Source organism: Orbicella franksi, chromosome 11 (assembly GCF_964199315.1).
Source record: "Orbicella franksi chromosome 11, jaOrbFran1.1, whole genome shotgun sequence".
Lineage (NCBI taxonomy): Eukaryota > Metazoa > Cnidaria > Anthozoa > Scleractinia > Merulinidae > Orbicella > Orbicella franksi.
The window spans coordinates 23,318,826-23,460,167 of record NC_138155.1 but is presented as its reverse complement, the minus strand read 5'-3'; the positions used below and the strand labels follow the sequence as shown (position 1 = coordinate 23,460,167).

General features: G+C 38.3%; 12 protein-coding genes across 24 annotated transcripts in view; 5 read left to right on the top strand and 7 right to left on the bottom strand.

Annotated features, from left to right (window-relative positions):
- Positions 1-19,563, bottom strand: part of LOC145502686 (exportin-T-like) — a 23,741-nt gene extending 4,178 nt beyond the window's left edge. Inside the window, exons 1-34 of the mRNA XM_081482033.1 lie at positions 19,158-19,563; positions 18,931-19,013; positions 18,432-18,488; positions 16,940-17,009; positions 15,125-15,214; positions 14,857-14,985; positions 14,271-14,354; positions 13,948-14,057; positions 12,907-13,066; positions 11,950-12,029; positions 11,187-11,264; positions 10,785-10,863; positions 10,329-10,367; positions 9,867-9,929; positions 9,240-9,311; positions 9,051-9,103; positions 8,575-8,650; positions 7,966-8,025; positions 7,655-7,705; positions 7,181-7,249; positions 6,672-6,766; positions 6,394-6,460; positions 6,162-6,200; positions 5,900-5,956; positions 4,740-4,808; positions 4,529-4,602; positions 3,939-4,008; positions 3,459-3,617; positions 2,940-2,996; positions 2,404-2,499; positions 1,425-1,518; positions 691-758; positions 403-451; positions 188-303 (exon numbers count right to left, since the gene is read on the bottom strand). Of these exons, the coding sequence (XP_081338159.1) occupies positions 188-303; positions 403-451; positions 691-758; positions 1,425-1,518; positions 2,404-2,499; positions 2,940-2,996; positions 3,459-3,617; positions 3,939-4,008; positions 4,529-4,602; positions 4,740-4,808; positions 5,900-5,956; positions 6,162-6,200; positions 6,394-6,460; positions 6,672-6,766; positions 7,181-7,249; positions 7,655-7,705; positions 7,966-8,025; positions 8,575-8,650; positions 9,051-9,103; positions 9,240-9,311; positions 9,867-9,929; positions 10,329-10,367; positions 10,785-10,863; positions 11,187-11,264; positions 11,950-12,029; positions 12,907-13,066; positions 13,948-14,057; positions 14,271-14,354; positions 14,857-14,985; positions 15,125-15,214; positions 16,940-17,009; positions 18,432-18,488; positions 18,931-19,013; positions 19,158-19,217 (2,673 nt within the window). The 5' untranslated portion in view covers positions 19,218-19,563. The remainder of the gene's footprint in view (positions 1-187; positions 304-402; positions 452-690; positions 759-1,424; positions 1,519-2,403; positions 2,500-2,939; positions 2,997-3,458; positions 3,618-3,938; positions 4,009-4,528; positions 4,603-4,739; positions 4,809-5,899; positions 5,957-6,161; positions 6,201-6,393; positions 6,461-6,671; positions 6,767-7,180; positions 7,250-7,654; positions 7,706-7,965; positions 8,026-8,574; positions 8,651-9,050; positions 9,104-9,239; positions 9,312-9,866; positions 9,930-10,328; positions 10,368-10,784; positions 10,864-11,186; positions 11,265-11,949; positions 12,030-12,906; positions 13,067-13,947; positions 14,058-14,270; positions 14,355-14,856; positions 14,986-15,124; positions 15,215-16,939; positions 17,010-18,431; positions 18,489-18,930; positions 19,014-19,157) is intronic.
- A 217-nt stretch (positions 19,564-19,780) lies between these two features.
- LOC145502688 (rab GDP dissociation inhibitor beta-like) lies at positions 19,781-33,121 on the top strand. Its single transcript, XM_081482035.1, has 11 exons — positions 19,781-19,948; positions 23,596-23,703; positions 23,804-23,894; positions 25,489-25,713; positions 26,306-26,414; positions 27,266-27,316; positions 28,287-28,539; positions 29,328-29,436; positions 30,157-30,301; positions 31,207-31,261; positions 31,835-33,121. Exons 1-11 carry the CDS (start codon positions 19,904-19,906, stop codon positions 31,976-31,978), a joined length of 1,335 nt encoding a protein of 444 aa, XP_081338161.1. The 5' UTR covers positions 19,781-19,903; the 3' UTR covers positions 31,979-33,121.
- A 1,655-nt stretch (positions 33,122-34,776) lies between these two features.
- On the bottom strand, positions 34,777-59,993 carry LOC145502689 (sonic hedgehog protein-like). 7 transcript variants are annotated; one of them, XM_081482043.1, is made up of 6 exons: positions 59,555-59,993; positions 58,341-58,379; positions 41,932-42,092; positions 41,223-41,625; positions 39,948-40,221; positions 34,777-39,402 (listed from the first exon to the last, which is right to left on the bottom strand). In XM_081482043.1, exons 4-6 carry the CDS (start codon positions 41,538-41,540, stop codon positions 38,768-38,770), a joined length of 1,227 nt encoding a protein of 408 aa, XP_081338169.1. In that variant the 5' UTR covers positions 41,541-41,625; positions 41,932-42,092; positions 58,341-58,379; positions 59,555-59,993; the 3' UTR covers positions 34,777-38,767. The 7 variants fall into 7 exon arrangements, with proteins under 7 accessions (XP_081338169.1, XP_081338166.1, XP_081338162.1 ...); XM_081482040.1 differs by lacking the exons at positions 58,341-58,379; positions 59,555-59,993 and adding exons at positions 50,301-50,382; positions 50,484-53,875; XM_081482036.1 differs by lacking the exons at positions 58,341-58,379; positions 59,555-59,993 and adding an exon at positions 57,112-57,358.
- Positions 59,994-72,362: 12,369 nt separating this feature from the next.
- On the bottom strand, positions 72,363-78,376 carry LOC145503008 (uncharacterized). Its single transcript, XM_081482430.1, has 5 exons — positions 77,361-78,376; positions 76,576-76,882; positions 74,696-74,967; positions 74,011-74,103; positions 72,363-73,662 (listed from the first exon to the last, which is right to left on the bottom strand). Exons 1-5 carry the CDS (start codon positions 77,580-77,582, stop codon positions 73,414-73,416), a joined length of 1,143 nt encoding a protein of 380 aa, XP_081338556.1. The 5' UTR covers positions 77,583-78,376; the 3' UTR covers positions 72,363-73,413.
- Positions 78,377-80,792: 2,416 nt separating this feature from the next.
- Positions 80,793-94,786, bottom strand: LOC145502697 (uncharacterized). The gene is made up of 3 exons (XM_081482054.1): positions 94,454-94,786; positions 83,639-83,886; positions 80,793-82,412 (listed from the first exon to the last, which is right to left on the bottom strand). Exons 1-3 carry the CDS (start codon positions 94,590-94,592, stop codon positions 81,936-81,938), a joined length of 864 nt encoding a protein of 287 aa, XP_081338180.1. The 5' UTR covers positions 94,593-94,786; the 3' UTR covers positions 80,793-81,935.
- Positions 83,904-88,185, top strand: LOC145502692 (uncharacterized). Its single transcript, XM_081482045.1, has 2 exons — positions 83,904-84,537; positions 84,807-88,185. The coding sequence occupies exons 1-2, from the start codon at positions 84,427-84,429 to the stop codon at positions 85,830-85,832; spliced, it is 1,137 nt and encodes a 378-aa protein (XP_081338171.1). The 5' UTR covers positions 83,904-84,426; the 3' UTR covers positions 85,833-88,185.
- A 115-nt stretch (positions 94,787-94,901) lies between the features above and the next one.
- On the bottom strand, positions 94,902-107,757 carry LOC145502695 (ETS domain-containing protein Elk-4-like). 3 transcript variants are annotated; one of them, XM_081482050.1, is made up of 4 exons: positions 99,219-100,858; positions 98,230-98,681; positions 97,196-97,449; positions 94,902-95,762 (listed from the first exon to the last, which is right to left on the bottom strand). In XM_081482050.1, the coding sequence occupies exons 2-4, from the start codon at positions 98,258-98,260 to the stop codon at positions 95,415-95,417; spliced, it is 633 nt and encodes a 210-aa protein (XP_081338176.1). In that variant the 5' UTR covers positions 98,261-98,681; positions 99,219-100,858; the 3' UTR covers positions 94,902-95,414. The 3 variants fall into 3 exon arrangements, with proteins under 3 accessions (XP_081338176.1, XP_081338177.1, XP_081338175.1); XM_081482051.1 differs by lacking the exons at positions 98,230-98,681; positions 99,219-100,858 and adding an exon at positions 107,478-107,757; XM_081482049.1 differs by having other exon boundaries at positions 98,230-100,858.
- Positions 101,162-104,732, bottom strand: LOC145460241 (uncharacterized). 2 transcript variants are annotated; one of them, XM_081444988.1, is made up of 3 exons: positions 104,081-104,732; positions 103,395-103,705; positions 101,162-102,452 (listed from the first exon to the last, which is right to left on the bottom strand). In XM_081444988.1, the coding sequence occupies exons 1-3, from the start codon at positions 104,112-104,114 to the stop codon at positions 101,994-101,996; spliced, it is 804 nt and encodes a 267-aa protein (XP_081301114.1). In that variant the 5' UTR covers positions 104,115-104,732; the 3' UTR covers positions 101,162-101,993. The 2 variants fall into 2 exon arrangements, with proteins under 2 accessions (XP_081301114.1, XP_081301113.1); XM_081444987.1 differs by lacking the exon at positions 104,081-104,732 and having other exon boundaries at positions 103,395-104,074.
- Positions 105,956-114,786, top strand: LOC145502694 (uncharacterized). The gene is made up of 3 exons (XM_081482048.1): positions 105,956-106,185; positions 109,818-110,140; positions 113,485-114,786. The coding sequence occupies exons 1-3, from the start codon at positions 106,167-106,169 to the stop codon at positions 113,923-113,925; spliced, it is 783 nt and encodes a 260-aa protein (XP_081338174.1). The 5' UTR covers positions 105,956-106,166; the 3' UTR covers positions 113,926-114,786.
- A 4,450-nt stretch (positions 114,787-119,236) lies between these two features.
- On the top strand, positions 119,237-124,555 carry LOC145502223 (uncharacterized). Its single transcript, XM_081481479.1, has 3 exons — positions 119,237-119,618; positions 122,221-122,495; positions 124,022-124,555. The coding sequence occupies exons 1-3, from the start codon at positions 119,606-119,608 to the stop codon at positions 124,553-124,555; spliced, it is 822 nt and encodes a 273-aa protein (XP_081337605.1). The 5' UTR covers positions 119,237-119,605.
- A 3,373-nt stretch (positions 124,556-127,928) lies between these two features.
- Positions 127,929-134,341, top strand: LOC145502548 (uncharacterized). The gene is made up of 3 exons (XM_081481874.1): positions 127,929-128,104; positions 130,706-130,980; positions 132,615-134,341. Exons 1-3 carry the CDS (start codon positions 128,092-128,094, stop codon positions 133,134-133,136), a joined length of 810 nt encoding a protein of 269 aa, XP_081338000.1. The 5' UTR covers positions 127,929-128,091; the 3' UTR covers positions 133,137-134,341.
- Positions 134,342-134,952: 611 nt separating this feature from the next.
- LOC145502550 (ETS-related transcription factor Elf-1-like) overlaps positions 134,953-141,342 on the bottom strand; it is an 11,208-nt gene continuing 4,818 nt past the window's right edge. For all 4 annotated transcript variants that reach the window (XM_081481876.1, XM_081481875.1, XM_081481877.1 and 1 more), the window contains exons 3-4: positions 139,527-139,798; positions 134,953-137,350 (exon numbers count right to left, since the gene is read on the bottom strand). In XM_081481876.1, the coding sequence (XP_081338002.1) occupies positions 136,979-137,350; positions 139,527-139,798 (644 nt within the window). In that variant the 3' untranslated portion in view covers positions 134,953-136,978. The remainder of the gene's footprint in view (positions 137,351-139,526; positions 139,799-141,342) is intronic.

The window sequence follows — 141,342 nt, the reverse complement described above, 5'->3', positions numbered from 1 at the left end:
TGGCAAAGGACAATATCAGCCTTAATACAGACCACTAACAATGAAAGAAATATTGCAAACATGCGAAGGTATAGTTCAAAGCTATTACGATGCTTAAACGTTTAGATGGATGTCAACTTTGCCAAGAAAGATGTACCTAATGGTCAACGCATAACCCTAAGGAAAACCAAGGTTAGTTTTTACATACCAAAACTGTCTGGGCATCATTCAAGTCAAATGTTGACTTCATTGGAGCCACAAAAGATGCGGGTACAATACTGTCGTAAATGAACTCTCTAAAGCCATTTAATCCATTGCTCCCACCTAAGAGGGAAAGGCAAGAAACAACTTGTCAAAGATGATAGATAATCAAATTAGATGGTATATATTATTCATGAAAACTGCACTGTGTATCGTCCTTACCCCAAACTTCAACTAGCTTGCGGAGAATGTTGAAGGAAATCTTTTGTGCCTGCAGATTACAAGAGATAGCTATTATTAATACTTATTTTCTCCTCGCTAGATTGCTCGAAAATTCAAAACACGTTCTTCATTCTTTTCATGAAACAACAGCCAGGAAAATGAACAGTTCACTACCTTTAATGTCAAATATTTCTACTAATTCTGTAAATAACTCGGGTTCAGACAAAACTTTGTGCTACAATAAGCGGAAGGAGTACGCTCTAAAAAGATGCTACACTACAACTTTACCACAGGGTCTGGGAATTCGACTCCTCCTTGGATCAGAGTCAACAACACTTGGTGTAAATCCTCAGGAGCTGTTAAGAAGACAAAAGTAAAAGATGCACTGAATACCAAACTCTTTATTGACTAAGAAACAGAGAACATGTAAGGTGTTTCTTTTGAGTTATAGAAACACAAGTGGACGTTTTGGAGAATGAGCAATGCTGTGGGAACATGAGCTGACGGGCCAGTGTTTCCAAAGCTTTTTCAAGTTCTCTGAAACTTCCATGAGTATATCTAAAACTCGAAAGAAATACGGTGAACATGTTCTATTTCTTTTAGAAAATAACCTGAAGAAAAAAAGAACACAACTTGTTTACTTTTATTATCAAAATGTAAATTCTCTTCGCTCACACCATCACGATTACAAAGCGATCAGTGCATGCATTATCTTTGGGCTATTTTCTAATATTATTATAAAAGATGAGATTGTGACTTTTAAGCTTAGTAAAGAAAGAAATGGTGACTGTGACTGCTTAATGGAGGTGACCACTTAATAGAGTGGCGCCGCTTAATATAGGTTCGACTGCACTTCATGCTATAGAAATCGGGATAAGCTTTAGCCTGACGGGCCACTTAGCTCCTATGCAGACTTTTTTTACCATATGTAACATGGATTCTGTGTAAGTACTGCTAGGGTCAGTGGAGTGAAAATCATCACGAGTCAAGATAAAAGATGATGTTTAGAAACAGACACTCACTTTGAGTAGTAAGAACTACTATCACATCATTTGTGACCACAGCAGCAACAAACAGGAAATAACTACGTCTCAGAGTTTCCTTCTCCTTTACTGCCTACAAGAGAATGATAACAAAAGTTTGTTGTAGTATTTGTGACATAAAAGTTAAAAACTCCATTCAAGTTGCCCTCTGAAAAGTCTTGAAGCTGAGGGACCAGATGTTGTGTTGAGCAAACCATTTAAAGAAACCCACAAACAGTTTCCAATCCCTAATCTACCGTCAAAATACAAGCACACCAAGATGATCTCATCACAACCCATTTCTCTGTGACAAGGACACAGACGATAATGAGGATGAAGATAGCCTGCAAAGCAGATGTTTCCTATTCTTTTCCAGGCGGAGAGATTGAACAAGTGAGTGAGCAAGCGGGGGAGCGAAGGAGCATGCCTGTGGTGAGAAAAAAACGGGGAGAAGTGGGGAGGGGGTGAGCAAGAAGGGGGAGGGGTGGGAAGAAAAGGAATCGTTCGCTCGCCTCACTCCCTCTCCTTGCTCCTTACTTTTTGCTCTCAGTCGCAGTTTTGTTCCCTTTGCATGCTTTTTTGGAAACACCTGCTATGCAGGCTAGGATGAAGACTGCCAATTTCATCAAGGCTCTCAATGACTGACACAATGTGAACTACCAAAGCATAAGAAAATCTGGTCTTCAACAGACACAAGATGGTACACTAATCACGACTGTAGCTAGTAACAGGCAAACCGAGGTACTTTCTTGTTTTTTCAAATACTTTTTGTATTCTGTATTTGAATAAAGTATTATTATTATCATTATAGTCATCATAAACACCCTAAATATCTAGGCTACGGCCCTACTTATGTGCTTCTCATGATTAGTCTACATGTATCTGTCCATATTGGCTGGATTTGCCTCTGAGAACCACCAAATAAATGAACCATGTGTGGTCATGGATTCACACTTTGCAGTCTAACTTTGTAACTTACCTGTACGTCTTTCTCATCAGCTGGTTTGCCGAGAACAGTAAAGATTCTGTTGACAATGGCCATGAAAACTTCTTGCAAGAAAGGACCAATTTGATGCTGGGAGAATAAAATACTTTAAATTAGTTACTTTTTCCTTAAAATATCAATAAATTGTCAAGGGGACAGATGAAACAATTTAACAAACTTAATCAAATACGAGAAATGTTCTTGATGAGCCACTAATTTCTCAGAATTAACATTAAAAGAAACTTATGGTAATCAGTTAAGAGAATTAATATTTTCATCTAGGGACTGTAAAGAGAGTCAATGAGACTCTTTCATTACTCTCCACTCATTGCGCAGTATCAGCTGTTACACAGAACACAACAGCCCCGTCTTTCCCCAACCCTTAGACTTTGCTCCTCCAACTGCCAGATTCTAAAGACAAAGATGGAACACACAGGCAAGCCCAGATATTTTTTTAACTTACTGACTGTAAAAAAAGCCCTGTTGTTTCCCACATGTACGTGAATGTGCTCCTAGTTAAATCGACCTACCTTGAATCTTGTAATAATTTGATTGATAAGCGGAATGAATTCTTGAATATCTCGAGCCTATCGGAATATAATTAAAAGAGGAATTTTTAACCTGTATAAGTTTTGCACCACACTAATTCTTTTAACCTCTAGGTATCACAAAGATATTTGTTATAAGTGATCTAACTTTGAGAGTGCCTGTCTCTACTTAAAAGCAGACTTTTAATGTGGGTTAAAGAAATGGGCAACCAAACAACACAAGGGTTTTCAACAGAGGGACAGCTGGTTTCTACAGGTGGCCAAAACTTTTTGAACTGAAATTCTCTATGGGAAAAACTTTCCTCTAGAGGGTCAAACTAGGTGGGAAAAATCATTCTCACAGCCGGTCAATTTGCCCAGTGCCTTAATGAAACCTCTGCAACATTCTAAGGGCAAGGAGTGACAAAATCTTTGTCGATTACTCCTACAGAGGCCAAAGTTAACTGCTGTGCTGGTAAGCCAATCATCTGTAGCGTTAAGTTCCTCTCAGTTAGTACTTACTGTACAGTCTTCCAGAAGATGTGAGACTGCAACTGGAATGAAAGGCAACACTCCTTCACCAAGGCACACAATCATTCTGTGTAGGTATTGCCGCACACCAGAGTGTATTATGTCACGATGAATGGGTATCGTTAGTGCACGTAGAAAAATTGGTAAAGCCTACAAAAACAAGAAAGCATGTGAGCCACAAAATGGGTTGTTATAGCGCAATTACTTAAATTTTTCGAGTCAAGGACTGAATCTCTAACAGTGTAAAAACACAGATAGTCAACAGTGTTTATGTTTTCATGTCAAAGAGACCATTACTTGCCACCATGAGAAGTTAGCCTGCCAGTCCATTTTTCTCAGTTTACATTTTGATTGGTTAGTTTTCTTCTAGGTGGCCCGGTTCAAGTAGTAACACTGTAAATGCACCTCTTAAGGTTCCAAAATTTTCTTTTATTATAATAGACTAGTACATCATGTGTGATTAGTCTTTACCTCTGTAAAGCATGGTGCACAACCACTGTCTTTCAGTGCTTGTTGATTGGGAAATGCTTTGGATGCCCGACTGAAATTTAAATCAATAAGAGATAATCACATACTGTACATAACACTATAACCATGGACATAAAGATATAGCTATTGCCAAAACTCCTCACTTTCCATGGCAAAGAATAAATTTTCAGACATTTAATTGCTTGGTGTTTCTTGGGCATGGAGAGTCATTCTGATCTGGAAAATCTGATTAAAAAACTGCCAAAATAAACTCTCCACAACAGCCAGTTAATCATGACAAATGGTGTATACAAAACCCAAGTTTTTTGGTAAAAGGTCGCAAAACTTGATGCATACGGTGCATCATTGGTCTCTATTTCTGTTTTATTTATGTATTTTGGTTGTTTACATACTCATATGCCACAATAAGCATTTTTAAAGGAAAAATGTCGCACTCTGAAAAATGGCAGGTGTCATATTACTGCCCTACCTCCCCAGAATGGTCACCTCTCTACAGTGGGCACTTTCCTCTGCCCCCAAGGTGGCCACTGTAGAGAGGTTTGACCATAATATGTTGATCAACATGATTATACCTGGCGTAGGCAACCAAATGATAGAGATGCTGGGCATATGCTGAGGATGAGACATCATCAGTTTCTGACATGAGCTGAAATGAAAATTAAAGGTACAGATAAATCATCCCATCCCACTGTAAACAAGTTAACTTTTTTCCAGTTTTTGGAATGACGACAAACACACTTGGATATGAAGTTATCAACACACAGCTGTACACTGTACAATCACCTTTGTAACTACTGATTCAAACTTCACAATGATTGGTGATAGCAGAGTCTTCATGTATAACAGCTGCTTCTGAACGAAAGGGAAAATAAATGCAATAAATTTCTGGTAGAGCAAGTAAGTTGAATGCAAAAATATTTGTCCAATGAAGATCAAAGTAACAATAAATATTTGGGGTATATGTTAAAATTTAAATGTCACATCTTGATGTACTTACAGATGCACTAGAACCTTATCTAAGTAGGACGTAACTATCGCTTTTCAGTTCATACCTACTACTCCTATTTGTATCTGCTTCTACTCCTACATCTACTGCTGCTGGAACTTGCGATCTTCTGGTTTTCGCTATTTCATCAGTCGCTACCTATTGTGAACTAGATCTATGGACTTGATCTATCATTAAATGAGGGTCATACAGCGGTATTCTCGTGCTGTGTGATTAGCTGATTTTATTTTCGGTGAAACATGAATTTAAGAAATTATTCTTCGCAATCTGTGACCTGATGGTTTTGCGTGACCCGTGATGAACTTCAATTATTCACCAATATTTGTGATTTCACCACTCTATTCTACGTGATTTCGAGATGTGGGTCCTCTGAATGGTTACAGTTGTCTATCGAGAGTGACTAAGGCATGCCATTTGCAATATTGGTGCCTTAACTTAGCCTGTCACAATTTTACTTTCTTCAAACACTCTTTCTAGTATAAGAACAGGTTATTAAAAAGAGTATCTACTTGCTTATTTTCATGATTCAGGAAAATGAAATTTTTATATTCGCAATCCTCAAATTTTTTCGTTCATGAGCTGTGCCATAGACCCCTGTATGACCCTCTTAAATCGGTGTGAATCTACCAAGTGGAGCTTGAATCACTTATCATCTCGCACAGTGCTACTGCGCAGTTGTTTAAGATTTGAGTAAGAAGCAACCTCTGGAATCTTTACAATTACAATGTCTATGATTGATCACTGCTCTGTTTTGAAATTTTTCCATGCAGTGTACTTGTACAATGAGCAGAGACAATCAAGTAGAAAACACTGCATCAGAACGTATTTTCAGCCCAAAACCCAGATTCTAATGCAGTGTAGGAAGGGATACACCCTTAATTATACATGCTGGGTGATTTTGCATAGCTGTTAATCACTTATTTTTTCTCTACTGTACCTCTGGCACTGCCCCACTGGCAACAATGAGAATCCCTGCACTTTCATAAAGGAATAACTACACGAAAAAAATAAAAAAAAGTCTGTTTAATTAGGTACCCTAGAAATGGCCAAGAACAGCTATATATGTACACAAGCAAATACAGTATTAATATTTTGGCAGGGAGAAAAAACGTATATAATACATAATTAATGTTCGCTACAATTTACCCCTTTTTGCAAACAAGGACAGAATTACACCAAGAAATGTTAGTGAAAATTACCTGATCATCACCAGAAAGTAGCTGCTGATAACCATTGTCCTAATAAAAAAAAAAAATTGTTGTGTGAAGACAAAAGAATGTTGAAACATTATGTTGTACTCTTGAAACAGGACATTGTAATCCAGCAGTGGTTCTATAGATATGTTTATTTAAAATGAACTCAGGTTTTTAATGGGTAAAAATCAACAATTTTTTATGGTAAAGAGAGTGGCTTGTTTTATTTTATACTCACAGGAGAAATAACAAGAAGGGTCTGCAGTGTCTTCAACACATCATGAGCAAAGTTGAGCATGTTAGCTCTGGAACAAACAGCAAGACACATTCAAAATGTTTGTAAAGAGACTAAAGAAAGTAAACTACTGCAAACACAGACACCAGAACATCATATTGTATGTGCAGATGGCTACAGCACCAGTGTTCTTTAGGTAGTCATGGTATAAATGCCAAGCAAAAAATCAAACAATTTTGTACATTTTAGATTGCTAAATCACAAAGTATAAAGACACATACTTATGAGATTTGATAAATCTTGAAAATAAATAAGAGCATCGACTCCTGACAGTGCAGTTTGGATTGCGCAGGCCTCTCTCATCAAGAAAAGCAATCTAAGAAGAAACAAAATTGTAATGGTAACTATAAATTAAATCAGAGTAGAAAAATATATACAGGTGATAGATTGTTGAGGCATCCTGACCCAATTTCTGACATGATATCCTGTAATGTACATGTACTAACATCCCATTCTCTGTGATTAGCCATGCATGCACATTGTACTTGAAGCAAATTTTTCTCTGCTGTTGGAAATTTGAAACTAGTAACTCATCATGCTCTGTGGGTAGGGAGAGGCACTGTGAGAGTAAAGTGTCTTGCCCAAGAACACAACACAATGTTCCCAGCCAGGGCTTGAACCTGGACCTCTCGAGCACACTAACCATGAGGCCACTATGCCTCCACATTGGCAGTGTAAGCCTATGGATAAACGTTTTTTGTTTTAACAGAATCAACTGAAAAACCCTTACCAGTACTGTTGGAATGTGCTGAGCCTGACCGCTGAAAAACCTGTCGTACCTAACAACAGTTTCAAAGAACTGAAAAAGAAAACAGTCATGTCAAATGAAACTTACAATTAGCAATCTAAAACAGTGTGAGGGCATCAGAAAGAAACTGCTGAAATTCAGTCAAGGATATATCTACCTTTACCAGAAATAAATTGTCATGAAAGAGCATCTCATTCAGGTGAGCAGAAAACAGATGGGAATTTCTGTCTTACTGGGTACAATATTCTAGCACTTTCAGTTGAAAACTGAGTTACTGGTAAATGATATCACTGGTCAGCTACCTACTGCAGCTGTAGACTACTCACAATCATAACTTGGAATCTGTTTTCCAGAGTACTTGTAATATTTTTTAACGGATATACATAGAAAAAGGGTGATTCAATTGATCTGATTTACATACAAAGTAAACTTGAGTGTTAAAATAAAAGCTATTACCATTTGAGCCACTGAAGAGTGATTGTAGAAGGACACGTTACTTGTTACCAGCTGTAGGAAGAAAAAACCAATCAGTCAATCAATCAAGAACATCAGTAAGCCTATTAGCATGTCGGTCCATGAGTCCATGAGTCTGTCCGTCAGTAAGGCTGTCTGTTCATCTATATGTCCCTCTGTCTGTACGAACAACATAAACTATCAAGCATGGCGTGGCATGATGAAGAATGTTCAGTCCTGTTTTGTCCAAATTTAAGTACTACAATTATACATAAATTAAACGAGTTAAGATTTGTTAATTAGTAAAACCTTACCAAACTCATCATTTGTTGGAGTGCTGCAAACTTCGAAGCATCAGAGTACAATTGCTGAGTCTAATAATGAAAAGGAAAAAGAAAATGCTTCAATGAATAAATTATTAACAATATGCTCAAAATAAATGTTTGAAGTTGTCCTTCAGTGGAATGTTGATTAAATGGGCGATTCGATTTCAAGAGGCCTTGACCAACATGTACTGTATTTCTTTTTTATTCCAAGCTTTTGCCAATCTACTGCATCATCGGGGAATGTAAAGAAAATATTCCACTATACACTGTATGTGATATAAAAGTGATAAAAAATACTACAAGGGGCAGGGGAATGTCTAAGCACCCATGTCAAACCACATTTGAATAATAGCCTTCGCTACTTATTCGACATTTAGTGTAACACTTTGGCCACAGCTACAGTATACAGTGTATATCCATTTATGACCATCAAAAAGCACACCATACAGGGTACACTTTACTATCAGATCCTAAAATGATAGAGAATGTCAATGGGCTTGTAGATTCCACTGTATTTGTCATTTGTGATCATGTCCTTAATTAGGAATTATATTAGGAAATCCCCGACCATATTAACTTTGTCCAATTGTCTCTTACCGACATTGCTTCACCAAGCATGTACAGGACTCTTACAGCTATTTCTACATCCATGAATTTTGCTCCATCTAGCTTCCTGCACAAGAGAATAAAATTATTAAATGCAATCAAGTGAACATATAAGTTCAATTAACAACTGAGGAAATCACACGATACCCAAGGTTTTTGTTCAGTGGACGACTGAGGCCAGACACTACATTGAGTTGTTAACCGTGTCACATTGCATTATAATGTCCAGTACATTTTTTTTTTAAGTGAACTGTCAAAGTGTTCCTACTAGTCTCAGAATTTCAAAAGTTCTCTGGGTGGGCTGGGAAAGGGGCAGGGGGAGAGCGGGTTGCATGCCTCAGATCTACAAGAGAAGCCTTTGGCACGCAAAAACCACCTTACGGAAGTTAAAGTGTTTGCATCTGGTGCTGGAATAAAAACAGAACTTTTGAAAACAACTTTTCAAATTGAAGGACTCTTACACTTACCCAAATGTTGAGTTCAAAATATTATGAACTGAAACCAACACCAGGTTAGGATCCTGAAATAGAAATCAAGACAATAAAGTTACCTGTCAATCCTGTACTTTCGAAGAAAGGGTTACAGTAAATAATGTTTCATGTTGTAAAGTGATCTAAAATGCAAAACCTAGAGCTAGAAAATGTTATTCACTGTACCAGCTGAGCGATGTTGTCAAACAAAATCTTCATTTCTTTTCTGTATTCAATGAACATGGCTTCATCTTCACCCTACAAGGTAAACAAAACAATACAATTTTGATGGTAAATTACTAGCTCGAAATAAGAGAAAAATCTTTATCAATAGAAGCCACATGGAAAAAAATTAGTTCTTCCATAGGTTACATCTGCATATGAGCCAAGTGGCCCATCAGTCTGTCACTTATCCCTGGTTTCAGTAGCATGAAGCAACAAGGAGTATTCTACTCCCCCTTGGATGAGATGCTAGTCCATTGCAGGGTTACCCCCCAGCATTAAGTTTGCTGCTACCCATTTATACACCTGGGTGGAGAGAGACACTGCGAGAGTAATATTTATTAAGTGTCATTTCCAAGAACACAACACAATGTCACTGGCCAGGGTTCCAACCCAGACAGCTCAATCCGGAGGCAAGTGCACTAACCATGAAACCTCTGCACTGGTCATATTAATTTCTACTATAGAGATACAAAAAAAACTTGTGGGTAATAAAAATCAATGTCATGATCAAAATGCGACAAATGTTAAGTTTGAGGTACACACCAGCAGAAGGATAAATCTGACACCAACTAAATGACAAATATATACCTCATGTTCAAAATTATAAGATTCGTCATACTTCATCTTCTTGATAATGACATGCAGTATTCCCTGAAACAAAATACACACAGAATAGTTAATTTTCAACACATCCCGGGTGGTGTCATTGTCAACATTAATACATGTACTCTTCGTCACTCATGGAATGGTTTTATTAAGGGCCAGGCACCGGGCAAATTGACTTGCTGCGAAGACAATTTTGCCCATCCAGTTGAACCATCTTGAGGAAAGTTTTATTTAGAAAGAAGTTCAGTTCAAATAGTTTGCCCGCCTGTGAAAACCAGTTGCCCTACTGCTGAAAACATTAACGAAACCATGCTCTGACATGCCATAGAAACTGAAGTTAAACAATGGCACTGAAGATTCATCTGGCCCCACCCACTCTTACGTTATGGAGAATTCTAAGAAACTTTATTCTTAACATTGACCTTTAACCTAACATAATCTTACCCTCAAGTTTGTCTTTTGCTGTTCACTTATATTTGAAATCTGGAAGACAATTTAGTGGTTAATAGGGCCTTAACCACCATTCCTTTTGAGAAATGTGATCAAAGATGACCAAGACCACAGAAGAGTATAAAAACAGTGAGATTACATGTATTTAAAAAGAGCATAAAGACTAGACTACCACTTGATAACCTAAAATAGACATTAGAGCTTAGAGCTCAAAACAAAGCGAACCTTCAACATCAACATTAAAATTTTCACTTCTAATCTTCACATATTTTTTTATAGTTCTTCTTGAGAGAATATAAAAGATGATTCTTCACTTTTACAAAATGCTTTACCTTCTTTAATTTTCTTACAAAAGGAAAGAGAAATGTTAGCATTTCATAACTTCTCCAAAGCCTTCTGCAAAGCACAATAGTCCTCTTGACTAATAGTTGAGAGTTAAATCTGTATTACCTGTTTTAAAACAGTCAAGTATGAATACCCAAAACCAGATACATTCTGGGAAACATCATCATCATCATGATCTAAGAATCTAAATAGAAGCAAAATAATTGAATAAATACGCAGCAATAAAAGAAATGGTTGGAACACCTTTTCTCTCTGTCTATTAAAATCTCAATTTCTGGGCTGGGTTATGAAAATGTTGACAGATATAACATCAGTAAAAAGGGAGGAATTATCGTCCCTTAATAAACCATCTAATCGTTAAAGCTAACATTAAATGAAATTGAAGCACTGTCTGTGTTAATTGGGTAAACTTGAATACATATATGTAGATTTGTTTAAGGTTAATAGAGGATTAGAAAGCATACTCGACAGGAAGTAATCATTGCTCAGTATTAACAAACTACTTACTTGAAAAGGTATGGCAACTTCTCCTCGGCAGCACACAGGCATTTCGCTGCAGCTTCTGTATCACCAGATTTTGTGAGCCTAGACATGAGAAACAAAAATTTATGTTACAGTCCAACTGTACATGTATGTTCTGTGGATGTACTGTATGTTGAGAGGATGAGAGAGGTAGAGAGGAGGAAGAGGCAAACGCAAAGGCAGAAAGAAAGTGAGAGGATAAGAGAGATAAGATAAGTATTTTTATTTAGAGGAAGAGATGTGGAAAGGAAGGAAGAGAGGAAAAAGATAAATTAGAAGGGAGGTGGAGAGTAAAACGGGGGATTAGAGGGAGACAGACAGGAGGCAAGGAGATGAAGAGAAGAGAAAAAAGAATGGGAAGGGAGCAAAGAGCAGGCAGGGAGATGACAAACGAGGATGGGAGGGAAGGGAAGGGATGGAAAGGGAATGGAAGAGATGAAAAGAAAAGGGAAGAAAGAGGTTGAGAAGAGAAGAAGAAACAAAAAGGGAGACAGAGTAGGCAGTCTAAAAAGAAGGAAGGAAGAGGATGGGAGGTAGACAAAAGGGAAAGAAGAAGAGAGCAGCAAGAGGAATGAAAAGAGAGGCAGAGAGGAAGCAAAAAGATAAGGAAATAGACAAGAGAAACAGGCATGGGAAGAGCTGTTGATAAGAGGCTAGCAAATGAAAAGGAAGGTAGAATATAGAGTTTTTTTGAGAGGAAAAGAGATGAGATAGAATGTAGACTGAAACATTTCAAGTTATTCCTTACTTATTGTAACTGTTGAGAAGTTGTGTTCCAGCTGCACCCATCAACTTTGCTAGTTTAGCAAGGAAGTCTGCATCTTCATCCTGCAACATAAAAGAATAATGAAATTTATACAGCACACCACAGAAAATAAAACACATTTAATTTATAGGTGTCCAAGAATTGTTAAACTGGCAAAACACTTTTTGGTTTGCCTTACTGAAAGATATTAGAGAAAAAAGAGAACTTCTAAAAAGCTAGTCCCAGTACAGAATGTCTGGACAAGTACTTTCCAGTGGAACAAACTGTAAATTTAAGCATTTGCCATTAAGCCCCTCACCAAAATTTCTGGAATTAAAAACAAAAAATGGAAAGTGGACCAGATGCGCCGTGTGCTCCTATCCAAGACATTTAATGCTGATCTTGAAACGTACCTCTTTTGATAAAAGGGAAAAGGCAAATTATTATGCAAACTGGAAGAAAAACCTCAAAAGCACCTAAGTATTATTCACCCTGCAGGGGATCTCGAGTAGCAATATTCACACCAAAGTACTGTATGTAAACTAAGGTCAAATGCCAGCAGCAGCATCATTATGACCTTGAATCACAGCAAGAAAAAACCTAGGCATGATTGCCCCAGGCAAGTTAAGTTTGGGCCAGTGAAATTAGCCTCGTAGTAGTAGTAGTCTAGTGAGTCTGAGTGAAATTGCAAGCTTGATAAAATTAAATGATAATTTCCAGCCAGAAACGATTTCTCAAAATTAAAGAAGTCCTACAAGATGAGCAAAAGCCTGCATTGAAAGCATGGATTGATTTAAAATCCACGTATACTTGATTGCAAAAATTATATATCAGTTGGGACAAGTGAAAACTGAAATTTGCAGGCCCACTGGGCAAGTGGATTTCAAATGTTCTTTCTTCCTGTCTCATTCATGCAATCCTTATTAAAACTAAACTGAAGATCACTCCCAAGTAATTTACCTCTTGAAGTTGAAGAACTCCACTCTTTTCTAAGACACTCAGAAGAGACTCAACTAATTCTTGTTTGGCTACTGGTTCCATTCCCTTTATTATAATCTCATGCATACAATCACAAGCACTCTCACGAAGAACTTCCACTGACGTGTATTGAAGCAGCAAGCTAAGAAAGTAATAACAGAAAAAAAATCAAAACTTAAGCCATTGTTACAAGAACTCTGAGGGCATCTGAGCTGGCAACAGCTCAACTATTCAGCTGAAAATCTGGGGACAAAAATCGAATGGAATGGAAATTCCCAGTAAGACATATATTCCTGAAATTTGGGTATACAGAAATCCTGGAAAATGCTGTTCCATTTGCCACACGAAATTAGAAAATAACACAAACAGGAATTTTTGTCGGATGGTAAGCGCCCCTAAGAATTAAAAGGTTGGTGTAAGCCCTCATGGAAGGCAAAACAGCCTACATGTAAGTGAGACCCTGGCGAGTGTCTATGTGTATTTTTAGCATCTCTGTAAGTACTGTACTTCTCTCACAATGCACACCCCACCCAAGAGTATAATCGGCACAAAAAAGGTGGTGAAAACCTTGGGTAACCATCCAATAAAAATAGCATTGCTACATATTTCTAGAAACAGGATTTATGTAACTCCACTAATGGCCAGCTCTCTACAACTACCACTTTTTTTTTACATTCTCTCTTTTTTTAATCTCTCAATGGCAAACACCTTTTAACAATGGCAACAGCCACTAAGAGCACCTCCACTGCAAAAAAACCTCTCCACAACAGCCAGTTAACTGACAAATGATGAATACAAATAGCCACTTTTTATTGTAAAAGGTCACAAAACTTGACCTGTAACATGCGTTGCTGGTCTTTGTTTCTGTTTGGTTTCTGTTTTATTGATATATTTTGAATGTGTTACGTATTTATATGCTACAATAAGCACGTTTTTGATGAACACCGCTCTAAGACTTCCACTTTCATCTGTCCCCAAGATGGCCATTGTGGTGAGGTTCGACTAGAATAAACCATGTATCACCTTATAAATCTCTCATTTGCAATCAGCCCAATGTCGATCCATTCAACGTAAGCTCCTATGACGTCCAAGCACAAGCACATCAAAGATGACAGGCTGTTCTCATATGTTTTCTTTAGGGAAAAAAAAGCATTAGGTTGCCTTAGTAGTGAATAATTCAATTTAAAGTAGAGTGACAAGCCATGCCCTTTGGGCCAGCACATACATGTACCTATATAGTCCGTATGCTGGAGTACCCCCCCCAGGGACGTCCCCCAGGCAAACTGGCTCCTGTAAGCCCCAGGATTAAAGCAAGTATTTTAAAGAACAAATTAAAGCAACCTCACCAATATCTGATACCAGGAATCCACAAGCTCTGTAATACAGCTGTCCCTCATGGTGTCTTTGATCTTGGTATTTCTTTCAGCCTCCTGTTGAAAAGGAAAACACAAAATGTACAAAATTAATGATGATTTCTCATCAGCAGGGGTTTCCAAGGGTCCGGTACCAGGTTAATTGACTGGATGTGAGAATGATTTTGCCTGCCTATTTGACCATCTAGAAGAAAGTTTTTCTTACAAAGAAGTTGAAGGCAAAAAGTTTTGCCCACCTTTGAAACTCACTTTCCCTCCAGCTGAAAACGTTTAATTATGAAAGCACTGCACCAGGGAACTATATATGTCAGGCTGCTATAGACATCTCATGTGTATACTTGTGATCAAACTAAAGGAAACCCTGAGGAGATAATGTTTAAGCTACGTTTTGGTCTGTGAAGCTAATGGAAGCAAAGGTCTAGTTGTTCTCTTGAGCTTCATTGTCTAACATTCTGACAACTTACCTATCTGCGGTTGACCTAAGTATAAGTTTTTGCCTCAAATTTTCAACTACAATAACTTATCAATAACTGGGCTGACTAGGCTTTAAAATGCTGACCTGTGCACTTCTTGTGACGTCCCTGTCCACAACCTCTTCGTCGATAGCCTTTAAAATTCTAAGGTACATGTCCACTGCTTGAGCCCCGAACTGTAAGCACTGCAGAAGATCTGAGAAAAACAGTGGCCACTAGAAAAGAAGGAATGCACGGATATGGTTTAGATTGGGGAACATCAACGTACAAACACACACCTTTCATTTTTATGAAAGTTATTATTGACTTTTTGGTTAGTAGAATCAAAACAATACTAAATTGTTACCAGCTTACTTTGTCGGGATAGTCACAGACAAAGATCAAGCTGAACACTTGAGCTGCCTTGTTTTTTAGAAAATTCTCTTCTTCTCTTTCAGTAGAGCACTGAAATAATAATAATAAACAAAACTTGTCAGTACAGTGAAGGATGACATCAAATTGTTAGAAAATACCCAAAAGACTGACAGAATGTAATTTTTAGTATCACTTCATTCAGAAATATATAGTATTCACCCTTTGATCAACAGCACTGATTAAGTGGGAACGTGGAGCAAAGGAGAAGTTGAAATGAAGCAGAAGGGAAAAAATCAAGAACTCTTTCAAGATTGTATTTCTTATTTAAGGACGTTCGCCCTTATTGTTTCTGCGTATCCTTACTGTACATGCAAATTCACATGATGCATTGAGTATCCGCTAAGTAATAAAATGAACAATTACAGGGCAGATGGCCATTCCTGCAGCTTTCACTGAATTTAATGATCTTGGACATTCGGTGATGCCTATTTTTCTTGATGGATCATTTGCTCTACTGATTTTCTACATTTAGTGAAAAAATGAAGAAAATCTATCAATTAAAAATTTGAATTTTTTGCAAAATGCACCATCGAATTCTGTTCTTTTTAGCTCTTTGTTTATCTGCATGGTGGTTTCGATTGCCTGTTGAAGGGTTAAGTTTTGTGAAAACATTGGCAACATTTGGAATTATCAACGCAACAGATTCACTTACTCAAAATATTAATAGTAAGAATAGTTTGTCTCTGTTGATTCATCTTTGATATTTTACGTTAAAAACCCTGGAGACCATGCTGATTTATGTGTGCCATTTTTTCAAAATCAGACTAGTTTTCCACACGCTTTATCTCTGAAATGAAATCCATGACCCCCATGTTTTCTTTTCATTGCTGAAACAAGTAATTCATTATCTGTCTACAGCGGAAGTTTGAAGAAAATCTATTGAGTAGAGCGCTTTCGCACAAATGAACCTTCACAACAGTGAAAACACAACATATACAAGCAAATGATAAATTTAAAGGCTAGTTTTCACTACTAGTGACAGAATGGTAATCAGAAGCGTAGAGTGATATGATCTAGTGAAAATCAAACTGACAGAGTCAGAAGAAGAACACCCATTCCACTTATGACTCAGTCGCTTACGATCTAGTGAAAACTAGATTGTCAGAGTCGGAAGCAGAAGCACAAGAACTAACCAATCACAACGCCCGGAATCGAGCATTGTGATTCATTTAATCTTCCTCTTCTGCTTCTGACTCTGACAATCTAGTTTTCACTAGTTCGTTAGCAATCAGAGTCATAAGAAATGGAAACGTTCTGATTCTTCCGACTCCAATTCTGTTGAGCTTATGACTCCACTTATGACTCCAATTTTCGATTTTCACTAGGTCGTAAGCTCTTTTATGACTCTGACTACAACTCCGACTCCATCGCTACTGAAAACCAGCCTCAAGAACACAAGAGCATTGCACAAAGAAACACAAGCTGATTGCTTCTTGTGCTCCTTGAATTTTCTGTAAAATTTCCAAATGCTTACATTATGTATGTGTGATTTAATAATGTAACATGAATTGAACCATTATCGTAGCAGGGATTCCATTAACATTTTCAGCAAGAGAGCAACTAGTTTCCACAGGTGGGCAAACCTCTTTGAATTGAAATTCTTAATAACAAAAACTTTCCTCTAGATGGTCAAACCAGGCGGGCAAAATCATCCTCACAGCTGGTCAGTTTGTCCAGTGCCCGGCATTTAATGAAATCCCTGTTGTAGCATGCGGAATTCCTCATAATAAGCGTTGCTTAAAGCAGGTCAAATACCTGATTTCGTAGCCAAGTCAAAAGAATCTCTCTGACTGCTTGTTGATCCACAGGTCCTGAAGCTACATGCCTAGGTAGTGTATATATGTACAGATACAATAAAAATTATAAGTAATTATAAACAATTATTATGAAACAGCAGTGATCAGGGGTTTCATAAACATTTCAGTGGAAGGGAAACTGGTTTTCACAGATGGGTAAATTTCTGAAATGAACTTCCTTATAAGTAAAAATGACGGTCAAACCAGACGAGCAAAATCATCCTCACAGCGGGTCAATTTCCCTGGTGCCCGGCCTCCAATGAAACCCCCGGCAGTGATCATGTTATCTAAATGTCTGTTAAATAAAATACTTCAATCATTACCAGTGGGATATATTATAGCTTATAATCCATCAAATATTTTCGCTGGCACATAATTGGTCTAATTGTGTCACATGACTGAATATGCCCCAGCTGAAACTGGGGAATGTCCGAGTGAGATTCCTTAATTTTCAAAACCATGTGCGTTCCGGAAAATATTTGAAGGATAATAAACACAATGGCTTCCATTTGGCACAATAATATACTCAGACAGTTTTTTCTTCAACATAATCTGTTCCTCAAAGCTCACGGTTTTCCTCCAGTTACACTCTCGGAAAACTGTTTGTTCCTTGGTACTGATAACGTCCCTGGACAACTATCCCAGCATATTTTTGCACCAAATGGAGGCTACTGTTTATTTATAATTATTATATATTTTACATGTATAATGATGTCTACAGGAACAGATGCTCTGATTGATTTTCACAAGTTGTGAGTGTTTTGTCAGGAAGCTTGACAGCAATAATCAATTAGGTTATGATGTTAAATTATTTTCTTTACTTGACTGTCCACTTTTATATATACACAACTAGATGATAGACGGTTAGGGAAATACATTATACTGGTCATAAACTAGGGATAGAGTGGTTTTCAATTGAGCGTCAAAAGTAACCTGGCAATTATTTTTAAAAACACAACAATGCTTTTCAGTTTTTGGAACATGTTTCGATGTTTCAAACATCATCATCAGCCATAATGAATATATAAGGTTTACAGAAAGATCGTTATTATATATGTAACAGCCTATACAATGAGCCTTTATAAATTTAAATTAACGTAAAAATAAGTTTGCATTTTACGTTAATTTAAATTTATAAAGGCTCATTGTATAGGCTCTTACATACATAATAATGATCTTTCTGTAAACCTTATATATTCATTATGGCTGATGATGATGTTTGAAACACCGAAACATGTTCAGAAAACTGAAAAGCAATGTTGTGTTTTTAAAAATATTTACAACACTTGTGCTATCAAGACCCTTAGGTAAACCTGGCAACTACGTGTACTTTGGTTCCAGTTTTACTATGGCTTGAGATTGCTAAGTAATTTGTTTACTTGTTGCTTTTTGACACTCGCTTGAAAATCACTCTAATATCATGGCAATGTAATTAAAACCACTTGTCATACCTTGTTTTTATATGATGCTCCAGAACTTGGAAACAAAAGAACTTGACAGTTTCATCACTGATGGAAACAAAATTTAATTGTTGAGGTCAGACATTATCGTCAACTTTGTATCAACAATGATTTTTCATACCATGATGTATTTATAAAGAGGTCTTATGTGTCACTTGGCATCTACCATCCACACTGTGTACAGCAACCCCCTCCCGCCCCCCACCAACTGTCATCTGAACAATGAATGAATTTGAGATGTCACCACAATCTCTGACCTGTTTTACATTGATTAATTAGTTAATTAACATGTCTGTCAAAGACCTTCTTCCATAATAAACAATGCAACCAAAAACTGTTCTACTTCTGTATAGATGCAAGAAAAACTGCCGATCTTTTTTTAGTGTGCAAAGCCTAGGAGAAAAGGTTTCTACAAAAATAAATTCTTGATAAAAAAGAGTTATGCTTAAATTATTTTTTTAATCTGAGATAAGCTGTGTACAGTACATACCTGTAAAGATTTCGGATAAGAGCGTCACCACAGAGCTTCCATCCATCTGGAGAATTTTTCAGCTGTTCAAAATATTGCAGGGCCTACACAAAGTAGTTCAGGGATAAGGTTAACTTTAAAACGTTGCCTGGATGCAAAATGCGATGGCATCAGAAAAACATTCTCTAATTTAACGTAATGGTTAAAGAAGAAATATTATATCAATTAGCGATTTTTTAAATACTCACCCCTACTTGCGATGTGGCATTTGCAGCTGACTGTAGCCCTTGAAGTAAGTTTTCAGCCATAAAGAAAGCAAATCTCGTACGTAGTGGAATCCAAAATGCCCCACATGGGAAGCAAAATGAAAACGCCACGAACTAAATTTGCCCAAACGAAATAATTGTATTTACGAATTATTTATTCATTTCCCGAAGGGAAAGATTTGTCGTGGCTTTATTGAAATCCCACAGGGGTTCAAAAACTGAATTCTACTCGAGAATTCTGCATTTCAAAGACTTTCCCTCGTCATAACAGTTCGTCTCTCAAAGTACACAACTGCACATGGGAAACCACGTTGCATCATTATTGCACCAGGACCATATATTACGGGCTTTACGATGATCTCCAAAACTGCGCCTTTCCTCAAATCGCTTATCTCACAAATTTTGTTTTTATGAAGACAACTTTTACAACTTTAATCTGCAGAGCGCTGTTCTGAAAGCATTGTCGAAAGCTTTACATTTGTTCTGTGATTAACTAGAAGTTATATTTTGTTATTTAGTTATATTTTGAGGCCCAATTTCAAGGGTTCATCTGAGCCCCATTAAGATTTGTCCTCGCCTTGGACACGAGGGGGTCCACGAGGGAATGATGATCTTTGAGCAAGCGCAGTAAAGTTACTCGTGATCTCCCGTCTCTGCCTTCCTTACAGTAAAGGTTCACATCCGATTGCTTCCTTACCTCGGGTTTTCTTCGCACTTAAAGTGAAGTCATGGATGAAGAATATGATTGCATCGTTCTGGGAACTGGACTGAAGGTTGGTTTTGCAACATCTTTCGAAGGAATCTGTAGCCGTCACTTGAGGCGGTTTTTAAAAAGCATGGATCTTAGATCGAGTTTCACACCCATTTGGAACTTCCTTCACTCAAAAATCCTCGCGATTTCATGTAAAACTGGAATTACTAGGGAGAAGGAGTTTCTTTGAGAATCTTCACTTACATTCAACCAATAAGTTGATTTATAAGCTAATCCTGAAGTAGTTTAGAGTTCGAATTTCGGGTGTGTTGCGAGGTAAGTTGTATCAGCTTTGAAGTACATCCTCGATCGATGTAAGCTTAAAAGTTAAGTTCTAATTCGAAATGATGAATGATTGGTACAATCTTACGGTTCCTGAAACTCTCAAGTGATGTCTACAGTAAATAATGCGTGAAATTATACTTGTAGGGAATTATTTGGCGTGTTTATCTGAAAAGTTGTACTGTACAACATAAACATTTAGACTACAGCACAGCTGGTTCTTTTCCATTTTCTCTTTTCTTTTGAGCCATTGTTTCAAAAATGTGATTTTTTTTCAATATAATAGAATTAGAAGAAGTTCTTATAAGACCAAGTTGCACTCAACTCTGCCAACTATCGTAATGGCAGCATAACCTAAGATTGTTTTTGATTGTCATAACATTTGTTCACCTGTATGAAATCTTATGTGACCCAGATTTCACAAACTGAAAGTAATTATTAATGATTTTGTCTGAAATAATCACAATTAAGTGAAGTCACTTATTCCTAGATTGTCTTTGCTTAAACAAAATAATTATGTTTGCATGAAGACAAAATTATTTTGTGGCTTGTTCCTTTCAGTTTCAAGGGAAACTGACAAGGGTTTGAAGTTTCTTGTTCAACATTAATTTTTTTTTTCTACCAAGCTTATTTCCTCGTACTGTAGTCAGTGATACCAACTGAAATACATGTACCCACATGATTTTGCGGGCAATTTGGAATAAATAACTGGAAGTTAATGAGATGAACTGAACTGAATTGAGTTTGCAATAAGTTTGACGTTTGACTCAATACACCAAATGCAAATATGGTGGACCACTTGGTCAGCGCCCGGGACGAGTTCAACAAAAGTGAGGCCAGTCAGGCTTTGATGTTTTGTTTTGGCAATGCTTTCCTGGAAAAGTCTTGCTTCTTCATTGATCTGATCTGCTTTATTTTGCTGTGCCTATGAGTTGCTGTGTTTCTGAATGCCGCAAGAAGGGATAGAAATCTTCCACCATTCGCCTCTGAGGGAAATAGTGGATCAATGCAATTCATTGAGATGAAGGAAAAGAGTTCCTGATCACCATGGGAACTTAAGTTTCTTCGCTACATTTCAGGATAGAAGATCTTAGAAAAATCATTTAAATGACAAGCTTATGTGGTGTCTGGTGGTGTTACAATACCATTTGCATGGCCAATGCCTTCCCTAAGGTAAAGAAAAGCTCCTCTTGAAAGACATCCTCTGTCTCAAAAGAAGAAGTTGTTCGTGTCCATGTCCACTTGCACAGGATTGCACAAAACAAATACTGTGGTGTAATAACCAAGCGAATGAACTTCAACTGCCCCATTGTTGAAACCAGTGAAAGCATTTAGCCAAGTGACAACGACTTGGACCTAAATGCGATCACTTTATTTTCTAAGATCTTCCAGCCTGAAATGTAACAAACAAACTGAAACGGTTCCTTCTGCAATTATGAACTCGTTTCCTTCATCTGTTTTCCCCTCAGAAGCGAGCGAGGAAACTGACAAAAAAAACCCACTTTCTTTGCTGTAGAAGATTTCACTCCCTTCTGGTGCATTCAGGAACACAAAAATGTGTAGGGAGGATGAAACAGAACAGAGTAAATCGACAATGAAGCGCTTTCTTTGCTCTGCTTGAGACGGATAGAATATTTTGGTCTATCTAAATGTGAATTAAGTTTGACATCTGATCAAACGGAACTTTAACTCTTTGGATGGACTCTAATTTCAATTTAATTTGTTTTATGCAAAGTTTAATGTTTGCCCTGGGCCTTGGTGTGAGTGCAATCTGTAGTCTTTGAAAAATTTCAAGGGCTTATTAACTCCAAATTGTACCAGAAAAATCAATGTGATTTCTAATTGCATTAATACAACAATGCAAATAAAAACAGACTATTTAGAGACTTTTGTTATACATTAATTGATTATTTAGGCAATAGGCTGTACTCTTTATCTTCCACATAACCTTTGGAAACTTCTGGAAGTTCCTCTCATACCTTCTGATATTGTTGAAAAATCTTTGACAGTCCTTCGACGATCTTCGAAACTCATCAGAAATCTTTAGAATTGTTAAGGTAAAATTCAGAAAACTCCAAAAATGTTTGTGATATTTGGAAACCTTCAGAAGTCTGCCTAGTACATTTGTTTAAAAATAATGGTTCATGTTTAATATATTTGGATTTGTCAAGTTATAGATATAGGCTGGAGACTGGCATGGAGAGCATGAGAGAAGTGTTACAGTTGCTCGAGGTATATCCAAGAGCGACTCTAGCTTCTGAAGTGCTCTCCAAACTCCCTAGTGTGCCCATAACTTCAGCTTAAAGCACAAAACAATTCTTTCAAAACATAGCAACAGAGATCAGGAATAGGTGAAAAGTAACTTTTACATTGTATTTGTCAAAATGAAATGAAATTCTCTGTCATGCATTTTAGGGATAGACTGACTCTGTCTGGTTCATTTTCATCATCTTTGTCAAATGAATGCTTTGTGGTGCTAGAAAATCGCACCAAAAGACCATTAAGTACTATTGAAATTAAAATGGATTTTACTTGCTTAATTTGAGCAACAAAAATTCTGGTTACATTCATAGGTATAACTTCACCAAACGGTCTTGATAGCTCAAATGTAACAATTATCTTTTAAAACACAACAACGCTTTTCAGTTTTCATGTTAATGAGCATCTCTTTCGGAACAAAAATTCCCACATTTTCAAACATCCAGCAGTGCGTCTAAAGGTTGTAGGGATGAGTGTGATATTTCTTGTTTTACGATCCTCGATCATGCCAGCACTTATTCTCAACTTAAAATAAAAGAGAGTTTTCCATATTGAACAGTTGAAACCTGAACTCAACAAACAAGTTGAGCATGTTTATCTGTTGTTGCCTTTCTAAATTTATCTACTGTTATTTACAGGGAGTTTTAGATTATTTTTCTCGTTTGTGTTTCATTCTATTGGTTAGTTTAAATAAGTTTAATGGTTAACAAATATTTTAATTCATAAAGGTTCATTGTATATGAATAGTTATATGTACCGATCATTTTGTAAATCTTTTCCATACATTCATTATGGCTGATGATGATGTTTGAAACATGGAAACGTGTTCTGAAAACTGAAAAGCGTTGTGTTTTTAAAGATAATATGTATAACTATATTTCAATTTGGATTTTAAGGTACAGTAATAAGAAATGTGTTATTATCTCCAAGAAAAAGTTACAATACTTGCAACAATTCAGATAAATGTGAATTTAATTAGTGCTCACCATCCTTATGAGCAGAAGCATACATCGTTTGAGTTACGGATGCATGCTTGTGCTTTTTGATTTATATCACGTAAATTCACTGGCCACTGCTTATAGAAGAAAAGTAATGCATAACTGAGGATAATTTGCTCTGATTTTGCAGGAGTGCATATTGAGTGGTTTGTTGTCCGTGAATAAGAAGAAAGTTCTTCACATGGACAAAAACCCATATTATGGTGGAGAAAGTGCATCAATCACTCCATTAGAAAAGGTATTGTTTGTTTTAAATTTAGTTTTTATTGCTACAGTGTATGGCACTTGCCATCTGTTCCATTAATGGCTACTTACATGTATTAATCTTTTTTTTGCAGTTTTACGAAAAGTTTGGAAAGGAGCCTAAAAAGTTAGGACCATCAAAGGATTGGAATGTTGATCTTATTCCTAAGTTCATTATGGCTGGAGGTACAAAAGATACATACTAGTTAAGCAAGGCTTTCAAGTGGTATTCCATGGAGTTTCCCATGAGTCACTTGTATTTTTTCGATATACACACAAGCCTTATGTCAAGCATGTATACCGAGAAAATACAAGTGACAAGTGGGATTTTCCAAGGTATGCCATGAGGGAGTGTTGCATAGCTATTTTAGACCATACTATATAAAATACTTTCTACCACAATTGCTACTAATCTCGCAATCTGATTGGCTAATTTGCTGTTGTTGATAGGAGTCCAGACAACATTGCTCACCTCAGTGGGTCACTCAATGCCTTTTTCAGCTCGCACTTGATTTTCTTTGACGTTGATATTGCGTCATCACAGTGGTCAAAATTTGTTGTGGACTCACTGGGCTGCGCCTTGTGAGTCCACAACATTTGGACCACTGTGATGACGCGTATCATTGTCGATAAGAGTACAGACCATGCTAAACCACGTTTGATTTGTTAAATGGTGAACACCATCAACACAATATGTGTGTTTGGCACATGATGGGAAGTTTGGGTGTAATTGCATCAAATATACAATGTCTAGAAATCCTGTATTCTGATTGGCTGTGTTTGCTATGGCATGATGTACATTCTGCCATTGAGGCATGATGCCATTGGTGGCCTTATGGATAACTGGACTTTGGCATAAGCAGTCCAGTTTCAAGCCTTATCCAGGGTCATTAGGTTGTGTTCTTGGACAGGACAAATTACACTCAGGGTGGCTCTCCCCACCCAGGTGTATAAATGGATCCGGGCAAATTTAATGCTGGGGGGTAACCCTGCGATGGACTAGCATCCCATCCAGGGGGGGGGGGGGGGTAAAAATACTTTTAGTTGCTTAATGCTTAAGAAACCAGGATAACTTCTGGCTGTATAGGACATTCGGTGGCCTGGTGCCAACTTCACTTGCCATACTCTAGAAAATGCTCTACAGTGCACCTTGGCTGCATTTGCTTGTAGTAACCACTAGCATGCAAATAGTAGTTAACATCTTAATGACGTGAGCAAGGAGAATTCGCATATTGTTTTTCCTTTTTCCTGCATTTGTTCCTGCAAATAGAGAGCACTCCATTTTCTATCAAGTTTTAGTATCATCCAAGTTCTATTGGAAATCTGCAGATCTAATTGGTCCTCTCATCGTTTTTTTATTTTTCTGTTATTTGCTGATAGACAATGAGCACATGTGCTGCTCTTGAAACTGAAAATTATTCTTTATTTTAGGCTTTAAAATACACAAAATTGTAGGTTTTGTGTTGTAATCCTTTAGAGTGTCTACTAAATCAATTAGAGTACTCACCCTCCATTTCTATGAGCAATAGTCAACTGATTATGCCTTGTTAACTACTTGCTCATAGAAAACTCGTGGTGGTAATCTAATTGTTAAATAGAAACAACCGTGAAAGATAAGGAGAACTCAAAAATGCTGTAGAAACCCCCTCCTGCCGCTCATGGTCGCAGACCTTTCTTTTTCCCTCAAACTTCCACTCATACATGTTTGAATGGCTCAATAGTAACACTGAAAATGTTTCCTATTTCTTCAATAATATAATTGTTTTCCTGTTATTGTTAGGGGATCTGGTTGGACTGTTGATTAAAAGTGGTGTTACAAGGTACCTGGAATTTAAGTCAGTTGAAGGAAGTTATGTGTACAAAGATCAGAAACTTTACAAGGTGCCTGCAGACGAGAAAGAAGCCCTTGCAACCAGCCTGATGGGAATTTTTGAGAAGAGAAGATTCCGCAAGCTTTTAATGTTTGTCAATGACTTTGAACCTAATGATCCAAAGACATTCCAAGGTGAGGCAATTTTTTCCTTACGTGCATGTTCCCTTACACCTTGTTAAAGCAAACAGAGCACAGAGTTAATAAGAAAACTAGTCACATAATCCTTGAAGGGCTGTTCACCAGCCTAAAAAAGAACTTCCTATACTTAAGTACTATATTGAACAATGAGATTATGAGCTCAAGATTTCTAGACTCGGGTGATACATGTGGTTAATGAGGCTGCAGGCCAAATCAGCTATCACCTCATAGGAATTGAGAACAAATAGTGTTGAAAAGTAATCAATAAACTACACTTAAAGGGCTCAAAAAAAAAAGTGCCATCTAGTCATCCAGGACAAGTTAATGTTCTCTCTGGGCAAAGGATTGGGCAAGTCTTCTGCCCACTAAATGGTTAAAAGAACAACCTAAGACTTAAACCTGCCTAAAAAAATTTGAGAGTTTCTTGTCCCAAGGGAAGCTGGAATTCAAGTTTTTTAAACTCCTGTAGACAGCACATATGTTTTGTACATAAGTTGGGGTGAACCTGTCATACAATTCCTATCAAAACGCTAAAAATAAAATTGTTTCAAATTTACATTCTTAAGTTCTCTATTAATTTTTGCAGGTATTGACCCTGAAAAGACAACAATGCAGGAAGTGTTTGAAAAATTTGGTCTAGATGCCAACACTTCCAGCTTCACAGGGCATGCTTTGGCCCTTTACCTCAATGACAAGTAAGTGGTACATGCACATTAGCCTGCAGTACAGGCAGATTAGGCAATGTAAGTAATTGTGTTTAGCAATAAAAAAAAAATAATAAAAAAATTAAAAAGTACAGGCAGATTAGCGGGCTCCAGCGCGATACATGAGCGTGCGCGCATGAGGCATGAGAACGAGTGCAAAGTGGGGGTGGGTGCAGTATACACTGAGCTAGAAGAATTCACAGAGAGCAAGGTCATTTAACTGAGTTTATTTGTGACAGGCATCCTGCATACTGCTAGGATCAGAACTGCCGAAGTCATTGTGAGTGTGATAAGTGAACAAAGATGGTGAATTTTAAGTTCGGTAATGAAATGTGAAAAGTGAACTGATCAACATAACATGAGCGTGGGACAAAGAAAAATCTGAGTCCCCGACAGGAGTCAAACCCATGACCTCTTGGTATCTGGGACTCCGGGACATCCACACATGTAATTTTCATTCTTTAGTTCGACATTTCTATCTTGTTGTAAACGTTACATTGATTGCAAACCCAGTGTCAAATTCAGGGCAAACCGATAACAGTTTCTGTTATAAATCGGATCAAAATGATTATGAACCGAAACATTATAAACAAGGTATGAAAACAACTTAGCTGGCCATTAGATCATTAGCCAGGGCAAAACATTAGGATGATGTAATGAGCCGTTAGGCAAAACTTGTTAGCCGTTAGAATGTTTACTTCACACAAAGCGTTAGAGCGCTTTGAAGGCTGTTAACTGTTTGTTGACAGTCCATTAGTTTTTAGCCATTTAACAGATAAGCATGTAAGTATGTTTTCCCGTAAACAGTCACCATTAGTCACTTTGTTTTTTGTATATCCTAGCTATTTGAAAGAACCTTGCAAGGCGACACTGCTAAAGATCAAATTATACAGGTTAGTGACCAGAAACCAGGACGTTATTTTAACCCAGTTACTTATGGTTCTCACACCTACTGTCTAGGGCTGTCATTAAGTTTTGACTCCCCAGTGGCCCTGATCTTCACACTTGTAACAAACTTGTTACTTTATGGGTAAATTGTATAAACTACAGGCAAGTTCAACTGTAACACAAGGGCCCATCAAGCATGTTCAGCCATGAAAAGTGCTATGGTGTTACAACCCTTACTGACAACCCTACCATCCATTTATTTTATTTGTTCTTCTCAAACTCATTAATAATTCATCAAGTTAAAACAAAGAAAATCACAACTGTGAAGGAGGTTTGGATACCCGGTGTTAATTAGCACAGATTTTGACGATTTTACTGCTCCGTTTACTCCTTAGTTTTTGCTTCAATTGAGAAGATTTATCAAACACTTGAGACAGTGTTTTATCAGCTATCCAATCACCTCAAATTTTGTCAAAAATACTCTGCTGCACATCATACTTTCAACTCTCTTCTCAGTGTTTGGATATCCTGATGAAGCACTGGCACTCATGTTTGATATAAATTATTACATGAACATTGTTCTTACCATAATTGCTATTAATCTCGCAATCTGTTTGGCTAATTTGCCATTGGCGATAAGAGTCCAGACAACGCTGCTCGCATCAATGTGTCACGCTCTTGGTCATGCTGTGAAAAAAAAAAACATTTTTTTTGATGTTGATATTGTGGTAAAAAACAAATCGAATGTGGTTTAGTGTTGTCTGTGCTCTTATCAACAATGATATGCGTCATCACAGTGATCAAAATTTGTTGTGGACTCAATCGGCTGGACCTCATGAGTCCACAACATTTCGACCACCATGATGAGGCATATCATTGTCGATAAGAGTACAGACAATGCTAAACCACATTGGATTTTTTAAATTGATAGTCACACAGGAACCTTAACCTATTTCGCTTCATTGAAATTTGTAGTGAATCCTTAGCCAGATACGGCAAGTCACCATACCTATATCCATTATATGGTCTGGGAGAACTTCCTCAGGGGTTTGCCAGGTTAAGTGCGATATATGGTGGCACCTACATGCTGGATAAGCCCATAGAGGAAATCAAATATGATGAGATGGGCCAAGTTTGTGGTGTAACTTCACAAGGTGAAACTGCCAGAACCAAAATGGTGATTGGTGATCCTTCATATTTCCCGGACAAAGTGAAGAAGGATGGACAGGTAAATGCCTCTCAGGTGAAATGCAAAGGTTGAAGTAGTTTCAAACGTACAGGGGAACCACCTGTAAGAGGTAGTGTTCACTCCAGGTTTTGCAATTCAAGCTGCACAATTTTTAAGCATCTTCATAAATTACTGTCTGAGAAAATAATGATGTTCTTTAATTTGGCACGATCAATCATGTAAACTGTGACCCCACATGATTTTTGCATAAATTCGACCTCTGGTAAGTGGTGTCCCTTGCGACCAGAAAATTTGTCCACACAAAAGATGTCCAGAAATGCGGCTGAGGGGCTAGGTGCTCACCAGCTAAAAGAGAGCTTGTAACTGGATAAAATTGCCCAGCATCAGGTTCATAAAACAAGTGCCAGTTGAGTAAAATCATCATTTTCACAGATGTTTCTGTTTTGTTGGTGCAAATTTAGTTTAGCTATGTTTCTGCAAAATGTCTGAAATTTTTGTCCAAAATTTGTTTGAAATGTGATGAAAAGTGTCTGAAAATGAAATGTCCAAAATTTTAATGTCTGAGTTTTTTGCGACTAATGTAAAAAGAAATGTGATTAAAAAAAGTGTCCAGAAATTATTAAACTGAAATTTTTTGCAACTAATGTAAATAGAAAGAATTCAGTACTCCAAAAATGGTTTTTGACGATGGGATAATTTACCCAGTTACCATTCTTAAAACCATTGTTGTAATTTTAGATTTGTTTTCTGTAAGTCTCTGTTTTGTACAAATTCTGCTGATTTTCTGCCAAATATGGTTCAGCTCACGTTTTGTCTTCACATGATAGGTTGTTCGCTGCATTTGTTTCCTGAATAAGCCGCCTCCAATTATGGCCAAGGATGGTTCTAAATCCTGCCAGATCATTATTCCTCAAAACCAAGTCCACAGGAAGTCAGGTATTTTTCCTAATCCTTTTCCTACTACAACCCTGTCTGCATTACACTGGAGGAATTTGAAAACCATGTTTTCACTCTGAAACCGCATCAAGATAGTATTTTCCATCCACACTGTGCCAGAGGAATTAAAAAAAAACCAACAATCACGGGTCATTTTGGATTTGTGTTCGAAAAAAAACTTGGGCTGGGAAATTGCATGACTGTCATATGATTGTTGTAAAACTCCATTTTCAAAATGTTTTCCATCCACACGAAAACAAAAAGCCAGCATTTTCAAATTTCTCTGGTTTGAGGAGCGTTTTCGAAAAGCTTTGTTTTCGTGATGGATTAGTGCAGATGGTAGGCCTAACTGTAGAAATAAAGCTGTGATTTTAAATTTCTCTGTTGGGTTCTTGTTATCGTAAAAAACAAATTGACATCAGTTTTTTATGCATCTGTCCTCTTTTTGATGATAAATTTTGTCATAACATTGTCAAAGTTTACGGTGGAACCACTCACAACCACTTTGACAATGTTGTGATGCAATTTATCATCAATAAGAGAACAGACACATAAAAAACTAACATCAATTTGTTAAATCATATTATGTGTACATAGGGGACCTATTTATTAAATTGGAGAAAAGCCCCAGCAATTTAGGGCTGAAAGGATTAATGTGACAATGTGCGTGCTTGTAGCAATTAACCTCTTGAGTGGTATTTATTCACTATTTTTTTCCAGATATCTATGTTTGTGTTGTGTCATTTGCCCACAATGTGGCACCTAAAGATTACTACATAGCTATTGCGAGTACAACAGTTGAAACAAGCAATCCTGAGGCAGAGCTGAAGCCTGGGCTTGACCTTCTTGGCCCAGTTCTAGACAAGTATGTACACTTCAAGAGTTATCTGACTTAAGGCATCTGTGACACCAAGTAATTATTCTTGTAAACTGTCTCACGAACAAGTTGCACCTATAATTGCTCAGTGTAATGCCTCGTGAATTAAATGTGTTTTGTAATGTTTCCTTTTTGCAATGATTATGACTCTGGGAGTTGGGGTATAATGGAAAGAAGTGGGAGTTGGGGTACAATTGAACCCCACTATTTCAAACCGTCAGGGGAAAGAAAAAACAGCTTGAAATAGTGGGAGTTTGAAATAGCTGATAGTAAATGACTGAAGGGCAAATCAAGGGGACATGGTTTTGAGTAGGAAATAACGGGGCATTCTAAATACTGTATGTGTAAACTGCTGCTTATAAGCCCTGGGCTTATACAACTTTGTAAGGGCTTTGAGATGTGCTGATAAATGGAGGGTCTTATATGCGAGGTGGCTTATATAACAAGAATTTAGGTTTTTCATTTACTGGTAATTAAGCTTGAAAACATCATAATAAAACTAATTCAAAACAACGAAAGCTAGAGGGGGGCTTATAACCGGATCTATATCTATTTATTTGGTTTACAGGTAGATGGGTGTATAACTGGGGGGGGGGGTGCTCATGAGTGTGGGGGAGGGGGGGGCTTATAGGCGGCATTTTATGGTAACTGAGTGCAAGTTAGCAAGTTCCAGCTCTTTATGATATTTCTTAACTAGTAAGATGCAAAATTAATATAAGCCCATGGGAAGGGGGTCTTATCAGATGGATTGTTTTGGAATTTTGAGATTTTGGAAGTTATCTTAAGAACTGCTTTTTTCAGGGAGGTTAATTTTGTTCAATGGTAGTGGGGTGGGGTCTTGTTGTGAGAGTTTTGCAGTGTTTGTCCCTTATTAGTTTTTGGTTTGATTTCAGGTTTGTTTGTGTAAGCGACAATTTTGTTCCAATGGATGATGGTAGTAAATCTAAGGTAAAGTTGTACTGTCAGTAAGCCAATTCATAAGGTCTTCATTTGTATCAATCTGCAAATCTGTAAGAATGAAACAGCTTATTTACAAGTATGTTTTAAACCCCTTTTTTATGACAAACAATTCTTCTTTTTTTGTTTGGGATGCTCTGAAAATGCCTAGTGCCACCTACTACAAAACATTATAATTTCAGAAAACAAAATGTGCAATTTACAGTGGTCAGTGCATGTAGCTACAACCAGCTAGTTCACAGGCATGCCACCTGAACTTAAAAAATAGATATACCATTAACCAACTAAACATAATGGGGTTAAAAATCCCAACTGACAGGAGGCAGACCAGTTGGCTATGTAAAAGCCTGACCAAAGTGTTGAACTAAAGTCTACCAAGAAACAACTCCAGCTAAGTGGTCAGAGCAGGACTTGAACCTGCGACCTCCGGATTTCAAGTCTGGTGCCCTAACCACCCGGCAACGCTACCTCCCTATTTTTGAAGAACCCTTCAACAATGCACACTAACCCTTGATTGACTCGCTGTTTTTTGTTGTTGTTGTTGTTGTTTTTATTTTCCTTTAGGTGTTTATCAGCACTTCATACGATGCCACCACACATTTCGAGACAACATGCCAGGATATTGTAGATATTTACAAGCGCTGCACAGGGGAAGACATCGACTTCTCCACAGTCCAAAAAGATTTGGAAGCCTGCACTGCAGAATGAAGAGAATATTATGGAACATTTGCAGCTAAACGAAAGCCAGTCTAAATCTCAATGTGTATTGGTTATATCAAATTGTTCTTTATTCAATATGAATGTGTTCTGCCTTGTTCTGCTGGTAAGGATTCATGGAAGGCATCCAAAATTGATGGATTTCTTGAATAATCATTGCTGTGCACAATCCAAGTTATTTTCTTTTTTTTCCCAACCATTTTCACAATTTTTGTATGTCTATGTTATTCAGTTTCGAGTTGTTTGTTGCGGGAAATGACGTGAAATGTTTGAGATGGGCGCATTCAAGATTGTCAAAGGTTTTTTCTTTTGGAGGGGTGGGGTGGGGTGCGTAGGGTACTGGATGGTGGAAGAGAAGTGACAGTTACGCATGTATAGCATTTCCAGTACCTTTCCTTCAACAACACCCCCTCCCCTCCCCCTTCCCCACATTGCAACACAATTCGTCTCTGGTTGGTTGATTTTGTAAAGCTTTCTTTTGAGGTACCATAGGATTCGGCATTTCATCATTTCATTGTTATGCAAGGCATGGTTCACAGATGGCTGTAAGATTAGAAACTCTGAGCACACAGGAAGCTCAACCTGTTGTTTTTTTTACTCCATTAAAACCCTTGAAAACTTCAAAAATGATTACCATAACTTCTTCCTAATCTTGAACCCAGACCTCTTACGGCCAAGCATTGAACAGACTAATACCTGGGCATGAGATTACCTTCTTTGAGACAAACTCTCCCAACCCTAAGAACAACACTTTTTCACAAGCTTTTCGTAGTCGCTAAATGTATGTATTTACCAGTGAGGGAACTCTTTTTTTGAGGTGAAATAAGTTCTCTGTGTCCTCCAGTGAGAACGGCCAAATTCTCTTTTGTGTCCTGAATGATTTGGGTGACTGACAAGCCAAGAAAGCGAAGTATGTTACTCTTAAGTGCCCGTGATAGATTATTGCAGTGATTCATGACTTTATTGTAATAGACTTTGAAAGTAAGCATGTAATTCATTATGACGAAGAGTTCAATTTATTAGTAGAAGATTATCCAGAAAAATATTAGAACTAAAACAGTCGTTTATGTGAGTGGAAGTGTAAAATCTAGCTGTAGTGTTGTGTAGAGTCTGCAATAAAGGAAATGAATTGTAGAGCCTCGGTTTGGTTTGCTTACGAGAGCGAAAGAGCAACTTTGATTCCAGTCTCTCTCTCCTTTTCCTTTCTCGTCGGTACAAAAACGCTTGATGGAAATTCGAGGTATACTTTTTTCACAAGTAAACCGTCGGTTTAAACCGAGCTGGTCTTAGTCGTCTTTCGGTAGTTGGAGCTGATTCTTGCCTTGAAGCGCGAGATTTTGTTAGTGAGGTCAGTGAGGGAATTAGTGGTTGTTGAGACTTTCTTGGAAAATTCGAATGGGTGTGGGTTTTGAGGTTTGGGTTTTGGTCGTGTCATATCGTGTAGTCCCAGAACATGTCCAACCCCCACACATAAGGGATTGGAATTTCCTAAGGGTAGGGTTGGGGTTCTGTAAGTAGTTAGTAGCTGTTGAGATTCGAATGAGTTTGGGTTTTGGCCATCCCCACACAGAAGGGATTGAAATTTCCCAGGGATAGGGTGGGGGTTCTGTAAGCAAAATGTATGAAGCTTAATGGAATTTCCAAAGGAGTTTCGTGGGGGCGGGGGGGGGGGGGTGGAGATTCTTAAAAAAAAACATCCCTTCCGTATGGGTATTGATATTTTGTGGGACTACACAGGAGAGCAAGAAAAACACCATTTTTGTTTGCTTGATGAAATGGTTCGAGTTGAAAAGGTTGAACATAATTCAGCAACTTTTTCATCAATGAAAAAGAAGATTTTTGTAATCAGGCAATCAATCCCTACCTTCCTTTTTGTTACACCCAGTTACCTGTTATTATTAGGTATAGTGGATTAGAAAACAGCCCAAAGAAAGTGCGCGCGTTGTTTGGTTAAAAATCGTGTATATATTTAACAGTTAGACTATGATCTCGAGATTTCAACCATCACCTCATCGAAATCGAGAGCGTATAATCTAAATGTTTTAGAACAATTCTAGCTAAATTTCCTTCAAATAACGATTTCCAATAATTTTCATTGTAGTAATGATTTTCATGCTATGGCGTAATGGAGCGAATTGAATTGTTATATGAAACTTGCCTTTGTACCCGCGCGCCAGTCGGGTTCATTGAAAATTTGTGAAGTTTTAAAGTCGCATAACGTTCAGTTTCCTTTCTTTACGGTTCTTGAGAATGATTATCCAAAAATATTTCCTAATCTCCCTCGAAACATTAGAGAAGCTAGAAACTGCAGCATTAATTGCGGCACTCTAATCAACAATTAGATTATGAGCTCGAGATTTCTATCACGCATAGCAATCGAGAGAGAATGATCTAATTGTTTTAGTATAAATCTACTAGACGTTCAAAACTTGATCTAAATCCTCTTCCCAGACACCTCGAAAAAACAAAAGCTACTCACTGTCTACAACAGAATCAATAGTAAGTAGCGTAACCAATCAGAGAACGGCATTTGTGATAGAACGCAAGTAGATTTATGCTAATGGTTGACAAGAATATACGAGTAGCTCAGCCAATCAGATTCCAGTGTTTGCATTAGTATACTAATAGAATTCAACTAAAACTCGATAGGAACACGCAAAATGTATTTTTTCATATTTCTTCAGTGAAACCCGCCTAGACGAACATAGTGATCGATATAACAATTACGGGTCTGTAGCAGGGTAATTGCTATAAACTGATTATTTCCTTAGAACTTACCGGGAGAAATCTAGGTTCTTATAAGAGGTTTAATCATCAACTAGATTTTAATCTTCTCTCAGTATAGTACAAAATAATCTAAAATCAAAGTTTTCCTGTAGTAATTCCTCTTTTTTTTTGCTATCTTTAATACAATACAACACAGTGTAAACACATACTCATGAACTAAGCTCCAGTTAATCTGCACAGATGGTCAGCAACTCTACCAGATCAGCTACAAACTGTCTTCGAACCTTTGCCACGAATCTTCCCTCCTGCTAAGATTAGAAGCTACTCAGCTCTAAAAAAAATTCAAAGTAATTTTAAACTAGGTTTGGGCGTAAAAATTGCATTAGAGATCGAGTAAAATCACACAATTTGTCAATCTTGTCAAAAGAATAACTAAATTTCTAAACGCCTTTCCCACGGAGTTTTATTTTTTTTCTCTTTTCTTTCGGCTTTTTAAACCATTAGGCCTGTTAGTAAATGGCGGTATCCTTTAAAATAGCGCAACCTTTACTCTTTGAGAAGCTATAAGCAATCTCATTAATAAATCTTGTCATAAAGATCTCCAAAACTTAAAGAAGCTACCTCACGGTTTGCCCACCTTGAAAAGTTTAGCTTAAATTTTTCAAGTCCGTGTTAATCTTCTCCACCTTTAACCATCCTTGTTCCTTTATGATTTATTTTTATCTCTTAGAAGGCTATCATTTTCAGGATTCCTTTAATTACGCAATTTTGATCGCGGCCAAAATAACTCAAAATGCCGTGAATGAACTTCTTCAATTAACAATATATATGGCCGCTGAACAAAAGCTATCCCATCCGCCTTCGACACAATCTGCCTGACATTGATCAGCGTCAAAATCTCCTTACAATATCAATACAAAGGGAAGTATGCAAGTTCTGAGAATAAACAAATTGATCACTGATAGAACGATTATTATCACAGAAACACCCTTTGGTAACTGCCTGGTTGAAAGAAACCAGAAATCTAACTTCTTATCCAGGCTCTCACGGTTTTAAGGTCAAAGATGTGAGAAAATAATGTGTTCCAGTTGATGAATATCTTTATTCTCATCGCCTGTCTACTTGAAAATGTATTGATTTTGTTGGAAGAAATCTACTATTGATCACTATACAAATTACACAGTATACAGTACTGAAGAGATGGGAATAAATAGTATCTAGATAGTATGTACAAAGCTAGGTATCAAGAAAACGATAGGTTATTATAATTGACGTTGGATAACTCTATACCTTCAAGAAACTAGAATTTAAAATATATGTATCATCTATCTCTCGGTATTCTCTTGATTGTTTACAAAAAACACTGAACTTCTCATATTCCAGTACTGTTTCTTATATTCTCTTGGACCAACAGTTAGGTTCTTTTCACAGTCAAATTGCATTAAAATTTTAAACAGTATAATAGTTAAAACTGTAAATTCTTTTGTACAAACTTAATATCCTTAATTCATAGCAATATAATATTGAATAAAATTTTTCAAACATGTTTAAAGGTAGACATATTAAAATTGAACCAGGTAATTAATTACAGTTCACGAGATTGATGTAAACCGGTTGCCACCACCCTAATCCTCCTAAAAACCTGTTTTCGAGTTTCATGTTGTGTTTCGTTGCACTTACGCTTATGGTAAGAGCAAAAATTTTTAATTATATTAGGATCTGTGTCACTGCAGTCAGATATTTTAAGCTCGAAGAAACGTTCGTCATCCAGAGGAAGTTCTTGGTAATTTATCTCTTTCAAACAAATTGGATGGAACTTGCAATGAAATTCCTTATGACGCGGTTTTTTTTTTATCAGAAAACACATTTTTCCGTTGAGATATTCGAAATGGGATTTATGCAAAACATCTTAATAAGTTCCGCCGGTAGACCGTTTATTTTGGTTCCGCTTGTTCCTGCGAAGATAACACCCCATTAATACTTCCATCCTTTACAGTACGATCAGAATTTTCGGGAAAAAACTGAAACAATTTTCTGTTACCCTACCGAAAAATATAGTTTCAAAATGAAAATATTTTCTCCACAAGTACTTAGTCGAGGGTTTGCTTCATATTTCCTCAAAGCCTGAAGCGAAAAGAAAGGGTTTCTTAGGCTATTAAATCTTCGTTTATGAAACTATATTTAAGTTCTGGATTCTCTGACACTAAAACACTTTGTTGGGTGTGGCATACATGGGTGATTTTCAAGAAAGAACAGCCAAAATCCAACCAATCGGAAAGGACATCTGTTTCTTGGCCAATCAGGAACAACATTAACTCACCACCGGTTGCAAATTTCCCGCGCTTAGCGCCAGTTGTATGTTTTCTCGCGCTTGCCAGCCGCGCATAAATTTTCCCGAGCGTTCCACCCGGTAAAACATGTTCCTGTTTTGAACTGGCTTATCGCGCGAAACTTTGCCGAACGACCATCAAAATAAGCAGTTTAATATGCGTGATTATTGCTGAATTTATGAGCCGATAGGTTTGGTTTTGAATTCCTTGAATTTTGAATGCTTTGCAGCTGTATGCCTCATGTGGGAGTGAAATAAAATGCCAAGAATTTCTATGCTTCGCGGAAAGGAATGTAGCCGTATAAAATCTCTGAAAGATTTGTGGTTAAGCAGGAATTTCCACGTTATTTCCCGCAAATGGGTTATATCTAAGCAGTGTCAGATCGATATCAGAGAATATTATTGCTAATTGCTTACATTTAATAAGTTTATTTAACGCGGCCCGGTATAGTCGGAGGATTATCATTGATATTGGAACTTCAAAACATGCAATCAGGATCAAAGACATTACCTCGCGGTGAGATAAAAAACAAAACCGTGAAATATTTCGCTAGGAACAACATATTTAACATTTGTGCTTGATATTCTGATTAATCCTACTAAGCTTTCAAAGCATTTTTTCTCACGCTCGGATTGCTTCAATCGAATACCGCCGATTCATTATCAATCATTTTATTAACAATCTTTTTTTCTCAGAAATGGTGTTTAATCTAACAAACCGCCTTAAGGTTGTCCAGCTTTGTGTGGTTTCTGAAAATATGTTATTTTGTACTTGAAATGTCATTCTGTAGAACATTCACTGATAAATCATTTTAATCGTTATGCGTTTTTTTTTAAATTTAGCTTCTGTATTTTGATAAGCCATCCATCACTCTGACTGAAAAGAAAAAACGATGTCTTTTGGTCTTGAAAGAACCATTTTTTCCCTCCACATTTTGACATATGAATTTTGTGACAGCTACCCAAATAGTTCACCAGTAGCACAAAAGCATTTCTACTTAATTGTTCTTTGCAAAAAGCATTAAACAAAAGCCAACTATGTCAGGAGAGTTTATGGTTCGTTAATTGCAGCCTACGCCTTCTCTATAGCTAATTTCTGGGTTCTGCTTGTTCTAAATGATTTTTCTCCGACTGTTAAAAAAAGCCTGGAATGGTTTTTGTGTGAGTTTGTGAGCGAATATAAAGATTCTCCAATATAACGGCTTGGAATGTTTTCATGACGGCACACTTTGTGTATGTCACACGCGAGCGTCCCGCTGCGTTCCCGGCACTAGCGTGGTTCACTAACGTAACAAGGTGATAAGTGGCACTCGTAGGGTGCCAGTTAGAGACCATAATTAGCCTAATTAACATTGTATTTATCAGTCATATTCAATAAAATCTCTTAATTAATACCTGAGTTGAAAGCCAAGAAATTGATTCTGGCGTTCTTACGAGCTCTGTGCTAAACAAGTCTTGTATCGTCGATTTGACATTACCCATTGTCTAGTGAGGTTTGTACATCTTTGAAAATGCAACAGCATTTTGATCAGTGATCGCTGTTTTTGTCATTTATATAAGTACTGCCAAACATGTAAATTATACTTGAAGTAGGTATAAAATTAATCGCAGTTCTGTAAACTGACGCGACACATGTACAGTACGGTCGTCCTAACAAATCCATGGAGCCCGCCTTTATTAAGAACACGGGTATGCAACTACCATTGGAGCAGCATCTGGAAGTTTTATAATCTATCCTCAGTGACATAGTTCCAACTTGTGTAAATTTTATACAGAGCTTGTGCATACCAATGCACACCCGAGCTATTATGGGCTGCAATGCCCGGGAACAACCATTCTGCAAACCTCAGTGGCGCAAAGCTCCAATGAGCCACTCTCTGATCTGAAATTATAGCGTAACATGAGCAAAGGACGTTATTAACTACGATGTTTCCAGTTTCCGTGAGCGGGGCATACGCGCCCTTGCCTCGGCTCCACTCAATGCCAACCACGCGTCCAGCTGTGAATTTCTCCAAAGCAGTACCGTGTCTAACATAAACAAAATCTCCAACCTTCAGGTCTCGTGCGAAGACGGCCGTCTCCCGCTGCGCTTGTTTGTTTAGTTGATAGATCAGATGAGATTCCGTAATTGCCACTTCGGCCGCCGGAGTCTTTGTTCGGATGGTAATAAATGTATTAGAACTGTTAGGCTTGATGTCGAGAAACGTCACTACTCTACTGTAAATAATGCGCCCTGTTACATCCATTCCTGCCACCTTGTCTCCCACTTGCAATTCTTTCATGCTTTTTGTCCGCCCACCTTCTAGGCGAACAGTAGCGTCCTCAGGGAAGCAGCTCATACCTTCCTCTGCGTCTTTTTCTAGAAAAAGATCAAGGAAAAAATATTTTTAAAGAATTCCAACGAAGCTTCATTTCTCAAATTTTATACGTTTTCTAGAGTTTTCTACAGACAGATAGTTAGGTTGCTTAGAGACACCTGGGCCCTTTGGCACATAAGGCCATTTGCAAATAATTGCACAGCCTCTAACCAACCTTCTCGGAAGAAGGAAAGAAATTCTAATAATGCAATAGTAACTGATTTTAGAGTGCGCCGACGCAATATTATTGGCGTATTCAGTTATAAACTTGTTAGAAGCAATGATGTGTAGTCAGTGCTATTTCAATAGCATTCCCTGATCAGTCATTTACGCAGCTCTTTCTTTTTCTTGCTGACCAATAGTTAGACATTTTCCAACTAGAATGTGTAATTTTTAAGATGGAGACAACTTCTTCTGAAAAGGTCAATTTTGCAGAGTCAACCTTGTTACAGAATGTTACAAAGGCGACATAGCTCTTGTATGATCACGAATTCGAAGAAAAGAACGTTAAGACTGATTTCTGCGAAGATTAATCATTGGAAATTACCCGCCGTTTTAACAGAAGCGTGGATGTAGCCTTTGGTTGCATATAACACCCAGTCAAATCCAGCGTTGATGGCCAGCCTGCCTAGGAAAGGATATTTATCCTTGTCTCTATCTTCTGTAGCAATGTCCACAGCGCGTCCCTCGTGGTGCAAGGAATGGATTCCATGGTGATGTCTTGGTCTTCTGTCCAGGTCGTAAGCCTCAATAACTCGTAATCTTACTCCCCATTTTTTCTTCACGAGGGAAGCAAGGATGTCGAGTTTTTTCTTACAGTTCTGTAAAATTAAAAAAGCGAAATGTCACCCGAGAGAAACCAGACGGTAGTCACAAAGTCACTTTGCCAATGTGTATTAAACTCAATTCAACTTCATGCAACTAGTGTACCAAACCCGTAACGAATGAATTGCTCTCTCTATTTTTTCCCAATAAAATTTGTCCCTGCAACATGTTACATGAAATTCTCCTGGGTTGAATTCGTGCTTCATGAAGCAGGGACAAGATGACCTCAGTTTTCGATGTCGCATCATGTGCACTGCTCTTGCAAACTGTTCCTGGTACAACATAGAAATGAAGCAATATCTCAGTGTCTCGTGCGCAACACTGACCCTGCAACATGCGTCCTTGCGTACACACGAAGGGACTTGTCCCCTATTTACGTTCTTCATATAACAGGGATTTTTTGGCCTTATGGACTTGCAGCTTGCGGCTTGTTTCGGCTGCGGACTTTTGGCATCGTCGCTATGGCTGGCGTTTTTGGTTAAAAGGGAGGCAATGCTTCGACGAATATGCAATATTCTAGACTCGTACACAACCTTACAAACGCTGTGATTTAGACCAAGCTTGACAGCAAAGACACGCCTCGCTAAGCAAACCGAACCGGCAAAACACGAACAGGAAACACGGCGCTAAGACAGGGCATGTAACTTGTAAAGGAATAACCACTGCTTCACAAAAACAAATCTACACAATGCTTTAGCTAGGTGTGATTCGATGTTAAGCATGAAATATTAAATTCTCCCGACAGATTGCCATTCATTTCATGATGTTTTAGTAATGAGAATATACAGGAGCTTAGTGTTCACAAAACGTACGAATCTGGTCTATCCATGCATGCAAGTTCGAAGTTAGCTAAACGTTTCTAACAAGTCAGCAGCAAAAATTCAGGGTAACGTGAAAACAATTCTACTTGGCTGACGAAGTTCTTTATTCTCATAACTTGCTTACTTGTCAATGCACAGATATTATAAGAACAAAATAGATTTTGGTCAGATGTTACCTTGGTCATTCTCCGGTTATCATCGTTGTTGTCGGTTTTTTTGAACACAATATCGGGATTATAGTTTTTCTCCAAGTCTTCGTAAGCCTCGCTTCCTCTTTCCACTGGCCCTACGTAATCTCCACTTGCTTGGATCGACACTTCGTCTACATCAGGAATTCTCTGTTTAAACTTCATTGGAGTCTTGCGAGTCGGGCGAGGTACAGGCCCGGGACCACAAGCCATAAGACATCCACAAACACAATTGACAATAACGAGAGCAAAGTAGACCTTTGAAATGCGAAGCAGCGGACACTGCAAAGACGGGGTTTTACTCATTCTTCTTGCTTCTTAGTTCGTTGTTATAGAAACGGCTGTTCAGTAACTGCTAGTGTTTTTTGGATTCACGGACTTGCTGATCACTCTAATAAGGAAAAGAAAACAATATAAATGGCGTATTATTCATCAACATTTCTGGAGTACGCACAGAACGCTGCGTAGCAACGCCAGTCTAGGCATGTTGTGTGCAAACAGGAACTGTGTTCGTGTTATAAGAATTCAAGAACAATGCACAACAATAAAACAAGGTACCTAGACAGAAGGAGAACGTTAAGCAGCTAGTTCAAAAGCCGCCGACCTGTCCACCACAAACTGCGGCAGACGAAACATTTCTAGCGCTAACTGCTCTTTACTGAAATCCTCAAAGTCACTTCACTTACAAGATACTTACCAAAAGTATTGATCAAACGTTCTTCGCATCATAAAAGTGATCAGGTAGTTTTCGCATCTAAATCATGTATAGTAGCCCTCAGGCCTCGTTCTAACATCTCTGGTCTCCTGCTGGTAAAGTTGTCTTGATCAGGGATAAAATCCGTAACCGCTTAACTCCTCCTTCATCGGGAAATAAAATAGAAAACACAGCTATTGTCAAGTCAATAAGGGCACGCACTATGACTGAGAACAAAGCTTTGTTGCTTTTTAATCACCAGTTTTGTTAATTTGCCGGCAAAGGTACGAATCTTGGTTTTGCTAAATGGTTTTCATGTTTAATTAGCGGGAGTTTACATTCGTGACTCGAGGAGAATCAATTAATAAGCCCTCCATAGATAAGTCATAAGAGATCGAACGAACTTTTAACTGAATCAAACGTAAACCATCTTTTTTAAGTCAAAAGGCGACCCACTTCAATTCTAGACGGATCAGAACTACTCAAGATTTGTCAAGTTCTCGAAGATGGAATGTAATCAAATTAACAGCAATTGCTACACAACCAGACATCTTTTTTGGTACTTCTTGTTAATCGGATTGCGCAAGATAGAGGCGGGTTCATTTACTGGAACGTAGCTGATTCCAGCATTTCATTTCTAATCCAGCATATGTTGCCAGGATCTGATACGATTCATCCGCTTTAAGATTTAAGATACCTTTTCGACTGATAAGAAACGGATAAAGAATTTTGAAACTGCTCTGCAAATGTCTTAAATACTTTTTTTCAAACACTGTAAGCTCTCCAATGCCGGCTTCCCGCAAGCTTAGACTAAACATTGACCTTCGCTTTGGCAAAAAGTGAGCTTAAACATTATAGCATTACGCTGAAAACGAACAAAGTACAAAAAAGCCTTAATTTTTATAGGAAGGAAATGCTTTGATTAAATGCAAGGTCAGTAATGCAAGGATTCGTGGCTAAACCCAACAAGAAGTTAGTAAAAGAGTTATCATGAAAAACATGTTTAGAATTTCCTTTTCTTTGTCAGAGAACAGTTACTCATAGATAACGCGCATCGTATACAAGTTATTTACGTCTTGAAATGGCTCCCTTACAAAAATAGTACTGAGCCCAGTGGGATAGAAATCTATTTTTATTTCCCGAATTTAGATGTCTTTCAACCCTTGTGACATCTCGCCATTGCTATAGACAATGCAATGTCCTTATTGCTAGAAATTCTTTTTCTTTTTCTTCGCATCCACACTCACATTTTCACATCCTTTTTGATAGAAAAACCGGAAACCGCAGCTTAGGATTACCTATATCATACCAAGGGCCCTTAGACAAATCCTTTCGCCGGAAAGCTTCAACCGTAACGCTGGAAAAGAAAAAATCTCAGAAAAAAGCCGGAAAATTTCTTATAAATTCTCGGAAAATTCCTTATAAACCTGACAGCTGTTTTCGAAAGTCTTTTGCTTGTCCGTTTTCTGTGCTCGCTGAATACAGCAAAAATACACGTTCAAGAACTGTAGTAATTTCAATTCGTTTTAATTCTAGATAAAAGTCATATTTCTCATGTGTTGTTTTGACTTAAAAATCGGAACACAGCAATTTCGAAGTCGAAACTATTTGTCAAATCTCCGGCCAGACTGATAGTTATCAAATCCGAAGTTATTTTTTAAAATCCGCAAATGCTGTTTTCAAGTCCAATTATTTAGTTTTTAATCATGCCGGGTTTGAGAAGCTAACCCAGGATTAGCGAGAATTTCGATTTTAGTTGTATAACTTCTCAGCGAGGTTTTCTGTTTACATTGTTTGTACTCCAGTTTTGAGTGTTCATAATTTCAAACTAAACAACCTAGACAGAAAAAAATACAAGAAAGGTTAATACTTCGCTTAACTTAAGCTTGGGTTAGCGTTAACCGGCTTTCGAACAACCCAGCCCACGAGTTAAGAACCAAAATGATTTATTCAGGCGAACTATTCGTTTTTCTTAATGGTTGATTTACGGATTTAGAACTGCCCTGACTATTTGACGCGAATTTCAATAATTTAGCTCTGATAGTGTAGTTTCCGTTTTCGTGCCGAAGGAAAACCCGAAAAATGTGTATCGCTGCTTAGCTTCAAAAAAACAAAAAAACACTTTAACCATTTAATAATCTTGTAATGGCCATTCTCTTTATATTCATTCCGCTAAGACAAATAGAGATAAATGATTGGAAATAACAACCCTTTGAATTGGCAATCCTTGGAATTAACACCCTGGATTTCAACATAATATTGAAGATTTTAGACGACCGTGTCCGTATTAAAAGAAATTTTTGGATTTGTAAGAGATATTTCCGCCGGTTTCAAAACTATGACAGATAAGAATTAACCTTTCCTGGCTTCCATAATTGTCTTGCGCTTTGTCATGACAATTTAACAACCTTTTCTTCAAAAGGCTCTTTAAATGCAGCGGTTACCTAACGTTACTATTAAAGTTCATCCTATGACATAACACAAACGCACATATATACCATATTTATACCACGCCACATGTACAGAACATACAGCCGTTGTATACACGACATCGTGCGTGTCACGTTAATTGTGTTGCCACTGTATTTTCTAAGGCATGGTGTAAAATAATTATGTAAAACGTTTTCGTGATATTGCATGTAATATCACACTTGTCACATGTACTAGTGACTCGTGGGATATTTAACAATTAGACTTCGAGCCCTCGTTTCGTATGAACGAATAGCCAGTGAAGCGTAACGGAGTTGACTATCCCATATAAAAAACGAAGGCGAGTGGTCTAAATATTTTAGTAGACACTCAAAAGATTACAACACAAAACCTTCTATTCAGTTTTGTGTATTTTGAAGCCTAAAATTAAGTATAATTTTCAGTTTCAAGATCAGCGCGTGCGATAGTTGTCTATCAGCGAATATAAAACGATGAGAGACCCAATCAGATTCGCGGATTTCCAGTCGAACACAGCTGGGTGGCTACTAACTCATGGTATACCACGAGAAAACGTTGTATAACGATCTATAACTAGTATATCTATTAATTCATGGCATGGGTCACATTTAACAATCCTAATAACGAACCAAATTCTGCACACAAACCCCGTTTTTCGTTACACCAAGATAACGTTATGCAACTGTTTGACCGCCAATTACTGAAGTCTTGAAAAAGGCTATTAACTTGAAAAATAAATTATAGTTAAATTTATTATTATTTGTAATTTTCTCTCCGCAACGTTTTTAGCTTCCTATTTATAGTGCAGCAATGTTAAAGTTGTTAATTATAGTAACTTATGTTGGTTACGAGATGCATTTAAACAGACAGACCAACATTATTTTACTGTGACTGCTTCAATACTGTTTGTTATGCTGCCGGTGCTAGGTTTTTCTAACTTTTAAGCCTGTGGATAAAAGTTGTTAATTATAGTAACTTATGTTGGTTACGAGATGCATTTATACCGACAGACCAACATTATTTTATTGTGACTAGGTCTTATTCAAATGAATATTGAGCGGAACTTCAATGCTGTTTGTTATGCTGCCGGCACTAGATTTTTCTAACTTTGAAGTTTGTAGATGAAACCCTAATGTGCGACCATTCTAATGAAAGCTATTTAGCAGTACTTCGATGTGGTACTGTTTATTATGCTGTACAAGATGGTTCTAACTTTTAAGTCTGTGGATGAAACCCTAGTATGTGACCATTCAAATGAAAGCTATTGAGCAGTACTTTCATGTGGTACTGTTTATTATGCTGTACAAGATGGTTCTAACTTTTAAGTCTGTGGATGAAACCCTAGTGTGTGACCATTCAAATGAAAGCTATTGAGCAGTACTTTCATGTGGTACTGTCTATTATGCAGTACAAGGTGGTTCTAACTTTGAGTCTATGGATGAAACCCTAGTGTGTGACCATTCAAATGAAAGCTGTTGAGCAGTACTTTCATGTGGTACTTTTAATGTTGTACAAAGTGGTTCTAATTTTAAGTCTGTGCATGAAGCCCTAGTGTATAACCATTCAAATGCTATTGAGCAAAACTTTCATCTGATACTGTTTGTTAGCTCAGCTATGCTTTGTTCTTAAATATTCAACTCTGTGGATGGGAAACTAAACTAGTGAGTTAAATCGTATTTTGCACAGCCATTGCCATAGTTAATCTATTTAGGTGCAGTTGCGATGTTGAATACATAAAATTAAAACATGGAGAGTTAAGTGACTCCCACATGCTGTTTTCGCCTTATCGTAATTTCTACTGCCTTTGAGCGACGCATCTATCTACTGTGACGTTTTCAATTCGATCATTCAAAGGATGAAAACACGCTATTATCAAATCATTAAACTAGGTACACAAAGGACATTTGAATAAACTTACTCTAAAACGAATTTCTGCCCTGTTGAAATGACGTGACCGGAAGATTTCTGAGTACAAACTAAATCACTCTTTAACCCACAGCCTTGGAAACTGGCAATGCTATCAATTCTGTTCCAAATGGGCACACCCCCTCGAGTTTAAGGGCTCGGAATCTGATACTTTTGAACTTAACAAACAGTTCCTTAAAAGGCTTAATTTCCAACGGACACGCGAAAAACACATTAATCTCGGTTATATTAGGCCGGCTGTCCCAATTGGTTTAGTAGTTGAAGACGTCTAATTGCCACCAATCAAGTAGGATCTCAAAAAAATATGCTCATTACCAAAATAGTACGCCGGCATTTAACTTCTACTTGACTGATCGTCACGTCAGAATTTCTAGACAGCTTTCATGGTCGTGAGTTTTTAATCCTGGAAAGTGGCTTCCAGAATTGCATTAATTTTAGTGGATTATTGTAAGGGTAGCATCAAAGTATTTGAAAATGTGTCAAATCTTTGGAATGTTCGGGCCGCGTTACAAAGTCCGAAAGTGAGTACAATATCTGCAGCTCTCCTATGTCCAGACAAACACTCGTAATCGATTCGTTGTCTCATTATTTAGCCAATGTTGCATGAAAACATCTTAGGCACGCCAGTCAAGCATGTTTTGAACAAATGAATAAATGGATAAGACAGAGATCCTTTAATTTTGATAGCACATTTTGTCAACGCAATATCCTTCCTTCAAATCAAACCGATGTAACTCGATTGCTATATCATAACCTTATTATTTGTTCACGATAATCATTACAGTTTTAGTTTTAGTTTACAAAGGCTTTTGCTACTCTGTATGTCTTTATGGTAAGTAAAGCTAGTTGCTGTCGTTGCTGTAATATACTCTTAGCCTTTTTCAAAAACCACCAATTGTGTGCACTTGTACTCAGAGAACGAAAGAAAACCAAGGACCACAAAAACGCCATTAATGACCCCTACTCAACGTTTGTACTTCACGTGCACGACTGAAGGAAACTGTCGGGAATACATAAAAGGCAATTTGTCTAAACAATATGTAAAGGTTAACCTTGATTTTGAGAAGATTATGGCAAAAAAAGTTAAAACCAACATTCCTTGCATTAACACGACCGGTGAAGTGTTTGGTTATCAAACATAGAAGAGAAGAAGAAGGTGTTTAAATCCTTAAAAAATGCCGGATTTGACCTAAAAAAAAGCTACAAAATGATGTAAAATTAAATTAAATTTTCAGCAACGTTATGTCTGCCTTCGTCAGAGTATAAAATGACTACATGAATAAGGTGTTTCGTTCAATATGAACAGCGTTATAGATATGACAGTTCCGCCAACTCTTCACTTCACCTTGGCAAATAAGAAATCTACTCTGATTGAATACGGAAAGAAGGCAGTCTAGCTGAAATACTGAAAACGTGGGAGAATTTTAAGATTGCTAAATTTTAAGACTTGTTCCTGGCAGTTATACGGTTCGATTGAAAAATGAGACCCTCGTCTAAGATACTATACCGTAGCGAAATTTAGTGAACTGAAAATGTTCCAACTTTTTCGATATTCAACCTGTAACCTCCTAGTAATACCGAGTTTGACCTTCTTTCGTAATCTTGATAAACATTTCTGTTTACTAGATGCCAGTTCTCCAGTTTTCTGTTACACTCAAACCTACAGTGTTATCAAACCTTGTCGTTCCAACTTTTTTTAAGTCTGTGAATCAGTTCCACTTTGAAGTTTTACTATTCAAATGAAACCTATCGAGTAGTACCTTTATGCGATACGGTTTGTTTTCAACATTTCGCGAAATGCAATTTGAGATTGTTTAAGCTGATAAATTGGCCCAAGAGCTAAATAGTTACACTCCACATAACTATTTCAACCTCTCGGACAGGTTTGCTCCCTGTAAGCATGCTAATAATTTCCGTTTCATTCTCTATTCCACTTGAATCCTTGAACTTTTTGGCTTAATGTGATAAGAATGGGTTTAGGAATAAATTTCATTTTGGTAATATTGGTTTTCGGGAAAGCTCCTCTTGCCTCAGTCCTCGAAACGGGCTTGAAGACCTTTGAAGGAGTATTTTGCTAGTCTAGGGGTCTGCTCTTAGCTACACAAAAATGTTCGTTCGTGTTTGATAAGGATACCATTCGGTGAAGAAGCCACTTGGAATCTAGAGCACTGAATCCCCGATGACCACGACGGTTGCACGAGTTTTCACGAGACTACAGGATGTTTACAAAGGTTGCGCGAGTTTTCACGAGGACTACCCTATTTTCCACGATGTTTTACGACGGTTTCAAGAAGTCCTTCGATGGCTCACGATAGTTCCATGTCGGTTGCACGAGTTTTCACGAAGGCCATCGTATTTTCCACAATGTTCCACGGATTTTTCCTAGCCAATTTGGTTCAAACAACAAACACTAGTATGTAAACAGTTGTAAGGAATGCAAGGCAAATAAAGACTTATTTCATAAGTTCTTAGGTGGCGACAGTCACAGAATATTTCGCATTTTCCAGGACAGGTAAACAGAGTCCTTTGACTTTACACGAAGTTCAACAAGCGTGTCAAAAAAACGCTTAATAAAGTCACCAAAAATAACTTATTCTAAAAGTTAAGGACTATTTATATCAGTGTAACTTGTGTTTAAACGGAATCCTCTTCTCACAATGATAAACAGAAGGAAAAAATAGAACTTTTAATTAAATTATTACTTTTTTTTCATGAAAAGGACACCAGCTCTCCCTCCCCGTGATGTTTCTCGTTTTCAACTGATAACTGCACAGTTGCAATTCAATTAGTATAATCCGATAATTGAATGCTTCCCAGCAACTATTTTAAGGTTGATCCTTTGATCTCGAGAGTAGAAAGCAGAGCAGTAGTTTGATGCATTTTACTACACTGGCAATAAGCTGAAATGCTTAGTTTCATGCATTCAGATAATCGCCGTTATCAAGTAACGTATGGTAGATAGCTGTTTGACTAAGTGGGGAATTTCTTCGCCGAATTTCAAATCTTGTTTGAACTGTTCGTTAGTTGGAGTTGGTTTGCGAGAAACTGCCACAAGTGTACGACTACTGAGAACTTCAATACTAAAGTAAACAGTTCAGGGGGTGTGTCGTTTCAAGAAACTGAGATTCAACAGAAATCACGACAAAACGTACCGAGTACTATTAAGATCTAAGAACTGGCTGTTTAAGGTGATCAGCGACCTTATTTTTGTTTGCCTATTTGTTGATGTGTAATATGCTGGTATATTGATGTCGGTGTGTAAAAATAAGAGAGGAAAAAGAACAAAAACCCTAGGAATCTCAAGGTTGTATCCGTTTGCTGTTCTGGTAACATTTCATTTACTCTTCTATATAATAAGGTTATCTTTCGGCTGACAGCCTGTGCTTATCTTAATTTCTTCTCAGTTCCTTTTTACTATCTGTAACTAATTAAACCATGGAATGAAAAAAAAAAGTAAAATAAAACTTTTCATCGGTGTTGTTGTAAAATGAAGAAGACAAAGCACAGAGACTGTAATTACGTCACCTCGAAAAAATTCCGAAAATGAATTTTTCAAGTTCGTCAGCGGCGGCGCCGGAGAAATTTGAAAACGTTGTTTTCACTCTGAAAACGCATCAATGATTTTCCCTCCCCACTACGCCGGAGAAGTTTGAAAACGCAACAATCAGCGATCATTTTGGATTTGAGTTTGAGGAATACAAAGCCAGGGAAATCACGTGATTATGGTGACGCCATCGTGTATTCAAAACGTTTTCCGTCCACACTAAAATACAAAGGAGGCGTTTTCAAATTCCTCCATTTTGAAGAGTGTTTTCGAAAAGCTCCGTTTTGGTGACGGATTAGTGTGGACGGTAGGCCTAACCGTAGAAATAAAGCTGCGTTTTCAGATTTCTCCAGCGTAGAGCGGACTGGGTCTAACTGGCTCCTCCATTGATGTCTACCCTTGTTTCTTCACTGGGTTGTGCTTACTGTATTCTTTGATGAGTAATTGAGTCTACCTTAGTTAAATATTACTTTGTTTCCTCGATGCCAAGAAGTTTTCTTCAATGCGAAAAGGACTTCAGCTTTTGCTTTTGTGAACTACATACAAAGACAAATATTAAGTTTTAAATGAACTGAGCTATTAAAGTAATTGATAAATCTCAGAGTAAACTTGAGAAAACCAGCACAATTCCATTTACCCTTGTCCCGGTTTGTTTTGAAACTCCGTCTTAATGGATGCTGCTATAACTCTCACTGAACTCATCCAGGTAAGCCCAATTAAACAATTTTCCTCTTGATCATTCGCCAGGGTGTAGATACTAGGCACTTTGAGGGTAAAGTGTTCAATTTTTCAGCTTTTAAAATCATGTTGGATAAGCACAATGCTTGAACTTTCGACGTGCAGTGCGCGCGGCATGCATAGCTTGAAGTTCGTGTTATTAGAGGAATAGAGCGGTTTTCAATTGTGTCGTAACACGAAAGTAATCGCTCTAGCCAATCACAAAGGGCACAGACAGTAATGTGAACCAATCAAAGCTCGAAGTAATTACACGCAAAGGACGTGAAGCGCAGGAAACTGCATGCAAACGAGTCATGATTGGGTTTAGCTTTACTTCTGATTGGACGAAAAAGTGGCGCGAGGGTTTTAAGCCAATCGTGTAGCGCAGTGACGAAAAACCAAATTACTTTTCGACAATCAAATGAAAATATACCATGCAAATATTCGACAGCAATCTGTTTTATTTCGCACAAAACTACGTGTTTTCCAACACGATTTGAGGGGAAAAAAAGTTTTAATGGGATGTCAGGCCAGCTGTTATAATTAAAATTTCGTGGTCTGATTAGCATGACAGTGCCAACTTTCGTTAATTAACCCCTGACTCCAAGACTGAAATCTTACGTAAGTCTAATTCTTACATCTTTGTATGAAACCCTAGTATGTGACCACTCAATCGAAAGCTTTTAGCCAGTACTTTCATGTGGAATTATTTGTTTCATATTTGAACATAATTTTGAATTTTTTTCTCTCATGAACTTGGGCACTTATGGAAGTCCACCAGTTAGTGTGCAAAGTTTGCCGTTTTATCACGTATTCACAGTATACCTGGTAACAACTGCTGCTGAAAGTCTTTTCAAGGTTTGCAGAACAGTCTAGGCGCAAGTCTACTTTGTGTTTATTTTCGTCTTATGCGTCTTTGTTCAAACCGACTTTGCACTTTGGAACCTTTCCTAAAATCCGCTTATGCACGTGCAATGAGCATCATCGATTTTAAAACTCTTAGATTAACCGGTTTTAAAGAGCGAAACTGGTTGTGACAGGCTAGCCTTCTTAAATGCTTCAGACAAAATATTTGCAAAAGAGATCTGAGCTCTTGCTTGCAGCCAAATCGAAAAAATATGTTGAGCTTAACTGGCAGTGCTAAAAAGCTTGTAGCAGCGTTATCTCCGCCTATGCTTTGCATGCAAACAGAAACTTTCTGATTTCAACGTAGAAAATCTCCTCACTTGGCCCTAACAATTCTCATGGTACCAGATGGGAGAATTTGTTCATTAATTGCAGCAGCATTTTCCCACCGTTATCATCCTCGTGACCTACAAACTTTGTGTTTATGTTTTGACGAGAAATTTAATCCAAGACTTGCCAGCTAGAGATGAGTAAACAAAAAGATAATCGTCTCTAAATCGAAAAACAACAAGATTTAGAAACACTATCATCATAGAGTGTTTTAAGCTGATGTTGATTTAAATCCTTTAGCTCCATAGGTGCGAAAATTACGAAATAACATATTTTGTAAAATTCCTCTTAGGAAAAACTGACAACGAAGGCATTGCCAAGGAAATCTGTTCGATATCGTTCAGTTGAATGAATTAGAACTACCTCCAGAACCACCCTAAACAATGTAATAAACAGAATTACATCAAAGTAACATTTGTCTATAGGAGAATCTTTGTTTACAATGTTTGCCTCATTACCATAAGCGATACAGTTTCTGATGGAGCTACAAAGAGATTGATACTGAATTTTGAAAGGGCACAGCACGATTAACTGTCCCAAGGAATTTGAGGGCGATGTATTGAATACTTTTGATGCGACGAGGGTTTAAAAGCTCAAAATTTTAAAAAGAATGTATGAGCTCATTAGCGCTTTTGCCACACAGAAATTGTGATGTTTTTGAAAGCCAATTTCTCCTCGAATATTACACCCAAAGAGCCAAAAATTTCACCACTTACTAAGTTTCACAAGCTGTTTAAGTTTTTCTAGTAAAATCGTGTCTAGCATGATGCCTTCTATGCGCAAAGTCGTATGTTAATGAGGAAAAATGTAAACTATGACGTCAGCAAAGATTCGCCTATTTGATACCACATTACAGGACTGTTCAACAGCTTTCATATAAATGGTCACTCTAGGGTTTCATCCACAGAATTTAAAGTTAGAACCACCTTGTACAGCATAATAAACAGCGCCACACGAAAGTACTGCTCAATAGCTTTCATTTGAATGGTCACACACTAGGATTTCATCCACAGACTTAAAAGTTGGAAGCACCCGTTATGTCGTTATAACCAGAGTATTGCTTGATAACTTTCATCGAATAGTCACACACTTGAGTTTCATCAAAAAACTTAAACCTGAGGGCCACCTTAGCCACGGCTGAATAAACAGTACCAAAAAGTACTGCTCAATAGCGGTAACTTGACTTAAACTTGGTTCAATGCTCGGCTGAATAGTCATATACTAGAGTTTAATTTACAGAATTGATTGACTCTTGTTATGCAATGTTACGAGAAACCTTTATCTGGTAGTCTTCGCATCCACGATTGCGATGGCAACAGGAACATTATGAGCAAAACAATAGCTATAAACGTTTTTGACATTTATCCCACGAGTGAACGTTTATCGAAATAACTGTTTTCAGTTGACAGTTAAATGCACTTATGCGCTTGCTTCTGTTTTAATTGCCGTTAGTTGAGCTCTGCAACTGTTTCAAAAAGACTTGCATTCAGTAGAGCTCTAACAAATTAGAGCACACGTGGTATCTTACCAATCGGTAGCAAAACCGAACCCAGTGGTCATTGTCAGTCGCCCATTTTCCCGCGCTTGGCACAGGTCGCTTGTTGTTTGTTTCAGGTCTTGATTGGCCGACAGCATTTAATGGCGTTTTACCACGATTGGTCAAGATAAATAACTCTCGCTTCCTTTGGAAAACCGTTAACACCAGTGTGAAAACATTGGATTTCGGCTGGCGAAACCAGGCCATGTAAGGAGTCTTAAATTTCAAAACACTGCATCTCCAAAACAAAGCAGAGGTTTCAAACTGTAAACAGAAATCGTGAGACGACTGAGAAGATTAGCATTCCAGGCCAGTGATGTTAAGAAAACAGATCAGTAGAATAAACGTTTTAGACTTAATAAATGCGATGACGTCAATGCTCGCAAATATGGTATTAACTGGCGACACCTGGAAAATGAAAACCTGTCGTTATGTTTTGACTCTGGAGATCTACAGTTCTGTTGTTTAAACATTTTGTTAAATGTTTTTAACCGCCTTAGCGTGCCTGAAGTCTAACAGTCAAGGTTTACTAAGATTGAAAGACTGTAAGATTGAAAGACGTTTAAATTCTTAAGTTAAAGGGGCAAAAGTCAAAGGTAGCGCGAGATTTTTCAAAAAGATATATTATTTTTGCAGTAGAGGTTTAGCCAACAAAGAAACAACATGATCCGTCAGCTTCTAACAACACTATTTCATTGTTTATGAAAGACCCCATGGATAATACAAAGCCGGAGACACTGAAATCTTTGAGGGGCAAGCCATTTTTTCTAGTAGTTCTGCTTTTCGAGTGATGATCATCAGGCTAAAATTTTTGCTATCAGGAATGCTTATTTAACACAATTAAAATGAATATACTCACGTTTGGTATGTATTTCTATAAGTACGGTCTGTTATCAATTGTTGAAGGGGGAAATAAGGGATTTCTTACATAACATAACTTGCCACACCAATTGCACCCCTTTGAAAAATGTTCCTCGTCTTCATTTTTGGCAATCGCCGCGCAGCTAATAACAAAAGGCACGCAATGCGAGAGTAACAGTAAGCAAACTGCATGGATATCTTGCGTTTAGGTGTTTGAAAACTAATTGGAAATGCAGTGTCAGATCGTAAATCAAAATTAAGTGGACATTTCCGATTACAATGAAGTCATTTTCACCTCTTGGTTCAAATTGCAAGAGCAAATTCCGTCAGAGATTATTCGACAAAACGAGTTACAGTTTAAAAACGGCAATTTTGGAATCATCGAACCCGGCATGGAGACCGTAAAGAATTATGTTCAGAATTCACGGCATATCGGGTCTCTGGTGCGGTGACCTCTTTGTCGGTAGAGCCAGATAAACGACATCACTCTACGTCGGTAGCTGGTAGTGAAAAAACTGGAGAGATAAAAACATGTCAGGGTATAAATTAAATTTGAGCCAGCCAGGTCTGATAATCAATATTGGACGGCTGGATATGAAAAGGTCAGAGCGATAAAATCGTTTGATGCGCACATTGGGTTTATCATGGTTTCCACATTGTCAAGTATTTCCGTTGTTTAAGAAACTGGTCATTTCTTTATTAAACACATCTTTGATGATGTACACGGAATTGAATAAAGCGGGACGTTTCTCGGCTCCACCGAGGGACCTTTGCAGACTTTATAGAAATCAGATATAATCGTTAAGCCTGGAAGCGATTTCCACTTTTTACTCGATAAAGACGTATCTAAATCAGCTGCACAGTTTATCTCGAAAGCGCAAGAAAAATTCGCGAAATCGCACGATTAGCGATTCCTATAGAGATAAGCCCGGCAAACTCATCTAAGAACTTACTGTTTTAAACGGCTGTCGTCATTTAATCGAGGAATTTCTAGTATCTGAAAACAGTTGCCTCTACGCGTTTTGCCTGCAGAGACAAATCGCAAATCGGTCCAAATCGATAAGTCCCTGTATCACATAGGAGGTCGGTAGTTAAATCAGTTATCTGTCCCGCGCGATATCTGCTTTTTCTTCCTTTCCAGACTGCGATGAGAAAAGATTATCTGACGATCTCAGTATTCCTCAAGGTTAACTTCCCACGATGGTCAACAAGTTAAGGAAAAGAGAAACTTGGCTAATTTGTCAATACTGTGTAAATCCTTGTTAGCTGGGAAGGTTACACCAGAATCGTGCCTTACGATTTTGTGAGAGTATGCCAAAGTCGGGCACTGGCGGCTTCAGCGCCTGGCATTAGACCAAAGTAACTTATTTAACCTGTCGTGGTTTACCACGCGAGCGTTAAAAATGCAATTTCGCCAAAACAAAACATTGCGCGGAAATGTAAGCGAACGTGCTATGCTGAACGATCTTTGCATGCGAGCGTAATTTTAACTAGAAACGCAGGCCGGAACAGTGCCAGTTGAGAAACCATTGATGGAGCTTTCCGTCCAAGACGCGTGGCTGCAATTAACACATTTTAAATGCTTTTAAAAATATCGCGAAGCTGTTTGACGGCTTGCGTGAGGCTGGGCGAGTCATTCCCGTAAGTTAATTGAGGGGTAAATGATAATCCTCTTTTCAAAAAAAAAAAACCCTTTCTCGAGCGGAGAAACCGCTTCTCTTCTTTTAAGGTACATATGGAACAAATATGCAGATCTTATAGTAGGGAATTTAACCGGCTGTGCCTACTTTTGAGACGGTCACTTACGAACCACTTGAAAAATCAGGCAATCCAGATATCGTCGTCAAAAGAAGTCGGTACTGTTTGAAATTTTTCTCCGAGAAAAAATGGTTTTAATCAGACCTATCTGACAATCTCTGATATAGGCTTATAACGTAGCCGGTGAGTTGCTGTCAGTCAGCATTAGGAATGTGAGCTATTCTATCCGTGCATTACCGAGAAAATTCTGTTATGAAAAAATCTTCGAGGCACAATAACGTGCTTTTATATGCATGTTTTTTTTTTTTTTTTTTTTTTTCACAAAAAGAGAGCTCTCTCGCAAATCCTGTGCCTTAACTCGACATATTTAATCTCGTTGGGGTTTTGAGAAAAAAAAAAAAAATCAGAATTGTGGTAAATTCGATGGGCTAAAGATTTAGAATTATCATTCCCTTCGATCAGAATAATGTCTGTTCACTTGATACTCGGCGAGCCACTTATAAGTTTATCTTCGTTAGAGAATTCGCTAAGACTATTACGAAAGCGAACGGCATAAGTAATAAATATGTTATGACATACCCTTTTTCAGTGCAATTTTTTCTTATCAACCTCCAGTTTCAGTTCGAATTTTACGATACGTAGAGTAAGTTGGAGGTGAAGTGGTCTTTGCTCCCACACATTAAAGGAGTAAATGCAATAGATTATTCTTCAACTGTTCGTGCTCAGCAAAAATGCCAGCGTTTTAACGGGAAGATCTACTTTTGTGATTGCTAGCATTTAATCTATATCCGGAAATTATGTTCGTGAACACAATCCGTGGCTTTCACTGCATGATAGCCCCAAGAAAACTATTTTCCGTTTTCCCTTAATGATTGAAAGTTTGTCCACTGATTTTGTGGCTATATAGAGAACTATTTATCTGAGCTTTTCTTCTTTTCTAGCTCCGGGCACGGCCAATTCGTTGATAGCCTATGGATGTCGATAATATACATATTTCTGTCATACTTGCAGCTATCACCAGTTTATACTCAGCAAAGAGCCTTTCGTAGCCAAGTGCGACAAACCACGACCCCTTTTTTGCGCGCGTAGAAATCTTTCAGGGGATCACTGTTAGCGACACTTGAATCAAATGACGGCCTAAGGTTGTTACGCTTACCTCAAAACTCCTTATACTTCAGTTGTATTTCTCCGTCTCCGACTCGATCACTGAAGTGCTCGGCTCAAACCGTCCACGCAGAACACAGGTCAGTTTGACAGAACTAGCGATCGCGGATCTCGGCTCATAAGAGTAAATGAGATGTCAAAACACTTGATATTAAGCATGTCACTGGCGGTCCCTTTTAAACACGAGACGCAAAAGCTATTAAAATTAGCGACATTTTGAAACCTTAAGTACAGCACTCTTCATTTGCAACCTTGACAGGCGTGTGATAAATCCAGGTATAAACGAAATCAATTTCTGGTTTCCAAATAAGGTCGCGCACAATCCTGAAACCGTTCTTTTGATTGCGCTCATTTTCCCATAAACGTTTCACTGCCACAATAACAAATCGAGATTACGAGGTCAAGGCTGCTTATCTTTGTATAAAAGAGCCCCACTTTTCCGACTTGATAATTTGTTGTTTGCCTTGCAGAAAAAGTCTGCGTTAACTGCAGCTTTTAAACTCACTCAAGCTGCTTTAAGTTTATTTCCTGGTACATATTAGCTAGGAAATTGTTCTGTAAGCTTGGACGAGACTGTAAAACACTTAACTAAGGAACAGGTGCCTTCTAGAGTAGCTTCAGGCGATGTTTTTCGGAAACCCCACAAAGAAGCGAATCAGACCTTGCTCGACATGTTCCTGTGATAACATCAATAGAACGATCAGATCACTTTGATCTGATTTGCAACACGGGGAAACGCGATCGCGCCAAGTTTATATAAACAGTTGTAGCCCACATGGGCATGTGATAAACGTCATGTTTCCCTCACCTTTATCATCAGTGTAACTTTTGAGTTCACCCGAAAATGATACTGTTTTATTTGAGAACTCAGAACTTCATTCTCATTCCAAACACATGTGCGTCTTAGCACGTGTTGCAATCAAACTGATTGTTTGACCGCTTTTAAATGGCTTGGTATTTAATTAACCCATCCGGCCTTAATTATTAGCAATAATATGCACTTTTCGACTTCACGAAGCGTGACCGCTGCTTGAATATTGTTTCAAGCGCGAGCTGAACTGATACTGGAACATTAAAATAAAATTTCCGCTGGAAGTTATTCTGAGCTTGCGAACTAACATCGCAACTGATAAAAACAGGCATATTTTGGAACGAAAACACGTACCTAAAAGTTATTCAGTACAGGTATCTAGAATAAATAAATTCGTTAATTAACAGTACCCTGAATTCATGATCTTCAGTGCAGACTCTCGTAGTAGCCTGAAATAAGATTTAAATTGAGTTTGAAACATAATCTTGTACATGCTTTTCTGCGCTTTTTATTTGTTTCAAGACTAAATTAGGATCGCTCTCGTTAATTAACTCAGAATCGAAAAGCGAAGTGACATTCCAGAAAGTTTATGAAAACAAATTTGAAAATAAAATGAGGATATTAATGGAACAACGGAAATGTTTACCGGCTTTTTTTTAAACAATTAAAATTAGACTTCCTCAGGAAGCGAGCTCTTTATCCCGTTCAATGGCTTACTATTAATTGTAGGACGCTAAATTTAGCCAAGATGAGAGATTGAAATAAAATTATTTACGTTAAGGATCTGGGCGGCTCCCTGTCGTTGCAAAAATAATAATATGACTGAGACCCTTATAATTACCCAAATAACTCGCTTGAAACTTTGGCTTTTAAGCATCTTCCTTGACGACATTTTAATAATATAATGTTATGTACGTTAAAGGTCTGGGTGACTCGCTGTAGGTGCAACAATAATGATTCAAGACCCACGCAAACAAATCACTTGAAATATCGGCTTTTAAACATCTTTTCCGCAGCTTTCGTAAGTCCCTTTATTCAACTTGGCTTCTCAACGATATTCAATATCGTTGAAAAGTCAAGTTACTCACCCTGTTATAGCGTGCAACGGTAATTCGGAGAAAAGAGATTCCGTTAAGGGCAAGTTCAATGTAAGCAACGGAAAAGGTCATACCTGCCAATATGATCACTACTACATGACGTATAAACAAATTTTTCCTTAAGCTTTACTCGTGATTTAAGCCTTTTAAGGTAAATGAACTATAAAGGAGAGCTTAATTGCTTTTAATTGAAGAGTTATTTCTAATGAGTCATTGGCTTTACACACGCGAGAAAGAAAACGCCGATTTGTATTTACGAGAAAAGTTGAACGTTTACAAAATTTCGTAGAGGCAACCCTTGAAAATTTACTCCTGAGTTAGTGAAATTAAAAACACAAACCTGTAAGTCACACCTGTGCCCACGCAAACGTGCGATTTTAAGGTATTTCAGTCAACGAATGACTACGAAACAGATTAAAGGGATTACCACGACTTAACTTGTTCGAGAACTCGATTCAATGGGTGAAATTCCTCTCATAAAGCACACCGCAAATTGTAAATTACTTTATCCAAACCCCAGTACTCACCTACTAGGCTTGCCTCTCAGAAGGAAAATTTCGAATTTCGATTCTATTCGTGAGGGAATCAACTATGTCTCACGGCCTTACAAGTGTCGCAATGTTAATTGAAATTTAGAGCCAATCACAGCCAAGCATTTTAAGACTACATTGTCTTGTTTGTAGAATGCAAGCAGCACTTGTTTTGATTGGTTGATTGGTTAATGTACTAGTTCTGTGACTATTGTCGCTTTTCTCCCGTTTTCACCACTCGCATGTGACGTTGCGTCAACTGTCGGCCGCTAACAGGTTAGAAGTTTTAGATGAAGGCAATAGCGGCGCATTTCTGGGGTTACCGACTCGGAATGTTAATAGCGCAACACTCGAAAACCTTCCAAAATCTCTTCTCCAGATCTTGTGACATCTTTCGAGATCTGCTGGGCCGAAAAACCGCAAAAACGCAAGAGTGGTATATTTTCTGCTTCCTTCTCGACAAGAGATCATGGTCTCTTGTTATCGATTAACCTCTTTGCGTGCGTAGGCGGGCAGGCAGGCAAGAACATTTGCAAAAAAAAAAAACAAAACAAAAACAAAAAAAAAACAACAACATAGGCTAAATTCCAATCAAATACATGCAATCTATAAACAGTTGATGAAAACAAAGGGAAAATTACCAATCAGACCGATTGTCCGATTCTCCAAACCGACATTAAGAAAAATATAAGCGAAATAGAATGGAGATATTGTATTTTGATACTTTGGTTTGCGTTTGAAAGGGTTTTCTGACTCAAATTTATTCAACGGGTAGCAGTCTATGGCTGTCATGACAATGATATTCCTACCCTCATTTTGCCGCCAAAAGCTATTGAGCTGTAGTGATGTATTATGAGCAACCCGTGAATTTACGTGCGTCGATCGGAAATGACGAACGTCCGAAGAAATGATTTGACAAAAATAACTACGAGTTTGTACGTAACTGAATGAAACGAGGGCACCTAGCTGTTAGTGTGGGCACTGTGCAGATGTATAGTCATTTTTATAAGTACTATATTTCATCCACGCCTTGTTTCTACATGAAAGTATCGTAAATAGATTCTCAATGAGAAATTCTGTTTCACGTTTGCAGTTTCCAAAAAGAAGCTTAGTTATTCGCCCAACGTACCAAGACAGCGCCAATACAACAGTTAGAACAATGACGTTAGCAGAGGCTAGTGAAACGCTAACCGTCAGTTTTAATTAGAAACCATTCTTTGTCTTTGAAAAGAGGAAATTTGTCTTGAAAGGCTACAGACATCCAAAAATCAGTTTCGTGAGGCCGAAAAACGTCAGCAAGGTCACAATAAAATAACAAAAGAGGAACTGCTAGAATTAAGTTTTGGAGCCGCCTTATTATGGCAACGAAAATACGTCCAGAACGTTATAACAGACTTGCGTTTTTTTTAATATATATAGACAAAGTTCAGTCTTGCAATATCTGCTTAGAATCAAAAGAACGGTACGGAAGTGTATATATAATCCTCTCGAGTTCTTAACTGATACTAAATGGCGGGCCTTTAGATAGATTTTGAGGAAACTTCGGGAATTATAAAAAAATCAACTCTTGCATCATGTATCTGAAAGAAACCCTTTTCTGATAATAATCTTTTCCACATAATTTGGAACATTTCAAAGAATGCCAGTAACACCGCCTAGATGATTGAAATAGTTTCAGATGAAATGCGAGGGCAATGAAACGGCTAAAGAGAAGCAATTTTATGATCTTAGAGTCACTCAGGACGCTATGTAAATACATTGCTTTTTCGTCAGTAAGACATTTGCAAGTATATGTATTGTTTTTTTCTGGTTTGGATGTCTCCTGAACTACCGACTGTTCTTTGCCCGTTCTACAAACGTTCTATGGGTCTTCTACTCAATCAGCGAACTAAGGGGGCCATTGCAAACTACGACGGCTGCGGCAACGAGACTGTCACCAAACAAAAGGTTTTATTCAGCAGCGCAGTGGCTGTGCAGCCACGTGTGTTATAATTTTGTAAATTTCTTAGCCGTCCTCTGCAGACAACAGCAAGGAATGACCAAGTTCTCCGTATTTTGGAGAACGTGAATCAGGACGACAAACTTTTCGTTTAGCCTAAGCATGTTTTTAGATTGATGTATGTACACGGAACAATTCTAGGTAACTGCAAACTTTGAAGGTAAAATATAATTATAAATTCAATTTCGAACAGACGCCGTCGTCATTGTTAAAGTTCCCCAGTTACTTACAAGAGCAGCACTTTGTAGAAGCTGTTTGTCTTCAAAGCGTACTCAGTCTTGTTGTGGGGTATTTTTTTTTCTGTGAAACGTAATTTGTTCAGAACACTGAACTGTAGACGCCGTGCCGTTTAGTATTGAACAAGGCTTACAGTTATAGATACCAATTAACTATTCTTGCTTGAAGAGGGCTATATATTTTCTCTCTCCTACATGAAACAGATTATGTGTTATTTTGACAAAGAAATATGCACTAAGCGAAAATGTATTTAAGAGCTGAGATGGTAACTTAGACACTTTGACACTGACGTCATCACGCACCCTTCACAATTCAGATATTTAGCAGATCAGAAAATAGCTGGAAAGGTCCGAGGAAATATAACTTAGTGATCATGGCACGGTCACGTTCAGACAAAAGGAACAAAACAAAACCAAACCAAAAACAAAAGAGACACGCCTTGCCTTTCCTTACATCCTTTAGACCAATATAAAACATGGTAATTAAAAACACCACACCTCGTCATGGAATAATTCCGATGTTTTCTTCTTCACATATTCTCCAGTTACCCTTACGATTGGGATAACCCGGCGACACTATTCCCATGTTCCCTGTCTACTTATTCCAGGTCTCCATCTATTCCCCACTTCCCCAATTTACCTGTTCCCTTTTGTGATCAGACTTCTTAGGTTGATTATTATTTCCTTTATTTCTTAATTTTAATCACAGTTCTCCCGAACACCAAATTCCCCTTATTCCCATGTTACTCCACATTTTATTTTCACTGACGTCGAATTTCTGATTTCCCTTTTTTCTAATTCCCTACCATGACTCGAACCCGGTACCCCCGCTCTGAAGAAGAGAACTCTCTGAACCACCACGCCACACCGTCCGTTGTTGAAAACATTGAACTCCTCTCTTGGCATGATACCTTCTTGGTCCCAATCTTAACCCGGCCAAAAGTCTTTTAAAAATAAACCAAGTGTAAAAAGGCCAGTCGTGCGTTTAGTGGTCTAAAAATTACCTTCCTTAAGGGAGGCGCGGTGGCCTCATGGTTAGTGCGCTCGTCTCCGGATCGAGCTGTTCGGGTTCGAGCCCTGGCCGGGGACATTGTGTTGTGTTCTTGGGCAAGACACTTTACTCTCACAGTGCCTCTCTCCACCCAGGTGTATAAATGGGTACCGGCGAACTTGATGCTGGGGGTAACCCTGCGATGGACTAGCATCCCATCCAGGGGGGAGTAGAAACACTCTTAGTCGCTTCATGCTACAGAAACCGGGATAAGCTCCGGCCTGATGGGCCACTTGGCTCGCATGCAGACTTTACCTTACCTTACCTTAAGAAAGTGGTTTTACGAACACTAACTAGACTTTTGGTTTTTACTGAAACCTACTTGCAGACCTAAGATTTCCTTCCTGCTTCGATTTTCGACGCAGGAAGAATGTCGAACGTCTGCACGAAAGCTTTGATTGTTAGTATAAAGCGCAGATTTTTTTGTACAGATTGTCTTAGTGTGACAAAGAATTTTCATGTAAAAAGTAAGGCAGCACCCACACTACGCCGGCGAAATTTGAAAATTTAGCTATATTTCTATAGTTAATCCTACCGTCCACACTAATCAGTCACCGAAACGAAGCTTTCCGATAATTGTATTCAAACGGAGCTTTCAAAAACTTTGGCGTCACGATAATCGTGTGATTTCCCTGACCGAGTTTTCCTCAAACACAATCCCAAAAAGTGATTCAGTGCTGCGTTTTTAAATTCCTTTGGCGTAGTGTGGCCGCAGAAAACATTTCTGGGTTTTCAGAGTGAAACTTCCGTTTTCAAATTCCTCCCATGGACGAAGCCTCAGGCGCCGATTTTTTCCATTGTACGGATAGTCTTCTTGTTACGGAGGATTTTCATGTAAAACATTAGTTTTCAGGTAACTCTCAAGCAGCGCAAAGTTTTTCTAAGTAGAGCTAGTTGTACGAGGTGCTCTACGTGACCTGCTCTTAGAACACTGAAAACTTCCTGAATAAAAAATTCGAAGCGCTAAAATTTGCAGCTTTTTAAAGTCAACCCGGTTGTCGAAATATTCTTGGCTACAAATCGTTTATGACAACTTTTCTCTTCTGATATTTTGCCAAGATGTTTTGCACAGGGAGACCGTGGTTTCAAACAATGATATACGTTCCAACGCGAAATCCCACATCCTCGGGGCATCTCATTATAACCAAAAAAATGTTGCTTGGCTCGACGACTTCTGTTGTCCGTTCAATTTTAAACAAAACTGGACATAAGAGAGCTTATCAATGGTAAACAAAACTGAACATAAGAGAGACATAAGAGAGCCAAATACTCGCGATAACCGCTATCACGGTTGGCGGAGGTTGCGCACTGTTCTCGGATTTCCCGCCAAAAGCGAGTTTTGCCGCGTGGCGCCTGCAGGTTGGCCGCTAAGCGGCGCCGCGAAGCCAGTTGTAGAGGGGAACATGGCGGAGTTGTCGGCGGACTGAGTTGCAATGAAGTTTTTGCGTTACATTTTAACGACATTGAACAAATTTCACTGTATATTTAAAGTTCTGAGAGTTCAGATAATTGAATAGTACGACTTTTGGACCAACATGTCCTCAGGAAATGGCTTCTGACATTTAAACGCTGCCAAGAAAGGTCACTAATCTAGTCATTCAGCGAGAATGCGACGCCAAAATATACAACAGTTATCTGCGGACGGTGAGTGATGGAATTTACCTCTCTTTAGCCACTCATTGAGACATGATGCTGGCAACAGAACAGAAAAGGTACCTCATAAATTTAATTTGTTTCACGGTATGTTTTTCGTTCACTTTTGTGTGGGAGTGTTGTAAGTGTAAACATTTTAATGTGTCACATCGCCATATTGGCGTGAATTCTCCATCCGTTGTAAGCTTTCTTGTTCTTCAAACACGTGCAAAAGATTTGCTAAAAGGCTATGTTGTGTCAGAACGTTTTTTTTCTTAGAAAAGGGTCATAATATCTAGAGGACATACGCTTGTTTTTGAAATCCAAATAAGTTTGTCCCATTGGGGGGAGGGGAACTCTCTTATCTGGGTTATTTAGGTATGTGCGGCACCAAGGGGTATGGTTTTTCAGCCATTTTGGTCATAAATAGCGTATCGATTTTGGCCATATTGGTCATAAATAGGGTAGTGTTTTTGCACTCTAGTCTTCATTTGGGTATGGTTTTTAACAGAAGCAACTTTTTCATAATCTACAAAAGCCCTTCACAAATTATGTCGCAATTTAACATTGGTTTGAACTAGGGAACTAATTATAAGACAGTTCTGAAACAGGGTATTGATTTAAGGGTCAGGTAATAAATAGGGTATCAAATTTTTGGTCCAGTCACAAATAGGGTAGGGAAAATCACAAATTTTGGTCATAAATAGGGTTTGGGTTTTGGGAAGCGGGCTGCACACCCTCGCCCAATGTTTCTGGGAGTACCCCCTGGGGTTTGTGTACACTGGCAGCATCTCAAATCAAGACAAATCATTATTTGACGTAAACATATTGAATTGGTTTCTGAAATGTTGCACACCAGAAAATTTGGCCATCTTGAATTTCTTCCAAACAAGAAACCTTGCAAATTTTATTAAAGCTGGGCAACAAATAACTATATTGGCCAACTAGCTAGAGACAAACCCCTCCCGGCACACCCCAAGTTGATGTGGCCCCAACAGGAGTCGGGGGGGGGGATTTGACACCATTCAGGAGAGATTAGGGAGGGGGAGGGATTTTTAAGTTGCCTTGAAATCATGGTGCCATACTTTTGTATGGAAATGAGGTAACTTGAAAAGAAGGGCCTTCGAGTATATCATTTTACATTTTAATGATCGTGATGTGTAAAAATAATAGTTAGGACTCAAAGGATGTTCAAAATGGGTATTCTGGGATGAATTGCTCTTTTTATCATCAATTTTTGTGTCATATTTGTCCTGCAGGAGCAGGGGCTTAGGATAGTATGCTACGACTCCAAGGTGGGACTCTTGAAACCCATTATTTTTTGGCCCTGGGATGACAATTTCAAAAACAAAATTTTTGAAAGTTTAAATTACTGGGTTTTGCCTGGGTTTAGGGATATTGAAGTTTGAAATAATTATTCAATCAATTATTGATTGATACAGTAAAAACGGCACATACTTTAAAAACACAGCACTTTGGCCTCATACATTGAGTTGTATAAGACGTGCAAACAAATGCAGTCTCTAACCTTTAAGGCACTGTTACAGTATCATTACACAAAGTAGAATCAATTTCTACCTTTTGCAATGATTACTGCAATGGTAATGTTGTGAGACAGATTTAATTCAGGGGATGGTAAACAAGGCAACATAATGTGCAAAATTGCAACAAAATTCTGTAATGGAACTTGGCCTTTGCACTCTCAAGCTAAAATTTCACCAAAAAAATTGCCACCAAATGTACCTAAAAGGGTGATAATTCCACTTTGTATCAAGGGAAACATGCACAAGATGCTTCCAAGTTTTCTGGAGGGGGGGGCATACGTCCCATCACCCCCTTGAAAAAGGCAACAACCATATGCTTTCTCTGACTCTGACCCTTATTTGAATATCAACCAGAGAGTTCCACTGAAATGTCCCTATTTAATGAAACCAAAGGAATAATGTTACCGTCAATTTGGAGATTTATTATTTACCATTCTTGCTCTCATGTACTCTGATATTATCAATTAAACTAAATTTCTCTGTGAATATACACCATCATTACAATAATTAATACACTAGTTGTAACTATAGATGTACATTGTAAATGATAAAAGCAAAATAAATTCATACATTATATTACTGTAATTTGGTGAGATTGTATTCCCACAGGGAGCTGGGAGGAGAATTGTTAAGAGGCATCAGTAAATGCTGAAATTTTCTTGGTTTAAATCTGGCACGATTGATCTACAAAGAGAATATTACACAGCAAAAACAAGCGCAAAAAGGCGGGAAGTGACGTCATCAATATCCTCACAACCGTGCCTGGATATGGAAAATACAGTAAAAACCCGCATAAAAGGAACGTGTTTTAGCGTTTCAGGCTGATTTTGTTCTTATATATCAGGTGTTTTCTGCAAAATCAGCCTTAAAATGTTCTTCAGGTGTTCTTAAATACTGCATAGACTACCAACAGATGAAATCAATGTGCAAGCACAACATTTTAATTAATTAATGGATAACACATATATTGATCTATTTAGTACTGCACTTAGTACTGTACCCTAGTAGGTCATCATAATCTAACTGGCAGCTAATTTTTTTGTATAAGAACAATTTTCATCTTTCAGGCTGAATGTGTAGCTATGTATATGGTACCTTTTTGACCAAATTTCAGCCTGAGTGTTCTTAATGCACTTGTTCTTTTATGCGACAGTCTGGCTCTACGCCAGTCTGGTCCCGAATGTAGTTCCGTATGAATTTTAAGAGTGGTGTATTTCCCATTAAAAAAAACCCGTGTTCATAAAATAATGACAGCGACAGCTGAACTCAATTTCAATTTCCGTGGCATAACTCCTCCAAAAACATCCAAAAGTCAGCTTCGTGAGGCAGAAAAACGTCAGCAAGGTCACAATAATAATAAAAAAAAAACGAAAGAGGAGCTGGTAGAATTAAGTTTTGGAGCCGCGTTATCATGGCAACGAAAATACGTCCAGAACGTTATAACAGACTTACGTTTTTTTTAATATATAAAGACATAGTTCAGTCTTGCAATATCTGCTTAGAATCAAAAGAACGGTACGGAAGTATATTTATATAATCCTCTCCAGTCCTTAACTGATACTAAATGGCAGGCCTTTAGATAGACTTTGAGGAAACTTCGGGAATGATAAAAAAAATCAACTCTTGTATCATGTATCTGAAAGAAACCCTTTTCTGATAATAATCTTTTCTACATAATTTGGAACATTTCAAAGAATGCCAGTAACACCGCCTAGATAATTGAAATAGTTTCAGATGAAATGTGAGGGCAATGAAACGGCTAAAGAGAAGCAATTTTGTGATCTTAGAGTCACTCAGGACGCTATGTAAATACATTGTTATTTTCGTCAGTAAGACATTTACAGGTATGTTTTTTCTGGCTTGGATGTCTTCTGAACAACCGACTGTTCTTTGCCCGTTCTACAAACGTTCTATGGGTCTTCTACTCTAGCAGCAAGCAGTCTCAATCAGCGAACTAACTCAGGGAGCCATTGCAAACTACGACGGCTGCGGCAACGAGACTGTCACCAAACGAAAAATTTCATTCAGCAGAGTAGTGGCTGTGCACGTGCATTATAAATCTTTGTAAATTTCTTAGCCGTCCTCTGCAAACAACAGCAAGGAATGACCAAGTTCTCCGTATTTTGGAGAACGTGAATCAGGACGACAAACTTTTCGTTTAGCCTGAGCATGTTTTTAGACTGATGTAGGCACACGGAACAATTCTAGGTAACTGCAAACTTTGATGGTAAAATATAATTATAAATTCAATTTCGAACAGACGCCGTCGTCATTGCTAAAGCTCCTTAGTTACTTACAAGAGCAGCACTTTGTAGAAGCTGTTTGTCTTCAAAGCGTACTCAGTCTTGTTGTGCACTATTTTTTTCTGTGAAACGTAATTAGTTCAGAACACTGAACTGTAGACGTGCCGTTTAGTATTGAACAAGGCTTATAGTTATAGATACCAATTAACTATTCTTGCTTGAAGAGGGCTATATATTTTCTCTCTCCTGTATGAAACAGATTATGTGTTATTTTGACAAAGAAATATGCACTAAGCGAAAATGTATTTAAGGGTTAAGTCGGTCACTTAGACACTTATGACGTCATCATGCACCCTTCACAATTCAGATATTTAGCAGATCAAAAAATAGCTGGAAAGCTCCGAGGAAATATAACTTAGTGATCATGGCACGGTCACGTTCAGACAAAAAGAACAAAACAAAACCAAACCAAAAACAAAAGAGACACGCGTTGCCTTTCCTTACATCCTTTAGACCAATATAAAACATGGTAATTAAAAACACCACACCTCGTTATGGATTCTTTCGCTTCCTTCCCCCACCCCGGCAAAGACCACATGCGTCGCTGCTCACCGTGAATCCTAGCATAACTCCCACGTTTTCCTCTTCCCATATTCTCCAGTTACCCTTACGGCCGCACTATTCCCTTTTTCCCTGTCTACTAATTCCAGTCTTCCGTCTGTTCCCCACTTCCCCAATTTACCTGTTCACTGTTGTCAACTGTCCCCCATATCCCTTACTTTCCATGTGCCCTAGTGTCCCTGGGGTAATTATCCTCTTCCCCTTCGTTTTAACACCCCTTCTCTCTTTGTTCCGATCTCTGCTTCGATTCTCGGCATATCTTTCAGTTCTCTTTAAGGATCAGACTTCTTAGATTATTATTTCCTTATTAAAGGAAATAATATTATTATTATTTTCCAGTCTTAACCCGGCCAAAAGTCTTTTTAGAAATAAATCAAGTGTAAAAAGGCCAGTCGTGCGTTTAGTGGTCCAAAAATTACTTTCCTTAAGAAAGTGGTTTTACGAACACTAACTGAAGGCTGCTTGCAGACCTAAGATTTCCTTCCTGCTTCGATTTTCGACGCAGGAAGGATGTCGAACGTCTGCACGTAAGCTTTGTTTGTTAGTTTGAAGCGCAGACTTTTTTGTACAGATTGTCTTAGTGTGACAAAGAATTTTCAAGTAAAAAGTAAGGCAGCACCCACACTACGCCGGCGAAATTTGAAAATTTAGCTATATTTCTATAGTTAAGCCTACCGTTCACACTAATCAGTCACGAAAACGGAGCTTTCCGATAATTGTATTCAAACCGGAGAAATTTGAAAACGTCGGATTTTCGTTTTCGTGTGGACGGAAACATTTTGTAAACGGAGCTTTCGAAAACTTTGTCGTCACGATAATCGTGTGATTTCCCTGACCGAATTTTCCTCAAACACAATCCCAAAAAGTGATTGTTGCGTTTTTAAATTCCTTTGGCGTAGTGTACAAGGTGTTCTACGTGACCTACTTTTAGAACACTTCCGGAATAAAAAATTCGAAGCGCTAAAATTTGCAGCTTTTTAAAGTCAACCCGGCTGTCGAAATATTCTTGGCTGCAAATCGCTTATGACAACTTTTCTTTTCTGACATTTCGCCAAGATGTTTTGCATAGGGAGACAGTTTCAAACCATGATGTACGTTCCAAAGCGAAATCCCACATCCTCAAAATTGGAGCATTTCATTGTAACAAAAAAAAAAAGTTGCTTGGATCGTCGACTTCTTTTGTTCGTTCCATTGTAAACAAAACTAAGCATAAGAGAGACTTAAGAGAGCCAAATACTCGCGATAACCGCTATCAATAAGCACGGTTGGCGCTGGTTGCGCACTGTGGTCGGGTTTCCCGCCAAAAGCGGGATTTGCCGCGTGGCGCCTGCAGCTTGGCCGCGAAGCAAGTTGCAGGGGGAACATGGCGGAGTTGTCGGCGGACTGAGTTGCAATGAAGGTTTTGCGTTACATTTTATCGACATTGAACAAATTTCGCTGTATATTTAAAGTTCTAAGAGTTCAGATAATTAGATAGTACGACTTTTGGATCAAACATATTCTCAGGAAATGGCTTCTGACATTTAGACGCTGCCAAGAAAGGTCACTAATCTTGTCATTCAGCGAGAATGCGACGCCGAAATACGCAACAATTTATCTGCGGACGGTGAGTGATGGAATTAACCTTTCTTTAGCCACTCATTGAAGACCTGATGTTGGCAACAGAACAACAAAGGTACCTCATAACTTTAATTTGTTTCACGGTGTGTTTTTCGTTCACTTGTGTGTGGGAGCGTTGTAAGTTTAAACATTTTAATGTGTCACATGGCCGTATTGGCGTGAATTCTCCATCCGTTGTACTTTTTCTTCAAACACTTGCAAAAGATGTGCGAAAACGTTATGTTGTGTCAGAATGTTTTGTTTTTTTAGAAAAGGGTCTGGATAATATCTGGACGGCATACACTTGTTTTTGAAATCCAAATGAGTTTGTGTCCCTTGCGGGGTGGGGGGTGGGGGGACTCTCTGGTCTGGGCTATATAGGTAATTACGGCCCCAAGGGGTATGGTTTTTCAGCCATTTTGGTCATAAATAGGGTATCGATTTTGGCCATATTGGTCATAAGTAGGGTATGGTTATTGTACTCTAGTCTTCATTTGGGTGTGTTTTTTAGTAGAAGCAACTTTTTTATCATTATCAGAAGCATATCAATAGGACCCTTTCAAAGACGTCCTCATCCAACAGCGCTTTCCCGGCAAGGCTTATTGCTCGAATTTTCGTTCTTGTGAGCTTTCTCACAGCGTTTCCAAGAGCGGCCACCATTATTTGCCTTCAATCCGCTGATTCCATATTTGGGCAAAAAAAATTCCGTGGTTCTGATTGGTCAGCTAAAAAACCCCAGCATAGTTCCGATGATATAAAGAGAATTTAGACGCTTCGAGGTGATATACTTCTGTCATTATCAATAGGGCCATCTACAAAAACCCTTCAAAAATTATGTTAATGGCAATTTAACATTGGATTGAACTAGGGAACTAATTATAAGACAGTTCTGCAACAGGGTATTGATTTGAGGGTTACGTCACAAATAGGGTCGGGAAAATAACAGATTTTCGTCATAAAGAGCAAGGATAAGGGTTTCGCAAGCAGGCTGCACACCCCAACCCAATGTTTCTGGGAGTACCCCCTGGGGTCTGTGTACCCTGGCAATATCTCAAATCAAGACAAATCATTATTTGACGTAAACATATTGAATTGGTTTCTGAAATTTTTAGCCATCTTGAATTTCTTCCAAAAGGAAATTTTGCTAAAGCTTGGCAACAAAAAATTATGTTGACCAACTAGCTGGAGACATGCCCCCCCCCCCTGACATACCCAAGTTGATGTGACCCCAACAGGAGTTGGGGGGGATTTGACACCATTCAGGAGAGATTAGGGAGGGGGAGGGATTTTTAAGTTGCCTTGAAATCATGGTGTCACTTTCATTATGAAAATGTGGTAACTTGAAAAGAGGGGTCTTCAAGTAAATCATTTTGCATTTTAATGATCATGATATGTAAAAATGGTACTTAGGACACAAAGGGTGTTCAAAATGGTTATTCTGGGATGAATTATTCCTTTTATCGTCACTTTTTGTGTCATATTTATCCTGTGGGAGCAGGGGCTTGTGATAGTATGCTATGACTCCAAGATGGGGCTCTTGAACCCCATTATTTTTTGGCCCTGGGATGACAATTTCATAAACAAGATTTTCCAAAGTTTAAATTATTGGGTTTTGCCTGGGTTCAGGGATATTGAAGTTTCAAATTATTCAATCAATTATTGATTGATACATTTAAACCAGCACATACTTTAAAACCACAGCACTTAAGCCTCATACATCGAGTCCTATAAGACATGTGCAAACAAATGCAGTCTCTAACCTTTAAGGCACTGTTACAATATCATTGTACAAAGTAGAATCAATTTCTATCTTTTGCAATGATTACTGCAATGATAATGTTGAGACAGATTTAATTCAGGGGATGGTACACAAGGCAACATTATGTGCAAAATTGCAAGAAAAATTCTGTAATGGAACTTGGCCTTTGCACTCTCAAGCTGAATTTCGTTTTGAAATGTTGGATTCAAAACAGCTCTTTACGTATCAGAGTAGAAAATTGCCACCAAATGTACCTAACAAGGTGATGGTTCCACTGTATCAAGGGAAATGTGACTGCAAGATGCTTCCAAGTTTCTGGGGGAGTATGCCCCATCACCCCCTTGAGGAAGCTAGGCAACAACTATATGCTTTCTCTGACTCCCACCCTTATTTGAATATCAACCAGAGAGTTCTGTTGAAAGTTCCCTAATGAAACCAAAAGAATAATTGCTATCTTCAATTTGAAGTTTTATTATTTACCATTCTTACTCTCATATAATGTGATATTATCAATTAAATTACTTTTAAATTTCTCTGTAAACGTACACCATCATTACACTAATTAATACACTAGTTGTAACTATAGATGTACATTTTAAATGATAAAGACAAAATAAGTTCATAAATTATGTTACTGTATTTTGGCGAGAGTGCATTCCCATGGGGAGTCGGGAGGAGAATTGTTAAGAGGTGTCAGTAAATGCTGAATTTGGTTTGAATCTGGCACGACATCCAAATCGGAGTTGTTTTCCTACCGTGCTACAGTCAAACCAAATTGCAATTAAGTTTGGCACAGAAGAAGCATGACAGCTGAACTGGGCCTTATTTTCTTTTATGTACATAAAATTCACCATGTTACCTTGCACACTTTGATTTAAAAAGAAATATATTAAAAGCACCTTTTAAGATGTAAAAAATGAGAAAATTTAGCTTTCTTGAATTCTTCTACACATTGTTCTGCTTGGTACCTTGTGCAATGGATTTAAAAAAAAATCAAACATCTTAAGGTCTGGCCCAAGGAGAACTTTGCGATTTTAAATTAAGAACTTGAAAATTTCATCCTTTTAATAAATCTTTCTAATAAATCCTTTTAAGTAAAACTGAATTTCACCCAGAGTTTTAACCTGTACATATATACAGTAGAAAACAGCCCCAACCCCAAGACTACCCTCTCATACGCCTTGTTGAAGCTCATCCTGAGAAATCAGATTTTTGTCGGTGGTGAACTTGAAGCATGCCTTTAATGAAAGGTGGTCTGATGAGAAACACTCATTTGGCAGGCCAGTGTATGGTGTAATCATAGCAGGGGTAACTGTTTCCAAGGCTGCTGTGGCCTCCAGGTTCACGGAATCATACCAAATGTAGTCTAGGGTCCACATGGACCCTGGCCCTTCATGATTGGTACATTGAGGCTCAGCTCCCTAAAATATTAAAAATGTGCTGTTAACTAGTTCCAAAAATATGAAAATCTGCCCCCAGTCAAATATACCTCTCTAGTCTTGAATTTAAGCTGCACAAATCCAGGTGATATGCATGTGCATGTCTATACTCATAAGTATATAGTTATTGGACCCTAACATTAAGCACTCATTATGCATATTTTACAGTTGTTAAAAGAGTCTCGGTGATGTAAAGAGCACTGGATTTTTAGAAGTGCATCTAGTGAGGGATGCTCCCACAAGGGCCCCAACCTGGAGTACTCTCACCAGAGCTGAGTGTGCAGACAAGAAGGCCATGCAGCCTTACAATTCACTCTGTACATAACTCACCAGAACACTCTTGTAAGCACTTTGCAGGTTCTTAAGAGGATTACAGATTTGTGTTTTGGTCCTGTTTAAAAGTGATGCCTGATCTGGTAGCAGCTGTATGGATAAAATAAAGGTAAAAATTACAAGTTTGGTATCTGATTTTACAGTGACTTTTAACAGTCTGCATGGTGCAGGTAGATACTGTTTCATGATGTTATTTGCAAAATTACTGTAATTTAAAATTCATGCAATCACTTGTTCAAAAAGTAAAAATTAAATATCAAGCTTTCATTAAATTTTGGTTCTGAACAATGCAAGGTTGGAAGAAAAGGAATGTGAAAAGATTGAGCATGGGCATTGAAACATTGCAATACAACTACATGAACAGCACTGCACAAAAGTTCATCTAAGCACACAAAGTACAAGTACTTCCGGCATACTAGTAACGTTTTTATCAATTATTTAGCTTGTTAAGTGGAAATATTTAATTAACTGAATTAAACTGAATCTGAGAGTCTTGCAGTGGTCAACAACCACATGTACCCTAATTGTAGCCTAATGATGTAAAATAAGGTTTGTGGCAGTGTGTGGGGAAGGGGGGTGGGTGGGTGGGAAAAGTCTTAAAGGTACTTAATACTAATTGTGAAGAAGGAGAACAGGAGAGTATTTAAAATCAACATTACTCCATTAAAGATAAATAACATACCTGTGATGGTGCCAGACTGTCAAGACCCCATCTTATGTAATCAACACCTTTAAGTCTTGTCATTTCCTTATTGGTCAGTTCCCCCTCCTTTAGAAGTTGATAAGCAGGAAACTGGGGTTCAATATTGAAGTCTCCACACAGAATATAACTCCCTTGTTCACCTTTTGACTTGAGTGATTTAACCATGTCATGAAGGGCATTAGTGACAATTGTTATTTGGCAGACTTGTGAGACAGACTTAAGCTGTTGTCCCCATTCTATATGGGTAGTACCTGCAATAAATGTAAGGAACAGTGTTGTAACAAAGTATGCAACTACATTTATTGTAAAATTATAGTGGAGCTCCTGTGTGCCGAAGGCACACGAGCAGAGCCCCATACCTTAGAAAATTTGGTAACCCATCGATCTCAAAAATTTTGGTTGTTCATGTGACTGTACGTGTGTACGTCTGTCCATCCGTATACCAAGCCCCATACCTTGAAAAATAAGAGAGTAGCACCATTACAATAGGTACATCTTTGATATTGGACATCCATGTTATAATTAATTGACAGCTGTCAAAACAAGGTATCTGCTGACCAGTATCACATGACTGTATTGTGGGCTCGGGTTAAGAGTTCATAGAGGTCGCTTTGTTTTTTTTTTTTTTTTAAGTTGACCGCTGACCAGGTACTGGGTTTTTGATTGGATTGCAGGCTCAAGCCAGGTTGTTACTCTGGGGGAGAGGGAGGGAGTACATGCAAAGGCAACATTTTCGCATGAATTAAACCCTGATGTGTTGTTGACTTTTCTTTGGACATATTCCTTGCATAATTGTCTCTTGGAAGTCCCTGATGTATTGCGTACATAATTTCTACAGTCTTGGGTACGCTCTTTAGGTATTGTTTGTTAAAATGTAACTAGGAAAAATAGTGAAACAACACACAACATACGCAAACAATTGTCTACTCAGAATTGGTCAGTTTTTGAGTTTCTGACCCAGGGAAAAATATCCTCTTTCCATTTATGGTTAATTGTTTAATCAGGAGCTCGCCTAAATCCATCTATAAGCCCATAAGGGGACAATGCAAGGGGACACCGATATGAGGTTCCAGCAGCATACTTAAGGCTGTGGTCTAAGAAAAATTACATGGACTAGCCCAGAGATTCCTAGCTGTAAAATCTTGGGCGCCCAGCACTTGAGCTTACATGAAAAAAGTAAGTTTTTCCAATGGCCCAAAGCCAAAAGTTAGTTGCCTGTAGCATCTGGGCGATTCTAGAGCACAGCCATGATACTTGTAGAGCTTCTTACTACTGCTATAAGATACAGCATTTCCAGCCACAAAAAAGCACTGCATTTCCTTGCAATGTTATGGAAAAGCACACATTTCTCAGTCTTGTAAGGGGGCACTGTCTTAAGGTCACACTCATTTGTAACTTTTAGACTACCCACTTAAGGTTGAGAGGGGTGGGGGAGGGGTCTCAGGTCAGAAACTAGACAAAGTTGGCTGGCTACCAGACCTTGCATGAGAAACCTCTGATGAGCTGAAGCCTGATCTATTGACCCAATGCAATTCCTTGTTGACACTTTGCCTTTAGAAATTACCAAGAACCATGTCATATTTTTGGAACCCGGAATATAAGGAGGCAGTGTTTTTTTTGTCAGAATCAGTTGAAGAAGGTCTGAAAGGTGGGAAATTCCACTGTCTCCTTTCACACAGTTTATTCCAAAAGTCATGTATCATGCTTTGCTTAAACTCATAGCACTGTTATGTTATCTCTAGTAATAGGACAACTTCCCAAAACTTTGACTGTATAATTTTAGGAAATAAGTATTGAGCAAAATTGCATGTAATTGCATCATCTCCAGTGATGTAAATGTATATTAAAAATATACTTACCCATCACCAGAAGATTATTGCTAGTCTTGTGTCTTAAGGTGGCAAGAAGTACAACCTCGGCAAACTTAGGAATTTCAGTCTGCTTGAAACTGCGTGCCGCCAGATCATTCAAATGAAAACTATTCATTCCTTCAAGGTGAAACTTGTCCCTCTTGAAAAACAGTGCCACTCCCTCAGGCTCCCCCATACATCTTTCTGCAAAATGGCCATCATACCCCAACTTGGACAGCTCCTCTTTAAGGGTCTCAGTAAAATAGGATGTGTCTACCTCTTGTAGGCAGATAATATCGCTGTTGAGCCATTGGAGCTAAAGAAAAAAAAAAGATGGTATAAGTGGGTTGGGTAGAACTGAACAGTGAAATTAACATAATGTACATCCTACACCCATCTATTTTATGTTTTGAAATTTAGAAATTTATGAGACAAGGATGTCTGGGACTGGTACAACTTGTGTGTATGAGAATTGGTGCCATGAACAATAGAAATTGTTCACTGCAAATTGTTATTGTTGTACCCATGCTTTGGGCACACGTTCAATCACCACTGATGTGTGCTCAAATTTTAGCATGGTCACTTGTGACCAGATGTTTTCACATTGGTGCATGCCTGATTTGAGGAATAAATTTGTTTAGAATCTGCAGTGCTGGATCCAGGTTTCACCAAAGGGGTAGAGAACACTTAGGGACTCTCTTGTGAGGGAAGAGGGGAAATTTATTAGGCCCTTCAGGGCATCATGTTTGGATCTCGGGAGCTCGATGGGACTGGATCTGTCACTGTTTGTATACCTCTGCCATGAAAAGATTATGCCGATGGGATCTTTTTCCTTGTCCCTTGTACTTGTAGGCATTTGGGCAATAGCTGTAGCTGCCTTTTTTCGTTACATTCTGCTGTAGCCAAAAGTCAGCAAGGATGTTATAGGTGACAACTGAAAATTCGTGCTGTCCTGTCCTCTTCTCTACAACCCGCCTCAGAGTTCTCCTGGCAAAGGGGGCTTCTGACTGATTCATGGTTGCTTTGAAAGTTTAGGAGTTGACGAGCACAAGGGGTGAACTGAAATGAAGTACCAAGTTCAGTACCAAGCAGAGTCAAAACATTAATTCTCCTTAGAGGGTGCCACACTTTCTTTCAAGTTCAGATTTGAGAATTTGGTGTAACAACAGATCAGTAGTTGTCAAGTCTCTTAATAGTCTCCTTTGCAAGCGGGCAAGAAGCATTGTGTGATGACCCTAATAACAGCTGCAAAGGAGACTAGCCTCTTTACTTATTTATATTGTAAACATCTGCTTGGTAATGCATTAAATTTGATTCTGGAATAACCTTTGTAGCAGATGTTTCCAAAAAAGCTTAGAAAGGGAACCGGAACAAAGCTACGAGCCAGTACGAACAATAAGGAGCACCCCCTCCCCACTTCTCCCCATTTTTTTGCTCACCCCAGGTGCGCTCATTCGCTCACCCACTTACCTTTTTGCTTGTTTGTTCTCTCTGCCGCAAAAAGGTAAGGAAATGTCTGCTATGCAGGCTAATTCTACAGGGAGATCTACAGCTCTGTTTACAGGGTCACCTCCCTGAATGTTCCTCCCTGAATGTTGTTTAAAAAATATCAAAAATTATGCCAAGGTTTCAATCACTTTGTGCATGTAGTTGTCATATCCACCCAAAGGAAGGCCATAAAAAGTTTTAACGCAAAGTAAGAAGCAAAACCTTCCAAAGGAGGGGATATTTTCTAGAACCACCGACAAAATACATGCAGCTGTAAGTTTATGTTATTTATCAAGTTCTTAGAAAATTTACAAAATTTATTGGCAATTATAAAAGACCAGAAAAAAATTTCGTGGTCTTGCTCAGTTCACACAAGTACAGTTCAAGCTGATGTCTCTTAACTTACAAAGTAACACAGGCTATTGAAAAGGCTTTTGAGTCTTCACCACAACTATGACTCGCTGTACGAAAGTATAGCTGGTTTTCACATGACATCACTAAAATTCAAACTACAAAACTATTGATCTTCCTGAGAGTTTACTTTAATGATGTATAAGAGCAGCTGAAAACTAATACTCGTACGTATTTTCGTGCCAAATGGGTTCTTGGCTTTGTGATACACTACGCTTGAATATCTAAGCTTTTGCGTGACTCGCCATTTACATGACAGCCTAGAGAGCTATCATGATGGTTAAAAAAGTGACTTATTTCGGGGAATTTGGCTATCTGAACAGTTAATGTCTTAGAAAAAGTATTATTTTAATGTTTAAGAGTTCCTCAAGGGATAAATTCACGCTTTTGTAGCAAAACTCAGTGACAGATGTTTCTGTTGGTTTCCAGCCGCCATGTTGGTGCCCATACGGATGGGCACCAGCAAGGTGTCTCCATACAAATCTCTATAAATTTGGGTAAAAAATTTCTCTGCATATCTTGCGTAAGAAAAATTGCTGTGACCAGAATCTTGGCTAGAGTCTTTGCATATCTACCTTCTTTCATTTCCCAGATTCTGGACTTTATCTATTGAACGGTTTTGGTTTTGATTTTGATTTTGATCTATTTTGAATTGCGTGACACTGAAAACAAAGTAACAGGGAGAGAGGAGAAAACTACACGGGGTGGGGTGGTGTAAATTTTTCCCTTGTTTCCAGTCGTATGTGGGCCCGCGTTCCTTGCTGGAAAGTTTGACGCAACAGTAGTTTTGTACTGCTTAAACGACCAAACGCGCAAGAAATAAGCGAGGATAACACGAGAAATCAGTCGCTTGCCTGGGGTATCCGGCAACAAAGACAGCAAAGAGGCGAGCCATTGCACGTGATCATATCGTGACAGGAGTGGCGTGATGTGGCGTGTTTACCTTTTCGGTCCAACACACACCCCTGGTAACCGACCTTTGTACCAAGGCTCCCTTTAAGTGTATATAATGCGGTTACCTCCCAATAACCGATTCTTTCCAGTCGTGCGCGGAACGACGGTAGAGGGTCATTAAAATTTCGACATTAGTAAAGGCCAAACGATGAAAAAACAACGCGACACTGTAAAAAACATGTCTGCGTTACACATTCGTGTTGTTCACACTCGAATAGCGATGTTTTTTGCAACTTCCGATCATTTCGCGCAATTTCGGGCTAAGCTGGGCTAAGGCCTTACAATCACCGACTCGTATCAAATCAAAATCTTTCTGCACTCTGTTTTAATATTATCGAGAATATTAGTACTATGGTAAGTCAATGTGTAGATTAAAACACCATGATGGCTAAAAACTGTTGACATTCGTGGCCTATTTAATTGTTGCTTGCACCGTATTGAATAATTCGCTTATTTACAGAATCAAACCCCAAGGGGTAGAAATACCGGCGGGTTTTTTTTTTTTTTTTCGATGAAAACATCAAGCCTGTCTGATCTTTCATGAAGAGTAGATGCCACTTAGCGATATAATGTCAGATTGGATATATAGTAAACTAAACCTGGGATAGAAATTTCGCCGACTACGGGGGCGATCGCAATATTATGTGACGCCGGCCGGTCTTTTCTGCTCTAAGATTTGAATACAAGAAATAAAACTGCTTACCTGAAGTTGATGTGAGATCAATAAAAGTAACTGTTGTCCAGGTCGTTAATAGCTTTCACTTCTTCCTGAGCTTAAGTGTATGAACAGGCAGAAAGAAAAGTGAAATCGCCGGCTCGAGAGCGGAAAGTTTGGTCTTCATCATATCAAAAATTTTATTAATAATTCACGTGTTCTCAAAATCTTGTCAAACAGGTACTGATTGCGTGACGCTAAATTTTTTTCGTCATAACGTGACGTGAAATCGTGTAGGTGTTTCCTATCAAGTGAAATACGCAACCAACAAAAATTTAGTTCAAACGAAGGCAGACGGCGATATTTGTTTCATAACGCTGTATTGATGAAGAGCAACTTCAAATTTTTCTCTTCGTGTTATCCAACGTAAGATATGCTGTCAAGGTGGAATTCTCCTCCCATGGTGTTTCAAGTACGTGGGTTTTGTGTTCCTCTACAAACATTGCTTTTGTTAATTGCTAGCAAACTACGTCACACAACCAGGTAAATACCAAAACGCTGACGTTACCGATCGCGATATCTATAAACAAGGTTAGATAAGCCACGTTTTGGTTTCTTTTACTTTAGTGTGGACTCGTTGAACAGAAAACCATTTTGAAACAAGTTCTTCGATCGAATAAGAGCACATATCCAGAGGTTGTCCCCATTACAACTGTGACAAAGGGCTAGTAAAATGTGTTTCAAATATTGCAAATGATAGAAAACGATAGAAAGACCAATAACGAGGTAATCGCGAGGTCCAGCTTGGTCAGCTTGATTTGCTGCATTCGTTCGTCGAGAAACGCTTTAATGACACCGCTTTAAAGTTCCAAAAGTATCGACCCCCTTTCCAAAAGAAGCGATACAATTTAGCAGGTGCCCCAAAAGTAGCGATGTAGCAAAGACAATGCATCGATTCGGATCTAGGATGTTTTAAAATTCTTTTCATCCAGTGTTGGTGCGTAAATATTACACACTAATTTTTCTATAATAGGTCATGTATAATAGGACATTATAGTAGGACATTATAATAGGACATCATAATAGAGCAATAATAGGTCATAAAAGGCCATTTTATTATATAATAGGACATTATAATAGGACAATAGGACATAATAGGACGTTGTAATAGGACATAATGGGACATAATAAAACATAATAGGACAGTATAATAGGACATTTTTTCGACGACGTTCAGCGAACGGCTAGGCCACTTTTTTGCACGGACCACGTGACCCGAAAAAAGATTGACTGCGGCCGGGAGCCTATCACTTCATGGGCGGCCGCAGCGGATGAGGCCTTGGAACTAAGGTGCCTCGTCATTTTAAGTGTTGCCCTGCACGGAAATACTGAAATTTTCTTTTAATTTGACGTTTACATAATTGTTTCATCCAACAAACAGCGATATTCTTTCTACTAGTCTTAAGTGCTGTACTATCGAAGAATAAGCTGTCCAAAGTTTAAGCAATAAAAAGAGGACTTTTTTTTCCTTTTTTTTACATCTAAGCACGAGGGGATTGGAAGAATTCTAGACAGTTATGTAAACTATGAGACTATGATGTGCTAAGGCGAAGTCTAGGGTTTGCATAACTTTCAAGTGTTTAGATGACGCTGTGTAAACAGAAAGAAGTCCCCTATTGCTTTCGAAAAGCAAAGTTTAAATACTCTCATCCAAACACACCTTCGACCATTGAGAGCGCGCTTTCTATCTTAAATATTATATAAACTTTCTTATAATCTCATTCAACCCCACGCATTGATTAGTATCTTACTTGCGAGTAGCCTCCTTGTCTCTGTTGGTCTAGTCTTACTTCATGCAGTTTCATGAGCGGCGAATGTTCCACTTGATTACTGGAACAGCTATTGACTTAGGTTTACTGGTTCTCATGTCTTGAACTAGCGGACCAAGACATTCAATCGGATCATTTAAAACAAATGACACGGGAGACGATAACGATGACGATGATAACGTCATCGGATCAGCTGCAAACGGCGGGAACATGATCCTAGACTCTGAGCAATCAGAAATTAGTGGCGTGGACCCTGGATTCCACGAGATGGAATGCGAAGGCATGGGAACGAGGGGCCAGGAACAGCTTTTCCTAAGACGGGTACTGACGCTGGAAATTGACGACGACAAGGAGCCTGGGTTTATTTGGCAAGATGAAGATGAGGGTTGCGGCATGTGTTGCTGAATACATGCTTTTATTCTGTGTCCGTGACGACGAGATCTTGTAACACCAGGTTCGTATTTGTAGGGAAGTTTGGCAAACCTGTACGTTAACCTCTGGCCAGATATCTGCAAAGAGCAAGAGAGAGTCAAGCTTCAGATAGGAGCGGATTAAAAAAAAAAATTGTAGAACAGGAAACCATAACGAGATTGTGGACCCAGAAGAAGGTGGTAATGCTGAAACGCCGGCTGTTAGGTTATCTGACAAGTCAACGCCGGAAAAAAAAAAGTTTACAATAACTGCAGAAATTCTCGAGCGCTCATTACAGAATTTTCATTGTCTATTAGCGGACAGACACATGAATTTATAATTTATGCAACGAGCGAGAGCACAATTACAATGTTGTTGTAAAAAACAAATTGACGTCAGTTTTCCATGCGTCTGTCCTGTTACTGACAATGAATTTCGTCATAACATAGTCAAGGTAATCTGCGGATCCACTCGGCTATTGCACCGTGGATCAACAGCTACTTTGACGATGTTACGACGAAATTCATTGTCAGTAACAGGACAGACGCATGAATACTTACTTTATCTATCTAGTTCAAGACGCTACACAGTATCTATTCGTTTGCTGTTGACCATAGCAATCAGCGCGCCGGTCAGGCCTTCCACCAAATCGAAAATCTCTTGTTAGTCTTCATACATTTTCCTCCGGGTTTTTAAAGGAGAATTGATTTTCTTTTTTGTCATGAGGACTTTCCTAAGCTGTTAGTAACATCACACTTGAGAGTAGGGTAAAGGTTGTCACAATATCACGGTACGGTCAGTTGCTTAGCGACAGTTCCATTCTGTTCACTCACCACGTGATCATACAACGAGTAAGATGACGTCATCCACAGGATATACAGATGTCAGTAACTCATGCCAAAGAGTCTTTTGTTCGAAAATGAAGATAGATTGAGATTTAGGCCTAGTAAACGTAACGACATATAGGAAAGACGTTATGTCCAGTCGTTATGTTTTCACCTTTGCAGTGTGAACAACCTGACTTAATGACATAACAGCAACATAACAGCATGCCGAACATAACGACATAAGGAAAAAAAAAACCTTTTTTCCCTTATGTCTTAATGTCGATGTTCGCATTATCGACAAGCAATTATGTCGTTATGTCATTATTCGTTTACGTCGTTATGTCGCTAGTGAACCAGGCCTAACGAAACATGGAATCGTCTTGATAACTGAAAGGGTTCTCTAGATCTGAACAGGGAAAGATTCTCCGAATGAGGATCAATATAACCACATGCACATTGAGTTGTCTCAACAATGAAATATTTGCAATTTTACTAACCTTTACAATGATTCCTTTTGAATAGTACGTGCGCAGTGCTCGGCTGAGTTTCTCGTAATTCATTGCTTTTACACCTTTGTAAGCACCCCATAGTTTTGCTACTTGCTCGGGGTTTTTCAACTTGAACTCTCGATTCTCCTCTGTGGTCCAAGTTATTATTGAGCCGCAGCTTTCGTCTGCGAGAAGTTCAAATAAGAACTCCCACAAGTGGACGATGTCCTTGTGCTGGGGTTCTGATTTTCTCTGGACTGTGTACATGGGAGAATGATAAAAACAGAAGTTAAGTGAATGGCCAGATTGGATCGACTTTGAATTGACTTGTAAGGAAGTATTTCTATTTGGTCAGATATGAGAGACTATACATCAAGAAATAAGGTGCAGCATGACAAACGTTGGCAAAAAAAAGGAAGAAGGAATAAAATTAGAAAGTAAAACTAATCAGTGGACGTGCCTAGGGAAAGGAATCTGCAAAGCATACTGATTTCAGTCATCGTATTCTCTTGCTTCAGTTAGATGAAGATTCAGTGAACACACCAGCGTCATGCGACTTGGCATTGCAAGTTAAATAGCGATAATAAAACAGTTCTTAACTTAAACCCATTATACGATTTGGTAAATACTTTTTTCAGCCTACAAAAGGTTAAAAAACCATGCATAGTTAGTGGAGGGGACTGGTTGTGAAACCCGGCAAACTTCAAAGGGCCGGCTTTTTGTTTCGCGTTTGAGGTTGAATTGCACCGTCACGTGACATTGACCGTGCACACGCCAAACGTTCATTCCCAAACAATATGGCGGACACGAACGATTTGTTTATCATTGGAGACGATTTTGACGCTATTTTAGGTATTTTGGAAGACGAAGAAGAGCTTGATGAACAGTTTAGAGAAGCTGCAGATGAAGTAAGTATTATATTCTTTCTTAGCCACCCAGAAGTTAGCGAAAAGCGCTGTGCTTTGACGTTCATCTTCTTTCAGCTCGATCGAGTATCATCTGGTATCATCGGTGCTGTTTTTTTGTAGCGACTTGTGTTATAACTAAATCCTTGTACTGACGATGTAATTATTAAGTGGTTTCGTATTTTATTTCCATTAACTATGCTTAGAACTAGACTTTGTAGCATCGTTTTATGACTGATTTCTCAACTGAAAGTTACTTTTGTTTACAACAGGTTCAACTCGAAAACGTTGTGTGCGAACTGTGCCACAAGAAATGCAAAAGCAAGAGCGGACTGAAACGACACAAGACAGTTAAACACAAAGATACGAGAGATGTCGAGAAGCAAAAAGAAGGAGGACAAGAGAGCTATTTAACTTTTGTAGCTTACTCAAGAATTGTTGAAAAAGCTAAACACAAAATTGCTGACAACAAAATCTGTCCAAAATCAATCAGAGACGAAGTAAGATCCTACACCTACAACAACGGTCTGCAAGACGTAACAGCTGGATTCTCTGATATTGAAGACCTATATAAACGCTTGATAACGTCTGGAAATGCTGAAAGATTTTATACTTCCTTCTACTCGACCATAGCTCTGAATGCAGTTAAGCATTTTGAGGGATTATCAAGGAACGCTGCTATACTACTGTCTACCAAGGTTGCTGATTGTATGTTGGCACACAGCAAGGAGAAAATTGAAAGCATGTATACTTGTGCCCCATTAACTAAACTTTCAGATGAAGAAAAAGCTGGACTACAGTATATTGGAGGTTATGTGCTTCATAAACTTCATACCAAGCATGCTGGTAAATCATCAGAAAGTGAGCAGGCGATCTCCATCCTTAAGGCTGGCAAATTAGAAGATCAGAATGACATTGAAAACCAGAAGTTAACTTCATCTTTAAATCGTGGTGGTTTGTGGGCAATTTCAAAAAATGCTCAATCAATTTTTGAGAGAACTGAACATTATTTCAGGGATGCCACTTCCAAGACTAACATGCAAAATATTGCCTATGCTAGTATTATATCAAGATCTGTTCATGATGTTGAAGTAGTCTCAGCATACAATTCAATGTTATCCAATTCTGAACTGATAATCAACAGTAGTGTTGCCAAAGATGTTTTGCACAACATCATACAATTGTATATCAAAGTGCGTTCATTTTCTTTTGCAAAAGATATTATCCAGAAACATAAGATTAGATTGAAACAAATGAAATCAAAAGCACTTCGTAGGGACATAAGTCCTCTCCACTAACTGTGAACCATGTAACAACTACTGTATAAACACTGCTTATACTGTACATATAGAGCAATTGCAGCGTTAGTAGAGCTGCCTTTTGTTCGAAACTTTAAAACAAACAAACAAAAAATAAACTGGACATTTGCCAAACTGAATTGTTTAGCGATATAAACTAAACGATGCAAGTAGTCTTCACTATCATATTGTACTGTAAGTAAGTATTGTGCGGTAATATTACTATTTTCCTCTTTTTGTTTTGTTTAGTTTTTCCTATGTATATTGTGTTTGTAAATTAGTAAAATAACAAAACAAAATTAAAAAAAGAGAAAAAAATTAAAAAAGAAAAAAAATGTAACTACTGCATTTAAATATACTTCGTAAACACTTTCCTAAAAAGAAATCAAGTTTTAAGTATTGTTCGGAACCGGTCGACAGAGGAACACTTTAAGGTATTCGACATAAATCATTCAATAACCTTGGTGTAATGGCAGTATCGAAGCGTGGGTCTGACAACAGGTTTAATAGAATCACACGAGCGCACGGTGGTAGTGCATGTGTAGCCTGGAATAAAAGACCGTCTATGTGGGCTGCAGCAAGACTACGGACGACTTAGTAGGTGATCAGTAGAAATTTGAGAATGACATCATTCTTTAACAAGAAGCCATGAATGAAGTTTAATAATTAAAATCATTTCCATTTTCGTCAACCGTTTTCACGGCATCGTCATTAAATAGCTGGTTCATTTTAACACTTGTACTAATCAGTAGGTATTTTTTCGAATGTCTAGACCACTGTTACTATCATGAATGTGCTTTTGTGTAGCCCGCTTTAGGTATCGATAAATGAGCAGAGCTTTGAGATTAAAAAAAGAAAACAAAACAAAAAGTAAAAAACAGGAAACGAATTCAGTTAGTTTGCTTCGCGGAGCCCCAGCTTAAGGTTACCGTATACCTTCAGGGGTGTCTCACGTCCAAGCGATGTAACGCGTTCGGTTTAAGCTGTAGATACCTAAACCCCTATATCAAATTAAAGCTTATAGAGCTGGCTATCAAACCATACCAAAAATTTTGAAATAAAATGAAGTGCCGATTTTTTCACGGCCACTAAATGCGAGCGTCCTAATCACCTTTTGGAAGCTACAAGTCAAAGCGAATTTTGTTTTTCGCCAATTTATTTTTTTCCCCGGTTTCAGGACAAAAAGCGCTAAAAAAGCGTGTCTGCGTTTTGCCACATTCAATTGCAGTAAAAAGTTACAGAACATTTTCAAAATAGGACTTAAAAAATGTGAAGTGATCGTACAAAAATTGCTCTCGGAGAAAAAAATATTTCGAAATAAACAATTCGCAGACACGTTTTTGTTTTTTATATGTTAATCTAGCTACTGTCCAAATTTGAGGGCAATCAAACAAATCCCCTTTGAGTTGTAACTCTTTAAAGTGTCTGCTTCAAGCGAAAAAATTTATTCGAGAAAACAGCGCTAAGAAAAATCTCTTGCTTCGCAAACAAACTCCGCCCACAAACGCCTTCAACTGGGTTCTCAGATCACTGAGCCAATCAGCGCTTGGAAAATTTACTACCATTAACTCGCGGTGAAATTTACGCGTGAATCTCGAAAAAACCCTTGAGTTTCGCAATGCGCTCAAGGCGGAGAGATAATTTTTCTGTAGCTCGGTTTTTCTTGAAGCTGGTCTGGCAAAATGGGGAAGACGAAAAAGGATACGAACGCTAGAGTGGCTGGGCGACGAGAACAAACTGAACAAAAGAAAGCGCGGCGGAGCAAATGTGCATGGATAATATTCCAATGGATCTCAATGAGTTGGGCGATTCATCGGTATCGGACTCAACAAAAGAGTCAATGTACACGTCGCTGTTATAGCTGTCGAGTTCCCAAACCTTTACAGAATCTTTCTCTACTCTTGACTCGATCTTTTTGCCTGCTTGATACGATAGCTATAGCTTCATCCGCGAGGCCAACTTTCGCTTCTTCACTCATTGATGTGTTTTCATTCGTTCTTCGCTTTTTCGAACTGGTACACAGAGTTTTCCGTGGTCCATGTTTACTTATAACTTAATAGAATTACATCTAATACGAAAAATGCTTGGATCTGAGTAGCCAGCCAATTCGTGGTATCCATATATTCCCGCGAAAGTAGTCTCGGTTGATTGCGTACACGTTATAGGGCTGTCAATCAAGAGGGAACTTTTACTTCCGGCCGTAACGTAAAACCTCCATTTCTCCGCCAATATTGAGTTTTTTTCAATTTTGTTTTCAGAAATTAGAGATTACTCTTCGACCATTACTTTGAACCAAAAATCCAAATTTGAAGAAAATTGCCGATCTGAAGGTATACTGTAACCTTAACAGAAGGTTCACGTGCCTAGCGTGAAATGCCGAGATGATAACGCGCCGGGTCGCCAATGATGTGTCCAGGACGCAATTTATAATATGTGTAACTATCTTAAATAACTTAAAGTATACTGTTAAATAGATTACCTTGAGTCACATTTGTCTCGGGAAGTGAAACTACAGCAGCCATAACTGGCGTATCCTTCGTAATCCTATATTTAAGAGGTCTATCAGTTTTTCGGTGTTGTTTGTAGAAACAGTTTTGGGCAAATGTTGTCAGTTGGAATAGATGAGTACCTCTTGATAGGGTTTTAGCAACTTTCGGGTGAATCTGGGTTGTAGTTCTAGAGGCAGTGGTTGTGAAGTTAGTTTTGTTTGTAAAGAACTCGAAGTTAAAGCGGATTTAGAATTTATACGCCTATAATAAAAAGGAATTGAGTTTGTTAATAGAACGCCTGTCTTTCGCTTTCGCTTTCGCTTGGCGAGACAAACTGTGACCTGGCGGTCCCCGCTCACCACTTGAAAACGTCCTGAAAAAATATTTTTGTCTTTTGTAAACGGAGTATTTATATTGTAATTCAAGAATGGCTGTCGTCTTTACCAAAGATGGCAAAACTAAAGAAGAAATTTAATGCGGTACAGTTGACTCAAGAAGATTTGTTTCAGCAGAAAAAAGGGGATTAGGTGCACTTTAAAGGAATTGCGTCGTGGTTTGAGCATCTTGAAAAGTTTTTCCTAACTTTTTCAAGTTCGTGTTTTGTAATCGTTAATCATCCTTTGTCCGTTATGGTTTATTATTATTATCTCTTGGGCGTCTTTCTATCGTAATAAAATTTTCAGGTTTCCTTTAATTGAAAGTGAAAATTCTGCGACTGAGCTCTTTTAAAAGTGAAACTGACGGCAAATTAAAAAGTTCGACAGCTGGATAGATAATCATCTGCGCTGAGGCTCATGATAAAACTGAGATAAAGGCGTGAAACAGGAATTAGAAAGTAGCAGTCTTGCGGAAGGATACATAAAAGATGCAGATTTGCAGATTCTTTTGTGATAGTGTAATGCTTATGGCGAAAGTAACTCATCGAATTCCTCTCCGAAGATTCTAGTCGGTGTCGTTTCTACATTTCCCGCACTTCCTTATATTAGATCTTCCGGTATTGGGAAGGTCACGGATGTCGGACTACGAGAGTTCGTTGCATGCTTCTAGCCGTTCAATACGGTCTGTTAAAAGGAGTGATTAACGAAGCAGGACTGGGATAGCCTATTCAGGAGCTCGGTCTTTTAGAGACCTTAGTTAGGGAGCAGTGGCAAGGAATGAAGCGGGGTGAAAAGGCGAAGGTTGAATTAAACGCTATTAATTAATTTTTCAATTCTTTTTGTACTTTTTCCCAATTTAACCAATCAATCAATCAATTAATCAATTTGTTAGTGTAAAAACGTGTGATAAGGTTGCTCTCTGGCATCTCCAGGCTGCAGGCCCAGGTATAAAACGCTTGGCAAAAAGTAACAGTAAAAGAACGAAAAATTAATTAAAAGGAACTAATATCATATTTAATGATTTTAAACCGATTCCCAAGATCAAGAGGTTAAATTTTCCTTGATTTCTCGTCTGTCTGTAAACGGTTCAGCCTATTTCTCAGCTATCAGCAAATTTTGCCGATCTCATTTATCAGTAAAGCCGTCTTTCAACTAAGACCAATGCTCAGCTGTCTGGCTCACGACTACAGAGGTCGAACATTTCGAATTCAACGATGCGACGAAACTTGTTAACAATAACCTCTTAATAATAAGAACGAAAGAAAAAGAATAATTGATGTATTAACCCTTTCAGCCTGAAAGTCAAAGTATAAATACTGCTTATTGGTATAGATAGATAGATATGATAATTTCCTATAGTACTTCAAGGAACCCCAAGGGGGACGTCCATATAAAAGGTCGTACCTTTTAGATGTTAAAAAAAGCTGGTTTGGTATCTCTCAGATTGTTCAGCCTCAAAATTGAGTCCGTTTCCGAGTTACCTTGAGCCTCTGTTTCAAAACGAGTCTTCGTGCAAAACCTTTCTTATGAAAGTAGGTTTGATTCTCATGAAAATGAACCTGTAGGCAGGAGCTCATTTTCATATGAATGGTTTTACACGTAGACTCGTTTTGACACAGAGGCAAAAGACAACTCGGAAATGGCCTATTATTGTACATAATAGTTTTTCTAGTCATCTCTTCTATTTATTTCAATATTATTTTTTTAATATTAATGCTGAAAAACTCTTTTCAGACATCAGATTGTGTGTTGTTAGGAAAATTTCAAGCCACGTCCACAAAACAGGATCTTGCATGGTACCTCTTAGATGTTGTTTTCAAAATTTTCGACGAACACCCCTGGCCTTTTTTTATGGAAGTTCCCCACCTCGGGCTAGGGACAATTGGATGCCGTATTAGCATAGACGCTTAAAAGCTCTCGTGCCAACATACAGTCTTTGTACGTTTCTTATATTAGTAGTTAGGAGATTGATCAAGAGACTGAGACTTGAGACTCATCAACTGATTTCAACAGAGAGATTCTCATTACAGGTTTTCGTAAGTTTTTCGGAGATTTGGCTGGGAGAATTTGATGATGGCATGAACGCGTGATGTCACCGATGCAAAGCTGCTTGCATTTGCAATTGCCTCTTTTGATTTCCCTCGATCAGTTCGAAGAAAGAAAAGCTTGTTCTTAGTAAATACTACAAAGTTTAGGACCACTTGTTGTAAATTAGAAATTAGATTGTCCAAACTCTCTATTCTCTACTCTTTACTCTCTACTCTCTACCCTCAACTTTCCTCTCTCTCTTCTCTATACTCTCTACTCTCTTCTCTCTACTCTCTGCTCTCTGCTCTCCTCTCTATACTCTCTACTCTTCTCTATACTCTCTACTCTCTTCTCTCTACTCTCTGCTCTCTGCTCTCCTCTCTATACTCTCTACTCTTCTCTATACTCTCTACTCTCTTCTCTCTACTCTCTGCTCTCTGCTCTCTGCTCTCTTCTCTATACTCTCTACTCTCTTCTCTCTGCTCTCTGCTCTCCTCTCTATACTCTCTACTCTTCTCTATACTCTCTACTCTCTTCTCTCTACTCTCTGCTCTCTGCTCTCCTCTCTATACTCTCTACTCTTCTCTATACTCTCTACTCTCTTCTCTCTACTCTCTGCTCTCTGCTCTCCTCTCTATACTCTCTACTCTTCTCTATACTCTCTACTCTCTTCTCTCTACTCTCTGCTCTCTGCTCTCTTCTCTATACTCTCTACTCTCTTCTCTCTACTCTCTGCTCTCTGCTCTCCTCTCTATACTCTCTACTCTTCTCTATACTCTCTACTCTCTTCTCTCTACTCTCTGCTCTCTGCTCTCTGCTCTATACTCTCTACTCTCTTCTCTCTACTCTCTGCTCTCTGCTCTCCTCTCTATACTCTCTACTCTTCTCTATACTCTCTACTCTCTTCTCTCTACTCTCTGCTCTCTGCTCTCCTCTCTATACTCTCTACTCTTCTCTATACTCTCTACTCTCTTCTCTCTACTCTCTGCTCTCTGCTCTCCTCTCTATACTCTCTACTCTTCTCTATACTCTCTACTCTCTTCTCTCTACTCTCTGCTCTCTGCTCTCTTCTCTATACTCTCTACTCTCTTCTCTCTACTCTCTGCTCTCTGCTCTCCTCTCTATACTCTCTACTCTTCTCTCTACTCTCTACTCTCTTCTCTCTACTCTATGCTCTCTGCTCTCCTCTCTATACTCTCTACTCTTCTCTATACTCTCTACTCTCTTCTCTCTACTCTCTGCTCTCTGCTCTCCTCTCTATACTCTCTACTCTTCTCTATACTCTCTACTCTCTTCTCTCTACTCTCTGCTCTCTGCTCTCCTCTCTATACTCTCTACTCTTCTCTATACTCTCTACTCTCTTCTCTCTACTCTCTGCTCTCTGCTCTCCTCTCTATACTCTCTACTCTTCTCTATACTCTCTACTCTCTTCTCTCTACTCTCTGCTCTCTGCTCTCCTCTCTATACTCTCTACTCTTCTCTATACTCTCTACTCTCTTCTCTCTACTCTCTGCTCTCTGCTCTCCTCTCTATACTCTCTACTCTTCTCTACACTCTCTACTCTCTTCTCTCTACTCTCTGCTCTCTGCTCTCCTCTCTATACTCTCTACTCTTCTCTATACTCTCTACTCTCTTCTCTCTACTCTCTGCTCTCTGCTCTCCTCTCTATACTCTCTACTCTTCTCTATACTCTCTACTCTCTTCTCTCTACTCTCTGCTCTCTGCTCTCCTCTCTATACTCTCTACTCTTCTCTACACTCTCTACTCTCTTCTCTCTACTCTCTGCTCTCTGCTCTCCTCTCTATACTCTCTACTCTTCTCTATACTCTCTTCTCTCTACTCTCTGCTCTCTGCTCTCCTCTCTATACTCTCTACTCTTCTCTATACTCTCTACTCTCTTCTCTCTACTCTCTGCTCTCTGCTCTCCTCTCTATACTCTCTACTCTTCTCTACACTCTCTACTCTCTTCTCTCTACTCTCTGCTCTCTGCTCTCCTCTCTATACTCTCTACTCTTCTCTATACTCTCTTCTCTCTACTCTCTGCTCTCTGCTCTCCTCTCTATACTCTCTACTCTTCTCTATACTCTCTACTCTCTTCTCTCTACTCTCTGCTCTCTGCTCTCCTCTCTATACTCTCTACTCTTCTCTACACTCTCTACTCTCTTCTCTCTACTCTCTGCTCTCTGCTCTCCTCTCTATACTCTCTACTCTTCTCTATACTCTCTACTCTCTTCTCTCTACTCTCTGCTCTCTGCTCTCTGCTCTCTTCTCTATACTCTCTACTCTCTTCTCTCTACTCTCTGCTCTCTGCTCTCTGCTCTCTTCTCTATACTCTCTACTCTCTTCTCTCTACTCTCTGCTCTCTGCTCTCCTCTCTATACTCTCTACTCTTCTCTATACTCTCTACTCTCTTCTCTCTACTCTCTGCTCTCTGCTCTCCTCTCTATACTCTCTACTCTTCTCTACACTCTCTACTCTCTTCTCTCTACTCTCTGCTCTCTGCTCTCCTCTCTATACTCTCTACTCTTCTCTATACTCTCTACTCTCTTCTCTCTACTCTCTGCTCTCTGCTCTCCTCTCTATACTCTCTACTCTTCTCTATACTCTCTACTCTCTTCTCTCTACTCTCTGCTCTCTGCTCTCCTCTCTATACTCTCTACTCTTCTCTACACTCTCTACTCTCTTCTCTCTACTCTCTGCTCTCTGCTCTCCTCTCTATACTCTCTACTCTTCTCTATACTCTCTTCTCTCTACTCTCTGCTCTCTGCTCTCCTCTCTATACTCTCTACTCTTCTCTATACTCTCTACTCTCTTCTCTCTACTCTCTGCTCTCTGCTCTCCTCTCTATACTCTCTACTCTTCTCTACACTCTCTACTCTCTTCTCTCTACTCTCTGCTCTCTGCTCTCCTCTCTATACTCTCTACTCTTCTCTATACTCTCTTCTCTCTACTCTCTGCTCTCTGCTCTCCTCTCTATACTCTCTACTCTTCTCTATACTCTCTACTCTCTTCTCTCTACTCTCTGCTCTCTGCTCTCCTCTCTATACTCTCTACTCTTCTCTACACTCTCTACTCTCTTCTCTCTACTCTCTGCTCTCTGCTCTCCTCTCTATACTCTCTACTCTTCTCTATACTCTCTACTCTCTTCTCTCTACTCTCTGCTCTCTGCTCTCTGCTCTCTTCTCTATACTCTCTACTCTCTTCTCTCTACTCTCTGCTCTCTGCTCTCTGCTCTCTTCTCTATACTCTCTACTCTCTTCTCTCTACTCTCTGCTCTCTGCTCTCCTCTCTATACTCTCTACTCTTCTCTATACTCTCTACTCTCTTCTCTCTACTCTCTGCTCTCAACTCTCAAATGTGGAAGAGCTAATCTCTACTCTCTATTTCTATTGTCTACTGTCGACCACTGTCTACTCTCAAATCTCAAATCCTAAAATCTCCAATCTCAAATCTCAAATCTCAAATCTCCAATCCCAAATATCAAATCTCTGCTCTTTACTGTCTACTCTCCACTCTCCACTCTCCACTCTCTACTGTCTACTGTCTACTGCCTACTGTCTACTTTCCCCTCTCTACTATTTTACTTTATATGGTCGAATATGAGAAATGTGTTTGTAGCTACCTAGAGCTCTGCAAGGAGCAGCGAAATGCCTTACAAGTCCATTTATCATCAAACAACTTGTAGTAAAAGATGTGTGCTCTTGAACAGTTTGCTAAAACTAATTACCATTTGCTCTGTCTCCAAAAGCCTCAGACATCTTGATGTTCAAGATGCATCTCGTGTACAAGCGAAGGTACTCAGTACATTTTAGCACTGTATTGACCAAAATTAGGTCATTAGGGCATAAACCAATTAAGGACTCCATGAGCCAGCCGTTTGAACCTCTTGATACTCGAATCGGTCCAGATCTAGTTCAACGCAAACGAAAAGGCCGTCAGTTTTGAATTTCCTTGTCTTGCCTGTGTTTCAAAACGAGTCCTCGTTCAAACCATTTCATATGAAAACGAGTTTTATTTGCATGGAAGTAAACGTGGAACACATTTTCATATGAATAGTCTTGTAGCTCATTTTGACACATAGGCAAAAGGTAACTCGGAAATGGCCTGTTTCCCATCCCACAAAATGTTCACAAATAAAGATTTGTTTTAAGCTATAGTGTGATTAAATGATGTATTTCAAAATCATCATCGTCATTAACAAAAACAAGATCGTTATTCTTCAGAGTACTGTTTTATGACTAGCACAAAGAGATGCCTTCTGATTAAAACATTAGAAGAATCAAAAGAATTACAGTACATGATTCACATTAAAATATTAAGACTTGAAACGAATTTCATGATCTTTCATAAAGAACTATCTGATTTCATACAAAACAATCAAACAGTGGTTATTTGGGCATTCCTTTGATATCCGTGACTTCAAGCACTTTTCTATAAGTGTCGCGAGGTGCAAAAACTGAATTAATATTCAAGTGCCACTTACCAACTCAATCAAGGATCTGGTATTCATAAAAAGTAAATGACCCCAGTGAGCTTATGTGGGATTATTGAGCAATGGAACAATCAACTCAATCAGAAATAAGTGGCATTTTCCAAACCGAAGTTTACATAGTTCGTGATCGTAAAATATAAGAAACGTATAGTTGCTACTTAAGGATGTAAAGCTGTTTCTTGAAAAGACACACCTTCTAGTAGTCTACTCTAGGAATGGTAGTCTTCTGAATAACAGAAACAGGTATCGATGTCGGGGGTGTTTTAATAATGGGCAAAACTAGTTCATGTAGCGACGGATCGACAATCTGAAGTAGTATCTGCCTTCCTTCACCACTCCCAGGTGTTGTGGGTGGTAGAAAGCGTGGGCACAAGCAACGAGGACAGCAGGAGATGGATACGGTTGGTCGGGACCAACATTCCCTAAGGGGAGCGGTGTTGGTGTTTCCTTTAGGAGCTGACTTCACTTGAGGAAAGTTTCTGATACCTTGTTCGCAGGTTAAGGGACGTTTGTTCAACCTGTACACAAACCTTTGGCCTGGAACCTGGAACAAAACATGAAACATACAAGTGTCAGACAGACATAGCCCAGACAGAAATAGAGTTAATTGTAAGTCAGTAAGTCAGTAAGTCAGTCAGTCAGTCAGTCAGTCAGTCAGTAAGTCAGTCAGTCATGCAGCCAGCAAGCTAGCCAGCCAGCCTTACTATTTTTGTTTTGCACTTTTGCACTTCTCATCGTAAATCTAACATTTCAGTTTAAGTTGGATTTTCAGGATGCGTTTCATAATTCCCAACTTTTACGTTATTATTTCTTTGTATTGCTCCCAATTTTATGTAGGCCCTTATTTAGCAGGTAATTTTTCTTATGCTGTGGGGTTACTTTGGCAACAATTAAGTTATTTGGAAAGTGCCACAAACGGAGCTTTCGAGCTATTGCTTCAGTTTCTAATTTACAAAGTGCCAGATTACAAGTTTAGATGAAGAGTTATCCCTTTAGATAATCTGGTAAGGGTGATACCATTCTGGTGAAGATGTCACTGATGCATATGCAAACAATTACCAGATTTGTAACATATGTTGTAAATATGTGGAATAAAACTAAAAGGAAAAAAGTTAACTTTTCTTGTACTAAGGGTTGCTTCAGCAACAATTTGTAATTTAGAAAGCTAAGTGTCGCAAAGTTTTCGAGTTTTTGCTTCAGTTACTAATTTTCAAAGTTGACAAAACATGTTTTCGCATACATTTTGCCATTGTTTTGTTTCACAAGCTACGTCATAGACGGTCTAACGACAGGTATCTATAGATAGTATAGACGTATATAGACTATTTTTAGACCTACACATTCTGCTGTATTGCAGGCCTTTGTCTGTCAGAAGTCTGTAAAAACCGTGTTTGACTCCCAAAGACAAGGCTTAAATCAATTCCGTAATCTGCTGTCGATTCTTATTTGAGCCTGCAGATAAAGGCTTGATCATTTTATGACGACAGAGCTAATAAGCTTTCGAGTTGTTGCTGCGTGTTTTACTAGAAAGTGACACAAGGCTTTGCAGTTGTTGCTTCATAGTGAGTAATTTAGAAAGAGCCACTGTTTAAGTTTTTCGCTGGCAATGACTTAGGAAGTGTCACCGACAAAGCTTCTAGTCGTTGCAAAGAAATTTAGAATGTTTCGAGTTGTTGCAAAGTAATTAAGTAAGTGATATCAAAACGTTCTAGTTGCTTAAGTAATTTACTAAGCACCTTTTGACCGAGCTGACTGTTGATACTTAGAAAATACCTGTTAATACCGTTTGCCGCTGTAATTAAGAAGAATCAACAAGTTTTTTCTGATAAATTAAGATATACAAACATGACAACTTAGCATGAAGTGTTGAAATGCAAATTAACGTATTGAGGCTTGAGCAGTTCAACTTGAAAATGCTGGAAATCAGGGCTGCTTAACTCATCTTCCATTCAAATACAAGGAGATATATTGACTCACCTTTTTAATATTTCCCTGTTGATAATAATATCGCAAGGTACGACTCAGTTTCTTGTAAGTCATTGCTTTGTTTCGTTTGAATATTCTCCATCTTTGAGCCACTTTTTCAGGGTTGTTCAGTTTAAACTCTCTGCGGTCTTTTCTGCTCCAGCTTATGATTGAACTAAAGCTGTCGTTCTCCAAAAGCTGCAGCAAAAACTGCCATAAATGCGTCATATTCTTATGGCGAAGTTGTCTATCAGTAGAATTTCTCTCTGTTAACAAAAATAGCGAGATTCAATGTGTTATTCAGACAGCAAATGAACGGCCACGTGTGCTCCACGTTGTGCAAGGGAAAATGTTTAGTCGTATCGAAGTCCGATATCTCAATAAATCGTGTGAGTTGTGGATAAAAACGGTATTCCAATAAATACTCATAAAGTTCGCTGTATAATAAGGCAGATTATGTAACTAAAACATTGAACACACGCCAGATTTTGCTAAGAACTTCGAGACGTTCTGACGCTTTTTTTGGGATGCACGAGCTTCCTGGTAGGTACAATAAATTGATAAATGTTATATGGAGGCTCGGTCTGCTCCTTAGGAAAGAAATGAGCTGACCCTTTCTCCAGCAAGCATTTGATTTTGAAACGGGAAAAATCCAAGCTTATGGTATTACACTAAAATAATGAGGAATGCCCAGTCTGGCGTGATATGTTTCAAAGAAGACCATTCCGATGCGATACACATTAACCCCTCTACTGAACAAAACAAGGATAAACTTGGTAGATTTAAATTGAGGCTTCTGGTAACGAAAGGTCAGCTGTGTATTTTAACTTTGCTCGATTAGAATTAATTGCATCCGGTTCAGTTCCTGCACTTGGTAGCAGTGACCCATAATTACATAATTTTTCCGCGTGATATTGATTGAGTTTCTTCAGTGCTTCATGTGTCTGACTACGACTACGGTGTGTTTCAAATGAATTTCGTAAGCCAGCATAAAACAAACATTTGAGGCTATAACTCAGACGAAAAAGAGCATTTAGGATAGTTACCATTTCTTCCTAGCTTTCTGGATACAACCATGCTGAATTATTTTCTTTCGTCGAAGCAAGCGGACGACAAACTCTGCAAAGATTGAAAATAATTTCTGGACTCCGACAACAACAAATGAAACTCCGGTTCTAGGACTTCCTTGTTTATAAACAGATTGGAAACACGGGAAGTGTAACTAACAGATGTAACACAATACGCAGCAACTCACGCTATGAGTACGTGCAGAAAATGAGGTTTCAATATGAACCTAAAATTACTTATAGGACCCTGCCGCAATGACTGGTGGGTAAATATATTAACTACTTTCTTTGTAAGAAAATAATTTATTGGCGCTTTCGTCTAAAAAAATGGAAATTTCCGAAAATAGCTTACCCTAGTTTTAGATAACGGTCCCACACCAGGGATTTTATCTTTTCTCTCCTTCCCTGCGATTATATGCGCTTCGATCTTCCTAGTATATAAGTAAAGAGAAAGGCGACTCTGTCACACGATTCTTTCAATTTTACTTGATAAATAGACCTTATGCTACATCGAAGTTGTGTCAATTATTAAGGAGATGGCCTATTGATCAAGCCATTTACTCTGCAGGATAAAGACCATTTCAAAATCACTAATTTATTTATAATCTTGAGTGAATTATTTGGTAAACGTTTGCTTTTTGCTGTTGAACCGTGCCCAAAATTCCTCCCACACCGATTTACGTACTTCGTAGATGTGCGTGCCTCTTGACAAAACATGTTTTCGCGTATACATTGTGTCATTGTTTTGTGTCTCACAACCTGCGTCATAGAAAGACTACAACACATGTATATGTAGACAGTATAGACGTATATAGACTATTTTTAGGGCCACGCGTTCCGCTGCATTGCAGGTCTTTGTCTGACAGAAGTGCGTTAAAATGTGGTTCACTCCCAAAGACAAGGCATAAATCAATTATATCCGCTGTAGATTTAAGGGTTAAGCCTGTAGATGGATGAAATTAACGTACCTCGTGTGTGACCGTGTCAGTAATGAAGGCTAATGAGTACTTCAGCTTTGTTCAAAGTGATATTTTAAGTTGTACTTTAAATAGTTCAATGTTCACCTCTCCAGAGTGCAGGTGTCAGTGAGTTCTCGAGTGGAAATGCGTGGGACCAAACGCATAACAATCATTATTCCGCGGTTACTTTGCGGTTACTCTTGTTGAAGTTCCCATCGGAAGAGGAAGTTGATTTGTAGTCTTTGAAAAAGTTTCTAGAAACTATTTGGACCATAGAACATATTGATAGCAAATATATTTTTCTAGGTAACTCTTCCATAAATTGTGAGATGTATTCCGATTTATGATTTAATCTTTTTGGTTGCGTTTTTCCTGCACACACAACGGAGGTAATAGACTGGGTGAAGTGTACAATCTTTACACCGGATGTTTACAAGACCGGCACATTCCACGTGATCGAACGTGACAAGCTATTATGGGCTTTACCGGATAGGCCGGGAATGGGAAGAGCGAGTTAAATTTGGCGGGCAAAGTTTCGGCATGCTTAGCATTTTCAAACAAATACATCATATCACCGAGCCAATGTTTGTTTAAATCTATGTTTATTAGTCTGTGCCATGCAAAACAGACCCGATGTTGACAACGCTCGGCTCTTATTGAAATGAGAGATAGAAGGGGAAACCAAAACGTAAGGTTATAAACATGTATATGTATTGGATATTTTGAAGTGTTGCTAATCTCTCACAGTTATACTAATTCTTAGCTAATTCTTAGCTAATTATTAAAACGACTGTTTGTTAAAGCGTGGTTAGGCGTGGCTGGGCTGAGGCAAGGGATAAGAAACTGAAGGATAAAATTATTGTCAATAGATTGATACCAAAACAGGACAAAATACAAACTACTGTGAAGGGATTCTAATCCGTATACGTTCATGTTCGAATTAGTAATCAATTGTAAGGATTATCCGTCTGTAACGATCACAGGTTCCCGATTGGTCTAAAATTCACTTAAATATTGGATGGCGTTCAGATCATTCAAAAGACTTACATTACTGAAATAGCTTGTTAGCTGTTATTAAGGAAGCATAATATTAACGAAAACACCTTTATTCCAGTATTCTCATTTCTATATATGCATGGTATTATCGATGCAAAGGTAATAAACAACACTCTTAATATCACTTTTGTGGACTTTTTTGAGAGCAGTCTTGGATGGTTCTCTCTCACGTTTATTCTTAAATCTTAAATGAGGTTTTGGGATTTGTGAAACAATACGCGTACACTTGCAGAGATCAGCTCCGGGTTCATCAAAACTCATTAATAGTGGATTCAGTTTGCTTAGCATGTTAAACAGTCGAACCTCAGCGCAAGGGCCACCTTGGAGACTTAGACTGAGACTGAGACCGGTTTCGTTTTGTGGGGTTCAACATTTTTATCCACAAAGAATGGTTTACAGTATAGCACGTACACCTTACACTATCAAAATATATCGATATTTGAAAACCGAAACCAAACAGAACAAACGTCGCGCGGTGTGGATCAAGTTTTGTGACTTTTTCCAATAACGAAATTGGCCGATGTGGAGAGGTGTCCGTTAGTAAAGGTTCCACTGTATACTGTCCCCGACTTCCGTCGCTTGCTTTTCAGCAATTCAAATTCTAAAGAACGCCTGAGGGTTAATTTTCCTGAACTTGAATGGCATCCTTCCATTTGATTAGATAATGAGCTTAGGGTTTGTTTAAATTAACAATAACTAAGCGTTTTCTTTTTTGATATGAGAAAAGAATCTATTTATTGAGACAACAGATGGGACCTTGACGGGGATCACGCATGGGATATCGATCTGCCGTCACATAATTATGTCATTCTTATCGTTGAAACCGAGTTACACCGAATTTTCATTTGACGGTAAATGAATTTGCACTCACTTTTATTCATTTTATTCCTAATAATTTGTGTATATTACCGTTTTGTACCTCATCACTACGTGATGTTGTTTGATACTAATTTCTTGTAGAGTATCAGTGAATTGAGAAAATAGTCCAGTACCCAACCTTTTAAGCTTGCAGGCTTTATATTGAATCATTCAAAGTACAGCATTGTGGTCTTATAACACTGCCAGTGTCCTGGCTACTGAGTCTTGTTAGCTTCTTTGTATCTCATGTGATGTTCTTTATTATATTTGAAAAAACTCTATGTTTTGAAAATAAGAACCTGTATGGAGATTTTAGCCCTAGAATGGTTCTTAAGTAAGAGTGCTTAACTGGGAAATTTTTAGCGTAACCCTAACAAGTTCTTTAATTTTAGGTTCTTATACGCGGGTTTTTGCCGTATATCTGTTAATTCTAGAGTTCAATGAGAAAGAATTTGATGGTACACCTTGACAAGTACTGCCTTCCTAGCTTGAAATAACATGGTATTGTAGGGAGAAAATCTGCAGATATATAGTCGTCCACATGAGAGGGGAAAACAGGGGGAGATTTAGGAACCAAAAGACATTACTTGACTAAACATTTGTAACAAAAACTTACTTTTATTTACATTGTAAAAGATTATGAAGCTATTTACATAACATTTCTTTGCGAGCAAACGAGTGTTCCTCTTGATCTTGTTTCAGGTTTTGCATTACATGTTTTTTTCAGCAAAAAAAAGTAAAGACATATCTGATACAGATAGGGTTTTATACAGTTTGCTGGTTCCTCTAGGAAAATGCGTTTCAGATTTTGTACCATCAATCTGTTTTATCAGCTAAAAATATACAAAAAAATTTCTTCAGTTGGAGTTTTCATACCGTTCGCTGAATTACGGAAACAGGGACTGACGTATTGGGAAGTGGAAATGCTTCGTAAACAGGAGATACAGGCTCAAATGGTTTTAAACCAAGAGGGAGTGACATAAACATATCGACAAATGGAAACATGATTCTACTCCCGGTGCTGTAGATTGGTGGCTTGAAAGACGAAGAACCTGGATACCATAAGAAAGGACGTGTAGGCATAGGCACTACTGGCCAGCACCAATCTTTTCTTACAGGGGCACTGGTGGGAATAACCTTCGAAGGGAGAGGTGAAAAGCCAGTTGTTGTATGTAGAGGTGGAGTCGTAACTGGTTTTTGATCTTGTTTTCGATCTTGTTCGGTGATGACACAGGTATTTTGCTTTGTGTAACTCAGCGACCTTGTAACGCCTGGTTCGTATTTGTAGGGAAGTTTGTGAAACTTGTACACCAATCTTTGCCCTGGAACCTGCAAAAGATTTAAAACAACTGATCAAAAGAAGCTTTCTAGATTTAACAGTTAACCAACTAGTGAAAGAAAAATGTGCAACCACCGACAAAATCACGACTGGTAACTGTCAAAAGTTTTGTGTGGTACAGATATGAGGATGCGTTTTCGGAAAAGGAAAAACTGTGATAGCAGGGCTCATCTTGATAGCTGATATGAAAACACACCTCCTCCGCTTGATAACAAAACTGAAAACAACCTGAAATAACCTGGCCAAAGATCTCATCGAAAATTGTAGACATATCTTCGTTTTAATTTAAATTTATAATATATCTTTAATCTAGAAAAAGATTGCTACCGAGTTAGTGTTCACAGCCTCTCCTTGTATGAAGTGGTGCTTATAAAGCTTGGCAGCTCTTGCGAAGTGGGTGAGGTTTTTGTATAGCGATACTCGACAAAGGTATTTGCTACTAAAAGCTGATGGTATTTTTGAGCCGACATAAGTTAATTGTAAATAACTGTCACTAATTGTCACTATTGTTTCAGCTTTAAATTTAGTACTAGGTGTGCCCCAAAGGAATCCGGATTGTGCACTCTTTTGCATAGCCTTGATTCAAGAAATATTTACTAAATTATTAAATAAGTAAAACCTTTGTAATCTCAGCGAATTCTACCGAAATTGGAGAAAACATTTTTAACAAGAAATTTCATGTTGAAAGGAAATTTTACGCAATTTTAGATCCGAGCCAAACTCGAAGACTAATCCATCCTTGCCACCACACGCCTACACTGATTAACATCAGTTTTGATGTTATTTGTCCATAACTGTCCTAGAAAATCTAACTACAGCTGTGATCGTTGAGTTTCCTGCGAACTTTAGACAGTAAAATGCGTGTTCGAACTTGTCAGCAACGGAAAGTATGCTAAAACAGGGGAAAAAAGAATACACATCTATCAACTCACCTTTTTGATTATTCCTTGCTGGTAGTAATATCTTAACGCTCGGCTCAGTTTATCGTAGTTCATTCCTTTTTTCCCTTTCAATCTTCCCCATCTCAGGGCTACTTGTTCAGGGTTTTTCAATTTAAATTCTCTGTATTCCTTCCGACTCCAAGCGATGATTGTTTTGCAGCTTTCTTGGGCCAGAAGCTCCAACAGAAATTCCCACAAGTGAACTATGTTTTTGTAACGTGGTTCTTTGCCAACTGCAGTCAGGCCTTCAGTAACGGGTGGCTGGCTGAAGTCCTCCTTAATCAATCTCGTGGTGTACTCCGCTATTTCAAATGAGAAGAGAAAGAGTACGTGATTAAACTGAATTGAATTCGGCTTTACCTCAGTAAATAATTGCTCTAAAAAAAGTCTATAATAAAACTGGAGGCCTTGTATACATGCTCTCATGATCAGTGCTTGGCCGTACTTGGTACTTCTGGAGCAGTCGAGGACCGTCGAGGCATAGAAAATGGCGTTTCATTGTTTACAATTCGCATTTGATTTCAGATAGGAATTATCGAAACCGAAAGGTGATTCTGAGCCCATCTCAGTGATGAATCTCGTGGTTGAAATGGGCCTAGCAATAGGGAATTAGTATAAATTAAAGGGTTTATTACTCTCCACGAAGAAAAAAGCACTGTCTGCAATTGCTGACTTACCATGCATCTCTTGCTCCATCGTTGAAACAACCATGTTTGAGCTCGGACGACTGCAAACTTTTTTTCTTGAAGAGGTCTAAATTACAAATCTGACTTTCCACCGCTGTTTGATATAGATTCAAGCCGCGCTTATTTATAATCGAAATTCCCAGACAGGAAGTTCTATTTTCGGCGCTTGACAAGTGTTTTGTTATTGACGTAACTCTGTACGTACGTGAACGCGAGCTCGCTAGAGGTCACGCTCTGACGTAGATAGTGTTCGCAATTGGCCAATTTGACATTCCTTTATTGCTGATTTACTACCATTTTTGCCTAAAACAAACCTTGTTACCAAAGAATTAAGGAAAGAAAGCTTAAAAGAGTGTACAGAGAAGCTCTGTTATGTAGATTGGTGCATTTACAGGCCATAAAAAGTAAATAAACATACTAGCTTGCACACGCAGTCACGTGTGAAACTGCGTGAGAGCTGTTATCGTGTTGATATGATTGATAATGTTAGCGAGTGAAGCTTGCGTCGGCTTTTAGTGATGTAATGCTATCTAAATAACCTGAACACAAAACCTGAAAGAATTCGTTTCGATGGTAAAACACATCATGGGAATGGTTTAAAAATAGCACAGAGAAAATGTCGAAGTTTTGTTTTGTTTCAGTTACTGTTTTGAAGACTGCGTGACTTGCGTGACTATGCGGAACACGATAAACACCGGAAGCCGGAAGGCGTAGGCGGTCAAAACGTCTTCCGGACATGTTGAGTTGGTAACTGAACTGTTTTCATGTTTTTAAAAAGAAATCAAGTTTTCAAGATTATTCTAAACATTGAGCGAAGTCGGTAGTGATATTACTAACTCGTACTGTTGCAGAGTGTTGTGATAACCTGCAACGGAGCCTTTATTTAGAGATCAAGGCTCGCGACCGGCGTCATCCGGCCATCTATTAAGTCACGCTAGATCAAAGATATGGGCTGCTTTCTGAAATATGTTGGCAATCCTAAACAATTAAATATGGCAGCGTACTGATAGTCAGTAAAGACGCTGCCCCAAGGAAGGGAAGCGGGAGAGAAACGGTCGTAAAGAGCTTGTTCTCGAACTAAACCATTGGCAGCTCAAAACGAAACGGTTTCTGAGCTGGCGAGCAAAGAAAGAAATAAAAGTCATAAAACAGGGATAAAACATGTAAGGTATGCGAGGAAGTTTATTGATCGCGTATGTCAAAACATGGCAGCTACAGTTTAAATAAACTCACAATGTACATCCGGGGTAGGAAGTTTTAATCCCGTCCATTTATGGGGAAGTCGTAAGAGGTTTCAGACGCCAACGGGAACACACATCTTTAGACACTTGTCAATGTTATCTAAGTATATCAAATGTATTAAGCGTGGGGACGTTATCCGGAGCAAGCGCTTTTCAGAAGTGTTGTTTATTTGAAAAAGGAACCAAATCTGCAGTAAGAAGTAATTGCATCATTCAGACAGGAATTTGTTTTTGATGTGGTAATGCATAACTATATCAAAATATACCCTATGTATCTGTCTTAAAACACTGGTTCTTCAAAGAAATAAACTGAAGTGCTGATTCAAGAATCAGATCAAGTTAAGAATATTAAAATAGTCGGACTTTAATTGTTTGACTGTAAATTTGAGGTGCTAAGGTTAATTATTTTCAATAACAATTAATATAAATGATGAATTAAAATTTGAAGCCATAGCTGTTTCTGAAATTCTGCAAATGATTTACATTGATTCCAACGAAAACACCATCTCAAAAGAATTTCTTAGCTTGATATGCGGAAAACAAACTTTTCAGTTTTAAATTGAACCGCAACCTATAAAAACGCTTGCAGCCGACACATCCTGCAGGAAAATGTATAGTTTGTCAGGCCACCCTGGTTGGCTGATCAACGCGCTAGACACTTCCTGTTCCTCTTGTTTTAACATCCACTGGAAGAAGTACCATTATACGGAGGATTGATAAGTCCATCCAGCTACTTCCACAGAAAGCAAAAAGATCGAACAACTGAGACAACTAAGTTATTTTATATCCGCGAGCCTGGGGGAATAATTTTTGTCATCTGAGGGGAAAAGTTATCAATGTCGGGTGAGGACCAAGGTAAGATATTTCACTTTTTACTTTGTATATAAATAGCACTTTGCGGAGGCGATACAGTATTTGTTTGCACAAGTAAAGAATACTATCAGGAAAGTCAAACTAAATATATACATATTTTTAATTTGCGTTCTTGAACTAACTATGAACAGATTTCAACCGACACAGCATAACTTCGCCGGACAAGTGAATAACCAACGTGCATTTTAATATCTTCTGGTCGGTCGACACTCCCCTTGTTCGGCACAGTCCACCGATATCGATCATGCACGGTTTAGTCCGACTTTGTAACATTCTGTGCGCTTTAAAATTTGGCAGCTAGTATTGCCGGCCTCAGTTAACTTGGTCTTCGGCAGGTGAACCGATCTAAACAGTCTAGCGTATAATCTTCTTATGAACACTGTTTCTATCCTCATCTCAGTGGGTAGTATGAAATAAACGTCGACAACCCTCACATCTATACTGATTTCATTTAACATGCTGCTTTTCATTGTGCAATTGTCAGAGCTACCAGGCATATATTTGTAATCAGGTCTATAAGTATTCAACTCTCCAAAATCTTGAAGGTCATATGTAGTTTTAAAATTAAACTATTTTAATTCGTTGGGTAATTCACTTCCGCTAAGGCAACAAAGGAATAATGGTTCGGAAGACCCATAATTGAGTATAATTGCTTCTAAATCAGTAATTCGACTTGTAAGCATTTTAGTGAAATTACACCTTGGACGTGACTTTCGTTATGAGGGGACTTAAGGAATGCTTGTTCAGTTCTTGGATAGATAGAAATGTCGTTTAGTGGCAAGAGGAGGTCACCTAAGATGTCAACAACAACTCGGTTGGTGAAATCCGGGTGAATACCCTGGTATGGACTTTTCTGCCACTTCAAAACTCAACTAAAGAATGTACGTGGAAAGTGGACCACATGTTAGGGTTAGCACATGCTGATATCTTTTCGATATTCCTCTGGTCTTTCGCCAGCTGTTATTTCGTCCCTTGGGAGGCGCGGTGGCCTCATGGTTAGTGCGCTCTTCTCCGGATCGAGCGGTCCGGGTTCGAGCCCTGGCCGGGGACATTGTGTTGTGTTCTTGGGCAAGACACTTTACTCTCACAGTGCCTCTCTCTATCCAGGTGTATAAATGGGTACCGGCGAACTTAATGCTGGGGGTAACCCTGCGATGGACTAGCATCCAATCCAGGGGGGAGTAGAAATACTCCTAGTTGCTTCATGCTACAGAAACCGGAATAAGCTCCGGCCTGATGGGCCACTTGGCTCGCATGCAGACTTTACCTTTTACCTTTACGTGAGTTTCCCTACATCGTTTTGAGCCGTCACGTTTTGCCTGCCTGCCTTCCTAAATCCAGCTATCAAATTATTAGGGCGTCTCCGGTTAGTATTAAGTTCATAGCAGACTAGGAACACCTAAAAACGCATTCAGAATATTAATTTCAAATTACTTGTACTTTCCAAATGAAATCGAAACTTGTCGTATGTCCAAACTGCGTTCGATCAAAACGGATTCTAGAGAGAGGTTTTGTAAAAAACTCAGTGACGCCCCGCGCGAATATAATGCTCTAAACGCCATCAAAATGTGATTATTTATAACAGAATTTAACAGTTGAACGTCAATCATCTAAGGCTTACAATCATTGATGACAATCTGAAAGTATGTCGATGTATTCAACACCTTTATTTCTTTCATTTTCTCGGTGTGTCAAACATGACTCAGACGTAATCAGCAAGAGAATTAGATAAGAAAACTGCCGTCCTTTCAAAATCAGTGACTCCAAAGTCCAGTTGTAGTATAGAACAGATCGCCGGAACAAGTTACCAGCAAATTTCGTTTTCGATTTCCTGCATGTTGAGTGAGATTTCCAATGAGGTCATGTATGGTGATACTTCTAGAAACACTTGAGGAGGGCAACACGAATGAAGCTGTTACACTCTTTCTTTTTTATAAGAACATGTTTTATGCTAATGTGTGTTGTCAGAATTAATTAATTACTTTATGTTATTCGTTTTCCTAATGTAAGTAAGTAACACCTGGTGTAAATAAGTAATGTACATTGTAGTATCGGAGTAGCCATACCAGAGCACTTTGTTATTGTAATTTGTAATTTGTGATACGTGTAATTTTTTAAGACGTGTTACTTTAAATTAAAAGAAAAAAAGAACATGTTTTATAAAAATATGGAGGCTGAAATTTGCGATTTTTTGAGACTATTTTAAGAATAAACTTGAGGCTGAGATTTTGAAAAGAATATAATTTTGTGTCGAAAATTTTTAAATTCAATACAATTATATGTTATTAATTAAACCGTATAAAATTATTCCTTTCTCTAAACGGCAAAACAAGCCAAAGAGCAACAAACAAACAAAAACAGCACTAGCCGTAAGTTCGCCGTTACTGAGCATTTCTGCAAGAAGGCATGTGCGTCATATCAGGTTATAACGCCTGCAGGCTGGCTCCAGAATTACTATCCAGCTAGACACCAAATACATACGAAAACGGAAATGTCATTCGCTATAATCTAATCATATTCACAAGAATATTGTCAGCCTAAAATCGGCAGAAAAATAGGAATATTCAGCCTGGGCCGGAAAAGCAATATTCTTATAAAAAAAGAGTGTAATTAGACACGATGTTCGCGTTTTCTGCTCAAACATCCTAATTGAAACTAAAAGTTTAGAGATCAAAGCTATCAGTTTCTTGCCAGCTTCAATTTGGATGAATTATTTTCTTTTTTTTAATTTTGACTTGACCTTGATTCCTGATCCCACTGTTGGAGAATAGGGCTATTCAGGGGCGTAGCTAGGGAGGGGGGGGGTTCTGGGGTGCCCATGACCCCCCTTTTGTAAGCCTTTTTGAACAAACAACCTACAACAGGTGGCGAAAACAACATGATAATCTGGTGAGTACCCTCACTTGGACACAGTGTGACCCCCCCCCCCCCCCAGCCCCCAATGAAAAATCCTGACTACGCCCCTGGGGCTATTTTCTTAACTCTACTCTTTTTAAGGGCATATTCCGGGTTTGTTTTGGCCCGGCAATTTTAAGTTTTTGTTCTTTATCGCGTGAATAGCGGCCGGATCCAGAGACGATTTCAGGACTTTTCTCCGCTATTAGGCAAGTTTGCACTAGTGAAATTGTGGAACTCTTGAACTTGTCAAGGTGCTCGCCCAGCTCTGCGCAATTCATACAGAATTTTGTTACTCAGTCTATACAGCCAACGCGAAGTTTCGTTTTCGATTCGGATATACATGCCAAGTCCTTGATCAGATATGAGACAAAAACCACAAATAGCGTGTTCACAAAAATATTTCATTCTCGATTCGATTCCGACGCGCAACTGAGCAAGCCATTACCTAAAAATGGCCGCTGTCGTGATAGAACAAAAGGATTAGCATAACTTACAGTTTCTGACTTTCCAATTGTTCTTGAGGTTCTTTCGTTTTCGTTTATATTGCGTCAGGAGAATTCGTCGCTATATCTTAAAAGAGTATCTCATAGTAACGTGATAAGTTTTTGTATTCTCACCACAAGTCCTATCTGACCAAACTTGACACTTGTCATCATGCACACCGTTGAAAGAAAGGGTCGGGCGACGGAGCTAATAGTTGTTCTTCACCTTTGTAGTTGATGATCAAGTGGAAGAAACTTCAGAACACGTTTCCAGGAAGCTAGACAGTTTAAGTCCGACCACCGAGATGGATTACGAAAGAGAACCACGCTACAAGAACATCATTCATTTGTGGGAGTTTTTACTGGAACTTCTGGCATACGGTGACGAATGCCGTTCAATGATAGCTTGGGTCAGGGAGGAACACGGAGAGTTTAAACTGAAAAACAAGGACGAGGTTGCAAAGAAATGGGGTGCATACAAAAAGATAAAAGGCATGAACTACGAAAAGCTCAGTAGAGCTTTGCGGCACTATTATCCTAAAGGTATCATTAAAAAGGTAAGCCTCAAAAACGTTTTGTCAGTATTTTACGCTGTGTTGTGTAGCGAAGTCAATTAAGAATCGTCGGAATCTGGTGGACTTGAGGATTATATCAGTGAGCTACTGAATCGAACTTTTCGTATCTGAGATAGACTTTTGCTTAATAATGTGGTATAACCTTACTTTCAAACTCGAACGATAAGCCAAAATTACCTTTTTAGTAGTTCGAGATCGGCTAGTTAAACCAAAAATTTGGCGCGGCCAAAACAGCCTTGTGACGTCACTGGTTGTTCGTTAGGGAGTTTAAGAAACCACGGCGGCGACGCCGAGGACAACGTCTATTAAAAAAATGAATTTATATTTTACCTATGAATCTCGCGGTACTCTTAAGTCATTTACTATGTTTATCACTGTCAAAACTATCACAAAAGTAAAACTAAAACACAGCGATAAATTTGAAATATAAATTTGAAAAATTAGCCGTTGTGGTTCACCTTCTCTAGACAAGGTAGAATTTGGTCATTTCACGTTGTTGTTTTGCAGAGGACGGCAAAGAAATGCACCAGGAATTATAATGCACGTGCACTGCCATTGTTCTCCTCATTAAACCTTTTGTTTAGTGACGTTCCCGTTGCCGTTGGTGTCGTGGTTTTCTTAAACGCCCTATTTCATGCCGCGCTGCAGGGCTGTTCCAAACCCCTGGTCAGTACGTGTGGACGATCTAAAAAGCGGGCGTGCGAAAGAAAAACGAGCTGGGAGAAATAAAAGGACAATTAATTTCGCTTTTAGTGAAGAATGAAAAGACAGCAATTTTGAACAGGTGTTATCATTAACACACAAACAGGCAGTAAGGCGGCTCATGCAAAACCTACCAGAAAAAAAGGAAAAAAAAAACAGTTGATTAAGCTTTTCTACACATGTCAAATCGGTAATGAGTTTGTTTCTGTTCTCCTCAGAATATTGTGCTATTGGAATCAAGATGCATTTCGCTTTCTTTTAACTGAGATTCGGAGAGAATGCATTGCTCTAGTCTAGCAGATTCATGGAATAAAACTCGTTCAGTATTGATAAAAATCAAAACAAAAAGTCAGAGATATTTTGCTTAATAGCGTCCTGAAAAACAATCTACGATTACATGTAGAGTGCTATGCATTAGAGATACACGTGTACGCTTAGTTTCGGTTTCAGCTTTAGTTTCCACTGCTTTTGCGGGTATTTCTACTCAACTATATTATTTTACTAAGGCGACAATATGCTTGTCTGTTCGACTTGTGTTTTACTTATGTGACAATACACTTGTACGTCTGACTTCAAGACAGACAAAAGTTGCCATCACGATTATTTCAGTTTAAGAACGAAAAGGCGTTTATCTGTAGCGGCTAAGGAAAATCAATGGAGAGCTTTCGAAAACTCTCCCTAAAAATATAATAACAGGATACCCAAAGACAGGAAAATTCCAAAGGGGATTACGCTCGAAGTGACTCTGTATATAGGTACCCTGTTGTTGAAAGCTAAAGTACAAGTTGTCACTGAGAAGCAATTGGATTAGGAGCTCGAGATTTCTATCGCGTGATATGACGAGGGCGCAACCCGAGTCAACTGTCACGCATAGAAATCAAGAGCGAATAATCTAGTTGTTTTAGTATAGCATGAAATAGCAATTTTTCTTGGACAATTCTGTCCAAGGGGGTAAGGCGCAATGAAGTTGACCTTATGTGAAGCACCAAGTACCATAGTGGGATAAGTGTGTGGGTTCTTTAACGTCCCCTGCAAACCATGTAACGCTGACGAGGCGGGAGATGGGACCTACGAGTATAAACCTACTAGTTGTTCAACATTTTATCTAAATCCTCTTCACAGACACTTCGAGAACGCAAAGAGGCGGCCGCCATGTTGATAACAACCGCACAACGTTACGCCATTCATTATCAACAACAGAATAGATAGTAGTAGCGTAACCAATCAGAAAACGGCATGCGTGGAAGAAATCTGGAAGAGTTATGGAAAATCAGATCTATATAATCTAGTCAGAAGGAAACTGACTTTATTTATGCGATTAAACTAGGGATTTTGTAATCAAGAGCTTAATCAACGTAAACTTCCACTGCAAGTGGCACAGAATTTCATAGCTGTCACATACCGTGTGACACTAAATTCTTGCGGGTTCTAATTATTGCGACTTTTGCGGTTTTTTCCACGATTCGCTAAAAAAAAAGTTACAGCCAAAAAAGATTCCCGCAAAAATTTCCTCCACTTGCGAAATTACACATACAGACATCACAAGTAGAATCTTGTTGCTGCCCTTTATTTAAATCGTCTCTTTCAAATTTCGTTCAGAAACAAAACGATGAAATGAGAAACAAAACGTTCAGAAATAAAACAAAAAGGTTAACAGGATACGATCGTCTAAAGGTACTCCATTGAGAAGAGCATCTACAATACCACACAACAGCACAATGTAATGTGATGGAGTAACACTGATTACTGCATTACTGTGTTTTACTTCTCTTAATGTTGTTTCATTAGTCAATTGCATGCAGTTTAATTAAAAAAACGCGAAATTGTTGTAACCTCAATTAAACGCGACTTCGCGAAAATCGCAAAATTCAGTTCCCGCAAAATACAAAATATCGCCGATTCGCAAAATAAACTCCCGCAAAAATTTAGTGCCACACGGTACATGCGTTTGTTTATTCAAGATAGTCTAGGAAAGGAAATCATAACCTTGGCATATGGTGTTTGAATATCTGATTTTCGTTGGGATTGATTCTCACCATTTTATAAAGTTTTTGCTTAGTTTTGATGAATGAAATTTTTTGCTTAGTTTTGCGATGAAACACTCAAGACAGTGTTCCATCGCATTTCCAAACACCTGCAGGAAGTTCGTCAAAAATACTCCGCTGCGCGTCGTATTTTCAGCTCTCTTTTCAGTGTTTGAAAATGTGGTCTAACACGGTCTCACGTTACACGAGAAAAAACTGTAATGTTTATATAAGGGCTGTTTTTCACTTGCGACATACGCAGAGGTGCAGTAACACATTTCCTAACAGAAGGAGCTACTTGGCGGAATCTTTCTAAATCTGCATATGAGCTTAGGTGGAGACCAGACTTAACAGACCTTAATGTGTTTTAAGTTTCTTTTCAAAGGCGTGGAAGCGCGTGCCTTCAATCAAACTGCGTCATTTGGCATTTCCAAAGTTTTTCCATCGTAAAAGAAATGAGTATTTGAAACTGAGTTCTGAGCTTAGCAGGTTAATTATCAAACTAATAGACTTAACTGTTTAACACATAAGATCCTGCAATGCTGGTGCTGCTTTAAACCACTTGGCAACTCGGATTTTTGTTTCTTGCCTCTTTTCCAGGTCCCTGGCCAGCGGCTGGTGTACAAGTTTAACAAGTTACCCTACAAGTACGAACCTGGCGTCACCAGATCCCTGTATCACGGACACAGGATTAAGGCATGCCTCCAGCAGCAAAAACGAGTCGAGACTACGCCTCCCCAGAGAGACACTGGTGGGTTGCCGTCTGCATTTACCCCCGTCAGTACCCCTCTCAGGAAGAGCTGGACCTGGCCGCTCTTGCCTACGCCTTCGCGTCCGATGTTGTGGTGTCCAGGCCCCGTGATTCACACTCCATCAAGCTCTGATTGCTCTAAGACGAGGATTATGTTCCCAATTACAGTCGATCCGATGACGTCGTATGCATTGCCGTTTGGCTTTAAGCAGGAACGTGTGTCTCCTGTGTTTTACAAGGCAACGCCCGAAACTAAGGCAATCCCTGTCTCTGTAATCAAGCGAGTTTAATCAGTGAAAACTTCTAACATATATTTCTTGCTTTCACGTGATAATTATCGCTACGCTGTGCCCAGTTATCTTTTTTAAAAAATCATTTTTGTAGTCTATGATGGATGAAAGCCCTATATTTTATGTGACCATTGTGGTCTGAGAAGTGCTTATATGTAGTGCTATGTACAATGATGCTGTACAAGGTGGTTCTAACTTTTAAGTCTGTGAATAAAACCCTAGGGTGTGACCATTCAAATGAAAGCTACTGAGCAGTACTTTCACGTGGCACTGTTTATCATGACTTAAAACTAAAGGTAGTTTTTAACTTTTTAAGTCTGGATGAAACCCTAGAGCATGACCATTCGAGTGAAAGTATTGTGCAGTTCTTTTAGATAGTACTGTTTATTATGTTGTACAAGTGAGCTTCAGCTTTTAAGCCTGTGGATAGAACCCAACCTTGTGACCACTCAAATGCTAAAAGTAGTACTTTCATGCTGTAATGTTTTTTAGTGTACAAGGTGATATATAATTCAATAAATAATACCAATTCTTCATATCAGAGGGAATGCAGGAATATGCAGAAATGTTTCACGATGTACTGAGTTAAGTTTTACTATCTTATTTAACTGTTTGGATTCAATTCATACCTAGCATAGGGGGTCATAGCTCCTTCTCTACACAAGTTGTGTGCTAACGGGACGAAGTGTAAAAACGTTGAGTCGCGAGGATCGCCCCATGATATCATCTAAAACATCTGATGTTGTCCTGTTATGTCCCCTTAGATCTTGTGTCTTTTATGTTTCCGAAAAACTAATTCCAAATAAATTCGATTTTATGATTCATCATGTTTGAATCAAACTTAACAAAACGAAACAATTTATTTTCGAAGAAAATGAAGAAGGAATTTTGCCAACTCCATCTTCTATTTTCTAAAAAAAACACTGAAAAATAAAAGTTTGAGGATTATTTCCCAATTTTACCAAACCTTATTGATTTATTGCGTTGAAAGTGGCTTCTTCTTGCTTTGCAGCCGGCGCACTGGTTTAGCCGTGAAAGTTAAAGGAGAGTCTGGGCACGAGGCTATTCTAGTTCTTGTTCACGTGACGTTTAAGCATTGTCACGAACACTTTCAAGGGCCTCTGTGATTGGCGAAACACAAGAAAGAATAAGCGAAGCAATAACTGGAGCTATCGGATATAAATGGAAAACTTTGACCAAAAACCTCCATCTAATTTTGTACTTCAGAAACTAAAAGACCTGTTGATAAAACCGCTACAGGACTAGGGAAGGAGGCGAGAAGATCGAAAACTGAATTTTGACAGCTTTTTTCTTCTGTTTTCTGGAAAATGAACAATGCTATCTGGACTATTTTTTCTGTATATTTGGGGAAATAATAGCGAAACTTAAATTAAAAAATATAATCGAACTTTAAACATATTCAGTGCTTCAGAGATGAATGATCTACGGATTAGCTGCTACCCGTTATTCTCCATTATACCGTGAAGAACCGTTGAGTCCTTTTCTAGCGCTCTCTGTGCCGCCAAACTATCCGCTCTTCTCTCTGTCACGTTATGTTATCTGGCCCTCTCACAGTCACGCAACGTTCTTGACATGTAGCCGGAACAGATCTTTGGTTAGCTCGCAGTAGTTTTGTTTCTTTTGTTTTGAGGAAGAATCATTGGCAACAATGTAAACTCACCAACTGGTCGCACTATGGACGAAGTCTCTAGAGATAAAAGATCCCAACTTAATGAAGTAAATAATTTTCATATTGAATTGGGCCGGGTTGTTCAAAGCCCGATTAAGCTAACCCAGGATTAGTGAGAATTTTGATTTCAATTTTGTAACTTTTCGGTGAGGTTTTCTGTTTATATTATTTGTCTTTCAGTTTTGAGTTTTAATAATCTTAAACTGCACAATACATAAGCAATGAAAAACATTTTTATACAAGAAAAATTGATACTTTGGTTAACTTTTAATCTTGGGTTAGCGTTAACCGGCTTTCGAACAACCCGGCCCTGAACTATAATATTCGACTCCTGTCGGAAACTCCATGCCAATGGCAGAATAACCATATTCGTATTCTCGGTATCGGACTGGAAGTAGCTTGCAATGGAGGCTTATGCGGGGAAATATCGATCAGGGTTTGGAACGTTCTCCCCATCTCAGGCCCCCCATTTCAGACCCCTCATCTCAGACCCCCCATCTCAGATCAGGGTTTGGAACGTTCTCCCCATCTCAGGCCCCCCATTTCAGACCCCCCATCTCAGACTCCCCATCTCAGGCCCCCATCTCAAGCCACCATCTCAGGCCCTCCACCTCAGACCCTCCATCTCAGACCCCCCCATCTCAGGCCCCAAGCCCCCCACCTCAGACCCCCCACCTCAGACCCCTACCTCAGACCCTCCACCTCAAACCCCACGCTTTTCGTGTGAGACTACGATATCAGGCCCTGAACATGACACCTACAATCTCAGACCCCACGCTTTTCGTGCGAGACTACAATATCAGGCCCCGGCAATGTCAGATCCCACGTTTTTCGCGCGAGACTACAATATCAGGCTCCGAACATGACACCTACAACCTCAGACCCCACGCTTTTCGTGCGCGACTACAACAATGATCAGAAACCCTCGAACCTTCGCCAAAGATTCATTTTTCTCTCAGCCGCGCACATTTATGAATCGACATACCAGCCGCCTGAAGGGGTTTATTTATTTGATTAAGGAGAGGCCAAACGTGAAACTTCATTTCAAAATTTCAGTCAACGACATATGTTTACGTGGAATAAATTGGTAATTTAATGGGAGTCCATACCCTCTGGTTGCAAGTAGACGACTTATTTTCACCTATACGATATTGCTTAAACCGGTATTTGAAAATAGTGAAAGAGGTCTTCCAGTGCTGTCGATGAATATAACTATAAAAATTTCGGGCGTAAAATTATACAAATATCCATTATCCCAATAAAGAAATGCTATAAAATCACCTTACGCTGGATCTTTATCAACGTGTTATACACTTCTCGTCGGTCTACCTTATTGCATAGAAAAGCTTCGGTACATTAAACGAGTAATATGCGAGTGTGAGAATTGCGTGACTACATGAAGCAATCGACAGGATACCAATCTGTCAGCGAAGTCTGCTAATAAACAAAAGCATTTTGAGGTCAACAAAAATTTCAAGACGCTGGTTGCGTGACTTGAAACAAAGTGATACATATAATTATCTTAGAACGTTTTGGGACGGATGCTTGCTTCAAAAATATATTTTAAAAGTATATATTTCCTAAAAAATAGTACCAGAATACGGTAATAAGAAACGCAATGCTGTGAAGTCTATAGGCTAGAAAGGAAGTTGCAACAATGACGACTTTCTCTTCCAGTGAACTTGCAGTTTGTTATTCGTAATAGCCATATTTCATGATAATTTCAGTACACTACTGAAAAATTACTGTATTACTTAGCACAACAGTTAACATAAAGTTAAACTCGACACATAAAACAGTCAAACCCGACCGATATGATCGGGGTCTGATATGGTACGTTGGGGTTTGATATGGTAGGTCGGGGTCTCGTACTGTATGTTGGGGTCTGATATGGGGGGCCTGATATGGTAGGCCACGTCCAACTCTAATAGGAAATACCCGGGGAAATATCATTTGCATTTGAAAAGACTCCCCACATTAGCCTCAGTTGCAAGCTAGTTCCAGTCCAATACCGGGAATACGAATATGGCCTATTTGCATCTTTCTCAATAAAAAAGCCTTTCCGTTCTCAATAACTTCTTCGTAGCAAAATCCAATTATTTCAGTATATTTAATTTCTTCAGACTAAAATGAGATTAAAATCAAACAAAATGCGGTGTGTTAATCTTGAGAAGGAAATTGACGATCAGGATTGCGTTACTGGAATCTCAGTTATCGATAAAATGTTCGGCGATTTCCCAGCTCAGTATCAATTCAAATTTCACCCCATTTTTCAGTTCTCAGCAAGTTTTGCAGATCACACATCTCAGCTGATAGTCAAAAATGCGTCTTTTGTCACCCGTGAGGTGACAGATATATTTTTTACCAACTCTCAGCCACCATTTAACCATCCAGATCCTCGAAATATATCGAAAAGAAAAAAAAAACCGTTATCTGGCAAGCTAAGTGGCGATAATTTTTTGAGCAAAAAGATTTTTGCGCGCGTGACAGCCATTTGCACAAGATGGATGAAAACAAAATAACAACTTCCGGCTTCCGGCTTCCGATTTTCTTTAAAACTCTTCCGGTCCCTGAGTTTTGCATCCGTTTCCAAGTGAATTAATCAAGAATTGCGTTTCCGCTGCATCTTGGGGAAGTGGAAGTGACAGTGCATTTTAAAGACTAATATATAAGCATTTTTAAGAATTAAGATTAGTCTGAGGGAAATACCAAAGATATAAAAGACCGGTAGTAAGTAATTGCTCGTCGAGAGAATACGGGGGTGTAAAATAATGGTGGGTCTTTAATTAAGTGTCCCAGGGTCGAGCCACGCAAACATTTGATATAGTCACCATAAATAAAACAAAGTTTTTGCCAGAGTTCATTAATATATTGGTTTGTATACTTAAAGCTTTTCTAACTTTTATTTATTTCCTTTCCGTAAAAATTTATTTGTCTTCATGTTATTTTTCCTCAGAGTAAGTAAACTGACCCTTGGCTGCATTAGATCCGGCTTCTTGCTGTGGTTTTGATTTGAATTTTTTGAGTGATGGATTGAAAAGGCCAGACTTATTCTTTTTTTACTTTCGTCTAAACTCTCAAAAAATTTCTTGTTAAAATATTCAGCGTAACCGTATTACATATCTCTTCGATCAACAACGTGACCCAGTTTAAATATTTAGTTTTATTGACTTTCAAACCATTGATATACTTATCGCGAAAAAAGAATCTTGTGAGATCTTAAGGCCCTCTCTTCATGATTAAACGTTTTCGTTTGCTAAAATGAAACTTAAAACCCTTAAAGAATAAAATATTTATTATGAAACATCGATCGATTTCGGTTGCTTAGCACTACAGGGCGAGTGCGTGGAGAATCCAGTTTATAAATCTCACCCATGGTGTTTTTTGTTGTGCTTTCGTTTTGTTCCGATTCAAACCTTTTATTCATAATTCAACAAGCATTAAAAAAAAAAAAAAATACTAGCCTATGTACATCCGCCCCCACCCCTCAGAAAAATCGGGGAATAGAGTGATCTTCCAGAATGTCTGAGCAGTTTGAAAACGTTTTCACGACTCATTTTAATACAACCACTTACAAGAATCTACACGATTTCCTGTTGAATAATTGTGTTTGAACGCATTTTAACCGATATAAGAATAAAACCGCAGTTAATTAAGAACATTTACATTTTCTCAGTTTTGGAAAGACCCGATATACATCTGCACACACAATAACATTTGCTGCCTTTGTTTTGCTTGAAACCAATTGCGTGACCAATTCTTCATTCGTCACGCATTATTGCTACCGGAACATGCTTGCTGGTGACTCATACAGGTGGTGTCGAGAACGGAGAGGAAGTGATTATTACGTTTAAAACTTCCTTTACTAGATATTTCTGTTGACTGTTCATAAATAAAGTTGTCAGCTCACAGCCAGTTCATTCCATTTTGAAACTCGAGCTGAGCTGAGCAGACGAAGGGAAACGCTAAATCCAGTAAATTGTTCAAGAAATGACAACAGCAGGTACCGAGTTTGATTTTTAATTTTTTTATTGACAGAAATGCAGCATATGAGCAATGGAATAATGTATTTTTGTCTCTCTTTGAGGTAATTATATTTTTGCACTTTTTAAAATGTAATTGTGCATTTTTGCTAACAAGCAAGGAACCGATATAAACTAACGATTTGTCGGTTTCACTCCATTCGGTCCAGTTTGATCCAACAATGATGTTTTCAAAATAGCAATTAAGGATATTCAATGGCAAAATTTGAAAAATTTTATGGAGAAGTAGTCGATTAGTTTTTGATATCATCCAAATCTACATTGGCAAAATTTCAAAGCTCATTGTTGAAAGAAATAAGAATTCAGACCAAATACTGTTCGTGGCTATAGAGTTGATCCTACGATCTTGTTTTAAAATAGCAATTAAGGATGTTCACTGGCAAAATTTAAACATTTTATGGAGACATAGTAGATTATTATATATTTTTTTGAATTTATATCTACATTGGCAAAATTTCAAAGCTAATTGCTGAAGGGAATAACAATTCAGAGCAAATATTGTTCGTTGCTAGAAGCAGTTAAACAAATTGAACAGTCTTGTAGTTAATTAATATTAGTTAGTTCTTCGTAAAATAAGTTTGATATAAGACTTTTGAGCCTTAAAAAGGCCAGTCATTTTACTTTCCAGCGATCGCCAGAAGGACTGAATTAGCCATATGTACTGCATATAGAAGTAAAGCACTGATGTGTGGGAGAAAAAAACCAACAGGCTCATGTTTCTTCATGACTTATGTAGACATTAAGTTGAACAGACTCGCAGTTTTCATTTGCCACTTTGTAGTTCTTCGTAAATTAAGTTTGATATAAGACTTTTGAACCTTAAAAAGGCCAGTCGATTTACTTTCCAGAGATCATCAGAAGGAAATTAGGCATACTGCATTTAGAATTGAAGCCAGGATATACGTGGGAGAAAAAAAAAACAACCGATTAACGTTTCTTTGGGATTATTTAAACCATAATGAAGGTGCGGTGAGCCAGTTAACTCACTGTCGATGATCATAAGGTTCCTAGATACCGAGGGATCTTATATCTATAGAATTTCGGAGTTGATAACAGGAAAATAAACGTCATGCATTTATAGTCTTATTCGGTGTGCCTATGGTGAACAGGTGCTGAGCGATTCAGCCGGACAGTTCGAGCAGACATGGTCTAATCCTGCAGGATCAGTTTGTAATGGTCTCTTTGGCAACTGAAGCACGAATTCAGTGCTAGAAATCTTAAGTAGATTATTGTTCTTGTTTTAAACGTTTTTCGACCACCATTTAGTATTACTAAAGTTATCCTTTACTTAATTTAGTCTCTCTTTGACTCCATGATGTCAAATACTGCAGATAACAGACATTCGAGATACACATATATTATTTAAGAGAATTATTCCAAACTATAAAAGAGCACCATTCTAAACATACAACATACAACACTCGCGCTAGCGAGTGAAAATATATTTCGACGTAATGCGTGCAAAGTGAGCCATGTTACTCTTCTTTCTTCCTGTGTTAAAAAAAAAGAGGGAGTCGAAGAACCTTCTCCCAGAAAATTGGGTAAGTTAATTCTATCCTCGAATCCCCCAGTTAATTCCAGTTTTAACATTATTTCGATGTTAACTGATGTAGTAATTAAGCTTTCGTTAAATGGTCATTGTAATACTTAGCGAAATTAATGTTCTAAAGGCGAATGCAAAGCGTTCAGTGCCCCGAGTGAGAGTTAACTATATTATGATGAAATCTTCCCTTAAATTTCTCTGCAATTTTATTATATGCTTCCCTGCATGGGTGTAATCGTTGAAAGGAACACAGTTAAAGACTAGCAATTACGTTTGCGAAAAGACCCAACAGAGTTTCATATATCTATTCGAAAACAAGCTAATTCAGTGTGCAATTGTGAAATTTCTTGTGTCTTATATAAGTAAGATAACGTACTATTTTTTATGCTTTCATTTTATGCTTAACTATTAGGGTTAGGGTTATGGACGTAATCAGGTGTGGTAAGAAATATTTTGTAAACCCTCGAATCTGCTTCACAGTCCTAGTGAACTTCAAATGTACACAAAATTGGACGGTCCTACTGAGTGCTGGCTAGAAATCTACGACTCTTTTAGGCATAAAGAACAGACTGATATTAAAATTGACTTAGTACAAGTTCAAGTCTGCCCTCGCTAAGCGTACGTGTACTTACGAGCAGCTGTGGAAGCTAAGCGGTTATAAAATGGCTACCTGCCTTCTCTGAAGCGGATTACATGATCCTAAGAATAATTTACGTTTTGTTGATAGAGTAATAGAAAAAAATTCTGAGACATGAAAAAGTTTGCTATTGGTAAAGCAAAATGTGAGTGAATGTTTCCTATACAATTTTCGTCTTGTTCTTTAGGTAAACCATATCTTTCAAGGCACTTTAATTAATTCAAGGGCTGTGAGAGGTTTCTCGATTCTCTGCTCGCGAAAAGGAAAAACACTATTTGGACCATTTTTATTTCCAGAAATTTCTAGTAATGATATTAATGATGCTAACTTTATTCAGTAACGCATTTTTTTTCCTCTCTCTCGTTTTTACAAACACCTGTAGATGAAGAAATGGAAATTAACAAGTCAAACAATGCAAGAGGTAAACCTCGATATAAAAACATTATTCATTTGTGGGAGTTTCTGCTGGAACTCCTGGCTAATGAGAACTTTTGTGCCATTATAAGCTGGAGTAGAAGAGAGCAAAATGAGTTCAAGTTAAAAAAACCCAAAGAAGTTGCTAGGCGATGGGGGATTCTGAGACGAAAGAAGGGGATGACCTATGAGAAACTTAGCCGATCATTAAGATTTTATTATGGCCAAGGAATTATTCAAAAGGTTAGTGATAAAAAGGCTTTAAAATAAGTACAATACAGTAAAAACTTGCGAGCAAGAACCTAGGTTTGTTCAAGTTAACCTCTATAGGTTCTTATATAAATGGTGTTTATTGTGAAGTTAGGCTTCTTAGGTTAATATAAATTCTTATAAAAATGAGTGTATTATATATAAATTAAAAATACACACTGTAGCTGGTCGAAATGACTATAGAGCTGATTAAAAAGTAGTTGACTGGAAATAAACACACAAGTCAGAATATAGGCTTTTCTAAATTATCTAAAAGTAAACATTTTAATTAAGGTAAGAGAATACAGAACAGTTACATTTATGTTTTTCCCACTGGGTTTTCTCTGGGCAACAAAATTTACTCTCAAAACGAGGTTTGGGGTAAAATGGCTGGGGAAATCCAAAAGCCGCTTTATCAAAACTAAGCAATTTGTAATTGATATAAAATATTACAATCTATTAGAAACAAATATTCCATTCATAATTCACACACATGTATACAATAAGATGAGGCAATAAAAAAAATTATCAAGTATTAGTAGGTAAATAGCAAAATATACTAATTATAAAAAGAAATTAATAACAATGAATAAAAATGCGAAGTAAATTCAGTGTAGAAACATAAACAGAGTGTAGAATCTGAAATCTCTCATCAGTTTTATTCCACACTTTAGGCCCTAAATTTACCATAGCTTTTTACCTTACCACATGAAAGTACTGCTCAATAGCTTTCATTTGAATCGGGTCACACACTAGGGTTTCATCCACAGACTTAAACGTTAGAACCACTTTGTACAGCATGATAAACAGTACCACATGAAAGTACTGCTCAATAGCTTTCATTTGAAAGCATAGTCACATACTAGAGTTTTATCTACAGACTTATAAGTTAGAACCACCTTGTACAGGATAATAAACAGTACCACATGAAAGTGCTGCTCAATGGCTTTCATTTGATTGGTCACACATTAAGGTTTCATCCACAGACTTAAACGTTAGAACCATCTTGTACAGCATAATAAACAGTACCACATGAAAGTACTGCTCAATAGCTTTCATTTGAAAGCATAGTCACATACTAGAGTTTTATCTACAGACTTATAAGTTAGAACCATCTTGTACAGCATAATAGCTGTTAATCGAATGCCCTCACACTAAGTGTTCATCTGTAGTCTCAACATGTGCAGTTAGTATCTAAGAACCATCCTGTACTGTAAACAGTACCACATGAAAATACTGCTCAGTATAGCTTTCATTTGAATGATTACGCACTTGTGCAGTTTTCCAGAGTACTCTTGAAACTGCTCACTGAACCACCTTCTCCAGCATTAAATGAAAGTACCATTAAATAACTCAGATAACTTCAACGGTAGGATTTCATCCCCAGACTTAAAATAGAATCACCTTGGGCGGGGTTGTAGGTTTGACTGAAACACATACTATGCATATCTTATTTACCGAGTAAATTAGAACTTGTTCTTGTTGACTTTTTTCGGGTTTTATTTCTTGTGCTCCCGCAGGTTCCTGGCCAAACCTTCACATACAGGTTTGACAAGCTACCTTACAAATATGAGCCAGGAATTACAAGATCTCTTCGTCATGAGCACAAGATGGCTGCAAGCCTCCATGAACAAGAGGAAATTACTCCTGATCAAACTACAACTCAGATAAAACCCAGTTCACCATCTGTCTCTGAACAGACATCATTTCTCCCCACTTGCAGCCCCGGAGAGGATTCCTGGTCACTCGTACCCAAGCCTGCGCTGCCAGTTCGGATGTGTCCTCAGCTGACATCCCAGCTTGTAAACTTGTCCAGTATAACATTACCGACGTCTGTTCAGCCTGCACCTGTTAAACCTGTTTTGAAAACAGGCTTACATGAGTCTTCTGCTAAGTCTATTCCTGTGTCTGTAATTAAAAGAGTACAAACTGACCCAAACGATATCTGTTTCAACGCCACTATAACTAATAGTTCAGTTTGTATTGCCCCAAGCCCCCCACCTCAGACCCCCCACCTCAGACCCTCCACCTCAAACCTCACGCTTTTCGTGTGAGACTACGATATCAGGCCCCGACAATGTCAGTTTTTACGTTTTTCGCGCAAGACTACAATATCAGACCCCGAACATGACACCTACAATCTCAGACCCCACGCTTTTCATGTGAGACTACAATATCAGGCCCCGACAATGTCGGCTGTCATGTTTTTCGCGCAAGACTTCAATATCAGGTCCCGAACATGACACCTACAATCTCAGACCCCACATTTTTCGTGTGAGACTACAATATCAGGCCCCGACAGTGTCAGTTATTACGTTTTTCGCGCAAGACTACAATATCAGGCCCCGAACATGACACCTACAATCTCAGACCCCGCGCTTTTCGTGCGAGACTACAATATCAGGCCCCGGCAATGTCAGATCCCACGTTTTTCGCGCGAGACTACAATATCAGGCTCCGAACATGACACCTACAACCTCAGACCCCACGCTTTTCGTGCGCGACTACAACAATGATCAGAAACCCTCGAACCTTCGCCAAAGATTCATTTTTCTCTCAGCCGCGCACATTTATGAACCGACATACCAGCCGCCTGAAGGGGTTTATTTATTTGATTAAGGAGAGGCCAAACGTGAAACTTCATTTCAAAATTTCAGTCAACGACATATGTTTACGTGGAATAAATTGGTAATTTAATGGGAGTCCATACCCTCTGGTTGCAAGTAGACGACTTATTTTCACCTATACGATATTGCTTAAACCGGTATTTGAAAATAGTGAAAGAGGTCTTCCAGTGCTGTCGATGAATATAACTATAAAAATTTCGGGCGTGAAATTATACAAATATTCATTATCCCAATAAAGAAATGCTATAAAATCACCTTACGCTGGATCTTTATCAACGTGTTATACACTTCTCGTCGGTCTACCTTATTGTATAGAAAAGCTTCGGTAAATTAAACGAGTAATATGCGAGTGTGAGAATTGCGTGACTACATGAAGCAATCGACATGATACCAATCTGTCAGCGAAGTCTGCTAATAAACAAAAGCATTTTGAGGTCAACAAAAATTTCAAGACGCTGGTTGCGTGACTTGAAGCAAAGTGATACATATAATTATCTTAGAACGTTTTGGGACGGATGCTTGCTTCAAAAATATATTTTAAAAGTATATATTTCCTAAAAAATAGTACCAGAATACGGTAATAAGAAACGCGATGCTGTGAATTCTATAGGCAAGAAAGGAAGTTGCAACAATGGCGACTTTCTCTTCCAGTGAACTTGCAATTTGTTATTTGTAATAGCCATATTTCATAATAATTTCAGTATACTACTGAAAAATTACTGTATTACTTAGCACAACAGTTAACATAAAGTTAAACCCGACACATAAAACAGTCAAACCCGACCGATATGATCGGGGTCTGATATGGTACGTTGGGGTTTGATATGGTAGGTCGGGGTCTCGTACTGTATGTTGGGGTCTGATATGGGGGGCCTGATATGGTAGGCCACGTCCAACTCTAATAGGAAATACCCGGGGAAATATCATTTGCATTTGAAAAGACTCCCCGCATTAGCCTCAGTTGCAAGCTAGTTCCAGTCCAATACCGGGAATACGAATATGGCCTATTTGCATCTTTCTCGATAAAAAAGCCTTTCCGTTCTCAATAACTTCTTCGTAGCAAAATCCAATTATTTCAGTATATTTAATTTCTTCAGACTAAAATGAGATTAAAATCAAACAAAATGCGGTGTGTTAATCTTGAGAAGGAAATTGACGATCAGGATTGCGTTACTGGAATCTCAGTTATCGATAAAATGTTCGGCGATTTCCCAGCTCAGTATCAATTCAAATTTCACCCCATTTTTCAGTTCTCAGCAAGTTTTGCAGATCACACATCTCAGCTGATAGTCAAAAATGCGTCTTTTGTCACCCGTGAGGTGACAGATATATTTTTTACCAACTCTCAGCCACCATTTAACCATCCAGATCCTCGAAATATATCGAAAAGAAAAAAAAAACCGTTATCTGGCAAGCTAAGTGGCGATAATTTTTTGAGCAAAAAGATTTTTGCGCGCGTGACAGCCATTTGCACAAGATGGATGAAAACAAAATAACAACTTCCGGCTTCCGGCTTCCGATTTTCTTTAAAACTCTTCCGGTCCCTGAGTTTTGCATCCGTTTCCAAGTGAATTAATCAAGAATTGCGTTTCCGCTGCATCTTGGGGAAGTGGAAGTGACAGTGCATTTTAAAGACTAATATATAAGCATTTTTAAGAATTAAGATTAGTCTGAGGGAAATACCAAAGATATAAAAGACCGGTAGTAAGTAATTGCTCGTCGAGAGAATACGGGGGTGTAAAATAATGGTGGGTCTTTAATTAAGTGTCCCAGGGTCGAGCCACGCAAACATTTGATATAGTCACCATAAATAAAACAAAGTTTTTGCCAGAGTTCATTAATATATTGGTTTGTATACTTAAAGCTTTTCTAACTTTTATTTATTTCCTTTCCGTAAAAATTTATTTGTCTTCATGTTATTTTTCCTCAGAGTAAGTAAACTGACCCTTGGCTGCATTAGATCCGGCTTCTTGCTGTGGTTTTGATTTGAATTTTTTGAGTGATGGATTGAAAAGGCCAGACTTATTCTTTTTTTACTTTCGTCTAAACTCTCAAAAAATTTCTTGTTAAAATATTCAGCGTAACCGTATTACATATCTCTTCGATCAACAACGTGACCCAGTTTAAATATTTAGTTTTATTGACTTTTAAACCATTGATATACTTATCGCGAAAAAAGAATCTTGTGAGATCTTAAGGCCCTCTCTTCATGATTAAGCGTTTTCGTTTGCTAAAATGAAACTTAAAACCCTTAAAGAATAAAATATTTATTATGAAACATCGATCGATTTCGGTTGCTTAGCACTACAGGGCGAGTGCGTGGAGAATCCAGTTTATAAATCTCACCCATGGTGTTTTTTGTTGTGCTTTCGTTTTGTTCCGATTCAAACCTTTTATTCATAATTCAACAAGCATTAAAAAAAAAAAAAATACTAGCCTATGTACATCCGCCCCCACCCCTCAGAAAAATCGGGGAATAGAGTGATCTTCCAGAATGTCTGAGCAGTTTGAAAACGTTTTCATGACTGATTTTAATACAACCACTTACAAGAATCTACACGATTTCCTGTTGAATAATTGTGTTTGAACGCATTTTAACCGATATAAGAATAAAACCGCAGTTAATTAAGAGCATTTACATTTTCTCAGTTTTGGAAAGACCCGATATACATCTGCACACACAATAACATTTGCTGCCTTTGTTTTGCTTGAAACCAATTGCGTGACCAATTCTTCATTCGTCACGCATTATTGCTACCGGAACATGCTTGCTGGTGACTCATACAGGTGGTGTCGAGAACGGAGAGGAAGTGATTATTACGTTTAAAACTTCCTTTACTAGATATTTCTGTTGACTGTTCATAAATAAAGTTGTCAGCTCACAGCCAGTTCATTCCATTTTGAAACTCGAGCTGAGCTGAGCAGACGAAGGGAAACGCTAAATCCAGTAAATTGTTCAAGAAATGACAACAGCAGGTACCGAGTTTGATTTTTAATTTTTTTATTGACAGAAATGCAGCATATGAGCAATGGAATAATGTATTTTTGTCTCTCTTTGAGGTAATTATATTTTTGCACTTTTTAAAATGTAATTGTGCATTTTTGCTAACAAGCAAGGAACCGATATAAACTAACGATTTGTCGGTTTCACTCCATTCGGTCCAGTTTGATCCAACAATGATGTTTTCAAAATAGCAATTAAGGATATTCAATGGCAAAATTTGAAAAATTTTATGGAGAAGTAGTCGATTAGTTTTTGATATCATCCAAATCTACATTGGCAAAATTTCAAAGCTCATTGTTGAAAGAAATAAGAATTCAGACCAAATACTGTTCGTGGCTATAGAGTTGATCCTACGATCTTGTTTTAAAATAGCAATTAAGGATGTTCACTGGCAAAATTTAAACATTTTATGGAGACATAGTAGATTATTATATATTTTTTTGAATTTATATCTACATTGGCAAAATTTCAAAGCTAATTGCTGAAGGGAATAACAATTCAGAGCAAATATTGTTCGTTGCTAGAAGCAGTTAAACAAATTGAATAGTCTTGTAGTTAATTAATATTAGTTAGTTCTTCGTAAAATAAGTTTGATATAAGACTTTTGAGCCTTAAAAAGGCCAGTCATTTTACTTTCCAGCGATCGCCAGAAGGACTGAATTAGCCATATGTACTGCATATAGAAGTAAAGCACTGATGTGTGGGAGAAAAAAACCAACAGGCTCATGTTTCTTCATGACTTATGTAGACATTAAGTTGAACAGACTCGCAGTTTTCATTTGCCACTTTGTAGTTCTTCGTAAATTAAGTTTGATATAAGACTTTTGAACCTTAAAAAGGCCAGTCGATTTACTTTCCAGAGATCATCAGAAGGAAATTAGGCATACTGCATTTAGAATTGAAGCCAGGATATACGTGGGAGAAAAAAAAAACAACCGATTAACGTTTCTTTGGGATTATTTAAACCATAATGAAGGTGCGGTGAGCCAGTTAACTCACTGTCGATGATCATAAGGTTCCTAGATACCGAGGGATCTTATATCTATAGAATTTCGGAGTTGATAACAGGAAAATAAACGTCATGCATTTATAGTCTTATTCGGTGTGCCTATGGTGAACAGGTGCTGAGCGATTCAGCCGGACAGTTCGAGCAGACATGGTCTAATCCTGCAGGATCAGTTTGTAATGGTCTCTTTGGCAACTGAAGCACGAATTCAGCGCTAGAAATCTTAAGTAGATTATTGTTCTTGTTTTAAACGTTTTTCGACCACCATTTAGTATGACTAAAGTTATCCTTTACTTAATTTAGTCTCTCTTTGACTCCATGATGTCAAATACTGCAGATAACAGACATTCGAGATACACATATATTATTTAAGAGAATTATTCCAAACTATAAAAGAGCACCATTCTAAACATACAACATACAACACTCGCGCTAGCGAGTGAAAATATATTTCGACGTAATGCGTGCAAAGTGAGCCATGTTACTCTTCTTTCTTCCTGTGTTAAAAAAAAAGAGGGAGTCGAAGAACCTTCTCCCAGAAAATTGGGTAAGTTAATTCTATCCTCGAATCCCCCAGTTAATTCCAGTTTTAACATTATTTCGATGTTAACTGATGTAGTAATTAAGCTTTCGTTAAATGGTCATTGTAATACTTAGCGAAATTAATGTTCTAAAGGCGAATGCAAAGCGTTCAGTGCCCCGAGTGAGAGTTAACTATATTATGATGAAATCTTCCCTTAAATTTCTCTGCAATTTTATTATATGCTTCCCTGCATGGGTGTAATCGTTGAAAGGAACACAGTTAAAGACTAGCAATTACGTTTGCGAAAAGACCCAACAGAGTTTCATATATCTGTTCGAAAACAAGCTAATTCAGTGTGCAATTGTGAAATTTCTTGTGTCTTATATAAGTAAGATAACGTACTATTTTTTATGCTTTCATTTTATGCTTAACTATTAGGGTTAGGGTTATGGACGTAATCAGGTGTGGTAAGAAATATTTTGTAAACCCTCGAATCTGCTTCACAGTCCTAGTGAACTTCAAATGTACACAAAATTGGACGGTCCTACTGAGTGCTGGCTAGAAATCTACGACTCTTTTAGGCATAAAGAACAGACTGATATTAAAATTGACTTAGTACAAGTTCAAGTCTGCCCTCGCTAAGCGTACGTGTACTTACGAGCAGCTGTGGAAGCTAAGCGGTTATAAAATGGCTACCTGCCTTCTCTGAAGCGGATTACATGATCCTAAGAATAATTTACGTTTTGTTGATAGAGTAATAGAAAAAATTCTGAGACATGAAAAAGTTTGCTATTGGTAAAGCAAAATGTGAGTGAATGTTTCCTATACAATTTTCGTCTTGTTCTTTAGGTAAACCATATCTTTCAAGGCACTTTAATTAATTCAAGGGCTGTGAGAGGTTTCTCGATTCTCTGCTCGCGAAAAGGAAAAACACTATTTGGACCATTTTTATTTCCAGAAATTTCTAGTAATGATATTAATGATGCTAACTTTATTCAGTAACGCATTTTTTTCCCTCTCTCTCGTTTTTACAAACACCTGTAGATGAAGAAATGGAAATTAACAAGTCAAACAATGCAAGAGGTAAACCTCGATATAAAAACATTATTCATTTGTGGGAGTTTCTGCTGGAACTCCTGGCTAATGAGAACTTTTGTGCCATTATAAGCTGGAGTAGAAGAGAGCAAAATGAGTTCAAGTTAAAAAAACCCAAAGAAGTTGCTAGGCGATGGGGGATTGTGAGACGAAAGAAGGGGATGACCTATGAGAAACTTAGCCGATCATTACGATTTTATTATGGCCAAGGAATTATTCAAAAGGTTAGTGATAAAAAGGCTTTAAAATAAGTACAATACAGTAAAAACTTGCGAGCAAGAACCTAGGTTTGTTCAAGTTAACCTCTATAGGTTCTTATATAAATGGTGTTTATTGTGAAGTTAGGCTTCTTAGGTCAATATAAATTCTTATAAAAATGAGTGTATTATATATAAATTAAAAATACACACTGTAGCTGGTCGAAATGACTATAGAGCTGATTAAAAAGTAGTTGACTGGAAATAAACACACAAGTCAGAATATAGGTTTTTCTAAATTATCTAAAAGTAAACATTTTAATTAAGGTAAGAGAATACAGAACAGTTACATTTCTGTTTTTCCCACTGGGTTTTCTCTGGGCAACAAAATTTACTCTCAAAACGAGGTTTGGAGTAAAATGGCTGGGGAAATCCAAAAGCCGCTTTATCAAAACTAAGCAATTTGTAATTGATATAAAATATTACAATCTATTAGAAACAAATATTCCATTCATAATTCACACACATGTATACAATAAGATGAGGCAATAAAAAAAATTATCAAGTATTAGTAGGTAAATAGCAAAATATACTAATTATAAAAAGAAATTAATAACAATGAATAAAAATGCGAAGTAAATTCAGTGTAGAAACATAAACAGAGTGTAGAATCTGAAATCTCTCATCAGTTTTATTCCACACTTTAGGCCCTAAATTTACCATAGCTTTTTACCTTACCACATGAAAGTACTGCTCAATAGCTTTCATTTGAATCGGGTCACACACTAGGGTTTCATCCACAGACTTAAACGTTAGAACCACTTTGTACAGCATGATAAACAGTACCACATGAAAGTACTGCTCAATAGCTTTCATTTGAAAGCATAGTCACATACTAGAGTTTTATCTACAGACTTATAAGTTAGAACCACCTTGTACAGGATAATAAACAGTACCACATGAAAGTGCTGCTCAATGGCTTTCATTTGATTGGTCACACATTAAGGTTTCATCCACATACTTAAACGTTAGAACCATCTTGTACAGCATAATAAACAGTACCACATGAAAGTACTGCTCAATAGCTTTCATTTGAATCGGGTCACACACTAGGGTTTCATCCACAGACTTAAACGTTAGAACCACCTTGTACAGCATGATAAACAGTACCACATGAAAGTACTGCTCAATAGCTTTCATTTGAAAGCATAGTCACATACTAGAGTTTTATCTACAGACTTATAAGTTAGAACCATCTTGTACAGCATAATAGCTGTTAATCGAATGCCCTCACACTAAGTGTTCATCTGTAGTCTCAACATGTGCAGTTAGTATCTAAGAACCATCCTGTACTGTAAACAGTACCACATGAAAATACTGCTCAGTATAGCTTTCATTTGAATGATTACGCACTTGTGCAGTTTTCCAGAGTACTCTTGAAACTGCTCACTGAACCACCTTCTCCAGCATTAAATGAAAGTACCATTAAATAACTCAGATAACTTCAACGGTAGGATTTCATCCCCAGACTTAAAATAGAATCACCTTGGGCGGGGTTGTAGGTTTGACTGAAACACAGACTATGCATATCTTATTTACCGAGTAAATTAGAACTTGTTCTTGTTGACTTTTTTCGGGTTTTATTTCTTGTGCTCCCGCAGGTTCCTGGCCAAACCTTCACATACAGGTTTGACAAGCTACCTTACAAATATGAGCCAGGAATTACAAGATCTCTTCGTCATGAGCACAAGATGGCTGCAAGCCTCCATGAACAAGAGGAAATTACTCCTGATCAAACTACAACTCAGATAAAACCCAGTTCACCATCTGTCTCTAAACAGACATCATTTCTCCCCACTTGTAGCCCCGGAGAGGATTCCTGGTCACTCGTACCCAAGCCTGCGCTGCCAGTTCGGATGTGTCCTCAGCTGACATCCCAGCTTGTAAACTTGTCCAGTATAACATTACCGACGTCTGTTCAGCCTGCACCTGTTAAACCTGTTTTGAAAACAGGCTTACATGAGTCTTCTGCTAAGTCTATTCCTGTGTCTGTAATTAAAAGAGTACAAACTGACCCAAACGATATCTGTTTCAACGCCACTATAACTAATAGTTCAGTTTGTATTGCAGTCGAACCTCCACCAAACATAACTCTCTACAATACCCACAATATTGATAGTTGAAAAAATAGTTGTTATCATTCGATCACAAAGTCATGTGTCGTCTATTATTTATCAAACTCCTTCTTATAAAAAGGTTTGCTAATCACTGTCCATTTGTAAAAATAAAATAAATAAATCACCTTTTCAAGTGTTAAAGCTTTTAGCACTACTTTGCTAATTGGGGGACACTGAAACAATCAAACAAATATTGTAAATTAAACAGAAACTTGTTAAAACTCTCAACTGGCGGGAGGATGACCAGTTGGTTATTTACAAAGCGTGGAGGAGCTGAATCTGGGACAACCAAACACAAATCCATCTAGTGGCAGGGAGGGGGCTTTGAACTCGGGAACCTCAGGATCACAAATACAGTGCTCTTAACCATTGGGCCACGCTGTCTCCTGCAGAAGGTTCTCCCACAGTGGTTTTTCACTGATTATATTCCGCCCTAATCAATTTGAACATTAAGACTGCTTTAGAGTTACTGTTCTTAAATGTACAGTATGCCTTCAAATCCTAGAACTGCATTCAATTTAATATGACGTTAATATGTATGAACTGTAAAAGTTTTATCCATCAGTCATTTATATTTTTCCCTATTATCTAAATGCAAACTTTAAATGGATCTGCATTAAGTAATTTTCAACTGACAACATGCAATATTTTGAATTGTCAACCTTCAAAGCCTTGTCTTACAAAGATGTCGTCCGGGGGGGGGGGGGTACTCTACAAAGTTCTATGCGGAGAGGCTCTGCCCAGAGGTCCAAACCCCTAGCCTTTTGTATACCATTTCGGCGACAGAAAAGCTAACCCTTTCATTGAAGGTCCTACCTTTCATTGAAAAAAGGTATCCCTATCACCTAGCTGCTTAACTATGAACATTGCACTGATCTCTTTTCTAAACCCTTAAAATTCAGTTAATGATATAGCCATAAGGTATCTAAATGACAGATTTCCCCACCCTTTCATATACCTCAGCTTGCAAAATCCCTTCCCTTTTATATACCTGAGGCCTGAAAAGGTACCTCTTTCCGGCGGAGCCGCCCCGGCCGTATAAACCATTACAGGGAGTACCCCACGGGATGCAGTTCCAAATGTATTTTTAAAAACATGCTCTCAACCCTCACTAAGTACAATATCATTGAGATCTGATATTTTGATATATCAACCGTCAAATTTCTTCCTATTTCACCTTAGTACCAACTATGTGTAGATGTTTTTTTTTTTTTTTAAAAATAATGCTCTCAAAACGCATTAACTGTTGTTTGTATTTCAAAAAATCATCTCAGTTTAGGATCTGTGGCTAAGGTACTTTTCATCAAAAGCAGTTAAAATCAGTTAACTTACAAGAGTGACCAAAACCTGATTTATCCTTATAATATCAATATATTGTCAGGCAAGCAGGCGTAAGGATAAAGAAATTTGTCAAATATTGGAGATTGTAATGACGAACTAACGAGTTCTCAGAACCAGCAGATAAAGCAATGTGCAGTGACAATCGATAACGGTAACAAAAGTTATTTTAAATTGTGGGCGATGCAAGAAATTATAACGTGCATAACTATAATACTTGCAGAAGGACAGATTTGCTCCTACCCAAACCCAAACTTAGCCTTGCAAAACGAACCTTTAGATATTCGGGCTCAGCTTTTTTTTAACCTCTTACCCCGTAGCATTCAAAACGCCGAGTCACTTTCTTCTTTCAAAGTTTCAATTGACGTCTACAATTTTTAAATTATATAGGAAATAGATTTTTATAAATTATTACATGCTTCTTTATACTCTGTACTTTTAATTATTACTTGTATTTTTTAAATTATCACGATGTCTTGTATTTTTAATTATTATATTTTTAGTCCAGGGCCCCTCTGGATATCAGCCTCGTCGCTGAATGGGCCACCCTGGCTAAATAAAGTTTACCTTTACCTTTACCTTTATTTATTTTGAAGATATTCTGATGGATTGCAGTATAAAACGCTCACCTTTTATATATTTTTAAGCCAAAAATCAAGAACAATTTTTACTTTCAAGAGCAACACGCGCGTGATTGTGTTCTATCAGCGAGTAGTAGAATTCCACTAGTATACTGATGCCAATGCTGCAATCTGATTGGCTGAGCTACTCGTATACTATCAGCCATTAGAGTGCAATGGCCGGAGGTCGTCTACCAAATGGCGTCATTTTTTCGTTTTTAACGAAGTTTTGAACGAACATTTCGATGCAGATGGATAAATAAATCCCTGAAAAGACTAAAAGAAGACACATTAATGGTTTCTTGACTTTAAAAATCTTGAAATTATTGAAAAAAATGATGTCGCGCGCACACAACTTCAATTTCAAATGACAATTCAATCAGAGCGATCTTTCTAAGGCACAAAGTTTAATAATACGTCGAGAAGTAATTGGAAACCGTTATTTGAAGTATGTTTCTGTTAGAATTCTACTAAAACAATTAGATTATTCGCTCTCGATTTCCATGAAGGGATAGTTGATAATCTAATTGTCAAATAGACAACAAAGGAAGAACCAATCAGATTCGACTATTTTCAGTAGAACACGCAGAGAGTTTACTAACACAAAACTTTCTTAAAACAAGAAGTTTTGGTTAGGTACCTCCTTTGAAACAAACCAATGCTCAATACAGTCAAGTGAGACGTTGATGAAATCACAAAGAAATGTTTAACAACGATGCTCAATTTGTAGAATTGAAAGTTTATCGAAGTGTATTTACTGAAGGCAGATAAATCACTGAAAAAAATAAAAAAAACAAAAACAAATGTTGACACAGAAAATAACATTGCAGGACCCCCATTAAGTCTCCCGTGTAACGGTACCGATGGAATCAATTAAACGACTGAATAAGCGATGACTGTTTTATTTTATCACATTATCTTTATATATACCGTATATACATACATTTCTTTAGTTTTGTTTTTACCTATGTCATAACACCTCCTTTCCCCTCGCCCAAGGGAGTAGGGGGGGGGGGTACTTCATATTTAGCTATGTAGGCGGAAGTAGGTATGTCCCAAAGCCCTGAATGGATGATTCTGTCTGAAATTAACCCATAGATATCATATATAATTATATATGGCTATTTTGGTCTGAACCCGAGTTTGATTTCGTGGGTTGTACAGCGATTAGAATGTGAACAGTCAGCTGTGAAAACTGGTCTGGAAATGACGTTTTCTGCCCTCTGTCTGAAACCAGGGGTCCGTTTCTCGAAAACCCCGGAATCTTTTCGTGCCCGAAAAGCCATTTTTAGTTCATCGGTATTTAAAGACAGAGAGGAGTATACGCCTGAAAATTCTTGTATGAAGAGAACCTCTGTTAGTATTAAGAATATATGATTGAAACAGCTCTGTAGTCAAAAGGTTTGGGATTTTGCTACGGCATTTCGGGTGCGAAAACTTTTTGGGACCTTCCGAGAAACGGGTCCCAAGAGATCACAAACCGGGAAGCACACTGCCCCCACCCCCCTCCCCCTCCAGGAAAGCAAAAAGGTGTACGTAAGACGAACAACTTTTCTCGCATTTTTTTTACGAGATGTAGTGATTTACCGTTTGTCGAAAAAATTATTTTTAAGTAAAATTCATCGCATTCCGAGTGTCACGGTTTCCTGTCGTTACATGTGAAAATCCACCCAGCTTACTACGCAGGCACTCAATCTTCTTTTCAGATTGCATGACGAGCTCAAAGCAATTCTGCGCAGGAGGCCTTCGTATGAAAGGAAACCTTTCTACAACAAAGTCACAGTCATACAGTCACTGAAATAAGTACAAAATGACAAATGTATACCGAGTTTCTTATTTAACTTATACTTAAACAAATGGGAAGAAAAAGATGTGAACCTTTGGTTATTGTTAAACAAATCTAGTTATTACTTCAACGGGGACGGAGGTTGGATCATGGAGCATGCGCACACCGTAAACTGATGACCCGAGACATCTACAAGGTGGAAACATTATCTGGCTGCGGCACATCGTTTGCGCATGGCTTCGTGGAATACATTCATGGCAACCGAAACGTTGGTTCGTGGGCGCGCTTCGTGAATGAACACAAGGTTGGCTCATAACTGGCCAGCGTGTTGTCATGGAAACCTGGTTTGGAATAATATCTGGTTGATCCGGTTTGGGGCTTTCCTCCGCAGGGATTGGCCACGGCCAATTGTACCTGACAGGCTTGTACGCATAAGGAAGCTTGTCAAATTTATAAACCAGTCTTTGGCCTTGCACCTAGCGACAAAAAAGGACAGAAGATTACTTCAAAACAAAATACACACATACATACTTACATACACACATGATTTTATGTTGTCTCTAATTTATAGAGTAGCTATAACGTTGCTAATATAAAAACAACAAGTATTACTATTAACCATTATGTTTGTCTGCATTATAAAAACCTAACTAGTGTAGTAATCATGCAGCAATTATGCCTGAAAGGAGAATGTTTTCACGTAATATACCAAACACGAGAGACAGCGTTGCAACGGGACATCCAAACACCGAGAAGAGAGTTGAAAATACGACGCGCAGAGGAGTCTTTTTGACGAAATTCGAGATGTTTGGATAGCCGATGAAACAGTGTCTCGAGTGTTTGATATATCTTCTCAGTCAAAACAAAAACTAAGGAGTAAACGGAGAAGTAGAGTCGCTCGTATGCAGACTGTTATCCACACCTCCTTCACGGTGGTGATTTTCTTTGTTTTAACTTGATGAACTTGAACTTGATGAGTTTGAGAAGAGACGTTTAAAATCAGTTAACGTTGGCTCCGTTCTAAGAGTTCCAAGTTTTGCATGCAAAATACTTAAAAGAGTGAAGACCATAAGAAGTGGAAGCAGGTTTACAGAATGAAATCTAAAATCAAAAGCTAAAACAAAGCTAAAATCAAATCAGTTGCGAAATGGAAGAAGAGGCATAGAAAATAATTAAAATGAGCTGAAATTTCGACTGTTAGCTGGAAATTCGCCGAATATTTGACTGTGAACTGAGATTTCAGCACTCCTAATTAGACCCCCTCCAAAACTTCGACGGCTGTCGCAGGCTCAAAAACGTTATTTTTAAAGACATTCGGATGAAGAAATTCTTTACTTAGACAACAGACAGTTGGGTAAGCAACCTGGGCCGGGAGTTCCGCTTGCAAATAGTACCTTTTTCAAACTGAAGGCATATGAAATGGCAGAGATTTCACGAATTGAGGGATGGAAGAGCGTGGGGAAATCCGTAAGGTTCCAAAACAGACAAATGTTTCGCGATTCGATGAATCAGCCTGTTGATTCAACTTATGCATGATTTATGCAGCGGCTACCATCGGTGTGATAATTAATCAGGTTTGAAATGCTTTTCTACTTTATCTTCTTAGGCCATAAATCTTCTGCGGGACAGTTTTTGTCTGTCCGCAATCTACTTATCGTGAAAACAATATGATATTCTGGATTTTGCTTATTGTTCACAGTCACGCGTTTTGCATGTGACATTCACCATTCCGACATTTGGATTTGAATTTCATCTGCGGTCAGTACATATCATGTCCATTTTGTAGACAATCGGCGATCGTGCTGGTTGTTCTATTTTTTTGGCTGCCACACCGTGCTGACGAGACCCAACCGGGTCAAAACAGCTGTCCACGATCGCAATTGTTGGCTTTCAATTTGGACTCTATTGAGTCGTTGTTGCGTTTATCAGACGCGTAATTTTTCTACTTAGAAATCAGCCTTGCGTCATTGCTATTTTATCTTCTGTATTTTATGAAATTTCTAAATGGCTCTAGGCCATTTTGTTTTTAATCCTTAGGTTTTGTCATTCTTTAAGGTAGGTGTCCTTTATTAGTAGAGGGTTATCCCTCGGCCAAAGCAACTGACACATTAATTAAGTGTTATTATATTATAATAATTATTATCTAAGTATCTCAAGGGGCTATTCAAGTGAAACGTTTAGGAAAGGAGAGTAGTCTTTCAACTTTACATGCATGCAACTGTGTCAAAAGAAATCATTGATCCATGGAGGGTGTATGGAACAGTTAACTTTTTCTATGAAAAATAACAAAAGAAAGGGCGAGGGTTTGGAACTCACGACAAAGCCTCCTCATGAATACCTGTGTGTTAACTTCCCCCCCCCCCCTCCTCCTCCCTGCTGGGGTAAAAAATTGTCTCCCACCATGCAGAGCCTGTCAACTAGAACCTGATGATGAATTATGTGAGACACTATCCCTCCGGCTCCAATCACGAGAACTTCTAGGAATATAAATCGCTAGAAAAGAATTGTAGGGGGAAGGGGGAAACAACCTGTGATGTACAAGCATACTATTCGGGGGTGGGGAGTGAAACATTAACGATGTTTACCCTGTAATCTCTAGACTCTTGTGCGGAGAAACTAGATACTACAAAGTTTAACTTTCTAATTGCTCACCTTTTTAATAATGCCTTTCTGGTAGTAGTATCTCAGTGCCCGACTCAGTTTATCATAATTCATTCCAGCTCGCTGTTTCAACCTGCCCCACCTCCGCGCCACTTCCTCCTGCCTCTTGATTTTGAACTCTCCTTCTTCTTTCCTAGTCCATGAAATTAACGGGATGTATCTTTCGTCCTCAAGAAGCTCTAGTAAAAACTCCCACAGATGTATTGTGTTTTTGTACCGGGTTTGCTTCTGTTCCTTCTTGGAATTCTTCTGTTCTGTGTGTTCTGTATTTATAGAATTAGAGAAAAACAAAATAAATAAACAGGGGTCGATCTAGGATTTTTCAAGGAGCGTTGGCTGGTACCTTGGGGTTGCAGAATCAATGAGGCAAATTCTTTCACAGCAGTTGATTCATTCAGTTTACTAGGAAGGAACCAGAACGGGGGGGGGGGGGGTCAGGAGGTTCCGTCGAAGCCCCTAATTTTTTAAAAAAAATGAGAAATTATAACACACTGACTTGACCTTAGAATGTCGTAAGTCCCATTTCCGAGGACCTCAATTTTAAAAATTTTCTGGAGGAGGGGACTGCCTTCGGTGGTCCGTATCTTAAATCCCCGTCTCTATTATCCTGTACCCGCCCCAGGTTTTGAAATAATGACAAGTACAAATCATGAATTCGCAGTTAAGACTGAACCACTTCCCGTCCGAATTCTGTTAAAGATTTTATTCTGAGTTCTGTTTCTCTAGACAGGCAGTAATCTCCCAGAGTTTCTTTGTCAGTTGACTGACATTTCTGGGAAAGCCTCAGGGACTAATTTATGGGCTACCACCTTCATTCTCAAATTTCATGGACAGTAAAAAGCTCGAAGAGTGACCAATATCAGCCTTGAGGCCTACAGCTTAATGTTACCTTTTCAGTTTTTGACAAATTGAACTGACAAGTTTTGAATGCCCATTTAGTTACACCAGTGATAGCAGACGGACACGTTTGTGCATCAAAAAGACAAGAAAGCGCTTTAGAGTCTACTTGCTGACAAATGAAACGTCTGCAGTACTCAGCGTTCGACGAGAAGGGTGCTTGTGTTAATTAAAGTGCACCTAACCCCCAAATTTTTTTTCCGCTAAAACGAATCTACATGTTATTTGAAATTCTTCTACGAACAAATTTTGGATTCGGTTAAATCCTCGATTTTCTGTGCCCCGACGAAATCTCGAAAATAGCCCCAAAACACCGTCATTTTGTTTCACGACCGAGTTTGAGGAGAATGGGTCCAGCGGCTGTTGTGACGTCTACCCAGGAAGGTCGAATATCTCACGACCTCTCATTTCCTTCAGGATGGAGCAATACACATTCGAAAAGTGTACAGAAGTGCCTTCCAGAAGTGCTATCGGCTGTTGCAGTAATATCCCAGACCTAAAAAAAGATATGCTGTACAATTTACTGGCGATGATCGGTCAATGGTACAATAAAGACATAAACGATGGTTGATTTTGTTGAACCGAAACGAGCGAACTGAGTCTGTGAGAACCATTGAGGGATTCTCACTGGAATTTGTTCCGCAGTCTTTCAAACGCTATTTTCAAAATTTTCTGCTTAAAGCCAACCAGCAATTTTTCGAAATACTACCGACAACCTATATCTTCCAATCCCGCAGTATTTATAACATAGCCGGCAAAGTTGAGTGATCAATCAAGAAGCGTTACGACCAAATATACTGATATGTAAATAGGTCGCAACTGTACGCCGCCAACCAACACTTATTTTTCTTTCGATTTAGATAAAAGTCGAAGATTAATCCTTTGGAATTACATGATAACAAAACTGTTA

What these genes read in the sequence shown, in the direction of transcription:
- LOC145502694 (XM_081482048.1), top strand. An exon ending in CTAAAGGTATCATTAAAAAG is followed by an intron (nt 110,141 to 113,484) that starts GTAAGCCTCAAA and finishes CCTCTTTTCCAG; the next exon opens with GTCCCTGGCCAGCGGCTGGT.
- LOC145460241 (XM_081444987.1), bottom strand. Translation starts at nt 103,829, where the DNA reads ATGAGAGCATGTATACAAGGCCTCCAGTTTTATTATAGACTTTTTTTA. An exon ending in AGCAAGGAATAATCAAAAAG is followed by an intron (nt 102,453 to 103,394) that starts GTGAGTTGATAG and finishes AATCTTTTGCAG; the next exon opens with GTTCCAGGGCAAAGATTGGT.
- LOC145502688 (XM_081482035.1), top strand. Translation starts at nt 19,904, where the DNA reads ATGGATGAAGAATATGATTGCATCGTTCTGGGAACTGGACTGAAG. An exon ending in TAAGTTCATTATGGCTGGAG is followed by an intron (nt 23,895 to 25,488) that starts GTACAAAAGATA and finishes TGTTATTGTTAG; the next exon opens with GGGATCTGGTTGGACTGTTG. An exon ending in TGATCCAAAGACATTCCAAG is followed by an intron (nt 25,714 to 26,305) that starts GTGAGGCAATTT and finishes TAATTTTTGCAG; the next exon opens with GTATTGACCCTGAAAAGACA.
- LOC145502697 (XM_081482054.1), bottom strand. Translation starts at nt 94,592, where the DNA reads ATGGAGTCCTTAATTGGTTTATGCCCTAATGACCTAATTTTGGTCAAT. An exon ending in TTTTGGAGACAGAGCAAATG is followed by an intron (nt 83,887 to 94,453) that starts GTAATTAGTTTT and finishes CCATGTACACAG; the next exon opens with TCCAGAGAAAATCAGAACCC. An exon ending in CAAAAGGAATCATTGTAAAG is followed by an intron (nt 82,413 to 83,638) that starts GTTAGTAAAATT and finishes TGCTCTTTGCAG; the next exon opens with ATATCTGGCCAGAGGTTAAC.
- LOC145503008 (XM_081482430.1), bottom strand. Translation starts at nt 77,582, where the DNA reads ATGAATCAGTCAGAAGCCCCCTTTGCCAGGAGAACTCTGAGGCGGGTT. An exon ending in ACAGTCTGGCACCATCACAG is followed by an intron (nt 74,104 to 74,695) that starts GTATGTTATTTA and finishes TTATCCATACAG; the next exon opens with CTGCTACCAGATCAGGCATC. An exon ending in GTGCTTACAAGAGTGTTCTG is followed by an intron (nt 73,663 to 74,010) that starts GTGAGTTATGTA and finishes TTAATATTTTAG; the next exon opens with GGAGCTGAGCCTCAATGTAC.
- LOC145502548 (XM_081481874.1), top strand. An exon ending in GCCAAGGAATTATTCAAAAG is followed by an intron (nt 130,981 to 132,614) that starts GTTAGTGATAAA and finishes GTGCTCCCGCAG; the next exon opens with GTTCCTGGCCAAACCTTCAC.
- LOC145502695 (XM_081482049.1), bottom strand. Translation starts at nt 98,260, where the DNA reads ATGGTTGTATCCAGAAAGCTAGGAAGAAATG. An exon ending in CAGAAAGCTAGGAAGAAATG is followed by an intron (nt 97,450 to 98,229) that starts GTAACTATCCTA and finishes TTTTGTTAACAG; the next exon opens with AGAGAAATTCTACTGATAGA. An exon ending in AACAGGGAAATATTAAAAAG is followed by an intron (nt 95,763 to 97,195) that starts GTGAGTCAATAT and finishes GTTTTGTTCCAG; the next exon opens with GTTCCAGGCCAAAGGTTTGT.
- LOC145502223 (XM_081481479.1), top strand. An exon ending in GCCAAGGAATTATTCAAAAG is followed by an intron (nt 122,496 to 124,021) that starts GTTAGTGATAAA and finishes GTGCTCCCGCAG; the next exon opens with GTTCCTGGCCAAACCTTCAC.
- LOC145502689 (XM_081482043.1), bottom strand. Translation starts at nt 41,540, where the DNA reads ATGAGTAAAACCCCGTCTTTGCAGTGTCCGCTGCTTCGCATTTCAAAG. An exon ending in ATAACCGGAGAATGACCAAG is followed by an intron (nt 40,222 to 41,222) that starts GTAACATCTGAC and finishes TTAATTTTACAG; the next exon opens with AACTGTAAGAAAAAACTCGA. An exon ending in CGCTTCTGTTAAAACGGCGG is followed by an intron (nt 39,403 to 39,947) that starts GTAATTTCCAAT and finishes ATCTTTTTCTAG; the next exon opens with AAAAAGACGCAGAGGAAGGT.
- LOC145502692 (XM_081482045.1), top strand. Translation starts at nt 84,427, where the DNA reads ATGGCGGACACGAACGATTTGTTTATCATTGGAGACGATTTTGACGCT. An exon ending in TTAGAGAAGCTGCAGATGAA is followed by an intron (nt 84,538 to 84,806) that starts GTAAGTATTATA and finishes TGTTTACAACAG; the next exon opens with GTTCAACTCGAAAACGTTGT.